The sequence below is a fragment of the Asterias rubens genome, chromosome 7 (assembly GCF_902459465.1).
Source record: "Asterias rubens chromosome 7, eAstRub1.3, whole genome shotgun sequence".
In the NCBI taxonomy this organism is placed as follows: domain Eukaryota; kingdom Metazoa; phylum Echinodermata; class Asteroidea; order Forcipulatida; family Asteriidae; genus Asterias; species Asterias rubens.
Window position 1 is genome coordinate 4,723,547 of NC_047068.1, and position 121,896 is coordinate 4,845,442.

Sequence of the window (121,896 nt, forward strand, 5' to 3'; positions counted from 1 at the left end):
GTATTAAGCGGTTGATTGAGACATAGTTGGAGCTGTTTGAAGCAATGGACACTATTGGTAATTGTCAAAGACTAGCCTTCACAGTTGGTGTATCTCAACATAATATGCATAAAATAACAAACCTGTGAAAATTTGAGCTCAATCGGTCATCGAAGTTGCGAGATTAAGAAAAAAACACCCTTGTCACACAAAGTTGTGTGCTTTCAGATGCTTGATTTCGAGACGTCAAATTCTAAATCTGAGGTCTCGAAATCAAATTTGTGGAAAATTACTTCTTTCTAGAAAACTACATTACTTCAGAGGGAGCTGTTTCTCACAATGTTTTATACCATCAACCTCTCCCCACTACTCATTACCAAGAAAGGTTTTATGCTAATAATTATTTTGAGCAATTACCAATAGTGTCCACTGCCTTTAAGTTCAGATGGCTATAGACATTAATCGGTCATAATCATGCGGCATTAGCGCGCAAGCCTAACCATGCGCTAATTATGCACAACGCAATCAATATTGCTGTTCTCAATTTAAAGTTACTAAAACACCCAAGTAGGCACAACTGCTGAACATTGCATGCAATGTGGCCGGAAGCAAAACAGACAAAAGACAGGAACTTAAAAAAATGAAACCCAAGTTCAGTTTAAGATTTTCCTTCATTCCTTTATTTTTACGCAATTAATAAATCAGCACTGATTGTTTAGATACTCATCAATCTCAATGTCAATACCAAATTCATCAAATTCAAGCAGAACCAGGAGGAGATGGACATTTTGAGGTTGCTAGAGTTCAAAAGGTCATGGCAACGTACGATGAGATTATAATAAAAATCTAATTAGGGCAAACAGAGGCAAATTTCACGCCTGTTTTCAATTCATGCTGTGTGTACTTTGTTTTGTTTTTCCAAGTCTATGGAATTTCCCTGTTACTTAAAGCAACTGCATGTAATAAGAAGGCTTGCATTTGTTGACACCTAGCGGCCAAATATTGTTCTATTAAGTAATTGAAAGTATCTGGGTTAAACCATTTTGATGCACGCCATCAATGGCAGAAATGATTCTAGTTTTTTAAACATGGAGGACGGGGCATTATTTTTGGAGTAATAATTACAAATATATAACAGGGCTGTATGCTTGGTTTTTCAAAGGGCAAGGGCACCAAGGCATTTTCGTCTTGGTAAAGGGCACCCTATGATGAAATTGCGAATTTGTACTGGAGCATTTCAAGGGCACCAAGGCAATGACCAGGGGACACGGATATAATTACTTCAGAAGTATATTAACAAGTTAAATTAGCATTTTTGCTCAAGTAAGCTGATTAATACAATCCAAAGTCTGCAAATAAATGTTGCAGAGTTAAATGAAGCTAGCTTTGAAACCATACACATTTATACAGAGATATCCATAGTAGTAAACTCCTCTGTAAATGACCCTGTTTTAAGTGGCTTTTTTTTTGATGAAGCAGAGCAAAATTAAAGAACTTTATGTTTGAATTTTATCAGTTTATGTAATTAACTTTATATAGTTATTTTTTAATTCTCTGTATTTCCAGTGTATTGAATTGATGCAACTTTGCAAAATAATTTTTCTCATGAAGTACTAGGTAATGAATTTAGCTGTAGTAGTGTTATAACGTGAATTTCTCCAACCAACCTTTTTTTTAATTCCCATGTCCTTTTAGTGTTTTGCCAAATCCTGGCCAATCCCTATCCCAACCCCCCTACAGGGGGCAGGGCTCAGGTACACACAAAAATGAGCAGTTATAAAATATACTTGAGAGTCGAAGTAGAACAGTCGGTCACCTTCCTAATATAATCCTAACTAACTTCTAAGTTAATATGTTTGCACATATCGCTATTGGCAGTATTAATGTTAATTTGACAATTCCTCCAAAAGCATACATTAATTGAGCTGCATTTATTGTGCAGTTGGTTTTGTGTATTGATCTGAAGATAAAGGTGTGATAATGCCTCAGCCAATAAAGAGACTGAACAAAGAAAGGTTAGTTATTAAAATGACTTTAGAGTTCCACTCATTTCTTAGGTTGGAAACAAAGTTTTAAAAGATTGGGGAATAAAATGTCATTGATCAAATTTAATTTAAAGAAACTGGACACTATTGGTAATTGTCAAAGACCAGTCTTCTCACTTGGTGTATCTCAACATATGCATAAAATAACTAATCGATGAAAAATTGAGCTCAATTGGTTGTCGAAGTTGCAAGATAATAATGAAAGAAAAAACACCCTTGTAGCACGAAGTTGTGTGCTTTCGGATGCTCGATTTCGAGACCTCAAAATCTAAATCCGAGGTCTTAAAATCAAAATCGTGGAAAATTACTTCCTTCTCGAAAACTACGTTCCATTCAGAGGGAGCCGTTTCTCACAATGTTTTATATTATCAATATATTACCAAGTAGGGTTTCATGCTAACTATTATTTTGAGTAATTACCAATAGTGTCCACTGCCCTTAAAGTTCCATTCATCGCCAAGGTTTGAAACAAAAGTTTAATAAGACTGTAGAAAGAAAGGTTGTTCAACAAAGCAAACTATTCACCATATTTGTAAGAAAGTTGTGATGAATACACCAATACTTCTCTTGCTTTGCATCTCACAGTTTAAGTATTTTTTCTTACCACTGAACAGATTTAACTTTGAAAGGCACTTGCCTATACAGGTGAATACTGTTCATACTTCACAAAAATGCACCCTGTTTTGTTTTTTAGCTCCATTCAATGTTCTTTGTGCTCAAACAAAAGTAATAGACAAGGCGTTGGAACTTTGCAAAGGGCACCACAACAATTGCTGTGGGTGCCATGGGGTAATTCAAGGCCTGGAAGAAGGTCATAACAGAGAAGCTGACCCATAGTCCTGTTTTATTTAATTATTTATTACACAAAATATACAAACCATTTGAGAACAAATTATACAACTATACCTTGTGTCTCAAAAAAATTATACACTTTTAAAATGGCTGCCGAATAAAAAGTATATGATTCTGGGGGAAAAGGTTAAGATGTATGGATAGCTTATGGATTCATCTTTCATACAACACCAAAAATTCTGAAAATAAATCATGATTGGGTGAGCACTGCTCACTGAAGAATAAGTAGCCGACATCTTGGAGTGAATTTTGTAAGCTCCAAAGGACTAACCTCTCACAAATTGGAAGGCTAATTACTGCTCAACCTAATTTTCAAACCCTTTACAAAAGTGCTCACCCAATAATTAATTATTTTTGGACTTTTTGGTGTCATATAAAAGTTGAGTCCATAAGCTTTCCTTCCTACAAAACCTTTCCCCCCAGAACCATATAATATTTTGTATGCGACACCCTGCAGTCAGATTACACATATACCAAATACAAACATGAATACTGATGTTTGATTGGATCCGGAACCTCAAGGATCACATGGTTGTTGACTGGCCAATCAAGAACAATTGCATATATGTACGGTTAATGTAGATTCACTTGGTTTGGATGTGTACCTAATATGAGGAAACATTACCATGTCAAGACGTTTTAAAAGCAGTCTAACAAATAATAAACTGATGATCATAACTAATGGTCTTAGCATAAACTTAGACACTTGGTTTTTTTTCCGATTAAAGCCATTGGACCCTTTCGGTAAACAGTGTTGTCCAAGGCCCACACTTGCTTTGTGTACGACAACTTCTATATCAAATAACAAACCTGTGAAAATTTAGGCTCAATCGGTGATCGAAAAATCCCACCCTTGTTTCCGCGCCTTTCGCCGTGTCATGACATGTGTTTAAAATAAATCCGTAATTCTCGTTAACGAGAATTTATATTGTTTTGCTGTTTTCTCAAAAAGTAAAGCATTTCATGGAATAATATTTCAAGAGAAGTCTTTCACCATTGCCTTCTGTAAACCTTGTAAGTTATTTGTAAATCTGTGAATTTTTATTTTTTTTTCTGAACCGAAAGGGTCCAATGGCTTTAAAAGAGCAATAACGGTGTGAGAATGTGCGGTGCCAGTCTTTTTTGCAAGGTATCGACCAGGCTGTAACCCCCCCCCCCCCCCCCCCACAAAAATCATAAAAAATTGGGATTTGTCTTTTGCCAATATTTGAAGAGTTGTTCGTCTCATGTTCAGGGGTCAGGGGCCAATCTTTTAGTTGTGCATTTTTTGCATGGGACCTAATTTCTAACAAAAATTTAACTAGTAATTCATTTTAAGAACCAGACTACAAACTTTGAAACATCACCATAAATAGAAATACTTTGGTTGGTGTTCGGCATTAGTGTTGGATCATGCGCACATAGCATCTACCTTAATTTAAATTTGTACATTGTCTGCACAGTCCTGGGTACACATAATAGGCTTGGCACATGGCACTATTCTGTCTTTGCCACAAAAACAATACACACAAAGAAAACAATTAATTTTCTTTGTATAGTTCTCTGCACAATGTTTATTCGGATAACTTTCCGTATGGCGCCACCACTTTTTCGCTCATTTTTACAAAAAGGGATATATCAATCAGGTAAATAAGTTCCTATACTATTTTATATCGAATGAAAAAGTGGTGGCGCCATACGGAAACTTTTCCGTTTATTCATATTCCACTGACATCAAAACACATATTTTAGTGACAAAAGCTTTATTTTGACAAAATACCACTTCCAGGTGACTTTAAGTAACGTTCAAATACCTGATTGTCTCTGCTAGTATTTGGGTTAAATTGTCCATGTCTAAGTAGTCGTCTAGGAAAAGTTTCCGTATGGCGCCACCACTTTTTCATTCGATATGAAATAATATAGTATTTAATTTACCTCAATGAGATATCCCTTTCTGTAAATATGAGTGAAAAAGTGGTGGCGCCATACGGAAAGTTATCCGTCGTCTAGCTGTGCTTCACGTATGTACTGTAACCCCAGGATTTAGAATCAATCGTCATCGCATTCTCAAACTTATGCTTCTGTAGTACACCTTAGAATAATAGATAGATCATTAAATTTACAAAGATAAACAACTACACATTGGACCTCCAAGGTAGTCTTGTTTCTTTGACTATCTAGCTAGGTCCTTGTCCATGCTTTCAATATTTTGCCTGTGGTAACACTTACCTGGGTTGTATCTGTCAGATCCTGTGTAATATTAACCACCATGTTTATTCCTGCAGTATTTGCCCCATCGGTCATTTACCACCTGGTAAACAAACCAAAAGACGGTTTGTGTTTACATAAGTACACCAAACTATTGGTGGCGCTCTATCATTTCAATGTAACTAGTTTTGTAAATGTGTGGAATTCACAATGAACGAAAATATGGTTTCGGTGATGATCCTTCTCGAGCTCGAACGCCTAAACCATGGCCTCCTCCATGGTTCATTCAACCCCTAAAAAAGCTATTCGGTAAGTATGAATATTCACCTTCAATTCGATTAATTTTCTGTACGACATTTTTTCACAATGTTGACAGTTGACACATCGTCCAGTGTGCGGTGATGATCATGCGGGCGCGAACCATGCCAGTTCAATTCAACTTAATGCACAAAACCATACAGGTTGTCCTTTCTCTATGACAAAACCAACCATTTGTTTTTACCCTAACACATGTGTATTATTAACGACTGTATACTTAGTACTTTCCAGAGTTCAGTGTTAACCAAAATTGGTGAATATAATTAAATTTAAGAAGCCATTCTACTTTCATTCAGTATCATCTGTCATAATCCTGTATAGAGAGAGTGCAGTTAATTATCTCATTTTCATTCTCAGGATCTCAGTAGTCAGATCCCCACATGCAGAGCTCTGCTCTGTTTTTGTCTGTAACTAAATATTTTCTGGGAGTGAAATTTGCTTGCGGCAAATTTGCACATATAAAATGACCGAAGTTGTGGGCTTTCAGATATTTGATTTCAAGACTTCAAAATCTAATTCTGAGGTCTCAAAAGTCATTGGTGGACAATTACTTCTTTCTCGGAAACTACGTCTCAATGCAAAAAAAAGTTTTGTTATATAACCATGTTTTCTCAACAATACATGAAACATGTTGCGTTTTTTTTTCTGTTATGTTTCAAGTGAGTGAGTCATGACAATGGATTTACCTTGCAAGAAAATCGAAAGAAACAGAAACAAATGTTTAAAACCATCTGAGGTGAACCCCACATCCATCAACACAAGACACTTTCAGTTTTGACCGCTACATTTTTAAACAAGCTATTTCCCAGTGTAAAGCCAAGTCCACAATGTGATATCAGTAAGTGTGACCCGACAAGATTGGTTCTTTATACAAGTATTTTATTCACAAGCACAAAAGATTAAAAAAAAGGGTTGATGCGAAAGTCTATAAAAGAACAGAAAAGAAAAAGATTATTTAAGCAAACATAAGATTATACAATAGAAATGTAGAAAATACAAACATTAAATCAAAATAACCAAAGTAAACCTGAAACAATAAATTCTATGGCAAAGAGCAAATGTCTCAAGCTTAAGAAGATAACTTTTACAATAGAGAAACACATTTATTATTATACCCTTTAGCCAAAGATAAAATAGTTCCTCAGCCCACCTTATTAAATATTCACGAAAACTCTAGAGTCCAGTAAAGAACACTAAGTTTTAACACTGCTATACACAATAGACACAGCTGTCCAGAAAGACAAATACATACTAATGAGCTAGCAACATGGCTGTAACATAAACAATATAGATAGTGGTTCTGGATGTAAGCCACCTGTGCAGTGATCATATAGCAATTAACTATACTATGCCCTCACACACACAGCACAGTATTGATACTGGTCAACACAGAGTTGTGTGATGTAGCTAACCCTATGTCAATAAACCAAACACACAGCCATGAACCTTGAAAGTTCCTAAGACATTCCACAGCTGGTGTACTTAATTACTTAATCTCTACATCTCTGCAATAAACAACCCATAGCATACAGCACTAGGAATCTCATGTGGGGTCTATGCTAGAACCTTACACAAGAAACTGTAAATCTCTGAAGTTTCATGGAATAGAAACACAGAAATCTAATGTACAAAAGAAACAATAACTTAATCATAACTGAAAGACCTTAATGGCAAAAAGAGCAAAATAAAGAATAATAACAATTATCGAAAGTGACTCAATCAAAGTTATCCTAGCAAGAACTTTGCAATGAACTAGGTAAATCAATTAACAAGAAAAACCAATAATGAAATGAAATCCATACAACTCATTTAAACTTCTCTGTGACATGCACACTAAAAGTATGGACATGGAAGAGTCTAAAACAACAAATAACTATACACTCCATCTTCAATGAAATGTAAAGTAAATTATAATAAACCAAACTATTTCTTAAGGAAACTTGTAAAAGAACTCTTTCCTTCCTCCATATAGCAAGGTAAATTAATCCAATTCCTCAACTGTTTCAAATATAACCAGAGTAAAGACAATCCAAAAAGGACAAGTTTGGGCAAAACACTGGCTTAATTAGTGGTTCCAAACTAAAACAAAAGTAACAACAAATGCAAAGAACTACAATTGTATAGACAAAGGAAACTTATTCAAACCCACTTAAAATACAAGGAATCTCCTCAGAAACGGCATTAATAATAAACACAAATATGGATTGTAGTCTAGCAGTAATAAGAAACAAAGAAAGATTTGGTACTTACATAACATGGATGGGAATAACTCTGAAACTGGAATAGCTCTGAGACTCTTGGAAAAATGACTTGCACACACGATGATAACTTGCAATGGAATGACTTAGTTGCACAATAGCTACACTATACCTGGGGTAGAGCTGGGGCTGACCACACTGACCATGCCCTGGGAAATAAGACCCTCAGCAGGTGGGCTGCTGCTAAGTCAACAATTAGTTAACTTAAGAGGGGGCAGTCACTTAAAGTGCCTGGTCACATAAGTTTTACAGCACAGCCAGATAATTGTTATTTATTTGTGTTATTTATATCTTATCTTCTTAGTTCGTTAGTTAACATCATCTTCTAGCCACCATGCCTGTTATGAGAATCTTCTTCCCTGACTTTGCCATTAAATCCAAGAGTAGTGTCTGCATAGGATGGGTTGATTATCAAACATACACCATATGCATCCTTGCTGTTATCCATCTTCCGGTTGATCTACAAAACCTTCTGAAGGAGTTACAGGTAATGTACCAATGCTACAACATGTACATGTACAAGGTCCAATATTATGATCAACAAAATATGTGAAGTTTTGTAATGATATTGAGTTGGCACCACCCTTAACATTTAATTCAATAAAGGGAAGATTTTATTTATAGGACTTGTGTTTTCACTTAGGCGCCTTGTCAAAACAACTCCCCAAACGCTCCTCCGCAGACAAGGTGCGGACAGGACAGCAAATACTGATTGCTATGGACGGAAGAAATGCCATGTGCGTTGCAGAGCGGCTGAGCTATTCATACTGGGCACTATTGTTGGTATTTAACAATAAGTCTGATGAATATACAAGTTGTATTTTAAGGTCTTGAATATCAGCGCCATGGATGGTATGCGGATCGGCTGTGCTCTCCCCAGAATAATACTTCTTCAACTCATGAACACCATCGTCTTTGAAGTAAACAAGCTTGTTGACAAGACCAATGCACCATGCCATTGGATGTGCCAGCCGACCCTCATTCATCACTGCAATAACATATCTTTCTGAAAGATTGTACATACTCAGCGCTTTGAGTACCTTGTGTGGTAGATACGTGCGCTATATAAGACTTCGATATTATTACTATTATTACACATGATAATCGCGCGCTACATGTTTAATCGTTATAGTCAACCAACTTGGTGACTTTGAAATTAATTATAAACACTTTACGTCCCATCTTCTCAATGCAATTTTATGCTAATCATGATAGCGGCAAAAGATTTTTCACAACTGTTAAATTGTCCCCTGTCACTGCTATACTCTGATGCCCAATTTCACAACTTGATGGTACAACATTGTAATTCACTAAAACCTATGGGAATAAACCGGAGCTTACACAAAGCCTGTGATTTAATGGCTGAACCACTCAGGCCAGTGCGTTTCTGCATGAAACTTTTTTGTCAGTTGAAGCTGTGAATAAAGAAAACCATTTATAGTGGCAATAAACTACTCTCGATATCAAGCCATGGCTTTCTGTAATGTAGTGTAACGTCTTGCCAAAATGGGTCCTTGTTTGCTCTACAGCAAAATGCAAACAGAAAACAAACTAACTCAAGTTCTGTTCCATATGTACATGGGTCAAGACAAGCTAATATCCCTTATCACTACAATAGCCAGATCCCCAAACCCTAATCTCATCATTAAATGTTCTTCATGTTTCAACTATTCTATATTTCTTGTGAACTCTCAGACAGCAACATGTGTGAGACAGAAGTCATTGGTAATAATTGGTCCATCTACTCATCAGTCAGACCCAGAAGCAATCTTAGTATCACAACTCTGTCAAAATGTTGAAGGATCTGAATCCTGCTTGGAGCTGAGTCGACCCAATGTCTACAGCCTGCCAACATGTACACTTTTAGAAAATGGTCGACCTAAAACGATCCAAGATTACCATCTCATCTTCTACAATCAACTAGAAGTTCTTAAATGCTGTTTAAGTAAGGAAGAGACTACTAAGATGACACAGGGTACTCAACCCTTGACTGAGGTGAAATCATCAGGAGATAACAGCCCATTAAATATGGGAGTTGTACTCACTGTAATACAGAAAGGTAGGGTCTAAGTTTACATTGAACTGTTTGCATCTTTGGTCTTGATCCATAAATATGGGAGTTGTACTCACTGTCATACAGAAAGGTAGGATCTAAGTTTACATTGAACTGTTTGCATCTTTGGTCTTGATCCATTAAATATGGGAGTTGTGCTCACTGTTATACAGAGAGGTAGGGTCTACATGTAAGTTTAAAACTGTTTGCATATTTGATCTTCGTCTCGATAAAATTATCAAGAACCAGGCCTCGTTGGGATTAAACCACTAGTTGAAAACCTCTTCACCACACATTGATTCCCTTAATTAAACACTGTAGCTCAAAAGCCTGTTAATCCAGTCACATATAGGGAGGCAAACAATATATATTAAATACTCTCTTTGGAAAAATAATAATAATTTAAAATAAATATAAGTAATCTGCATACACAAGCACAACTTAAAATAACAAAACCAATTAAAACACCAGAAATTAGACAAGCAAATAAATAAATAAATAGATAGTTAATTAAAAAATATATATATATATATATAAAAAGTATGAATAAATAAATGAATAAATAGTTAGAAAAGTACATGTAAAAAGAAATAATGCAACAAATAATTCAATATATGGATAGATAAACAAACAAAAAATAGGTCAATAAATAAATAGACAAATTGATAAAATAACAACACAAGTAAGCTTGGGTGATATCACGATATCGAATATCGCGATGTTAATTTGGAAACGATTTCGATATCGGATGGATTTGGTTTTAATCGAAATACCGATATATCGCGATATCGATTAAATATCGCGATGTATTTGCTAGCTTAGACATCTTGCACCCCATGGGTTTGAAGTAAAACCAGAAGAATAGGTCATTAGAACACCTCTGTTATGCTATGACTGTCTCTTCTACAACTTTTACTTGGACTTTGAAGACTGATGATGTCAAATTTAATTAATCGCGATTATATCGAATATCGCGATATATTGTCGGCGATATATTGTAAATAAAATAAATCGATATCGCCCAAGCTTAAACACAAGCAACAAAACAGTTAATCAAACAATCTCATTTTCCAACATTATTACTTTACAACAAATGATGATTAAATATGAATAAAGCAATCAAAACAACCAATCAATTAATCAACAAAATAATAAGTAAGCCAGAAATTAGACAAGCAAATAAATAGTTAAATGAATTTAATAAAATAATACTGATATTTTATTTCCTTTTTACATGCACTCATCTATCTATCTATCTATCCACCATTCATTCATTCATCCACTCAATCATATTTTATAAAATTAACTAAATAGATGAACAAATAAACACATCAACAAACAGACAAATAAGTAGGGGTATGTAAAAAAGAAATAAAGTAATAAATAATTCAATGTATGGATGGATATATGCATAAACAGATAAATAGGTAAATCAATCAATGAATAAATAAATAAATAAAATAACAACACAAGCCGGGAAATATTAAACAAACAATCTCCTTTTCAAACATAAATACAACAAGAGGGATTAATAAATATAAATAAATAAATCAATCAAACAATCAATCAATTAATAAAGTAATAAATAAATAAATAAACAAATAAACAACAAATATATAAACAAGATGAAGGAAAACAAATGGGTCTAAAAACAAAACAAAAAATTTATAGGTTTGTTGGGATTGAAGGTCAAGATAATAAGAAGATAAATTGTTACAAAAAACATTCAAAGTATCCAGAATAAGTGAATCTTTTAAACATGAAGGCAAGTTGCTCCATAACCGAGGAAATGAATGAATTGGCGTGTACTTAAGAGCTTGAGTTCTGGCAAAGTGATGGTGAAATGTGGTCAAGTCTAAACTGCGGGTGTTGATTTTAGTGTTACACTTTATGGCATCGCAGTCAATAAGTCCAAACAGAGATTTAATGGTGAAAACAGTGTTGTGCTGCTGTCTCCTGTAGTGTAAGGAAGGCTCATCCAGTTGAGTGATGTTAAACATCCCTCATAAGGCATGTCACCTCGCCGTTACTTCGGTAACCCTCTGTTGTACCCCTTCTAACCTTGCTGATAATGTGGCAGTGTATGGGTACCAGGCTGGTAATCCATACTGTAAGATAGGCAGAACTAGCGATTACATCGGCACCGAATAATAATAATAATAATAATAATAATAAGACTTGTAATGCGCACATATCCACCCTGCTGGGTGTTCAAGGCGCAGTAAACCAAAACAAAACAAAAACAAAACACAACACAAAGAAAAACAGACACAACAAAATTAGTCATTGAAAACCTGTGACATAAGATAAGTTTTGAGAAGAGACTTGAATTTTGTGGTACAAAGACAAGATCGAAGATTAAGCGATAGAGAGTTCCAGATGCGTGGCGCGGCTAGAGAAAAAGACCTGTCACCCCATGAGTGTCGAGACTTGGGTTCAATGAGGAGAAGCATGGAACTTGATTGAAGATTCCTTGATGGAGTGTAAACTTGAAGCATTTCAGAAATATAGTGGGGAGCCTTGCCATTTAGAGCTTTGTGGACAATGAGCATCAGCTTGAAGATGATTCGTTGAGAGATAGGGAGCCAGTGTAATTGTTTCAGAATGGGGGTGATAGAACAGGATTTTCTAGACAGTGTCACAATGCGGGCAGCAGTATTTTGGAGCCGTTGAAGTCGGGAAATCTGGTTGTTAGGAAGACTGTAGAAAAGAGCATTGCCGTTGTCAAGACGAGAAGTAACAAATGCGTGAATGACCTTTTCAGTGGCACTTTTGTCCAAGTACTTGCGAATCTTACCTATATTCCTGATGTGATATGATGATAAACGAACAATGTTGTTGATGTGTGGCTGAAGTGTCATCGATGAATCAAAAATAACCCCTAAGTTCCGAGCTTTCAGCGAGGGAGCTATCCGATCATCACCGATGGAGATGTATGGCACTGAAACCTTAGTTAACTGTTGACGTGACCCAAATAAAAGGAACTCTGTCTTATCATCATTTAACTTCAGGAAGATTTGTTGTGTCCATTGTCGAATCTCTTTGATGCATTTCTCAAGTCTTGCAATAGATGCATTGGCATTTTCTTGAGAAGATTTAAACGTGATGTATAGCTGAGTGTCGTCTGCGTACACATGGTAATTCAGATTAAATTTGAGGATGATGTCACGAATTGGTAAAGTGTACAGCGTAAACCACTGAGTACCGACCAAAACAACAGGGTCGGATATCGCAGTGCCAATACATACATGCTGAGTTCTGTTGTGGAGATACGATTTGCACCATGCTAGGGCTGTGTCCTCTATGCCAAGGTGATTCTGGAGCCGAGAGAGAAGGATGTTATGATCAACAGTGTCAAAAGCAGCACTCAAGTCTAGCAGGACTAGCGCTGTAAGGTTACTATTGTCCATAGAAGAGAGAATATCGTTGCTCACACGGACTAGTGCAGCCTCGGTCCCATGGTAAGGCTTGTATGCTGACTGGAACACGTCGGACAGGTTGAAAGTATGAGTGTGATCAGAAATACGTGATGACACTACTCGTTCGATGACTTTTCCAAGATATTTTAAGTTTGCAACCGGTCTGTAGTTTTTGAATATCTCCTTGTCCAGGTTTGGTTTCTTGATGAGCGGCCTGATGTAGGAAACTTTGAGGCTATCGGGGAAACAACCGGAACTGAGAGATTCGTTTACAAGCTTAGTGATGTAGGGTACAAATATATCAATGTTTTGCTTTATCATGGATGTTGATACTGGATCCAGCTCACAGGATTTTGAAGGAGATTTCATAATAACCCTTTGAATCTCACCAACAGTGGCAGGCTCAAACACAGATAGTCTACACTCTGGTTGAAGATGTGGCAATGTCTGCGGCACGTTGTAAGATGTGAAGATGCCCCCCCCCCCCCCCAATGAATCTGCCAAATGAAACCAAAAGTTTGGTTTGCTTTCGATACAATAGTATTGACATGATCGTTCCAGTTCAACTTGTTGTTAACAGTTATCCCAAGGTATTTATATGATGACACAACACCAAGGGCACTACCTTGGAGTGTGTAATGAGGAAGATGCTCGTCGTTGGGAGTTTTGCAGCGAGACATACACTGTATATGCATCACTTTTGATTTCTCTTTGTTGATCCTCATACCATTTGCTATGCTCCATTGACTGAGCATAGAAAGGTCATACTGTAGGGATTGTTCATCAGCTGGAGTTTTGATTGGCCGGTAAATGAGGGTGTCATCAGCAAAAAAAAGAGAGGTTTCAGAAATTCAGATATGTTTTTTGAGATGTCACTTATGAAAAGGTTGAAGAGAAGAGGACCGAGGACACTTCCCTGAGGAACTCCAGATGCGACTAATGCCCAAGAAGAGACGCTTCCACGGTTGGTAACTCGCTGTTGTCGATCTGTGAGAAAGGACTTCAGCCAGTTCCACGTGGGGCCACTAATGTTAAAGTTACGAGCCAGCTTATTAAGAAGAGTGTGGTGAGGGATGAGGTCAAAAGCCTTGCTGAAGTGTAGGAAGATGATGTCAAGTCGAGGTTGTCATGGTCCAGAGTAAATGGTCCAGAGTAAATATCCGGTTTTGTAAATGAGCGTTAGGATTACAGTAGCAATAAAGTAATGTTTCTTTATTTAAGTATTTAATACTATACGTGTAGAATGTTATAGATTTCCTTAGTGGGGCGAGCACACATACTTTAAGTTTGGGGTGAGCAGTCACGCGTGTGTTAAACTCGTTAATCGGTTGGAACTTTTCTTGGTACGCCACACAAACACCTGTTTTGCAGACATGAACAGAATATTGGAATTCGCAGAGTTTGGAGAATGCTGAGAATTCAGGATTCACTACATATGGAAGGATTGCGGCCATCCTCGTCCCTCACATTTTTTTTTCTTCAGTTTCGGGGCGGAGGTCTGCAGAGTAGCAGAGTTGAGTGGGCAGAGAATTCCCTCTGAGTATGCCCACGTTGGAGCGGCATTTTTAATTGCCGAACTGTGATGTTCGACATAGTTTCGCCGTTCCTGCACGGATCAATACGTGAAGCCTCCAGTAAAGTTCGTCGCTGCCGAAACCATGCAGTAGGCTGCGGTGGCTCTTCAATGACGGGGACTTTGCACGTCGACGAGGCGGAGCTGTGACTTCCCGAGAGCGTCGAACTTTACGACACACAGACTCGTGACTTGGGTACTGTGTGAGTTTTCTTTTCCTCCGAGCTGCGGTCGTCGGACTTTGTTGTACCGGTTGCGTGAAGCAACGACGGTACGAAAGCAGAGAGCACCGAGGGGGCCGACCATTTTTCCACACCGGGTTTCATCACATCGCGTACCTTGGAAGGACAACAATCTACGGGGACATTTTCATCAGAATAGGCGAACACTGGTCTTCAGCTCTCTCCGAGAGAGTCGAGGTATATCAGAGGCTGTTGGGTCTTCAACCCTATTTTGCCTGGGCTGCTCGCCCCCCGTTTACATTTTATATTCAATTCATGTCACAACTGGTTAACTGCCTTTTTGTATTGCCTTATTTTTGTTTACGTAATGGTTTATATTAAACTTAATTGAACATACTTGCTGTTTCATATTATGCTGGTCTGTTTGACTACCTTTGTTACCCTTATTTTTTTAGGGCGGGGTTATTTTTCGAAGTCTCTGGCCTTTAGGAATGTGGATCATAACAAGGTGGATGTGGCTTGTCGAGAATACTTGCCCAGTCATGAGTTGCATTGATGAGTTGGGTAACACATGATTTCTTAGCTGTGAAACCATGCTGCTTCTTATATTAACCATACATAAAGAGTTCACATGGTTATTAATGTTTTCCGCAAATTTTTTGCTCTTTCCAATACCTTGCAAACTACTGATGTGAATGCAACAGGTCGATATAGTTAGTAATGCAGTTGCGACTGCCGGCCTTGAATACTGGGGTGATTTGTGAGAGTTTCCACGGAGCCTTTAACAAGTGATGAATTCATCGCTCGCAGTAATGGTGGTACAAGTGGGGTCTTTGCAGCTCAAAGAATTGATGATGAGATTGTGTCTGGACCAGGTGCCAATTGTGAGATGACAATGAAGATAGGGCCTTAGTCAACCATTCAAAGGTAACTGTAGGGTCTCTGTGCATGTTGCAGCTGGACAATGGACAGAGGTGAAAAAGTCATTGAAGGCTTGGGCGATAATTCCAATATGAAGATTTTGTCAAGTTCTTCACTTTGTTCCTTACTTGTTTGTAGTTCAGCCAGGCAGATGGAGAGTTTACTCTTTTTGCTAATTGTAAACAGGGTGTGTTTTAATGAGATGAGTTTTTTCAGTTCTGCTGTTATCCAAGGGGATGATTTGTGCTGACGTTTCGATCGTGGGATGCAATCTCGTACGGCTGCATCTAGGATGTCATTAAATCCTTCCCACGAGGCGTTGGGGTCATCATCTAAGAAAGCAGACCATGGTGCAAGATGTAAAAGTTGCTGAAGATGTTCATACATGTAGTCAGCTTTCTTGTACTGAGGAAAGAGCGAACAACATTTGGCTGTGGTAAAGCTCGAGCTGCACGAAAAGTGAAACATACTGCGTGATGATCGCTACTGACTGGGTTAGCAAAGGACTTGATAACAGTGAATTTCTCTAGACGATTGGTAAAGATAAGGTCGAGTGTTGTTCCAAACAGGGAGGACTTTTTCGAAGGGCGAAGTACATCCTGAACCAACTGTCAGAGACCCATGGAGTCTGTTACTTCTTGAAGACTTACTAAGGAAGTGGATTCGGATTGCCAGTTAATATTAAAAAAGTAAGCGACTTGAGTTTAAGGTCAGGTCGTTGGTCAGATCAGGTGGTGCTTGAATTTTGGGAGATGAGTCAACAAAAACATCCTGGAATGAAGTGTGAATGAACTGCATGATAAGAAAGCTAAGGTAGCCTGAGAAGTGCAGACAGGACAAAACCAGTCAGTAGTACTAGATATCAACTGTACTGAGCTATTGTCAATTCTGGAATGCATTTCTGATGCCAGTACACATTACAATCTTCACAGAGTAGTGATCTTTGGTTACATTTTACTGGTCTACTGCACTTGCCACATGGATCCTTGATTGGTCCTGGGATTAGTTCTATATCTCCAGATACAGCCAGTGGAAGGTTGAATGTATAGCAGTAGAGTTGGCATAGTACCTGTAAGTAACAGGAGCTCTACCAAACTTGCTGTGCTTTGGGAGTCTGATGAGTCTGGCATTGTTGTTTATTAAGTAGGATTTGAAAAAGGTTTGCGGTAACACCATGTAATGACTATCTCTAATGACTTGGGGTGGTTCTGAAAAGAACCGTTGGTTTCAACTCGACGTTTCGATCAGTATGCTCTGATCGTCTTCTGGAGAGAGAAAAAAGAAGACGATCAGAGCATACTGATCGAAACATCGAGTTGAAACCAACGGTTCTTTTCAGAACCACCCCAATTCATTAGAGGTAGTCATTACATGGTGTTACCGCAAACCTTTCTATATTGTTGTTTATTGTTAGCCATGTTGGATGCAGCTTGTTGTACAGTGATGCTAGGTGATAATAAAGGTTGGCAGGTTCATGACAAAGAGGTCGATCAGGCGTGTTCTGCATGTAGCAGCTGGCTTGTAAGTTACACAGAAGATGATGAGAATTTTCAGAGTAACAACCACTCCAAATGACACTTTCCACAGCTGGAAATGTCACATTTGAATGACCAGACAGATCAGTAAATGATACTATGTCATGTGACGTATTCTGGAGACTTTTGTGAGGCCTGTAGACCGGAACATTTGTAACAAGGGTCAGAGCCCAAAACAAAGCTTGCAGACTGAACACCATCTTAATGCACACCTACATGTTCTACATATAGCAACACAGTAATATGCAGAGTTACTTCTCAAGCTTCAAAATAGAATTACAAATTACTGTTAGTTCCAAATTTACGAGGACCTCATTGGAACTCATTATTAAATTAACCCCATAATGAAAAAGCACCTATTATAATTCACAGCTTGCAACAGCAGTAAGGAATAAAGCTGTTAATCATGGCACAAAGAGCAAGACTGTCTTACATTACAAACTCAACATGAATCTGAAGTGAATAATCTTGTTGCTATTTAAAATTGACCTCAAATCACATTGCCCCTTTTGCTACAACTCCTAACAGATGGTTTGTATTATTGTTCTCAAGGTGTGAGGCAGTTATGTGCTTTAAAGGACAGGACAGACTTGGAAATTTCCATAGATGAGAAGTTGAAGAGGTCTGATACCCTGTCTGCTTTCAGATGGTTTTCTTCAGTTCTTTGGAAGGGTTTCCTGACCATTCTTCAAGTTTCATTGCTGCCCTTCAGAAGTATAATATGTAAAAGGTAAACAAATATATATTTTATTTGCCGATGCTGCTAGCCATCCGGCTAGCTTGGTGGACTTGCGGTTAAGCATCTGCTCTAGTAATACAAGGTTGTGGGTTCGAATCACCACCACATGATTTGTCTGTGGATTTTTTTTCAAAGAACAAAAGTACACAGTGCTTCCAACACATCAATGTTATAAGGGTAATTACGAATTGTATTCGTTGTCCCTGGTTCAAAACTAAACATGACATAAATGCATTTTTTCACAAATGCATAGCTGTTTCGTAAATAACATTTCAAAATTTCTCAATTAAGTTTGAAATTTGTTTGTATTCAAAGAGGTAATCCAGCCTATTTAAACGAAATAATTCAGATTATACCATGTTTTAGTTACCATTTTATGACTTAAAGGTGCAAAAATGAAAAAAATCATTAAAAATCGTGTGATGACGTTATCATAAGGTTATTTCACAATATACATAAAACAAGTACTTGACAATATCTTACAACCTACCACGTTTCAACATGATTCCATCATTACTTCGGGAGTTATACAAGTTCAAAAAGTGCACCTTTAATGCCACGTCACATGACCCCCAATGACGTCATTGATCTGAAACTTCCCACAAATGATACCTGCCTGACAATCAACATAGTGTGTAAATTTTGAAGGGTTTTCAACCTGCCACTAACAATCCCACAAACAGAAACCTACAGTCTCTTGTGGCTAATTTGATATAGATATTAAAAATTTTAAACTTTAAGATGACGTAACGTGACAGGTGATGACGTCATAGTGACGTCCTTGTTGTGTGATGATCATTTCACCATTGTCTTTCATCACTGAAAGTTTCATTGCTATTGCTCTACAGGAACTATGCAAAAGGTCGCCAAGAACAAATCATACTTTTATTTCAATGTTTTTTTTGTACTGAAACAGACAAATAAAAAAACAATAAACAAACTTTAACGAAAACAAGTGCTGTTTCGCTACGCTGCGCTATGAAACTACTAAGAAAACCTTATTAAAGGGTCTGTATCCATACATGTTACCTTATAAAAGGGTATGTCTACGCTTGGTAATGACTCTGAAAATGAATGGCAATAAAAACTTGCAAGTTAAATTTCACTTCAAATTACTATAGTTATGAAAAAAGGTACCACTTTTTATCCCTCAAAATTTTAATACAAGAAGCGTTACCTTATGCTTCTTTGATTGTTTACGCAGGAAGAATAATCCCTAAAGGAAAAGGCATTATACTTCTTGCGTGGACATATTCAATGTTTTGGCCATATCTGACTCATGAATTTTACCCAGTTTAAATTTATTGTTTACAACTATTATAGGATTCACAAACAATTGAACGGTTCCAAAAACCAAAGGTGTATAACGCCTTATAACCAAGAAAATTTCAGACTTTAAACTTACCATGTTTTAGGATCTTTGTGTGCAGATGACACTGCACTTTGTTTAAGATGATGACCTCTTCAATGGGAGACTTTTAGACGATCCTTTTTCACAGTATTGTGCATGCTCACACCTACATGCACAGTACTGAGCCTGCGTGTGCAAGCTCAGAGCTGCAAAAAAAGGCCGTCATGTCTGCTGCCGCCAGCATCTCAATAGTCTCCTATTATATCATAACATTAACTGTTCATAACTAACAAACTCATATCTAATTAAAGAATGCTGTAATTATCTTCAACAGCGCTTGCTTGTGTCAAGTTTTATTTGAAGTTGAAGTAACCTTTTTCCTTTAAAACTGCTGCAAGTTCAAATCTTAGAACATAGTTATAAATCTCAATATCTGGGTAAGATATAAGCTATTACGTCATCATCTTTCTAACCACAGTTTTATCAAATTAGTTCTTGTTATAAAAATGTAAGTCTTTACAACCACAAAGAACTTCCTGTATTAATTTTTCATACAAAGAAAGATTTACTGCGTTTTTTTTAACATTTCACCAAGTCTTCTAATTTGCTAGTCTTGTTTTTTTTTTCATGTGTCTTTTCAAATAATATAGATGGTCAGAGAAGAAAATTTGCCAGTTGCTTCTGAAAATCACTCAAACAGGATGTCAGATACGGGATAAATGTATTGATATACAGTGTTTAGTTAGTACACACAGTCATGAGGCAAGTGATGACCAACAAGACTCGACCATGAAATCTTACATGCAAAACAAACTGAGGTAAGTAATTTAGATTCCCTAAACATTTCATGCACTGACTGTTTAGTAAGTTGTAATTTCTTTAATGCCTTAGGTAATAGTTTAGTTCAGTAATTTCAGGTTTTACATTTTACATTTGCACTCAGTGTAAATTTAATATGCAAATTGCATATTTTGTATTGAAGCCTGAGGTATTATGGGCTAAAGCTAGGAATCAAAATCTGACATGAACAAAGTTTTATGGTGAAAGTATGGCTTACTCCCTGATCCACCACCATGCAAAGCACCATGGAAACCTACTTGTAAGGCTCCTTTGCTAAGCACAGTTCTAACTATTTGGTCTTGGGGCATAAGGTAGGGAAGAATACACTGGGAAGTAAACCTGATTGTGATCAGCTCTGAATCAAGCACAGTTGTTCACACTAAGGGAAAACAAGAGTGGCAACGAGTTATTAAACACCCAATTAAAGCGGCAGGGTCATGGTCATACAAAAATGTTGGTAATGACTAGAGCAAGCTACTCGAAATGTGGGGACTAATTAGAACTCACTCTGTGGTAGTGAAGCTAATAATGAGAGGTCCCCTCAATCCACTAAAGCTAAAGTAGTAGTCCCTGCCGATTTTCTACTGTTCGCCCAGTTGTAGGGAAAAAGCAGTACAGTTCATTTCAGAACTGAAAATTCTCCCGAATTCAAAAAATCTACCTTGCCGTAACCCCACTTCGATGGTAGACTATAAAGCAAGACAAGATCTCAAAAGAACAATCTACCTGACAACTGATACACACGATGTTATAAGGATTGATTTATAACAATGTTTTGATAACTCTCCATTTCTAATGATAAGGATTAAATCTCCATATCTAATGATAAGGATTGGTTTATAACAATGTTTTAAAAACTCTCCATTTCTAATGATGAGGATTGGTTTATAACCATGTTTTGATAACTCTCCATTTCTAATGATAAGGGTTGGTTTATAACAATGTTTTGATAACTCTCCATTTCTAATGATGAGGATTGGTTTATAACCATGTTTTGATAACTCTCCATTTCTAATGATAAGGATTGGTTTATAACAATGTTTTGATAACTCCATTTCTAATGATAAGGATTGATTTATAACCATGTTTTGATAAATCTCCATATCTAATGATAAGGATTGGTTTATAACAATGTTTTGATAACTCTCAATTTCTAATGATAAGGATTGATTTATAACCATGTTTTGATAAATCTCCATATCTAATGAAAAGGATTGGTTTATAACAATGTTTTGATAACTCTCCATTTCTAATGATAAGGGTTGGTTTTTAACAATGTTTTGATAACTCTCCATTTCTAATGATAATGATTGACTTATAACCATGTTTTGATAACTCTCCATTTCTAATGATAAGGATCGGTTTATAACAATGTTTTGATAACTCTCCATTTCAAATTCAGAAGTGGTAATTTGTTGTCATTCCTAGTGATTGACACTCTTCTGGGAATGATTCTGATGTGGTGGATTCTTCACAATAACAGACCTGTTCTCTGGACTGAATGGATCATATCATCAGCCAATGTAAGTTCATGTTCAAAGTTTTATTGTGAAACATATCTCTATTATGTGTGTATAATACCGAGATTGCCCGGGAGCTAGAGGCAGTTCTTATCCTTTGTTTTGGCAGCGGGTACCGCACTGATATAATAGATGTTAAATTTGCATCAGTGAGCAATCTTTATCCCCTTATCTTGGTAGTCTAGTTGGTAAGACACTGCTCTAGAATTGCAAGGGTCGTGAGTTCGAATCCCACCCGAGTAATATGCCTGTGATATTTTTTCACTGGGCTCGGGAAAGTACCGAGTATACAGTGCTTACACATATCGGTGTATGGGTAAAAACCAAAATTAATGTTCTTTATCCCCGATGCAAATTAAATTAACATCTATTAAATTTGGAATTGGCTATTAACTTACATTGATGTTAATACTATTTGTACCAAAAAAAAGTCTGGGGTTTTTGTTCCCTTGTTAATGAATAGAATACTGCTGAGTCACTGCAGAAGCTACTTCAGTGGTTAATGGGAGCTCCTGCTGGTCTTAAGCTCAACAGCGCCCTTGCACAATTTCTTGGCCAGTTTTTTCTGTATCATGTATATCTATGGATAGGTGAGTCATCTTATTATAGGAAGTTCTATGGTTTTAAAAGCAGTGGACACTATTGGTAATTAAACAATTGTTTGCATAAACACTTACTTGACAACAAGCAATGGAGAGCTGTTGATAGTATAAAACATTGTGAGAAACGGCTCCCTCTGAAGTAAGAAAGTTTTTCGAGAAAGAAGAAATTTTCAACAAATTTGATTTCGAGACCTCAGAATTAGTTTTTCAGGTCCCGAAATCAAGCATCTGAAAGCACACAACTTTGTGTGACAAGGGTGTTTTTTTCTTCCATTATTATCTTGCAACTTCTACAACCAATTGAGTTCAAAATTTCACAGGTTTGTTATTTGGTGCATATGGTGAGATACACCAAGTGAGAAGAGTAGTCTTTGACAATTACCAATAGTGTCCAGTGTCTTTAGAGATTATCATTCTTGCATTAGGGATGAAGACAAATCAAACATTTTCGATCTCTGGCTGTGCTCCTTAGTCATAATGGGTTGATGTGGCTGGCAGCCAAAAGTGCCCTTGCATGCCTGCTTCTCAAACATGTTGTAGCCGCGTCCTTTGCAATTCAGCTCTTAGCTGCGAGTAAGGATAATTAGCCTCCAAAATTATTATTACTAGCGGGACCCGCGCCCGCGCTTTTTCAATTTCACAAAGCACTAAGATTGATCTTAACTTTGTATCAATCTTAAAGGAACACGTTGCCTAGGATCGGTCGAGTTGGTCTTTGAAAAGCGTTTGTAACCGTTTTTTATAAAATGCATATGGGTAGAAAGATATTGTAAAAGTAGAATACAGTGATCCACACAAACATGCCTCGAAATTGCACGGTTTTCCTTTTACCTCGTCGACTAACACGGTCGGCCATTTATGGGGGTCAAGTTTTTGACTCCCATAAATGGCCGACTGTGTTAGTTCGCACAGTAAAAGGAAAACCACGCAATTTCGAGGCAAACTTGTGTGGATCATTGTACATGTATTCTACTTTTAAAACATCTTTCCATATGCATTGTATAAAAAACCGGTTACAAACCCTTTTTATAGACCAACTCGTCCGATCCAAGGCAACGTGTTCCTTTAATTGCTAAGCAAAGAGTGACGTCACAATACCAATTACCCTGTCCTTGGTACCCTGTACTCTGTTTCGTTTATTTTTTCCCGTGCAGTTTATTATCATTAGAAATGGAGAGTTATCAAAACATTGTTATAAATCAATCCTCATCATTAGAAATGGAGAGTTATCAAACATTGTTATAAACCAATCCTCATCATTAGAAATGGAGAGTTATCAAAACCAATAAAGAGATTATAAGAATAGCTTACCCTACACCAGTGTATAATAAAGCGAACTCAATGACTACTGTGGTCACAAAGTTCATTGGTCACATGGTTGACTTTCAATGGATTTGAATCACATCAAGGAAACCCAAACTTCTCAAGTTGTAAAACTTTGTTTTTGGCTTCCCAAAAATACATCGGTACATATCCACTAATCCAGGGCTTGTATAACTGGTTTTTTTTTTAGTTTGCCTGATTATTATAACCAACTTACCACGCTTTTGTTTGATTTTGATTGTGATTTTGATACTGTGGAAATAAACTGATACTGAACTGATTAATTCAACTATACAATAAGCACTGGGACCACATATATCTGCATCCCTTCAGCACTACTCAACCACCACGAGTAGTCCAGCGCTCTCCTGAAGATGAGCAGAGTATACTGCTCAAAAGGTGGACACCAACCCGGTTCTTCCCAGAGCCAACACTCACACAAAAGAGATTTTCACGTGGTCGTACCCGCAAGTTTACTATTTATATTTATAACACACCTCTTGCTTGTTCTGTATTCTGGTTGGCTGAAACAGGGTCATGTGGGATGAACTAGTATAGTCTAGTGATCGCGCGCGCGTGTTGGCAGGAACTAGTTCCTGAGCGGGCACTCGTCTTTGAAGATAGTGACCGGTTACAGCGCCCTCTCTTGACTTGAACCGCGAACAGCAAGTACAAAACTTCCTTTCTTTTCCAGATTTCTGTTCTTATTTCACATTTAAGACCAAGCTGTGTCATAAAACACATATTGACTGGCATAATTCGGAAACTACATGTAGTGTACGTCTATTCCCCCTCGGGCCTGTGAGTGAGCAGAAGAGGGGCCTATTTCCCTCGGCCTACGGCATCGGGAAATAGGTAGCTCTTCTGGACACTCAAAGTCCCTCGGGGCAATAGACGTACACTAGTTATCTCATTGCCAGTCAATATGTGTATAATAGTTTCCTCCTATGGAAACTTCGTGCAATATGGCGAGACGAAGTTTCCTCCTATATATATGCATTGTTTTTCAGGTCAAATATAAATTGATCTAAAAGCAATTTAACATCATATTAAATGTTATTTATGTTTGCTTATATTTCAGGTTATTTGTCTATCATGGAGCCTATACTGAGCAGTGTGATTTGGTGTATGTCTCTCACTGGGTGTCTAGGTGTATCAGTCAGCCTAGCTGTAGCATCAGATATGGCCTCCATGCTCACATTCCACATATACTGTTTCTATGTCTATGCAGCAAGGTTCGATAACATACTTCATCATTTACTTTCAAGTTTTGAATACAACAGTTAATGACCATTGTTATGCAATTATTGCATGATGTGATGGGATCCATGGAGTTTTGTACACCCAATGAGACAATTGTCACCTGCCCCCCCCCCCCCCAGAGCGAGTACAAGAACAAAGGTTCACATCACACAAAGCGTGTAATAATAGTTTGTTATTCCATGGTAGATTCCTCTTCTTTGGAGGCAATAATATGTTGTCATCTTTCAACATTATTACTACACAGTTACTAATGTTTCTCTGTTAACAGGGCACATAGAAAAGTTCATAATCTATTACCAGTGGTAAAACAATATTAATTAATCACTCATATAAACAACAGGGTAATTGAAATGGTCTATGTGTGCATTATGTAGTGGTATATTACAATAGGTTTGTATTGTAGCGTTGACCGTGGGTTGCGTTGTACACAGTTTAATGACACAATTGAAGGAACAATTAACTGCCTTTTCTGTCCGTTTCTTTGGAGGTTTATTCACACAACAAATCATAAAATTACACGAAGCAGAAACCTAAGCCAGAGAGCGCCCTCTCCAGCGAGCAGACATGATCTTGTCTGGGCCACAAGCGTTGCTCCGAAGGGGAGTCGTGCTGACGCCCCCTACCGGTCGATCGGCACCGCCGCTACAGTATGATGTCGTGTTCAGAATCAATCATTGTTATCTTCTAAGCAGACAACTCAGACAAGTCAGAGAATAATTGACTTGAGTAAAAGTATCCAGGTCGCATGTATCCAGGTTTCATAATGAGTTCCAAGTAGCAACAAATACGTGCCATTTGTGTGATCATGGAAGACTCTAAGAGACAGTAGTCATTTACACACACAAATTTTAATTGACTATGGTTTATATATGTCTATGTTGATCTTTAGGTTATATAGATTCCAGTTGACAGGTTTATTAGCGTTGTCTAGACTCTTCCGTGGAAAGAAATGGAATGTACTACGCAAGCGTGTTGATACATGTAACTATGATGTGGACCAGCTCTTCATTGGCACACTGCTCTTCACTATACTGCTGTTTTTGTTTCCTACAACGACCCTGTTTTATGCTGTCTTCACAGGGGTGAGGGAAAATTTCTTTAATTGCTCTCATGTTTTGATGGTCCCTTTTTGTGAATTAATTGAAAAAGAAAAGCAACACAATTTATATTATAGTAATATTGTTTTTAGTTGTACATGTACATGAAGAGTTAATTTATTTTTAACTAATTACTATTTCTGACTTGTATCTCATAGTTTAGTGCAGACTTTCCATGCAGTCAAAAATTATGAGTTATACGTCAGAAATATGAACTAATTTGCTAATTAATTATCATGAGAAATAAATGAGACTACCAAGTCATGATTATGACACAATTTCCTTTGTACAATTAATGCACTTTCTAGAGCCTCATTGCAGTCTACTGCAGGAAATATTCATTGCTTGCAAGTGTACAAATAAAGGGTTTATTATGTGATAAATTGTCACATTACTTTAAACATGTGAACAGCTAGCAACTATTTTTCCAGCTATTACTGATATCAATGGAACCCAAAACACCTTGAGTTTGTTACATAACAAATTTAATTCGTTAAAGGCAGTGGACACTATTGGTAAATAATAAAAAATAATTATCAGCATAAAACCTTACTTGGTAACGAGTAATGGGGAGAGGTTGATAGTTTAAAACATTGTGAGAAATGGCTACCTCTGAAGTGACGTAGTTTACTAGAAAGAAGTAATTTTCCACGAATTTGATTTTGAGACCTCAAGTTTAGAACTTGAGGTCTCGAAATCAAGCATCTGAAAGCACACAACTTCGTGTGACAAGGGTGTTTGTTCTTTCATTATTATCTTGCAACTACGATGATCAATTGAGCTCAAATTTTCACAGGTTTGTTATTTTGTGCATATGTTGAGATACACCAAGTGAGAAGACTTGTCCTTGACAATTACCAATAGTGTCCATTGTCTTTAAATTTGCAAACTGAGGTTAAATTAATTTTGTTTGTGGGTTATATTGGAAAGTGGAGATTCAACACTAAATTTCCATTTTATTCCTTCCAAAAATAATATCAATGAAGACAAGTTGAGACTCATTTTAAGGACTAGACCTTTGAACGCCAAGTAAGAAAAAATAGACCAATTGTTGAACCTGTCATTATTTTCAACTTATTTTTACCTTTCTTTTGTGATTTATAATAGCTTCGTCTGGCTGTTATTGTATTGAAAGGAGTTCTAATCAAGACTGTTGAAGTACTAAGGAGATTTCCAGCATACTCTTTCTGTATGAGTCTCACAGGTATAGAGGCATTGTACAGTGGGGTGAAGTTTGACCATATTAAACGTCAAGGAGATGAGACACCACAGGCATTTGTCATGAAGGTTAGATATGTTTGTTGAACATTTTGGGCTTTTAAAGGTTTCAGGCCCTGTTGTACATTATATCTTCGATGCTATTGTGAAGTTCAGTTACATAATCTAGTTGAAGAAGGAAACCCTAGGTTTTAACCGTTGTTCAGAAAAGTGTGGAGATTCATATATTTTATTTTGTAAATCCCTTTGTATAAATGATTGTCATTTTCCTAATCATTGTCTACTGGCATCATCTCAATATTTTCAGTCAGTATTCATGTTTATTTCTGATCCCCTTTAGGTACTCTCAATGCGCTAGTTGTCATTTCATATTGCATTAACCTTATCTTAAAAGGTTGTACTGTGGTTCTATTTATTGTTCTGATGATATTTTGAGCCATACATGGAAATTCTATCACATATTTTTTTGTAAATTAACAGAAGTAGTTAAGATTTAGGCTTGTTTGTTGTGTTGTATGTGCGAGGGTCGATAATGTTTTTAGTATTAGTCGTGTTTCTCCAAGCCATTAGAAAGAGGGATAACTTCACACAGTCAGCAAGATGTATTCTAATTATAAATGTTTGTTTTAACTGTTTCTAGGTCCAGTACATTGGCCTTTTTGGTACACTTCAACTTGCCTACCAAGACACCATCTTACATGAGTCAAGTCAAAGATCTTCAGAAACAGGAACAGCAAATCCATTTCTTGCCTTAGGGTCTGATATCATATCAGGCCACCTTATCTACCCCATGGAGCTCAACAATTTACAGACAATGTGACGAACGTTTTGCATGAGGCATACTAAAGTATGTTCAATTTGACATTCTGAACCTCTGCTTCATGATGTTCAATCAAACCTGTTTGCACCATTAAAAGCTTGTTGTGTTTATTTTGTTATGTTTTAACGCTACATGAAGTAAGGACCTAAATAGTCTGGGTGTGTGTGGCCTTACACATGCAAACGTCCAGGGTACTTTTAATGATAGAACATTTTTTATTTTGGTACCCACAGAGATTTTCTTTTAAAAAGAGAATAATAGAACAACAATGGAAGTACCCCACACTCTTTAACACTTCAAATGAGGTACATTATAATACAGGGACTTGGTACACTATGTGGACTTACACACAACACAGAGCAGGGTGTGCGTGTTTGGGAGGTGTTTGTTTTTGTTTGTTTACTTTTTTTCATTTTTTTTTTTTTGGGGGGGGGGCACCAGGGTTTTTGTTTTGTTTTTAGAGTGGGGGGATTTTTCACCTGTCTATGCCCCATTAGATAAAATATGGCAATGGAAAAGCAGTATAGAATTCTACCTGACCCATATTTTAAAATGTTCAAACACCTCTTGGACTAATACAAACTTGCTTCATATTGTTGAAAATAAATTGTTGCTGGTGGAATTTGTAACCATACAAAGTTCAAATGGTTATGTAAATATCTAACTATGAATCTTAGAAGTTACTGTTGTAATTTGTTGCAGCAATTGAAAGAACTTTTCAGCAATGCCGATATCTTTTTGATAAAGGTAGTATACATAATTTACAGATCTGACAAAGTAGTTGTGGACAGTGTTCAAATATTGCACAGAAAATCAACTGTTCCTGTATGTCACATCTAGTAACTGCTTTCAGACTACAATTAAATACATGTAATGATGTTTTTTATCCTTACGAATCCTGTGTATTTCCTTTTTAGTTTTATAAGTTTCCCTAAAGTTATAACGTTTGTATGATTGCAAGTAGATTTCAGGTTGTCTTCAATCCTTTTGTGAATGTAAAGAGTGCAGTAGTTTACAACTTATGCGAATTATGAGAACGAGGGAGCGAAAAATTTCGCTCATAAACCATTTGATTTTTCTTAAACATTTGTAACTTTTACCCCAACATATTCAAGTAGTAGGGCTAACCCTGGCGGCCTTACACTTTCGTACAGAGGAAGAGTCCTATGTAGGGTTAGTAGTAGGGCTATCTAAAAATACGGTATTGTGGTCGGTAGTTCCATGATCAAGAACGAATCGGGTTAAAACCACAGCGGGCATAAACCCTGGAAAGGGTATGGATTAGATGTTTGTGAATAAATGGATACTGTATGCGTCTGAACGTTACTGGCGACAGGAGGCGAGAGTGGCGGTGGTGGACTTTGCTAAGTAGATGTTGTGAAGCGAATTGTAGCCGACTAAGTGGTAAACAGACATCCCACCCACCGGCGGGGGTATAGCGAGGAGGCTGTGTACATGGTGCGTGCGTACGACGTGCGCAGGCCCTACGACTTTCACGCGGCGCGTTAGAACATTGTAACGCAATAAATAAAGAGTATTGTTCACATCGCTAATAGCAACACAGTGTGGCAACCTAGCTAGCTCTCTGAAAATGTAAAAATCACTGGTGTTATTTTTTCTGTTTATCTGACTGGTAAACTGCACATCTCTGATCGACTTACAGGTTTTATCACGTCCCAGGTTGTAATATTTTCCCTTTAGTCGGATTTTCTCTTTTAAATCAGTCGAATGTTTGCAGCTACGGAAACTTGCCTTCCAAGTTACAGGCTGTGAGTGAATCGAGTTTTTGTTTCTGCTCTTTTGTGTATCAACACGCGCACTTCAAGAGGCATCATATTCAAGAAGATGCCTGCCAAGCGTCCAGCTAGCAGTGACCAACTCAACCCATGTGAAGAGTACGTGGATGAGTTCAGTGGAGATTTGGATAATTGGCGGGAAGGCGGTATGTATGATTTGTGTACAATGGGCCACGTGCCAATGCATTGTTTATTCACTATTAGAAAATCGTACAGGGGTGCTCGATTTATTGTTAGCATTAATAAAAAGAGACCTAACTTGTCAAGTCATAACGGTAGGCCTAATAATGACAAAAATCAATGAAAGACGTACTAAAACTAAGTCCCTGTGAGTGTGACCTGATTAATTTCTATCTTTATAGGTTCGTAAAAAGTTCAACCATGGTAAATTCTAACTCGGTTGAAGTTTTGTGCCGTGTTTACGAACACTTGTAAGGCACCCAGTCACATTCTTTATTCCCTATACGTAAAGTTAGTTTTACCTTTCATAACAGTTGTTTAGGAATAAGTAGGTATTTATTATTACAATTTTCAGATGTATGCATCTCACCTGCACCCAGCTTCAGGCGAGCTAAGCCTCGACCACGTCATGGCCAAGCTCGAGTACCAGAATGGGTTTTGCATGAGCTTGAACGACCCACCTGTCCTAACCAAAGTCAACGAGCCAATGACATCGTTACAAGGCATGAAGAGAGACGCAGTGTTGCGAGGCACATGCTCTCCTCGTCGATACCATCTCCTCCACCCCCAATGAGTCACACTCGGGATGAGTTTGATTACTCCAGTGATTTCACCGAAGAAGATGACGAGGATACACTGTTGGTGGGGAGTACATGTCGACGAGTCCTGACTAAGATAAGCTCCGATTGTGATGAGATGCTACCATCACCAGATGCTGATGATGAAGATGACGATTACGAGATAAAACAACTAATGAAGAGGAGAGGCAAACGGTTTACCAAAGGAACCACTACTACGCAATCAACAGATCTGGGGAGGCAGAGTCGTGGGGACGGAGCACGAACTGCAGCAAAGAAACCTAAAGCTGCAGGAAGTATGGTCCAGGATCAGATTGCCGACGGTAGAAATGTCATCCCACACCAGCGATTACTGGACCCATGGAAATTACCTCCGATCGCCAACCTGACGAAAAAGGGCCCGGTAAATCTTATCCACACTACCGCTACAAACTCCAGTATGACTGTTCATGATACAGGCCTACTTATCATAAGTGCCTCGGAGGAAATGTTACTAAAATCTATTCAAGCAAAGACCAGACGTCGCAAGAAGCTTGAAAGGAGGCACAACAAAAAGCGGAAAACAGAGAACAAGTAGATACATCGTACTTTATGTACACTCATTCCTTATCAGCAGATAATTGCATGTGTGCGCTTCATTATTGGAATATGAAAAAGGAACAACATGTAACTGCTTGAACGATTGTAATATTGTACGAGGAAGCCCTTGCGTGAAACTATTATATTGACTTCAATCAAAAATCAATAGGAAAAAATATTAACAGTAAAAATACTAGTGCTCATTGGCGCCTTGTAATCAAAACAAAATCACGTTCAAAAAAACCTAGTGCTCATTGGCGCCTTGTAATCAATACAAAATCACGGTAGAACAAACTAGTGCTCATTGGCGCCTTGTAATCAAAACAAAATCACGGTAAAAAAACCTAGTGCTCATTGGCGCCTTGTAATCAAAACAAAATCACGTAAAACATTACTAGTGCTCATTGGCGCCTTGTAATCAAACAAAATCACGGTAAAAAAAAAACTATTGCTCATTGGCGCCTTGTAATCAAAACAAAATCACGGTTAAAAAATACTAGTGCTCATCATTGGCGCCTTGTAATAAAAACAAAATCACGGTAAAAAATACAAGTGGTCATTGGCGCCTTGTAATCAAAACAAAATCACGGTAAAAAAAACTAGTGCTCATTGGCGCCTTGTAATCAAAACAAAATCACGGTAAAAAAAATACTATTGCTCATTGGCGCCTTGTAATAAAAACAAAATCACGTTAAAAAAATACTAGTGCTCATCATTGGCGCCTTGTAATAAAAACAAAATCACGGTAAAAAATACAAGTTGTCATTGGCGCCTTGTAATCAAAACAAAATCACGGTAAAAAAAACTAGTGCTCATTGGCGCCCTTTCCTAAGCATCTTCGTGAAAATACTAACCTTGACTGATCGACGGTAAGAATCAAGGAACACAACAGTAACAGATTAGCCTTTCTTCAAGGCCTTCGTGGTCTAATAGACAGATGTATAGTAGATGACGAAGTCAGGGTATAGGCCCTAGGCCTTTTCCAACTCGTATCAGAATTTCAAATGGTTTTCTTGATTTTTGCTGCCCCCAACGGGTCGCGGAATTCCACGTCATCTGCACTTTTCTTGTTTGCATGGAATACTTGTGTGCAATGCAACAACGAAAAACGTCTCTTGGCTTCACCACTTAGCACATTTTTGGTCTTCCGTTCTGGCTTCGTGTCAAAGCTTGGTCTAAGCCACGATCAAGGCCCAGACGAAAGCCAAACAAATATCGGCTTAATTCGCCGATACTGTAATGATCCTTGTCAAATATGTACCTCGTGCTGGGAGTTTTCAGAAAAGGTTTAAAATGCATGACAAGGTGATTTTAAAGAAGAACTCACACGATAACATTGTCTTTGATTGGTTTCTTCTTTATTATACATTAAATTTTAATCAATAAGAATCGACACATTCCCATGGAAATCATACAGGTTGGAAAAATACTGCTCTAAAAAACAGTTCTGTAGGCCTCCATAAAGGATTGAATAGCCATGGTATCGGCCTGGTTTTTTGTAAAGTATTAATGGTAACAGTTCGATTGTTAAACAAGATCTTGCATTAAACACAAATAAAAACGACTGTGAATTGAGAATAGCTAGGCCCTATTGAATCACATTTTATGAAAAATAGGCTGACCTAATATTGAAAGATAAACAACATCAGGGCACACATAGGATCAATCCCAGCCTGAAACCAAATACTGCTGAAGTCGGTATTCAGGTTGCATTTAACAAGAAGTACTTGTAGGCGAACATACATTTTGGCAAACTTGGGCTCTTAGATTAAAAATAACTTGTACAGGTTTTTTTTTAACTACTTTTTTTGGTAAAAACATTTGATACAATCCTTGTCATTTTTACTTAATTATGTGCACTGCTGAAACCCATGTCAGTGTGGTTATCTTGCGTTAAAATTTGTCAGCACTGCAATGCAGTGAGTACACATATGTATATAAAGGTAAATAATTGAGAATCTGTTTGTCAAAACAAAACCCAATCACATTACTTGAAAATGGTATTAGAAAAACTATTACTATTCTAGGTATCAATAATATATAATTTTTCAAACCTTTGGAAACAGTAAAAATGTATTTGTTTCTCTCATGGTCATAATTTCCTAGTATTTATTCCTTTTCTTAACGTGATTGGGTGCACTTTTTCAAAATAAATGTTGATGTGGTATATATTTGATTTCCTTTGCATGCAGAGGGTGGCAGTGTGGTTGTAAAGGGAATATATTTTTGTTTATATAATAAACATACTTCCTTTTGATGTCAGTCACATGGTGTTATAAAGGCTAGGGGTTGAGTTTAGCTATAATCCAACTGCAAGAAATCCTCCATCAATTGGTAGAACGGTCCCATTGACCATTGCACTGTGGTCACTCAACATGAACACTATCGCACTGACAACTTCATCAACCTCTGCATTATGAGAACAAATTAAAAATACTGCAATTTGAAATAGTAGTGAGTTTGTACACAATGAAACACAATGCACAGAAACAAGATACCACAGGTTGCAATGCACAACCTCAATTTATGTAAAAAGGAAATTTACAGGAAAGGTTGAATAACCTGGAATTTGGGATTTACTCAATTTATTCCTTCTATCATTTTGTTGGCCTACCTCACTTGCCACATCGGGCTCAAAATTAATAAACATAAATAAAAATTGTTTTAAGTTGTTATCTTTTATTCTTCTTTCTCTTCCTGCACCCTTTTTGGGTTTACCTATATTTTGTCAACCGGGTGTATTGCTGCCTCATATACACATACTGAAACAGCTTTGCAAAAAACAAGTTTTATTCTATACTAAGCAGGATTTGAAACTTTGCATGGTGGAAATACGATATGGAAAGGTTTGCGGTAACACCATGTAATGACTATCTATAATGAGTTGGGGTGGTTCTGAAAAGAACCGTTGGTTTCAAGTTGTATACTAGTTTTGGAAAAGCTTTTATTTTAACCTCATACATGGTATGTAGGGATGGATAGAATGAGTTGTACTTTACCTGCAAATCTGCCCAATGGGATACGTGCCTTCATTGGGTCTGCTCTTTTGGGATCGGACCAACCAACTTTACCCATGTCAGTCAGAACTACTGTTGGGTTCACAGAATTCACTCGGATCTGGAATCAGTACAAAGGAACTTTAAAGATATTGCATCATTACACCAAGTTTATTGATGTTTACTAGTGTTTATAAACACTAGCAACAATAGGTCTGTAATAAGCTGAACAAATTGTCAATCAAAATGAAATGCATTTACACTTCTATTTGGTTTAATTTGGCATTTATTAGACCTACCTTGTGAGGTCCAAGCTCCATCACCATGGTCTTTGTTAGTGAATCTACTGCTGCTTTAGTTGCACCTACAAGAAATAAAATTAAACTTTGATTTGTTTTCAGGCATCAAATATCGATAATGGCAAAATAATGGCAAAATAACGTATAACAAATTTACAATGGAGGAAAGTATACAAGTATTGAAAATAGGTGATTCTGCAAAAGGGCTTTTAAAGAAGCAAAGATTGTGATACACAAAGCGGTTATACATGTAAATATGCATTTCCATCTTAACAATCTCCATCAGAAAAATTAAACTGTTTTTGTCCAAATACGATATACACATTTATTTGTTTATTAATCTGTTATATGGATGGAAACTGAACTTTGCATGTAGGTTTTGACTCAAATTCATGTATAGCCAAGATAACATCAGGATTATCCAATTGAAAAAGTTAAGACTTGAGCAACAAAGCATTTCATGAAGATTTACTCACTGTACACTGTATGGCCTGTAAAACCTAATAGTGATAGGGATACTCACTGTACACTGTATGGCCTGTAAAACCCAATAGTGATAGGGATTCTCACTGTACACTGTATGGCCTGTAAGACCCAATAGTGATAGGGATACTCACTGTACACTGTATGGCCTGTAAAACCCAATAGTGATAGGGATACTCACTGTACACTGTATGGCCTGTAAAACCCAATAGTGATAGGGTTACTCACTGTACACTGTATGGCCTGTAAAACCCAATAGTGATAGGGATTCTCACTGTACACTGTATGGCCTGTAAAACCCAATAGTGATAGGGATACTCACTGTACACTGTATGGCCTGTAAAACCTAATAAGGAAAGGGATACTCACTGTACACTGTATGGCCTGTAAAACCCAATAGTGATAGGGATACTCACTGTACACTGTATGGCCTGTAAGACCCAATAGTGATAGGGTTACTCACTGTACACTGTATGGCCTGTAAGACCCAATAGTGATAGGGATACTCACTGTACACTGTATGGCCTGTAAGACCCAAGAGTGATAGGGATACTCACTGTACACTGTATGGCCTGTAAGACCCAATAGTGATAGGGTTACTCACTGTACACTGTATGGCCTGTAAAACCCAATAGTGATAGGGATACTCACTGTACACTGTATGGCCTGTAAAACCCAATAGTGATAGGGATACTCACTGTACACTGTATGGCCTGTAAAACCTAATAAAGAAAGGGATACTCACTGTACACTGTATGGCCTGTAAAACCCAATAGTGATAGGGATACTCACTGTACACTGTATGGCCTGTAAGACCCAATAGTGATAGGGTTACTCACTGTACACTGTATGGCCTGTAAGACCCAATAGTGATAGGGATACTCACTTTACACTGTATGGCCTGTAAGACCCAATAAGGAAAAGGATACTCACTGTACACTGTATGGCCTGTAAGACCCAATAAGGAAAGGGATACTCACTGTACACTGTATGGCCTGTAAGACCCAATAGCGATGCTTGGCTTGAGACATTAACTATAGAACCCCCACACCCTCTAGCAATCATTGTGCGGGCTGCAATCTGTACACAGTCAACAAAATACACATTTTATTTTTCTAGTCCGTATTGAAACCACTTGCAGCATCAAATGTACCTGGGGTAAACAAAGGCAGTCTATTGGTAAAATTAAACTCACCAGACTTTTATCATGTGATCTATGTTTAATCCAAACCACAGAGGGCAAGAAAGGGCAATGACAATCAGTTCAAAATACCTCGCATCTCATCTTTCTTCTACGAGCAATCTTTTTTCCCAAGAACACTGAAATTATGGAACAATCTTCAACAATCCCTCATAGATTCCAAATCTCACCAAATCTTCAAAATCCATTACATTCACAATTTAAACAACAACAAAACGATTTAGACAACGCTCTCCTGACCTCCTTGTCAAGTTCCCCAGCGGATGTTTCAGGAGGATAACTACCAAGTACCAAGTGTGTTATTAAATCAAGACCAAAAACAAATTGTTACAATTTTGGTATCATCAACATTAGTTTTCTGATATATTTTTACATAGGAAATGGAATAGTAATTTCTGCCTTCAAATTAACTATAAAAGTTGCAATGCTTTTCTATAGTCTCTTGCTTGATCAAACACAGTGTCTTAGCAGTAGTCTTACATATTAAGTTAAATTAATCCAACATTCCAACATATTTTAAAGAATTTAGTAATGCCTTTTTCCCTTTTCAAGCTCGTTTAAAATCTGTTAATATATTACTATATTATAAATATTATAGGTTTTCTCGGTCAATTTCGGCAAATGAGCAGCCAATTTGACCTCCAAGCTATTCTATTTCGAGCGCAATTGAATGCTTCTGAAAAGGGTCATTCGATTTCGTTTATGATTAGTCAAATGTAATGTTGCGTCATTCGATTTAACAGAATAATCATTCAATTTAACAATTCATCAAAGCAGCATTCAAGTTCGCAGACGCTTCTTGAGGCATGTGTGTCACGAAAATGAATGACGATACACTCAATTGACCAGAGTGCCTAAGGAATTTGTCTCGACTCAAAACAAAATTGAATGGCCGAATTGTGAATTTGAAATGCAGTAACAACCAGAGAGGCAAAACAGCTTTAGTTCGAACGCATGAAAATGAAATTGGCTGCTCATTTTCTGAAATTGACCGAGAAAACCTATATTACTGGTGACTACAGCATGGAGGTAGAAATAAATACCTCCATGGTTACAGTGTCATCCTGTAAACTTGGTAAAGGCTGAATGATGTTAAATTTACCTGAGATACTTGTATGACTGCTCTAACATTTATGTCCATCATGCTGGGGGAAAACAACATGGATGTTAATACAAATACTAAACAGATCCATTTTTATAAACATCTCATCAGGGGCTAGCACTAACCCTTTCCATTTTATGACCATCCCAAGAAAAAGCTTGTCTGTACAACTCATTCTCATTGACAGCTGAAGTCAGTGTATTCAATGTACAACCCATTCTGATTGACAGCTGAAGTCAGTGTATTCAATGTACAACCCATTCTGATTGACAGCTGAAGTCAGTGTATTCAATGTACAACCCATTCTGATTGGCAGCTGAAGTCAGTGTATTCAATGTACAACCCATTCTGATTGACAGCTTAAGTCAGTGTATTCAATGTACTGTACAACCCATTCTCATTGACAGCTGAAGTCAGTGTATTCAATGTACAACTCATTCTTATTGGCAGCTGAAGTCAGTGTATTCAATGTACAACCCATTCTGATTGACAGCTGAAGTCAGTGTATTCAATGTACAACTCATTCTGATTGACAGCTGAAGTCAGTGTATTCAATGTACAACCCATTCTGATTGACAGCTGAAGTCAGTGTATTCAAAATTCAATTTGAACAGGCCTGTGTGTAGATCTTTTGACATCCCTAAAAACACAGGTTAATTTACTGCATCACTTAATGTTAGCAATTCAGATATATCACACTACCAAGTGTTTCTGCCTGCAAACAAGCTTTGTTAAGACAGTGGACACTATTGGTAATTATTAAAAATAATTATTGGCATAAAACCTTTCTTGGTAACGAGTAATGGGGAGAGGTTGATGGTATAAAACATTGTGAGAAACGGCTCCCTCTGAAATAACGTACTTATTGAGAAAAAGTAATTTTCCTCGATTTTGATTTAGAGACCTCAGATTTAGAATTTGAGGTCTCGAAATCAAGCTTCTAAAAGCACACAACTTCGTGTGACAAGGGTGTTTTTTCTTTCATGATTTTCTCGAAACTTTGACGACTGATTGAGCTCAAATTTTCACAAGTTTGTCATTTTATGTATATGTTGAGATACACCCAGCGAGAAGACTGGTCTTTGACAATAACCAATAGTGTCAAGCGTCTTTAAAGGTCACTGTTTGTAAACAGAGTTATACTTACTCGGTAAATGATTTTGCAGTGACCTCAAGAAACGGTGACAATGAAGCAATGGCTGCATTATTGACCAAAAGGTCAATTGGTCCAATAGCCTCCACTAATGACTGGGTCTTCTCCTGATCGCCAAGATCCACGCAAATAGTATTTATTGATGGAACCTAAGAACATGTTAATGTTCAAAGAACAATTTTTAATTTTTGTATATATTAATGGGCCTTTTATTTTTTTTAATTAAGTTTTCTACAATAGCATAGTGTTGCTAATTGAGTTTCACCTAACAGAACAAGTGTACAGTAAATAACAGAGCGAAAAAATGTTATGTAAATCTACATAACTTCATATTCATAAACGCTTGCATGACAGTTTTCTGATCAAAGTTTTTGATTCAGGACCTCTACCAGCCAAGGCTCAAGTTTCAAGAAAATCTTCACTAAAGGCCACAAGTCTTGTTGCTCAAAATTTACACTGGTTCGAAAGACTGCACTTGATTAACTGTAAAGAAGGTTTTGACTTGAGAAATGTAAGTCACTCTTAAATACTGGTTGTCAATAGGCTGCTAGAAATGTAAGTCACTCTTAAATATGTCTGGTTGTCAATAGGCTGCTGGTCCTAAATTGCTGAATCCTACACACCTGCCTTGATATTTAAATGGGAATCTTATTGATGTACGACAATGTGATAATGATTATGGGCCACATCAACATTATATTTTTGCATAAACTGTCCATTAAATTGAACCATGAATTCTCTGGTTTCTATTCAAGTCATCAGGTTGGGTTTCCGTTAAATTTAACCAATATGAATACATTAGTTTACACACCTCTTGTTTAAGGCTATCCAGGTCAGCTTGGGTTCTGCTGAGTGCAAAGACTTCCGCCCCACATTTGGCAAGCATTTTGGCTGTACCTCTTCCAATACCTACATTCAATAACCATAAATGTATTAAAACAACAACATTCAGTTCCTAACATGCTGGTGCCTGAAACTATAAATAATTTAAAAAATCCATAAAGTAAATAAAAAAATACAACCAATTGTACTAGTTTTGTAATTTCACCCACACATCCCTCAACAAATGTTTTTTGTTTTAAATGTGCCTGGTATACTTGCTACTGTTTGTATTTTTATTTATTTCATTTCTCAGGAACAAAAAGTACGATATGCACATAAACTAGGTAAAAAACATTGAAAAATACAACAAAGAACAATTTAACTACACTAGGTTAAAAACATTGAAAATTACAGCAAACACAAAGAGCAATTAAAAAACAGTAAAGAAAAAGAAACAGTTGGAGCCCGGAGGATTGCCTAAAAGAAACACAGAGACTCTCTTCTCCACCTGATCCTAAAAGAACAACAATAAAGTTTGTACCGGAATCTTTGGAGGGAGCCAAAATGTACATTTTAAAGTCACCTGGAAGTGGTCTTTGTCAAAATAAAGGGTTTGTCACTAAAATATGTGTTTTGACGAGTGGAATATGAATAAACAATTAACTAAGGTTTTGCAAAATTTGTTTCTATACACTTGTTATTTACATGTTCATGACGTCAATCAAGACGCGATGAATCGCATGCAGTGCCAACACAAGATAGTGACGCTTGGCGCAAGCTAAAAACATGCCCTCAAAGTTGAAACAATACCTGACTTTTTTCATGCTAGGCAAATGCTTCTTTAGGTTCGTTACGTCTTTCGTCTTTCAGGTACCTTCTTGGATTCCCCACTAGCTGGACAAATTGTTGGTATGGCGTCATGTTGTAGAAAAGAACTTTTCTCTTCATGTCAAAATGTGTTGTGTATTCCGGATTCTCGATGCACGACAGCTCGAAGTTTGTGCCCAGTGCTGGAAAAGACGTCGGACCGGACCACTTTGCAAACTGACCCCATCTTTAAATGTTTTGCAGCAATACACCTGGTCGACATTGCCGAAAAAATGCAAGAATTTTTTTTTTTCGAAACGTACAAACTCACGACTAGGACTTGAATGTACTTGCACGTACGTGTGTTCTATGTTCGATCGAGGCAAAGTCTGCCTCTATTGACGTCACAAAAGGGGTAGGCGGAGACATCCCCCGCCCACACAACTTTTTTTTTTTTTTTAAACATATAAATTGTTAAAAACAATTACTCCAAAATTTCTGATGTTTGAAGAAAAAAAATCTATTTCCAGGTGACTTTAAGTCACACTCACTGCTAAAATGTTATCAAGAATAATGAAATGAACAAAATTCTTCCCATATATAGCGCACATTACCATGGTAGAGGGGGGGGGCTCTTTTGTTATTGACTAATGCTGGCTTGGTGGTCGGGGCACCATCACGAAAAACAGCAAGCTGGCATATCAATGGATGTCATCATCAGCCAATCACCGTGCAGGAAAACCATGAGGTTTAATGGTTGATTTTTTCGTAACGGGAGTTTTGGACTGACGGTGGAAATCGCTGTATCTTGACTGGAAAAATCGTGAATATTTACGTAAATGTTTGCATTTGGTCACAAATCGCAAATGTTTATGCGAGTATTGATGTGAATATTTGCGATTTAGGGCAAAATCCATGAATATTGACATCAATATTAACATAAATATATGTTCAATGTCCCTTCAGGGCCACCATAGTTACTTCTAGAAACTATAATAAGGGCAGGACCCCCCCCCCCCCCCCCCCCCCCCCCCAACCCCGTGATACCGGGAGCCTTATTTATATAGTTTCTAGAAGTAGTACTGAGTGTCAAGCTTCGTTAGTAATAATTATATGCTGCAGCTGCTGCATACCTCACCTTTACCAGCTCCTGTAACAAGTGCTCTTTTTCCATCGAATCGGAAATCCATGATGATGTGGATGAATTTCGGTTAAAAGTTTAACTTAAATGTCACGTGTGTACATGCAAAAAAACAATAGTTACTGGTCTGACGTTTCGATCCCCAAAATAGTATTCTTAAAAAGGGTATGACCATGGCTCAATGTCCGACATACACAAGACAAGTACTGGCAGTCCCGGTGAATTTTATAGAAACCTCGACTGAATGCCACCAAACTACCAGAGAAACATTGCGTTGGCATATCATAAAATTAAAAGTCATGGTCCTTGCTCTGAACAGGTCACTGCAGGTTAGCCTCTCTCTCCATCCATTGGTCCATACCGTGAACAAGGTCAGACTCAGACAGTCATCAGGAGGTTGACCCCTTCCTCCATGCCATTGCCAAACCAATCAAACAAAACGCCCCTCTGCGATATTAATTGTGTACCCTTCTCTCTGCCGTCGTAGGGGAGGAGGGTTACGTTTATCGCATAGAGGTGCAACTACCTACCTACCTGCTGTGCTCTGTGCAGTGTTTCCGATTTCGAAAAAAACTGAGAGAACGTGGATCGTTGTATACCGCCCTCATCAGTTGACAATAATTAATTATGGCCGGTCGAGTTGTCTACAAATTTCTCGCGTAGGAGGATTGCATTTCTTTGAGAAACGAGCAGTGTCTAGAGCTGTGGCTAAATAATAACTGTAAGTTCATGGGTAAGTATGGAAAAGTTTCCGTAAGTATATCAAAGGATTGAGTCAATTCACTTGGTATCACATGGTATGTGTGGTATCACATGAACTGTATGGATTTTAATGCTGGCTTTTTATCCACAATTTGTCCCTTTGACATGACATGTTTGATTACTTACGTCTCATCATTCGTTTTGGCATTTTGGTAAGCATGGTAATGGTATGGTAAGTAAGTGCTGCTGGTTGATTGTTTGGTGTTTTGATTGTTTGTAATACTTACTCTTTATCTATTGTGTGTTTAACTTTGAGTTGATTGTTTGTTGTTTTGATGGATTTGATTGTAATACTTGCTCTTTACCAATATTTTTTTTTAACTGTTTAACATTTTTAGCTCTTTATTAAGGAATTTTTTTTACTGTATCCTCCCCTTACCAGTTTTCACGCTATTATGCCTTTTTCTTTGAATTTAAAAAAAAAAAAAAATGATGCCTTATATCAACCGATGCCCTAATTACTTCCTTTTCTTTATATGAAGTATGCAAACAATTAAAACTTGATGGACATTGAAATGTTCACACTACACACCGATCTTCGATGACTTCAACTGGCCCCATTTGTTTTGAGTTTTTCCTGTTTTCACGGCAAACAAGAAAGCATGGTTTCCCGGTGAAGCCATACATGAAAGAAACATCTACAGTGACTACAAGTGTTCTTTGAGACTCTGTGTATGACTCTGTAGCCAGCAGTTGTCTTCGTTTCATTCAAAATATCTTTTAATGAAATTTTATAATTACCATGGTAATTTGCAAAAAATAACAAAAATAAATAATTTAATAAAAAGTGTGAATAATCATTGGCTTTCAAATCTGTATAAATAAACAGTGATAATTGAATCAACAAGCTGATCGTTTGAATTTTAATATTAATAATAATTTTGATCGGACGGTTAAAAAAAAAAATCTCCAAAAATATATGTGAAAATGATATAAGGCACATTTTTTTCTCCAGAACGCTCAGCAAAATATTCAGTCACATGATTTGATCATCATGAATTGTGAATTGAAATAGTGTTTGATGAAAATTTTTCAGTGGGCAAATATTTTTTTATGGCCTCAACATTATGACATATTTTTGTACCTTGTAGAAATGCCTAAAATACCAAACTTTTTGCACTTACAAGTGCAAATATCCAGTGGAGCCTTACGTGTTTCTAAGTTTTGGTCAGGGGAGAGGAGACTCTTTGCTTGGCAAATAAAACCACACAATTTGTATCTAGGGACTGTTTACATCGCGCACAGAGAGGTAAAAGATTTGCCACGATTTTAGGGACACCTCGAAAACAGGACCTCCTACGATACATGTTCTTGTCTTGTTTAGTTTAGTTCAATTCAACCATAATCATATCGGTTGTCATACTGTTCATTCCTGTGTAATGTTTTTATGAAATAAACCAATAAATATGTATCACAATCACATGGTCGATGGGAACGGACACACACAGTCTGACAACGGATAACTTTCCGTATGGCACCACCACTTTTTCATTCGAAAGAAATAATGTATCTAATTTACCTCAATGAGATAGGCCCCTCTGTCCCTTTTTGTAAAAATGAATGAAAAAGTGGTGGTGCCATACAAAAAGTTATCCAACAGTTTTACTTTTGCATATGAAAATGCAGGTTTTTTTTAATGATTTATTTCTAGAGTTAGAGGAGTAGCTAATTTTCCGCAACTAAACACCAATTTTTCCGCCCTAAATTAGCTCAAATTCCACCGATTGCGGTTTAATGACCTTAGTTAGAAGAAGGGTTACTTACTTTACTTACCGCTAGTTGTGATAACTATAATCCTCCTCTCGACGGGAGGAGGGTTACGCTATCACAACTTAGGACCTACGATAAGGTTCGTTCCGCTATCGTCTTCTCGGAGACGATAGCGGAACGAACCTCATAGTTCTACTAGGGGTACATACTGCTAGACCCAGTAACTGGGGCGCTCTGGCTACCTCCTTTTTTTGAAATTTTGTCATTATCGCGGTCGTACTAGTAGAAGTACAGTGGTAGGGGGTTGGTACGATCGTTAATGACAACATTTTGAAAAAAGAAGTAGCCTACAGCTTCCCAGAGTGGGTCTAACTCATCGCATAGTTGTTAATGTTTAAAAGGCAAGTACCGCTACACTGTACAGCATCCAGAGATTCGAGAAACAACTAAATAAAAAATAACGTAACAGTTAAAAACAATTGTCCAAATTTTGCCCTGTTTTGAGATGTACGCCTTGTTGCTGCTGGCCGGGCATATTCGTTGTTTTGCTCTCTTGCACTACTGTCACTATAAAAATAGCAGTTGGGCACAAAACCCTTCTCCAACACTAAACATAGAGATTGCTTGGTCAAAAGCATCTGACTTGTGACCTTTTTTTTCAGCTAAAATTTTTGTGCTCAACTTTTATACGCCTATTTTGGTTAACACTTTCTTGAATCACTGGACACAGTGGTGACACGCTATTTCAGTCACCAAATGTATCTAAAGTAAAACTATTTGAATTTATCAGCAGCCATAACAGCATCTTTTATCCCTTCATATAACTGATCTTTTCTTCTTGCAGGTCAATACATCTTCAAGAAAAGTTTCTAGGAATGGTTGGAAGAATGAAGGACCCAGACTCAATAATCCAAATTGGTGCATCAATACCAGTCAGACCGTTTCTGTCTAGAACCCTGACCTTCTTCTTTGAAATGGCTTTTCGCTGTCGTTTCAAGCTTCCTTCTATCGTTGCTTTTGTCCTGTTCGCCTTTGACATTCAGCTTCAGTTACAAATCAATGTCAACCACTGATGTCTTCTTTGAAGAACACTTGTGTGGATTAAACAAAATACAGCTAACAACAAAAGAGTGGAGTTACATACTTTTTACTTGATTTAGTTTCAACATTGAAAGTAAGAATGACGCGTAGTGTTAAGGATTTGCGTGAGTTGATTTGTGTCTCTCGCTTAACAATGAGAGATAGTGATGATGAAGGTTCTGATGATGACCTTTCAAGACCCATCAGTTCTCTTAGCATCTTTGGGGAGCCCTCTACAACCAAAGGTTCATCCAATGTAACGGAGGCTTTAAATGGGCTTTCCATAGCATCCAGGCCCTCATATGTGTCAAAGTCAGTCAGACCCAAGTCACAACAGAGTAATGGAGCACAGCGGAAGAAACCAACTTCAAGCAGCAGCTTGAACAGCAATAACAGTAGTAGTCAGGTTCAAAGTTTCAAGACACCGCTCCCTCCACTTGCGTCCAGCAGACCATCCTCTGGAAGTAGTGTTGATAGTGACTGCCCTGGTAGTGGTCAGGTCAAAAGTTCTGATAGTGGTAACTTTGATGAAATGTTTCAGTATATTGACAGTGACGTTGTTGTTGAGTGGTTAGGACGTGCCAATTCAATGGTCTCTGCTCTAGGTTCTTGGTATAATACAGGTAACAACTTTGTCACCTTTGCAAACTTTTGGCTTACAGAGTTTCCAGAAGCCCAGAGATTGGATCTTATTCATATGGAAGTTGGCATTCTACAAGATGAACTAAGTATTGTGTTTGACAAAGGGTTAAAACAACAGAAAGTGAGTCTAACGGATTTAGACAGATTGATTAGGGCTATCCTACGTGAATACCCAGGTAGAATCTGCAGTGCCAGGGGGACTCATGTATTTCTCAAAATTTTGGAAACATTGTCCTCTGAACGTACGGAACAGTACAAGAGGTTATTAACAGATGTCAAAATATCAACTCGCAACCGAGACTATGCACAGTGGATGCTTGCTATTCGAGCCTTCCTTTTGCTCAGTGTGTGGAGTAATATTGTAAATTTCTACCGTCGCTTTAAGAGTGATGATCTTGAGAGTGAACCAGCTGAAGCAGGTGCTGAGGACCAATCATCCATAGATGGGGTGCAACTTCTTACATATCAAGCTGTGCAACATGGTTTTGTTAGTGTACTACATTACTTGTCAAGTCAAAATGAGAAGTTGGACCTTGCCGTTGTTGACCAACAAGACCGCTCCCTTGTGTTTGAAGCTGTCATGCATAACCAGCCAAGAGTGTTACACTATTTGTTGAAAAAGGTAAGAGGTGATTCAATTACATTTCCCCCAAGTTGGAAAACATTACCATTTTATATTATGAGCTTGAAAACCTGTATGTAGATTCAGGAAGATGTAGATTCTGTGTCCGAATTTATACTAACTACGACTAGACTTGCACGGCCTTGTGCAATGAAGTATAGAGTACGCCCTTAGCAACACCCGTAGTTGTAGCTGTTGCCGACAAATCTTGTACTGCCTTAATGCCTCCCTAGTAAATGCCTTGTTGTGGCTGGCCATCATTGATGTCAAACAACTGAAATGTGTGTACGCACTGTGCTAGACGGTCAGCCAATGATAGCCGTTCACATGGCCGTTTCATCAGCGATGGCAGCCAAGCTAATGCAAAGGGTTTATTGGGCACTTAACTTTTATGACTGGTTTGCCTTAGAATGTGAATGTGCTTTTGAGCGCTTTCTGAACCTCAGTGGGTATGATGGGCTCAATAAGGCCGTGTCCGAATCGGCTACGACCGTTGCCAGGGGTGTTGCTAAGGGCGTCCTATACTTCAATGCATGATGACGCGGCGATCCGGCCGTAGCCGTAGCCGCCAATTCGGATCCGGCCTAAGAACTGCTCATTATACACTATAGATGCAACCCAAGAGTGCAGGGGAAAGGTATAGATATCTGCATATAACGTCAGAAGCTCAAACAGCGCCCTAATTGAGGGGTATAGATCCCTGCATATAACGTCACAGAACGTCACAAGCTCAAACAGCGCCCAAATTGAGGGGTATAGATCCCTGCATATAACGTCACAGAACGTCACAGGCTCAAACAGCGCCCAAATTGAGGGGTATAGATCCCTGCATATAACGTCACAGAACGTCACAAGCTCAAACAGCGCCCAAATTGAGGGGTATAGATCCCTGCATATAACGTCACAGAACGTCACAAGCTCAAACAGCGCCCTAATTGAGGGGTATAGATCCCTGCATATAACGTCACAGATTGTCACAAGCTCAAACAGCGCCCTAATTGAGGGGTATAGATCCCTGCATATAACGTCACAGAACGTCACAAGCTCAAACAGCGCCCAAATTGAGGGGTATAGATCCCTGCATATAACGTCACAGAACGTCACAAGCTCAAACAGCGCCCTAATTGAGGGGTATAGATCCCTGCATATAACGTCACAGAACGTCACAAGCTCAAACAGCGCCCAAATTGAGGGGTATAGATCCCTGCATATAACGTCACAGAACGCCACAAGCTCAAACAGCGCCCTAATTGAGGGGTATAGATCCCTGCATACAATGTATAACGTCACAGAACGCCACAAGCTCAAACAGTGCCCGAATTGAGGGGTATAAATCCCTGCATATAACGTCACAGAACGCCACAAGCTCAAACAGCGCCCAAATTGAGGGGTATAGATCCCTGCATATAACGTCACAGAACGTCACAAGCTCAAACAGCGCCCAGATTGGGGGGTATAGATCCCTGCATGTAACGTCACAGAACGCCACAAGCTCAAACAGCGCCCTTATTGAGGGGTATAGATCCCTGCATATAACGTCACAGAACGTCACAAGCTCAAACAGCGCCCAAATTGGGGGGTATAGATCCCTGCATATAACGTCACAGAACGTCACAAGCTCAAACAGCGTCCAAATTGAGGGGTATAGATCCCTGCATACAATGTATAACGTCACAGAACGTCACAAGCTCAAACAGCGTCCAAATTGAGGGGTATAGATCCCTGCATATAACGTCACAGAACGTCACAAGCTCTAATTGAGGTCATTGCCTTTAGAGTCAAGTCAACATGGCACAAAATATGTATTATTTTACCTCTCCACCAATGTCAGCCTGTGTAGGGGTCTATTAGTATCAAACAAACTCTATACAGAGAGAGGAAAGTGGTTCTGAAAAGTAGCACAAGGGTCAGGAACCTCTTTCTGCATTGAAACAAATATTTGTATCAGTGTACCAGTGGAACAAGGTGTAATCTCCGAAATAGCATATACGTGTAACATAAAAAGTAAGTTTTAGAATAACAAAAGGTTGTATCTTGTATATTTAAACCCAGATGTACACACTAAGTCAATGGAAGCTGAGATATGACACTGTTGCACAGAGAGTGTTCATTGGAGATACGACTTTGTTGTACAATGGAGCTACTATCATTTTTGTACTGGTCAGCGAAACTAGATATTCTGTATTTTACTGACTCCTTTGAACTGTTTTGATTTTGTACAAGGCTTGTCCAGGTCTGGATGTGAACCGTTCAAGTAGTTCTGGTAATACACCACTCCATTCAGCTGCCAATTGGGGTTTTACCGAAGTGGTCCAGATTCTTCTGGATAAGGGCCAAGCTCAGGTCAACTGTGCAAACCCTAATTGTGACAATGCTACACCATTGCATCTGGCTGTCATGCAAGGTAGGATTGTGGGTATTCTAAACTGCAAGGAACTAGAAGATTGGAATATTAAGTTAACATTCACATTCACATGATAGAAATATGGCAGTTTCAGCATCAGTGTTTATTAGTAAGGTGTAAAGAATTAGCATAAATCTTTGATTTTGGAACAATAAACATCACAGAATAATGGTATGTGTTGACCTGGTTTCATGGAAATGGTGAAAATATTATTATATTCTACTTTTAAAACATCTTCCTAACCATATCGAAACAGTTTCCAATGCTTTTTATGGACCAACTCGACCGATCCATGCAAGGCAATGTTTCCCTTTAAAGTGGTTGTAAAGGGCACTTTATAAACCATTGTTAAAAAGTTTTTTAGTTTTTCCCTTTTTTACCTTTAGTTGTTTCTTTAATTACCAAACTTAGGCGAACATTTCAGAGACGTTTTTAGCTGAATATCTAATATTTGAAGACCTTTTGTTTGTTTGTCTGATTTATCCTTCAGGACACACTTCAGTTTGTAGGCTTCTTCTAGATGCAGGAGCAGATGCCAAGGCAACAATGAATGGCATTACTCCAACTCAATTGGCTCAAGATATGGGACATACAGATATACTGTTACTGCTATCCAGGAAACAAATTGAAGATGAGGACATGGAATCTTGAATTGCTTCGACAAGTTAGATACATTTACAGTCATTTGACCATGGAGAAAGGAAATAGAAATTGGACAAGAGGATATCTTGCATTAAATTGTATAAAATTAGCTTTTGAACTGTGTCATTATCGTCCAGGTATTGCTCTATGAAGAGGAAATTATTCCAATCAGGATAATATTATATCCCAATCTGGGTATTGTGGTTGATATTTTTACATAAAGAGTTACTGATTGGGGACTATTGTTATTGGATTGAGGGTTCGAATCAGGATAATATTATATCCCAATCCGGGTATTGTGGTTGATATTACAAGTTATCACACAAGCGCCAGTGGAATATGGAAAAATATAGCACTTCCTAGTCCCATATCCAGGCAATCGGCCTCGTTGGATCTGTGTTGCAGCTGCGCTTTAATTTTTTGTATTCCACGAGCGCGCGTGTTATAACAAATTTATCTTCCAGTCTCACGTGCAACGCGCAAAGTTTAAAATTTCAGAACGTTATTTCGCGCCGAAAATCGTGCACTTGCACCAAGTTTAGATGGTAATTTGTGCACTGTCCATATATGGAGCGTGATGCATTGACACTCACAATACGCACTGCAATAAAAACTCTGGAAGTAGAATATAGGTTTTTATACCACCCCTCCAGTTCAAGCATCTGATCTGATTAGCGCGTATTGGAACACATAACATAAAGAGTTACTGATTGGCGAATTTTGTTCTTGGATTGAGGGTTCCAATCAGGATAAGGTTATATCACGTGGTGACAATACACTTTCAGCCTTTCAACACTCACAATGTCACTTTTTGTAACAAATATTACCTTTTTGTAGTTTGACAAAGCTTTCTTGCATTCACCCAGAAGTAAATTGTTTAATTCATAGATTAGTCTACTTGTATTCATGTTGATATTAACTTTCGATCAATGAGGCTTTTTCAAAATGGGAGCCAGTTTTTACTTGTGCAATTTTAGATTTATTTCTCAATGAAATCCTGCCATAGATGGGACACTATTTTTGGACACTATGTGTACAGTACATGTACAAGGGTCATATAACCTTGTTATTTTCTTCTTCCTGTTGTACTTATCTTAAAGGGAAGGTACGCATTTGGTAATTACTCAAAACAAATATTAACTTAAAAACTGACTTGGTATTAACGAGCATTGGAGAACTGTTGATAGTATAAAACAATGTGGAAAACGACTCCCTCTGAAGTAACGTATTTTTTAGAAAGAGGTAAGTTCTCACTAAAATAATAAAAGACTTCTACCTAGAAGTCTTTTATTCTGAAAGCACACTAATTCGTCTAACAAGGGTGTTTTTACTTTCATCATTTTCTTGCAACTTCAATGACCAACTGAGCCCAAATTTTCACAGGCTTGTTATTTTATGGTTATGTTGGAATACACCAAGGGATAAGACTGGTCTTTGACAATTACCAAACATGTACCTTCCCTTTAATTGAGGTTCAATTATTGCACATAGGAATCGGGCAACTTGGTTCCCTATTTTTCACCTTTGTTGACCTTGGTTTGCAGTGAATTCAGCCCTGATGGACTTGGTTGACTATATCTAAAACAGAAAATGTCATCCTATGGATCCTGTTTTTGCGCCGTCTGATGAGTTATACAACAAATTACATTTTTTTATTAACAAATTATTAGAATATTCAACCAAAGATTTTAATTTCACATGACTTGTAAAGATTGGCAAAGCAGGAGCTGTGTGCAAGGAATTGTGCAATGTCTTGAAACGAAACAATATCTCTTTTCTGCAGAAAATGTACATTTGTAACTCTTGTGTCATACCCATGCATTAATATGATGCTAAGACCTGCACTCTAACCCTAAGTAACCACTTATGTCTGGTTTATCTCAGCATAGTAAAGCCACACATGGCATTACGACAATAACAAAAACTTGGCAAGGACAAATTGTCATTTGTTACTTTTAATCATGTAGATCAAGTGTTAACATGTTAGATATATGAGCCAAACCTTTTAACTTGTTTGACATTTTAGGCTGAAAGGAACAATATCAAAGCTGTTTAGTTTAGTGTTATCTTGTGCACACAGCCAGCCTGATTGGTCTAGTCTCTCAGTTACAAATTGCCCTATAACAAATTTAAACTTAAAATGTACCTCTCCAACAAATCTTTGAAATTTACTTATGGGACAAAATATTGATCCATCTAATTATTTCCCTTAGTATTCCACTTGTTGAATTCCATAAATAATGTTGAATTTAAACACAATGAAAGGAAACACACCCTTACTTTAATATCTAGGTAAGCATAATGACTGTCTGCAAGTGCAGTACTCATTATTAATTTGGCTAATTCTAAGATCAAATGTCAGAATTCATAATGAAACTGTTGCAGATGTGCAGAAACTTCAAGTTTAACTTGAATGTGTATTTCACCTAGAATTCAAACATTTGAATGGTTTTTACATTGTGTAGATTGTAATGAAGTTGTAAATGAATTCATGCTTGCTGTCTAATTTAATTTTGACAGATATATTAACATATTTGCGATTGTTAATTATTGTTTTGCAAAGAAAATATTTAGTCCATAATTTGAAAGTTTGTTTGTGTATAGAAGATTGCTGATGTTCATTAAAGGGTCTATGTACTTTTTTGGGACAAAAAACACAATGTCCACAGATTTACATTAAACTTGCAGTTTGAAGATAATGATAGTGGAAAGCTACCCTGAAAATATTTCTTGCTGAGGTGCTGTAGTTTTTGAGAAATGAGTAAAACAATGTCTTGAAAATAATTTTCGTCTCACTGATCATGAGACGAAAATTATTTTAGCATGTAAAAACGTATTTTCATGACATTGTATTACTCATTTCTCAAAAACTACAGCACCTCAGAATCTAAAATTTTCAGGGAAGCTTTCTACTATCATTATCTTCAAACATTGTAAGTTTAATGTAAATCTGTGGACATAATGTTTTGTGTTACAAAAACTACCCAAATCCTTTAACATAAAGACAACATGAACAATTTACATGTTAAATTACTCTCTAAAGAAATGTTGTGTTTTGATCTGCAAAAATAAACTAGAAAAACTTACATGTAGTTTGGTACAAATTTTTCATACAATAAAATGTTAGAAGACTTTGGTTACAACCATAGTTTTAAAAAACCGAGGATGGCAGGGAAAATAGTCTAACCTCTATCTGATGAGAAAATGTAGCACTATATGAAGGTATATGACATACAGCTAAGCAACAAAAAAACAGATAGCCAAAAGTTGAATTTGTTGGAAACAAAGCAACCAATCATGGGCTGTATTTTCATTTTAAAAATTTTTGCAGAAATGTTAAATTTTTTCAAATTATCTGTTAAAACACGGTCGAAAGTTTGTTGATCACAGTTTGTTTATCAACTGTAGAAAGGTCGATAGATTAGAAATTCGAAGTAAATATATGAACACCGAAACAGTCACCGTTAAAGGCAGTGGACACTATTGGTAATTACTCAAAATAATTATTGGCATAAAACCTTACTTGGTAACAAGTAATGGGGAGAGGTTGATGGTATAAAACATTGTGAGAAACAGCTCCCTCTGAAGTGACCTAGTTTTGGAGAAAGAAGTAATTTTCAACGAATTTGATTTCAAGACCTCAAGTTTAGAACTTGAGGTCTCGAAATCAAGCATCTGAACGCACACAACTTCGTGTGACAAGGGTGTTTTTTTTTCTTTCATAGTTATCTCGCAACTCCGACGACCGATCGAGCTCAAATTTGAACAGGTTTGTTATTTTATGCATATGTTGAGATACACCAAGTGATCCATAGAAACGTTACAGGCACCAGACTATTTGCAAAATTCACATGGCAAAGTAGTATCTCTTGCGGTTTTTAGCTGTTTTTTAAATTCTCATTCTTACTAGAAATTTTAACAACAGTAACAGAGTATAACTTCAGAATGCCTCGATCAAAGAGACACAAGAAGGTGAAGGCTATTGACCCATACTGCACCGGCAACAGAAGGGCATTATTTTTGGCGTAAGTATACTCGTACTGCATGCTGCTGACCTGTGTGTGTACACATGTAGCTGTGCTGTAGATATAGCACATGCTGCAGTGTGTGCTGTGTGTAGTTTGTGTTGTAACAATCCACGGAGATCCATGGTTGTTTTCCTCCACGCATAATGGAGGTGGAGGAATGGTTGTAACTTGTATAAATTGTATCATTGTGTCATGATGATGTGACTTATGCTTGTGCAGACTTTTTAAAATCCGATCCTTCCCAACAAACGTTTCTAATTATTCTAAATCTAATTCTAATCTTTGGTTGGTCCAAAACAAAAACCGCTAGACCCAGTAACATTGGCGCTGTACTCTAGTTCGACCGAGAATGTAAAAATTTTGACAAACTAGTTCGACCGAGAATGTCAAAATTTCGAAAAAAGGAGTACAGCGCCCCAGTTACTGGGTCTAAAGAATAGCGTAGTTTTGGAAAAAGATTCCGTACGGCGCCAGCACTTTTTCATTAGATATGAAATAATATATCTAATTTACCTCAATGAGATATCCCTTTTTGTAAAAATCTGTGAAAAAGTGGTGGCGTGATATGGAAAGTTATCCTAGTTTGTATGGAATGTTTATTGTAATAATATTTTACATATTTTATATTAGTTAAATAAGTTGCCTGCAGTGAACCCTGACCTGACTCCTCGGCGAAATACTGATGCAGTGACTCGGTACTACTACAATACAATTAGTAAATTACACCTCATTAATACAATGGAGACTGGTGGTAGTCTAGTAGTTGCGATAACGTAACTCTCCTGCCGTCGGCGAAGCTCCCTGCGGCTTTGCCGTTGGCAGAAGGGTAGCCCACCTTGTTGAGCTGTTAATGGCTCCGCTTTTAACATCAGTCTCATCACTCTGATGAGACCGATGTTAAAAGCGGAGCCATTAACAGCTCAACAAGGTGGGCTAGCAGAAGGGTTACGTTATTGAAACTAGTACAGTTACTGTAGTAGTGGGGTCCAGTACTACTCTACAGACGTTAACTCCTGAGTGTGTGGAGGGGTGGGGGCTGTTACAAGTTTTACAACCTATAGTGAGCTTGTTATTAGGGGCGTCATGGAATGTCATGTTAGGGGTTACCTTCTCACTTCAGTCAGTTACATGGGGTGAATTGGCGCTACCATTTTTTCAATTGATATGAAATAATATAGTATCTAATTTACCTCAATGAGATATCCCTTTTTGAAAAAATGAGTGAAAAAGTGGTGGCGTGATACGGAAAAAGATCCAAAATGACCAGTATTCTTTTAAAAGGAGCTTGCGACAAAATTTTAGGAAACTCCAGAAATCTTTTATTCTATTAATTATTAGAATTAGATATTGTGCAAAATATAATACAACATGAAGTGCTATAAATTTGAAAATGCAACATCCTGCCACTTGTTCACTTGTGTAATGACCAACAAGAACACACCTTGCTGGGTGAACAACAAACGTTTACTTCATCAACATGACCAAGGCAACGAAGGCGATTGCCTCCATGCCCCCTGGTGCCCTTGAAATGCTACAGTAGAAATTTACAATTTCCTCATAAGGTGCCCTTTACCAGGGAGAAAATGCTTTGGTGCCCTTGCCCTTGCACAAACAAAGCATAGTACAGGCCTGGAACAAAATACTGTAGTGTTTTTTTGTCAGGTGTTGAAAATTTTTCCTGCAATTTTGGTAACCGTTTCAGGTTTTGAACACAGTTGAGTCTGAGTCCAAGCTCTCATTGTAAAGATTGATTTGGGTCAAGCTCAAGTCAGGAGTCACAATAATGTTCAGTTTGAGTGTCGGTCACAAATTCTTCAATAAAATAGAATCTAAACCTGGAAAAGAAGCTTTTATGGCTCATCAATTGTTACCAAGTTATGCAAACAAATGATCAATCATTAATCAACTCTTATAGGAGCTTATTTCACGCGAAAAAGGTAGTTACATACATTATCATCTATTTCTGGATAGACTGCACTGAGGCCAACAAGCTACCTGCAGCTCTAAAAAAAAAAGCATTGATTCATGTCACCCTGCATGCTCAGTAAAACTTTCATCATTCTTTGTTTTTAAATCTGACAGGCAGGACAAGAAATTTAACAATGCCCCAAAGAATACAAATGAACAAGAGATGCCAAGGAGTTTTAAAGATATGCTTGAGGCACAACAGATTGTAGAAGAAGCTATGAAACAAAAACAAAGTAAGTTACTATTGTAGAACAAACTTTAACAATTCTTGACTGGGTCAGCCTCCAAAGCTGCAAAGGATATGTGCACCTCTAATCTTAAGCAGTCACGCTTGGTTATTATTAGCAGTCACGCTTGGTTATTATTAGCAGTCACGCTTGGTTATTATAAGCAGTCACGCTCGGTTATTATAAGTAGCCAGTTGGATATCCAGTCAAACAAAAGAATTGAATGAACCATTTATTGTTTACATAAACCTAGCAGAAATATTGATGTAATGATTAAACAAAATTGTGATTTTATTTTTCAATTCTTTTGTTGCTTACAATTGTTTAGAAATTGTTCAGAAAGTTGGAAGCCTTGAGAGAAATGCAGGAGAATCACATAATCTCTACATGAAGCGTGTAGGTAAAAATGCACATAGGAAACTGGCGCAGGAAAGATGTAAGAGAGAGAGGGATAATCCTGAACCTGCAAAGCTTAAGAAAGAAATGTCACAGAAGAAAAAAGAGTAAGTCATGTTTAAATTAAGAATAACAACTAGTTCCTATAAAAGCAATTTACTTTTAGGAAACAAAGAGTGGTGACAAGTTTTTAATCAGCGGAAACATGGTAGTAGGGCTAGATAGCTCATTTTGGGAGCATGCCAGCATGTAGATCCGGAGGTCGTTGGTTCAATCCTGCTTTAGTCAATTTTATTTGTTCAACCCCAAATTGTTTAAGACTGATTCAGCATTGTATTGTTCTCATTCCTCAAATCCTTTCTGTTAAAAACATCAAAAAACTTTTAACAGTTAAGAACAAATCTGACCATTTAGATTTTAGCATCAGTTTGACTCGACTCTATGTATAATTTTTATCCATGTTGAGCGCCAAGTTAAGTTTTAACCTATTGTACCCAAGTTTGTAAAGTTGCGTTAGCCAGATACGCATCCTACAAAAATTTAAAATCCTGTGAAATTTGCGCTGATCTGTACAATCATCTGATAGCACCCTCTTTTGACTTAACTTCCTCAGTCCTTGTTTAATTACTCCTCATCGTGTTTATATTGTAGGTTTAAAAATGGTAATTTTATTTTATTTTTTACCAGTAAGCCCTTTTTGCATTCCTATAATCTTTCTTAGCTCTCTTGGAGAATGCAGCCCCGGGCTGCTCTAGTACTCCAAAAGTTTGTTGTGACACAATATCAATCTCTACTCTTGCAGGTACTCATGTATACCTCTGGGTAAAAATAAGCACTTATAGTAAAACATCTTGCTGAAGAATACAAGTGACATTACAAGATCTCAAACCCCAACCCCTACGACTAAGTCACAAGATATTGAGTCCGGTGCACTAGATCGCTGCAAGACACAGCTTTTAAATAAGAGAATCATAGTGTGGTGAAGAGGTTTTCAACTAGTGGTTTAATCCCAATGAGGCCTGGTTCTTGATAATTTTACCGAGACGAAGTCGAGGTAAATTATCAAGAACCAGGCCTTGGCGGGTTTTAACCACTAGTTGAAAACCGATTGAACACACTTTGATTCCCATTCATAAATACCTTTTCGGTCAAAAACTCAGTGGCACAACTGTTTCAGCCGTTGCTCTCAACCAATAGGATAGAAGAAACTGTCTTAGGCGCAGGTGGTGCAAGCTCGGGTGTCACGCCCATGTTCCAACACTTTTTACTGGTGATAAACAAAGGTTTATACACACCCACGTGACGCGCTCTCCACCATTAGGAGTAGAGAAATTGTCAGGTGTATTTATGAATGATAAATAACACTGTACATGGTGACCCTGCTGAATTTAACCATACTCCAAGTAAGGAAACAAACCTCACAACAACTCTTCTGTTGACTCTTATATAGTATTGTACTATTGTGTTTTCTTAATTCAGGAGGATTGCAATTCTTCAACAGAGACTTAAGGGAAAACAGTTTGAGAAAACGTTAGAATCAAGTGAAAAAGATTTCTACAAAGGTATGATGTTGCTCATGTATACAATTTCTGTTCAAATTTCAAATGATTCTGGGTAATTAATGAAGTACAATATGATGAAGATTTATTAACAAAAATTATAGAAAATGTAGTTAACCTGTGTAAATAGATTTCATTGCTTCTACTTATTTTGTTGTAGATCATGTTAAGTTTGGGGAAGTTGTTTCAGCCCCGCCAATCTTCACAGCCAAACCTAGGAAAAGCAGTGACAAAGTAGACAAAGTAAGTAAATAGTCACATTCATTTCAAAAACATTTTCCTGAAATTTTCTGTTTTCTAAAGATTTTAATAACACATTATGTTGAAATTTCATTCAAAATGTGCACATATATTTTGTTGCTTTTATGTTTTTTAAAGAAAGTCACCTGCAATGTAGAAAGCCACTTGCACCTACACTATTATAAATAACCACCAAGCAATTAGCATACAGGAGCAAGTTTCTTATTTCTTTCTTTTCACAAATCACAGCCCGGCCGGAGAGATCTTCTTCTGAAATCTGTTCTGAATCAAACGAATACTTCCCAAGACCATGAAGATAAAATCAAGATGTCTAACAGGACACAGAAGAGGACACAAGAAAGTGGAAAGATCAAAAAGAGGAAACACATGACAATTGCAGAAAAGAGAAACTTTGATCGATCAAGACAGGCTGCTATTTTGGCTTATCGAAATGCTAAAGGACATGCACAAGATGGCACTAAGGTTATAAGAACTAACATCATGGAGTCATCATGAGAATAAGAGGTCTAGTGTGATTTGAAATTGGACAACAAAATATGAATGAAACATTACATTGTATAAAAACTCATGATCAGTTCAAATGATCATTTGGACTGTTATAAGACAAGCATGGCAAACCTCACATGTACACATCTATTGCCACTCGAACAGGTGACAACAGGTAAAAGAAAACCATTGGAGACTTGACCCAAGTAGTTAGGTTAGCTATATAGACGATGTGACCTATGTTTACATTAAAACCGCCCTCTGTTGACAAACCACTGTACACGACATGTTTCGCCTGGCAAAAAGACGCGTAGTCATGGTATGATTGCGTGTGACTTTCTAGCTGGCTGCCAAAACACAAAGGATTTTCCCGGCTGTATGCGCACGAATCATGCTATGGTTTTCGAGTGATATCAGAGGTCACATCGTCTATAGTACTAGTCGCCCATACAATGCAGAACTACAACAGATCATGTAATACTCAATAAATAAAGACGTTGTATTTATCTGTTAATACGAGAACACTGAGCATCGACACAATTTTATTCAGCAAATATTTGGTTGTAGCATTATTGGTAATGGTCATTGATCGATTCTTTATCTGGAGAGGGTATGTTTCAGAAGGTAAAACTGGCATAAACACAATGGGAGAGGGAGATAAAGTATGTTATGGATGTGAGAGGGAGGACTGTGGCTAAGGAGGGACTTGTTACATTATAAGAGTTGTTTACTAAAATGGCATTCGTTGCCTATTTCACTTTTTAGGCCACAAGTTGCCCATCTTGCTTGGAAATTGCTCTAAGATCAAACGTAACAACTAAAAATAGGAAAGTTTAATAAAAATGTCACTCTTTTGAAACTATTTTATATTGTAGAGTAAATTTCTTTTAATGGTGTGTACTCAAGATTAAGTTGAAAGGAATAGACCGATAAGCCCCGCACCATTACATATTGACTAATTACAACCCATTGTGCAATCAAAAGTCCAACAAATTAAGGTCCGACATGCGTGCCTGTATGCTTGGCGCGTGCGGCAGAGTTGTGCAGAATGGCATTGGAGAGGCGCACATGTTCTTGCTCACACGTGCGCCTTGGGCAGAGTCAATGGATCGTTCAATTGTAAGGGCATGCCTTTGCAACCTTGTCCCAGGGGTGATCGCTCTCGTCGCGCCATTTTTTCCCAGCATGCCTTACTCGATCATAACCCCTGGAAGTGTGGCTTTAAAATATCCAAATATATTGGGTATTACAATTAGTCCTGTGGTTCTGTTCTGTGTTGGGCGTTAGTCGCGCACACGCAGGATGTGCTGTGCGTAATAAAATTTGTAAACTTGCCTTGGCGTTCAGGTTGCCTGACAAAACAAGTGAATACAGACATCTTTATACGCATACGCAGATATCGAATTATAATAACTAGATCGGCCGCGCGTGCATACGCGCCATTGCTTGTGTAGAACAAGTTTTGGTTCGCCATGGATGCGGTAAAAATTTCACGTTTGAAATGTTACGTGCGAAAATGAACACGGGAGATAGGCCTTTGACGCGCTAAATGTCACGTGCTGACGGCAAAAAGTCATGTGCTGACGGCAACGCACAGAAAATGTACACAGGAGAGAGGCAATGGCGGCCCCCATGCCAGAACCCGCGTATGTACGCGCGGCCGGTCTAGTTATTTTATTCTATATCTATGTTAGAGACGTACGCAGAGCTAGCAGGTGATCCGGCGTGCTGCCCATGGTAGCGAGGTTGATGCCTTTGTGACCAGAGCCAAGTGTTTTTGTAAAAATAATGTATATAATTCGAAAATAGAAGGCAAAGTATAAGTGTCAAGAGAGGGCGCTGTTTGAATCGCTGCTGCCAAAACTTCCCTGCAGCTGCTTGTGTCCACAGAGGGCGCTGTTTGAATTGCTTTCAAAACTAACTTCCCTGCAGCTGTTTGTGTCCACAGAGGGCGCTGTTTGAATTGCTGTCAAAACTTCCCTACAGCTGCACATATCAGCGCACATCAGCTTGTCACGAGAGTGTGGAAAACATTTATTTTGTAATTAATTGTGTGATTGTGAAAGTATTGTCAATATTGGTCTTATTGGACCTCTATTAAGAAAATGCCTGGAGGAGGATTAACTGAAACAGGTGAACTGTACTCCCCGTTGGTAAGTAAAATCATAGATAGAGGTGAACACGATAGGAATTTTGCTGAGTGAGTGAATGGACTTAGAAACTTTGACTGGCTTGACTGGTGGTGGCAAGCCCTTGCACTTCCCTTTCCACTTCACATGTTCATTTGGGACATCAACTTTCCTTGCATCAACCATGCATCAAAAATTCAAGCATTTCCTTCCCTTGGCTAAAGTGGTGTGGAAATTGTTACATTTATCACTCAAAACACCATTGAGGAAATAGTGGATTAGTGTGAAGAAAAATGACAAAAAACTTACCGGATCCTTGAGCTAACGAAAGAGTAAAAAATGTCCCAGGTTGAAAATTTGTATATCATAATCAAGTGAGCCTCTAGCAAAATCATAAATACATATGTATGGACATGTTTGAATGTGCATGTATCGTAGCGTCATACGATATCGACCCTCATATGTTTTCAAACCCCGCGAGATTGTGCAAGCTCCACTGGTGACAGAAGCTATGCAGTTTACTTACGGTCTGTATTTTCATCAGGCTTAATCATGCTGAGAATAAAGTTTCCTGACGTTGGTTATGCTCAAATATTTATAAAATGATTGATTTTTGGTACAAATCACTAGTGCATTATTATGCCAACATTCAAATGAGTCAAAGAAACATCATCTAACCTCAAAAGTTCAAAACAAAATTACTATCTGCAAGATTGAGTTTCATTCTGTTTTAGTCACTAGATGGATCACGTGAGGTGGTTACTATTTGGGATTCTATGGTGTGCCAATATGAGGAAAAAATTTAAGTGAATATGACAAAAAAATGTTTTTTGATTAACTGCATACTGCTGTAATAAATTCTGATAGCCTAAGTGTAAAAAATATTACGTCTCCATTAAAGAGAATATATCATAGATTGGTTTCTGATCTCCTGAAACCAAACATTACTGGTCTAAAATGGGGGAAAACGGATTGTTATGAAGTGTGTGTGTTTTAAGGGGGTGGGGTGTTTTACTACCATGCCTTATGATATCTCTCGATTCTAATATAGTAGCCATAATGCCGTGGGACAAAAATGTAATTAAATTTGTTAAGGTTTAATTGAATAATATTTTTGATAGTTCCAAAAATGTCTTTTAATAAGTCCCAGAATCTTATATTTGAACGTTTTTTTGTGTGATGTGTTTTTCCCTATACATGTACGTAAGTAAGATAATCATGTGAAAGATCAATGCACAAGTAAGGATGATGTTGTACTTCCTGAAGCACAGAATCTCACATTGGTAGCCCTACTTTCTCTTTGATTTATGAGGTTCGGAGACAATAGCGAAACGAACCTTATAGTTCTTGGATATGATGATGAGATTGTCTGCAAATAAGAGGCAGACATCAATCCATTTGTGAGTGGGTCTGATCTGATGTTAATAAACGCTGATGATGTGTACTACTTCAACAGCTTTGCTGAAGTCCATTATATTTATAACTAGAAATATAGGATGCCGGCCACTTCGTACCTTTGCCAACTGGGTCATTCCGTGTCAAATCACCCCCCAAAAAAGAAAATTTTAAACCCTACCCTCTTCAAATTGGCTCAAATTGGTGTATGGGGTGATTGTGGCTCAACAAGCTCAAATTTCAAATTTCAGCTCTATCCGATAAACGGTTTTCACGCTACGGCATGCTCTTTCTTGTTGATTTCGGTCAAAATGCGCCTGACTGCCGATATTCAAACGACCACAAATTGGTAACCATTGGTTCAAAATTTGTGTCTTTGGAGAGGAAATTGCATAAGCTTTCCAAATCTGCCATTACTTTTTTTGTTGGAAGATATTTAGGTTTATTAACCTTTGACCTTTACTTTGACCTTGGATTTGACCTTGTGGATCATCTGAAGATGAACTTTGGTGAAAATTTACCCCAATATGTCTTCTCCACAATATAACAAAATTAGAGATATTCAGGCCTGATACTTCACGGAGGCAACGGAGGCGATTGCCTCCGTTGCCCCTTGCCACTGCCTTGGTTCCTAGTACTAGTGCTAGTAGTTGCGATAACGTAACTTTTATCTCCGGAGTCCCTCAGGGAACTGTTTTAGGGCCACTGTTGTTCTTGAATAAACATAAAAGACCTCCCAGAGTGACATCAAGTGTCAGATTATTTGCAGACGATCTCATCATATCCAAGAACTAAGGTTCGTTTCGCTATTGTCTCAGAGACGATAGCAGAATGAACCTCATAAATCTAAGAGAAATGCTCCAGTAGAAATTTACAATTTCCTCATAGGGTGCCCTTTGCGAAAAGAGAAAATGCCTTGGTGCCCTATGCCCTTTGCAAAAACGAAGCGTACACCCCTGGATATAATATTTTACCTGGTCTACAAAGAGCTAAAAATAATAGCTCCCCTGGCCTAGCCCAGGTTGGACTTGTGCGTGGCATAGAATTTGTCCTACCAATGGGGCTATCCCTGAACCTGTGAACGGGGCAATGAAGAAATGTTTCTAGAATAAAGAGAAGTACCCAGTTACTTACGGTCTACCCATTCCTAGCCTACCTCCATGTATTAGTTCAATTAGCCTGTCTACATACCATGAGGAGTCCAACCTGGGCCAAGTATGCAAACTCTTTTAATTTGAGTGAAATAAGAAAAATGCATCACTCGGTCAATAATTAGAGCAAAATTTGTTTGCCTAATTTTCCTACACTTTCTTCAGGATACACGACACCCTCCCCGCCCAACTGTAAGGCAGGTTGATTCGACAACTCTGCTGTGCTGTGAAGTTTCAAAAGAATTCTGTTTGATAGAGCTTACAAGTCAAACATAAATTCTGAAACATCATGTAACATTATTCTGCCACCAGACGTAGCTTAGAAATAAAAAAAAACCAAACAAGTTGAATTTCGGTCAAACATAGCAGTTAAAAAACTACTTGGTGTAAATAATCAATTGAAAGTGGACTATGTATGAAAGTGACTGTCTTAATTTATCAAACCATTAATAATTGTCTTAATCCAAACTTATTTGTCCTTGTTGATCTGCAGGTTGGGCTGATCTATGTGTTCAATCTCATCGTTGGCACTGGTGCCCTTACAATGCCATTGGCATTTGCGAGGGCAGGGTGGGCCATGGGTGGTGCTCTTATAACCATCCTTGCATTTGCCAGGTAAGCTAAAATGTTAATTAATTTCAACCCTGTGTAGTTGATGATAATCTCAATAATCAAACCTGATAATGTTATCGTACACAAAGAGATTTAAAGATGTAAACTGTGTATTTGTGTAGCACTTTTGTTTTTAATTTGGAATGTTCTATTATTTTCAGTTTCCTAACAGCAACATTTGTAGTGGAGGCCATGGCGTCTGCTAATGCTGTAATAAGATTCAAACGTAAAGAGAAGAAAAGAGAGGTGAGACACTCTTAGTTTTTTTTATGTGCCTTGAAGTAGGTTGTCTCTTTCACCACATTTAATTACTGCAGTTCACTTTGTTATACTTGTAGACCTAACTGTTATCTAGGGCTATACTGTAGTTCACTTTGGGTATGTTCAGACAGCGTACTAAGTTAAACCCGAACCGGTTTAACTTCTACGAGCAGCAGGGGGTGGTCGTAAAAATAAAAACCCCTTGCGTTCAGACAGCACTGAGTTAAACCCGATACGGTTTATCTTTGGTTTTAAGAGGTCAAAGCAAACGCGGCCCCGTTACTCTAACATCCTGTTTATTGGCCTGTTCATTGGTCACCGTGTGTTTACGTAATGATTACGGAGGTCAATGGGTTGTCTGTTGTGAGTTAAACCGGATGTGGTATTTTTTATTCTGTCCACACACAGTGTTAAAAGTTAAACCCGAAGCGGTCTAAAGATAAACCCCCTCCCTGGACGGTTTATCTTTTGTGGGTTGAACTCGATTCGGACTAACTTTAGAACCGTTCAGACACACTGAGTTGAACTCGATCGGTTTAAACCATGAGTTAAACCAACTTTAGTACTGTGTCTGAACGACCTCATTATTATACTTGTAGGCCTAATTGTTATCTAGGGCTATACTGCAGTTCACTTTGTTATACTTGTAGGCCTAATTGTTATCTAGGGCTATACTGCAGTTCACTTTGTTATACTTGTAGGCCTAATTGTTATCTAGGGCTATACTGTAGTTCACTTTGTTATACTTGTAGGCCTAATTGTTATCTAGGGCTATACTGTAGTTCACTTTGTTATACTTGTAGACCTAATTGTTATCTAGGGCTATACTGCAGTTCACTTTGTTATGCTTGTAGGCCTAATTGTTATCTAGGGCTATACTGTAGTTCACTTTGTTATACTTGTAGGCCTAATTGTTATCTAGGGCTATACTGCAGTTCACTTTGTTATACTTGTAGGCCTAATTGTTTTCTAGGGCTATACTGTAGTTCACTTTGTTATACTTGTAGACCTAATTGTTATCTAGGGCTATACTGCAGTTCACTTTGTTATGCTTGTAGGCCTAATTGTTATCTAGGGCTATACTGTAGTTCACTTTGTTATACTTGTAGGCCTAATTGTTATCTAGGGCTATACTGCAGTTCACTTTGTTATACTTGTAGGCCTAATTGTTTTCTAGGGCTATACTGTAGTTCACTTTGTTATACTTGTAGGCCTAATTGTTATCTAGGGCTATACTGCAGTTCACTTTGTTATGTACTTGTAGGCCTGAAAAGCGGCAACAGTTGTGGTTTTGATAGAATATGCTCAACAGTGGTTAAATCTGTTCTTCCTTTCATTGCTGAACCTCTTAGCTACATCTTTAATCTGTCTTTTCTAACTGCTTCTGTTCCTCTCAACCTTAAAGTCGCTAAGATCATTCCTATTTTTTAAAACGGCAATAAGCAGGAATTCAGCAACTACAGGCCTATTTCTATCCTTCCTTGTCTTTCTAAAATCTTAGAGCGGCTTGTCCACAATCGCCTTTCTCAGTTCCTTTCCCACCATCGTATTCTTTTCGATCAGCAATATGGCTTTAGATCAAAACACTCTACCGACATGGCCCTCATTGAACTTGTCGACAAAATTACCAATGCGTTCAGCAAAAAATTCTCTGCTATTGGTGTTTTCATTGATCTTTCTAAAGCTTTCGACACCCTTGATCACTCTATTCTTCTTTCCAAACTAAACCACTACGGTATCAGGGGTGTCCCGCTTCAATGGTTTGCTGATTACCTTTCTAACAGGTACCAGTACACTACAGTAATGAGCTGTGACTCTAATCGTCAGAACATCCGGCATGGGGTGCCTCAAGGCTCTATCCTTGGGCCATTGCTTTTTTTGATTTACATCAATGATCTTCACAACTCTTCTTCGCTTCTGAACTTCACTCTTTTCTCCGACGATACAACCATCTTTTACTCTAGCCAGGACGTTACTTCCTTGATAGACACTCTCAACTCTGAACTCTGCTCTATTTCTTTGTGGTTTAAAGCAAACAAACTTTCTTTAAATCACAATAAAACTAACTTTATTCTCTTTACCAAGTCAGCTCGTCCACTAGAGATTCTCTTGCCTCAACTGGTTATTGACAATATTCCCATCAACAGGGTATCTTCTGCAAAGTTTCTGGGCGTTACCATTGATCAAAGCCTTTCCTGGACAGACCACATTTCTTCTATTTCTAAAACCGTTTTCCGAAACACAGGCGTTCTATCTAAACTCCGCTTCTTTCTTCCAGCTACCTCTATGCACTTACTGTACAACTCTCTTATTCTACCGTATTTGAATTATTGTAACATTGTCTGGGCGTATACCAGCAATAGTAAACTGAACGCCTTGTTTGTTATCCAAAAAAGGGCCATTCGAATATGCACTTTTTCTCATTTCCGGGACCATTCTGCACCCCTTTTCGCGCGTCTATGCACCCTTACTCTTACTGACATCAATAAACTTCAAACTGGCATTTTTATGTTCAAATATACTAATAATCTCCTTCCTCGAACATTTTCCACTTTCTTCACGTCGGTTCATGAAGTCCATGACTACTCAACCAGATCATGTAGGCCTAATAACCTGTTTCTTCCTTTCACCCGCACCCTGTACTCTAGCAACACCCTTTGATTCACTGGTCCACGTCTTTGGAATGCTAGGCCTATCTCTAGCAATTTAAGAACAATGCCGTCCGTGGGTCGATTCAAGATCTCTTACAAAAGAGTCCTCCTCTCCCACTATGTAACATAGCTTTTCTCTCCACTTATTTATTTTCTTTTGTCGTCTTCAGTTAGCCTGGTTTAACATTCTTTGTGTTTTTGTCATCAGCATTTTGTATTTTCATTGTGTAATTGTCTTGCCCTTGTTTCTTCTTCGATGTTTATTTGTTTGTTTGTTTGTTTGTTTGTTTGTTTTTGTTTGTGTGTTTTCTTGTCTGTATAAAGCCTCATGCTCTCACTCCTGTCTTGTACATAGTTAATTCCTAGTTATTTATTTATTATCTGCTTTAAGATTATATTGTTTTTGTATAATTTAATACACTTTAGATTTGTTAAATTTCTATGTACTGTTTAATTCTTACAATTGTTTTTTTTCTACAAGAGTATGGAATAAACGTTTATTGGAATTGAAATTGAAATAGGCCTAATTGTTATCTAGGGCTATACTGCAGTTCACTTTGTTATACTTGTAGGCCTAATTGTTTTCTAGGGCTATACTGCAGTTCACTTTGTTATGCTTGTAGACCTAATTGTTATCTAGGGCTATACTGTAGTTCACTTTGTTATGCTTGTAGGCCTAATTGTTATCTAGGGCTATGAAGTGAGACACTTTAAGTTGTTTTTTTGTATCCTGAAGTAGGTTGTCTCTTTCACCACATTTAATTACTGCAGTTCACTTTGTTATACTTGTAGGCCTAATTGTTTTCTAGGGCTATACTGTAGGTCACTTTGTTATGCTTGTAGACCTAATTGTTATCTAGGGCTATACTGTAGTTCACTTTGTTATGCTTGTAGACCTAATTGTTATCTAGGGCTTTACTGTAGTTCACTTTGTTATACTTGTAGGCCTAATTGTTTTCTAGGGCTATACTGTAGTTCACTTTGTTATACTTGTAGGCCTAATTGTTATCTAGGGCTATACTGCAGTTCACTTTGTTATTCTTGTAGGCCTAATTGTTTTCTAGGGCTATACTGCAGTTCACTTTGTTATGCTTGTAGACCTAATTGTTATCTAGGGTTATACTGTAGTTCACTTTGTTATGCTTGTAGACCTAATTGTTATCTAGGGCTATACTGTAGTTCACTTTGTTATGCTTGTAGACCTAATTGTTATCTAGGGCTATACTGTAGTTCACTTTGTTATACTTGTAGGCCTAATTGTTTTCTAGGGCTATACTGTAGTTCACTTTGTTATACTTGTAGGCCTAATTGTTATCTAGGGCTATACTGCAGTTCACTTTGTTATACTTGTAGGCCTAATTGTTTTCTAGGGCTATACTGTAGTTCACTTTGTTATGCTTGTAGGCCTAATTGTTTTCTAGGGCTATGAAGTGAGACGCTTTTAAGTTGTTTTTATGTATCCTGAAGTAGGTTGTCTCTTTCACCACATTTAATTACTGCAGTTCACTTTGTTATACTTGTAGGCCTAATTGTTATCTAGGGCTATACTGCAGTTCACTTTGTTATACTTGTAGGCCTAATTGTTTTCTAGGGCTATACTGTAGTTCACTTGTTATACTTGTAGGCCTAATTGTTTTCTAGGGCTATACTGTAGTTCACTTTGATATGCTTGTAGGCCTAATTGTTATCTAGGGCTTTAAGTTGAATGTTTTCTGTAAGAGCAGCTCGATCCCTTGTGTTATGATGTACTAAAAGTACAGATATTTTCATCAATATAATCATTTTTGTTACATTTAAAATTTTACCAATTATATTTGATACTCTTTGCAACAATAGGAAGAAACTGTAATTTAGTTAACTTGCGGATACAACCATGTGTAAACCTCTTATGTGTGAGTGTTGGCTCTGAGAAGAGCCGGTTTGGTCTTGACATTTCGCACAGTATACACAGTACAGTATACTCTGCTCTTTGCAACAAATTGAGCTTGATGCAAGGTAGTAAAATCTTACATTTAAATACTTTTAAGTACTGCAAATGTAAGATATTAATGCTTTATTATCTCAAGATTTACTGTTGGTATTTCTTATCCTTTATTAAGCTTGAAGATTCCTCAAGTGATTCAAATGAAGAAATGAATCGTGACTACCCTCATGAAGTTGAGAGTGAAGAGAAACAAAGTTTGCTTCATCCTCCGCCGCTTCATCCTCGTGGTGAGTCTACTTTATTTCACAGGGGGAGGGGGGTTATAGTGCAAGGATCACCTTGGAAAAGTGGTATCTTTCCCTCCATTCCTTGGACCCAGTTTAGAATTCCACTGAAAACCAGAGGCTCATAATCACAAAGTGGGTTTTATTTAGATCCTGCCTGATTGAATGGGTTTCTATGGAGTTGCAGAATTATTGGATTGATACAAGATTACAAGTATGGGACAGTGTTACATACAATTGCCAAGCACAAAGATTAATTTAACTCATAAACATCTTATATGAATTTTTGTTTTACCAGATAAAGATAAGACACATCCAGACTACTTTGATATTACAGAAAGAGTTGAAATGGCAACGATGGCTTCACTGTTCTTTAACAAAGGTATTATAAAAAAGTATTCATAAATACCTCAGACAGTTTCGCTATTCCTATTGGTGGAGAGCGCGTCACATGGGGGTGTATAAACCTTTGATAATGACCAGTGTTTATAACCAGCTGCGCGCAAGATTATCACGCGGAACGCAATTCATAGCTAAAGTGAGTGCGTTATCTAAGCTTGCGCGCGTAATCTTAGCGCGCGCACATACACACAACCCACGCGCATCGAACAGATTCTTCACAAAGTAAAAAAAAATAATAATCAAACCTTGAGTTTTCATGTGTTCAAGTGTCTATAATTGTATTTTTTAAACATTTTTTAACAAAAGGGTATGAATGGGAATCAAAGAGTAGTGACGCGTTCTTAAACGTTCGTTTAAAACTTTGCAGGGTCGTTGCCGTACGATAAAGGCCCTTGCCTTCGGCTTGGGCCTTTATCACACGACCGCCGGCTTTAAACGGCCGTTGAAGAACTTGTCGCTACCCTTTTATTCCCTTATTCATAAAAATCTCCGACAGTTTCGCTATTCCTATTGGTGGAGGGCGCGCCCTGGGGGGTGTTTAAACGGTTGATAATGACCAGCTAGAGCTTTGTTTATGCGCACAAAGCATCTCCGAAAACTGTCTTAGTCATAACAATGCAACACACGCACGTACGTACTGAGCTCAAGCATGTCGGAAAACTGATAAGTTTTACAGAGTTTCTTACTTTATTACGCCTTTTAACCAAAAAGACATTTATGAATAGGAATAAAAGAGAAGTGACTGACTTGCAAGGTCGTTGCCGTGCGATAAAGGCCCTCGCCTTCAGGCCTCGCTTTGGCTCGGGCCTTTATCACATGGCACTGACCCTGCCGGTTTTAAACGCCCTTTTAAGACCTCGTAGTATGACAAAGGTTTTACATCCAAGGGAGGTTAGACTTTACCATTTCCTTCTGGACATTACATTATTGCAGAAAGACAAATTTGTTTTTAATTCAAAATATAAACAAGATCATAGAAAAATGTTTGCCTTGGTGTGGTGATGAATGCATTATTGTGGCAGTTATAGTTGTTTGTCTTGGTGTAGTGATGAATGCAGTATTGTGGCAGTTATAGAGAAGTGACTGACTTGCAAGGTCGTTGCCGTGCGATAAAGGCCCTCGCCTTTAGGCCTCGCTTTGGCTCGGACCTCAAACAACCATTCCTTCTTTCTTGTACCAACAAATCGCTTTGAAATCAATGAGGTGTGCAAACAACTAAACAATGGTGTAAGCTGTGGCTTTGATGGAATTAGTTCAACTGTGGTGAAGTCTGTAATTTCTTTTATCTCTTGGCCTCCTGCCCATATTTTCAATCTGTCCTTTCTGTGTGGCTCGGTGCCTTCTCAGCTCAAAATTGCTAGAGTCACTCCTATCTTTAAAAGTGGTGATCGCCATGACTTGCGGAACTACCGCCATATTTCAGTTCTTCCTTGTTTCTCTAAAATTCTTGAAAAACTTGTCTACAAACGACTCTTTAAATTCCTTTCTGACTTTCATCTTCTTTATGATTTTCAGTTTGGTTTTCGTAGCAAATTCTCGACAGATATGGCGCTAATTAAACTTGTTGATCATCTTAACAACTCTTTCACTGAGAAAATGTCTACTATTGGTGTCTTTATAGACCTTTCCAAAGCTTTTGACACCATTGACCATAGCATTCTTCTCTCAAAATTAGATCACTATGGAGTGCGTGGTGTGGCTAACCAATGGTTCGCTAATTATCTGTCTGACAGGAAACAATATACAGTTTTCAAAAACTGTGATTCCCCTCTAAAGACAATTGACGGCGGTGTTCCACAAGGCTCCATTCTTGGACCTTTACTGTTCCTTTTGTATGTAAATGATCTTTATCATTGCTCATCCGTCTTGTCTTTTATTCTATTTGCTGATGATACCACTATCCTTTTTTCTCACTCTAATATATCTTCTTTAAGCAATACCATCAACAGGGAACTAAGTCTGGCCTCGTCTTGGTTTAGATCTAATAAGCTGTCACTCAATTCGAGCAAGACCAAATACATGTTTTTCAGCAGGACTCGCAACGCTAACGACAACTTCACCATCAGTATTAATGATACTCCAATCGAACAGGTTCACTCGACAACGTTTTTAGGAGTTTTAATTGATGATAAGCTGACCTGGAAAGATCACATATCCTCTGCTTCGAAAATTGTTTCTCGCAACACAGGCGTTTTGTCTAAGCTTCGTTCCTTTCTTCCCACACACACATTACTTTCTCTCTACAACACTCTTATTCTTCCCTATCTTAACTATTGTAATATTGTTTGGGCTCATTCAAGCACTAGCAAACTTCATTCTCTGTTCTTAATCCAAAAAAGGACTATCCGTATCGCTTCTATGTCTCATCGTCGTGACCATACCGCGCCCTTGTTTGCTAACTTGAACACACTCACACTCACGGATATCAACAAACTTCAAACAGCCATTTTCATGTTCAAATACACAAACAATCTTCTGCCCCACACTTTCTCCAATTACTTTCCTTCTGTCAGCAACACGCACCTTTATAACACACGCTCCTGTAACAATCTCTATATCCCTTTCGCACGTACTTCTTACACAATGAACACTCTTCGCTATCATGGGCCCCGCCTCTGGAATTCAATTGATAGGCGAATTCGCTCGCAGTCCTCTGTTGGTCGATTCAAAGCCTCCTTCAAAAAACACATTGTCTCCCATTATGTAACATAGTTGTGATTCTGTCATTATTTTGGTTTAGTTCTATCGTCGTGGCCGTCTTGTGGTATTTGAATTGTTTGTTTGTTTGGTTTTGTTTGAGGTGTTAGTTTGAGGTGTTTGTTTGTCTGGTTGGGTGTTTTGTTTTTGCGTTTCGTTTATCCGTCTCGTTTTGATGTTATTGTTGTTACTATACGCTTTGTTTTATAATTTAAATGATCTTATTACCTTCCTTTGTTTTGTAAAAGGCATCCCAGCTTACAAGCTTTGCTTTAATGGGCCATGCCTCCATACAGTTTTCTGTCTTGTAACATCCTATTGTTTGTATTTGTATATTGTGTTTGTATGGAAATAAATGTTGATTGATTGATTGATTGATTGATAGTTGTTTGTCTTGGTGTAGTGATGAATGCAGTATTGTGGCAGTTATAGTTGTTTGTCTTGGTGTAGTGATGAATGCATTATTGTGGCAGTTATAGTTGTTTGTCTTGGTGAAGTAATGAATGCATTATTGTGGCAGTTATAGTTGTTTGTCTTGGTGTAGTGATGAGTGCATTATTGTGGCATTTATAGTTGTTTGTCTTGGTGTAGTGATGAATGCATTATTTTGATTTGTCACAATTGTCCCCTCATGACGGCACTATCATATCACTGGTCCACAAACCTCTTTCACAAACCGTGTAAGGTGGTTGGTGTAGTGAGAGCATGGAGAGTGGTTGATGGAAAGTTGCAACAAATCAAAACAAGAACTACTTAAATCAAGACTATTGGAATGGTAAATGCATTGTTTGTCACAAAGTTTTAACTATGAACTATGAACTATGATATTTAAAAATATCGTACAGCCAGGTACATTGTGAGTGTTTGATGGAAAATTGCAACAAATCAAAACAAGGTCTTGCATCAAGACTAGTGGAACGGTAAATGCATTGTTTGTCACATAGTTATAGATCATACAGCCAGGAACATTATTCTAATTTATCCTCTATGCAAAAATGAACCTTTTTTTGAACCATTGCAGTACCCAATGCGAAGGATTCAAACTGCCTCTAGTTATCAGGCATTTGCTCTAGCAATGGAAAGGTTGTGGGTTTGATTCCCACTCGAGTAATTTTAGCAATGGAAAGGTTGTGGGTTTGATTCCCACTCGAGTAATTTTAGCAATGGAAAGGTTGTGGGTTTGATTCCCACTTAAGTAATTTTAGCAATGGAAAGGTTGTGGGTTTGATTCCCACTCGAGTTATTTTAGTAATGGAAAGGTTGTGGGTTTGATTCCCACTCGAGTAATTTTAGCAATGGAAAGGTTGTGGGTTTGATTCCCACTCTAGTAATTTTAGTAATGGAAAGGTTGTGGGTTTGATTCCCACTCAAGTAATTTTAGCAATGGAAAGGTTGTGGGTTTGATTCCCACTCGAGTAATTTTAGTAATGGAAAGGTTGTGGGTTTGATTCCCACTCAAGTAATTTTAGCAATGGAAAGTTTGTGGGTTTGATTCCCACTCGAGTAATTTTAGCAATGGAAAGGTTGTGGGTTTGATTCCCACTCGAGTAATTTTAGCAATGGAAAGGTTGTAGGTTTGATTCCCAATTGAGTAATTTTAGCAATGGAAAGGTTGTGTGTTTGATTCCCACTCGAGTAATTTTTTTTCACAGAACTCAGGAAAGTACTTAGTATGCAGTGTTTTATACACATTATTGTGAGGGTTAAAAACAAATAAATACTCTTCACCCAGATGCAAAAGTTAACACCTATTAAACTAACAATAATTGTGTTTTTGTGTCATACAGTTGGTGTGAATCTTTTCTACATATGCATGGCAATCTACTTGTATGGAGACATGGCAATCTATGCAGTGACTGTACCAGCATCTCTTAGAAACATCACATGGTATGCCTCATATTGCTTCACTACAAATTAAATACTAATACATCTTGGCAGTAACTTTGTGTCCTTATTTGATAATGAATCCCTTGTGTCTAATTTAATTGAGCTGCTGCTAGCAGTAAATAGTTTGTTACAAACTTTGGTCTTGATTGTAGTTTCTTTTTACCCTTGCAGTTCATACGTTAAGGAGAATGCATCATTACCTCTAAGTGATGAAGACCCATGCTGGAATGGAAACAGTCTGAGTAGAATCAATGCATACAGAATATATCTGGTAAGATAATGCAACCTTTAAAAACTATTTTAAAGCCGTGTTCCCATTTGACATTTTCTTCTGTGGCCGTGACTGGCGATTGTTTTAATCTGCAGTGCATACCTATCAGCGTTGTATTCCCTGACGATTGCAAAGCATTGTTATTACAGTGTGGACGAGGTAGGTTTAGAGCGCGGAACTTTTCCCATTGGAGTTTTTTTGTGGCTCAGATAAGTTACTGTGGCTGCGCAGAAGTCTTTCGCGACCTCTTTTGGCCTGTCAGTTTTACATCACAGTCGTTGGAAGTTGACAGGGAGGTTAGTTTACCATGCTTCTTCATTGGATTTAATTTTGTAATTTTCCAAAAAAGTTGTACTTTAATAAAACGAGTACAATGGGAACACAGCTTAATACATGTGACACCCCTATGACATAAGGCCTACTATTACAAGCATAGATTGTTTGTTTGTATAGCAAGCTTTGCTATTAAAACAAGCCCTTTGTCATTAAGTACACTTGGACTTTGTTCACTGGGATTGTTTCCTTTGGTTCCTAGAAAATATTATAAAATTATACATCGTTTCTGTTTTCAGTCACAAAGTGACAAATGTATCAACAATTTCAAAATATGGCAAATCTTGCACAACTAATTAAGACAGTTACAGGATTGAACACCTATGACAGTTCTGTATGATTGAAGAAGTCAGCTTCATTTTGTTGATAATTTAAGAGAAAACAAATGTAGGCTGTCTCCAAAAACAGCAGTTTAAACACAATTTTATTCAAATACAGGGTTGTGGCTGTTGTGCAGCTTTGTCAGCAAGTGAAAATAGAGAACTTTGTGAAAATGGTGACGACAGTCACATGATCCTTTATTGATTATTATATTACAGTGATCGGCTTGTGACCATGCAATGTTACAAAACTGTGATGTAATAACTGTACACACATATGATGGGTTCGAATCCTAATCCTACTCTCATCATTTCTCTCCAAATTGTTGTTTAGAGTGTAAAATGTGTTTCCTTATGTCTTTTTGAAGATTCCGCTTTTAGTCAACCTCATTTTGTGAACAGTTTAAATAAATTATTTGCTTGCTTTAATGCTGTTTTCAATGCCACAAAGAACCTAGTGTGCAAATCATGACTTTTATATCATAGAAATTGGTATTTTGTGATGAAGAGAAGATGTTTATTGCTGTCAAATCTAGCAAAGCAGGAGGGTCCAGAGTGTCAGTGACATCTAAAAGTCTGTTCTAAAAAGCTTGCCTCAGTTTACCCTTAACTCAGCCCTGGCTGTCCTTTTATTTGTTACTAACCACTTCAACTGGTGTTTTCTTTGTTTTAGACTGTATTTTCTGTAGTACTTGGCAGTTATGTTTTCTTCAATGTCCAGAAAACAAAATACCTCCAGCTTCTTACAACTTTTCTAAGATGGCTTGGTAAGGACTTTTCTTTGCTTGGAAGTAACTATTATAGGGTTTGAGGCATTGCATGGTGAGGTATCAATATATATTTGGTTTGCGGTAACACCACGTGTGTATCTACTTGCCAGGTAGAGTTTGTTCTTACAGAACTGTCTTGCTTAATTCTACTACCGCGGAGTGGATTGTTCGGGTGTTCGGGAGACTTCTCAGTTCTAAAAAGAACTGTCCTGCTTATTAACTATTACCTGGGCGGATGGTATAGAAATAGGCTGGGACTACTACTTTAGCTTAAATGATCGTAATTAACTGTACTACAGCGGAGTCAGTTATTGGGTTGGTCTCAACGTTTCGACTAGCTTGCTCTAGTCATCGTCAGGAGACGTGAATTAACTATTACTATCAACTATTAAACTCGGATAAATCTCTTTCATGAGAAGGGTTTTTGCTCTTCATAAAAATAATTCAGACCTGCATCTGTTTAACTAAATGTAAACTCCTGTCTGGGCATATTATTATTTCTCTGCAGCTTTTTCCATGATGATTGTCCTGGCTCTCATCGTCCTAGGTGGAGGCAAAGGTCAAGGTCGCCCAGTTGCCATCGGAGCTTTTGAAAGCATTCCTAACTTCTTTGGTGTTTGCGTCTACTCCTTTATGTGTCACCACTCACTGCCATCATTGATTACACCCATCAAAAAGAAAACTAAATTATCAGTTCTTCTGTGTGGAGACTATACCATTATACTCTGCTTTTATCTCTTAATTTCACTAACAGCAATCTTCACTTTCAAAACTGCCAACATACATGAAATCTACACATTAAACTTCTTTGGGAGTACTCATGTTACTCAAGTTATTCCAGTTCAGTACTTCATTGCGCTGTTTCCTGTTTTCACTCTCAGTACCAACTTTCCAATCATAGCAATTACCCTTAGGAATAATGTGAAGATGTTGTTTGCTAGAGAAGGTCGTCCATACCACTGGACTATTGACCGTATTATATTCCCATTAGTAGCTCTTCTTCCAGGGGTCATTGTAGCTTTCATCACAACAGACGTGACCTTATTGGTGGGTTACACAGGCTCATATGCTGGCGCAGGTATCCAGTATATTATTCCAGCATTTCTGGTTTATTTTGGACGTAAGAAGACAGCCAAATTATTTGGTCAAAGCTGGAGTAATAAACACACATCACCTTTCAAGCATAAGTTATGGGTTGTTTTTGTGCTGTTGTGGGCAGTTCTGTGTATCGGCTTTGTTACTACTAATCACATTATATCAGCAGTACAGAATTCTTAACGTTCCATCAAACTCCAAACTTGTGTAACATCTTAGTTTGTATTTTGTAATTTAAATGTTTATGACTTCCATATGAACTCCAATTATTCTGAGTACATGTGCACTAAAATCCTTTCGAATAGCTTGCCCAAATTTGATGAATTTAGTAGCGTGTAAAAAAAGTTAATTTTTACAGTGTTGGGCATTCCAACCATATCAGGGTTGATGCTTGTTATAATGAATTCTGATAGATTGGCATCTGGTTTGCAGCAAAATAGATGGGTAGCATTTGTTCTACAAATCATGATTGTTTGGTGCCTCTTTCATTTTCTTATCTGTATTTAATGTCCCTTGAATTTTTGTGGTATTTTACTTGTATACATACACGTATTCCCCATTGGCTTTATTTTATGAAATCAAATCAAATCTTGATAGAAAAATTGAATATGTATGAACTATACATCTATACTATAATAGCGCTTAAATCGCATGGGCGCCGCCATTGTTGTTTTGGGCGCCGCCATGTTGTTTTCACGTCAAGTGGTGCCCGCACCCTGTTAAAATGATGCGTCCTGGGGTAAATTTCGGGGTACCCGTGGGTTGGGGTCATGTGTTGTTTGTGACGTCACAGTCAAAGCGCGAGCGTGTAGTAACTTTGGGATTGAGGGCAGGCGTCCTTTGTGATGTCACAGTCACAGCGCCAGCGTCCAGTAACTTCGCGCGTACATACAGTGAAGAACAATGCATTGGATCGAGGCACAACGACATGACGAAGGCTGGTGGGGGTTATTAGAGCACGTTGTGGGACAGTTAGAAGGAAGGGGCATGCAGTGTGGTATGTCTGTTGCAATGGGGCGAAAAAATAAACTGGACAAAGAAGAAAAATACACGAAAGGGAGAACCACCCGACTGGCGGTACCCGCGCGGAATGGGGAAAGTTATGGGCCGGCAAAAAGTGCAAAGAACAATTCACGGGCGGGAAGGAGGCACGGGTTAGATTTGGGACAGGGACAGGAGGAAGGGGCACAAAGTGGTACGTCTGTGGAACGGGGGACGGGGGGAACAGCAAACATAAAATGACGGGGAAAATAAACAGGGCTGGGGTATGGAATCCTAAAAAACAAAAGGGACTATCATGATATGGGACATGGGACAGGAAAATATTAAACTGAATGGGGAGGGGGGGGGGGGGGAATCAATCCCATAAAACGGGAAAGAACCACAAACGGGACCTGTGTGAAACTGGAAAATATGAGTTATGGGCAAACAGTGACAAGCAAAGAACAATGCCAATGCATGGGATCGTGGGGACGGGAGGCACGGGTTAGACATGGGACGGGATATGGAAGGGGCACACGGTTGGACAGGGAGTTGGGGGAAAAAATGAATGGGGCTGGTGAGGGGGAAAAAAGAAAAGGGACTTGAAAACGATACAGGACAGGTAAATAATAAATTGAACGGGAACAAAATCAACAAAACGGGATATAAACGGGACTGAAAAGAAACCACTATCGGGACCCGCTGGAAACTATGTATGGGATCGACAAATAATGCCGAAACAGGAAAAAACGGACAAGTATACGATTTCACAAAGCACTAAGATTTGTCTTAACTTTGGATAGGTGGTTTGCCACAGTGATTTGTATTGTGACCCTGCCCAGCCACTAACCCTCCCGTGTACACAACGCTACACTTGCAGCATTTTATACGAAGAGCTTTCTTCGCTAGTGTAATGAAAGGGAGGATGTCAAGGTGAATTTTGTTTGTTTTCAATTTTGTTCTTACTCTTCATTTTTATTTGTAGATTCTCTTGTTCTTTTTTACTTTGAGTCCGACTTATAAAATATTCAAAGTAGGTCAAGAACTCAAGACTCTACATGATAATAGAGTAGGATAAGTGCACTTTATAACGAGGCTGTTTATCACATCGAACCTTTGCTGGTAAAATTATTCTGTGCAAAGCTGAACTAAATTGTAATAATAATATCCAACTTGGCTTAGTCAGATGATATTTTTAAAAAGATGGAAGTATTTTGCAGACGTTCACATGAATCAATAGTTATTGAAAAAAAGGTTAAATGAGAAGAGTTTATTTATTTTTCTCATTGAAAGTAAATTAAGATTATGTAATAAATAATATATGTGATACCTTTTATGATATAGACACAATTACTGCGACAAAACTGACATGTTACAATAAAGAAACTTTTCAATTAATTGTATCGTGTAAAAAGAATTTCTTTATTTACAAATGTACATTATTTACTTTTTACAATGCAATTACTCTTTAAACAGCGCATTAATAAAACTAAACATTTTGGGGTGATTTTTTTTCAAGCTTTTTTTGTCTGGTACTGCCCTATTTGTGGCAGTGATAACAGTCGCTTGCATTTTCTAACTCAAGGTAGTTCATGTAGAAACAAAACATAAAGACTTGCATTACAAATGGACAACATTCATGCTTGGATGAACATCATTATGCTTTCCGTCTTATTTAAATGTCTTTTTACATCTTTCAAGAAAGTCTAAAAGCAAAAGAGGTTTATAAAAACATCCCAACAAATCTGCCCATCCTTTGTACTTGTTTACCATTGTTCTTGAGAACGGAACATTTACGAAAGATTAATATATTATGGTTTTACAAATTGGCCTAACACCTCACAACCCTGCAATCACTGCAGTACCCCTGATTTTCTCTCTGGTGAAGGGCTCCATGTTCTGAGCCTATAACAGGCTGGGTATCGTGCACTATGACTCTTATGGTCTCTTATCTTTCTTGCACTGCCTCGTTCTGATCCAGCCTCGTGCTCCTTCCAAAAATCTTGCACTTTGAGTTTGATGTCTGCGTTCTCGTCACGCCATTCCCTCTGCCATTGACGTAGCTCCTGGATGTGTTCTTCTTTTCGCACCTTTATCAGATTTATTGAAATAAGATTTTAATTGTTAAATATTTCATATATTGAACAAAGAATTAAACAAACATAAATAAGGCACAATGCTTGATTAATTCTTAAGTCAACTAGAAACATTTACTATGAACTTGAATAGAAACTAAGCCCCATATAGGGTAACTGTAACATGTCGACAAGGGTTTTTAACTAACGGAGCCCCCATATAGGGTAACCGTGTAACATGTCGACAAGGGTTTTTAACTAACAGAGCCCCCATATAGGGTAACTGTGTAACATGTCGACAAGGGTTTTTAACTAACAGAGCCCCCATATAGGGTAACTGTGTAACATGTCGACAAGGGTTTTTAACTAACAGAGCCCCCTTTTAGGGTAACTGTGTAACATGTCGACAAGGGTTTTTAACTAACAGAGCCCCCATATAGGGTAACTGTGTAACATGTCGACAAGGGTTTTTAACTAATCAGAGCCCCCATATAGGGTAACTGTGTAACATGTACAAGGGTTTTTAACTAACAGCCCCCATATAGGGTAACTGTGTAACATGTTGACAAGGGTTTTTAACTAACAGAGCCCCCATATAGGGTAACTGTGTAACATGTCGACAAGGGTTTTTAACTAACAGAGCCCCCATATAGGGTAACTGTGTAACATGTCGACAAGGGTTTTTAACTAACGGAGCCCCCATATAGGGTAACTGTGTAACATGTCGACAAGGGTTTTTAACTAACAGAGCCCCCATTTAGGGTAACCGTGTAACATGTCGACAAGGGTTTTTAACTAACAGAGCCCCCATATAGGGTAACTGTGTAACATGTCGACAAGGGTTTTTAACTAACAGAGCCCCCATATAGGGTAACTGTGTAACATGTCGACAAGGGTTTTTAACTAACAGAGCCCCCTTTTAGGGTAACTGTGTAACATGTCGACAAGGGTTTTTAACTAACAGAGCCCCCATATAGGGTAACTGTGTAACATGTCGACAAGGGTTTTTAACTAATCAGAGCCCCCATATAGGGTAACTGTGTAACATGTACAAGGGTTTTTATTAACAGCCCCCATATAGGATAACTGTGTAACATGTTGACAAGGGTTTTTAACTAACAGAGCCCCCATATAGGGTAACTGTGTAACATGTCGACAAGGGTTTTTAACTAACAGAGCCCATATAGGGTAACTGTGTAACAAGGGTTTTTAACTAACAGAGCCCCCATATAGGGTAACTGTGTAACATGTCAACAAGGGTTTTTAACTAACAGAGCCCCCATTTAGGGTAACTGTGTAACATGTCGACAAGGGTTTTTAACTAACAGAGCCCCCATATAGGGTAACTGTGTAACATGTCGACAAGGGTTTTTAACTAACGGAGCCCCCATATAGGGTAACTGTGTAACATGTCGACAAGGGTTTTTAACTAACAGAGCCCCCATTTAGGGTAACTGTGTAACATGTCGACAAGGGTTTTTAACTAACAGAGCCCCCATATAGGGTAACTGTGTAACATGTCAACAAGGGTTTTTAACTAACAGAGCCCCCATATAGGGTAACTGTGTAACATGTTGACAAGAATTTTTAACTAACAGAGCCCCCATATAGGGTAACTGTGTAACATGTCGACAAGGGTTTTTGGTATTCGGCAACTGGCATCGGTAATGTTTTGACCTTTTTCAGGAGACAGACGCTTCTAACCCTAACTATGCTAAAATTCTAAACTAACTGGCAAGGTGACCATAGATGAAGACATAAATAGCTAAAAAGCGGTATTTAAAAGATAGGTTTTTATATTACATTTAAAAGAGATGAGTTTCTGTTCGCTACGTATGTGAAGCGGTAGCGCATTCCAGAGCTTAGGGGCTGCCACAGAAAAAGCCCTATCACCAAATGTAGTCAACATTTTACCAGAAGGATAATCCAAGAAAATACCATTATTCCCTGACCTAAGTTTATAAAAAGATACTTTCCGGATGGAAACAAGATCCTGAACATACTTTGGAGAAAGACCATGAATAGCTTTAAATGTCAACAACAGGATTTTAAAATGAATCCTGTGCGAAACAGGCAGCTAATGTAATTGACGAAGTACAGGTGTGATGTGATCAAATCGATGTGTGTTCGAAACAATTCTGGCAGCTGCGTTTTGAACCCTTTGTAGTTTAGCTATCTGTGACTTTGGCAGACCATACAAAAGGCTATTACAATAATCAAGACGACTGGTCACAAATGCATGAATGAGTTTTAAAAGAGAGTCTTGTGTAAGGATCTGACTAATGCGTTTGATGTTGTGAAGATGAAAAAAGGCAGCAGAGCAAGATTTATTGATGTGGGTGTTCATTGTAAGTTCAGAATCGAACCAAGACCCCCAGTTACGAACACATGTTGTAGGAAAAACAGTAGCTTCACCTATCATTATATTGGAAATATTAATTTTCTTCAATTGCTGCTTTGATCCGATGATCAAAAATTCACTTTTAGCATCATTAATTAAAAGGTGGTCATGTATCATCCATTGCCTGATGTCCCTAATGCAATCTTCGATTAAAGTCACAGCAGCTTGACAAGATTTGTCGTCGTCGGGTCTAAAAGATAGATACAGCTGAGTGTCATCGGCATAGCAATGGACATCAGGAAAATGATGCTCAAGGATGTCAAACAATTTAGAGGCATAGACAATAAATAAAAATGGTCCTAAGCAGGATCCCTGAGGAACACCACAGTTGATGTTAAACTTCTCTGATAAGGTACCTTGAATGGATACACGTTGACTTCTATCTGACAAATAGGACGAAAACCAATCAAGGGCCTTGCCAGTGACTCCACATTTAGACTGAAGACGTTTCAGCAAAATTACATGATCAACAGTATCGAACGCTGCACTAAGGTCTAAAAGGACAAGCAGAATCCTCATCAGTAAATCATTTTTAACCTTAATAAGAGCCGTTTCTGTACTATGATGCTTCCGGTAAGATGATTGGAGAACCGGAAACATGGAGTGTTTTGACATGTGACTATAAAGTTGGTCACAAACAGCTCTCTCAGTTAATTTAGAAATAAATTGCAAGTTACTGATTGGACGGTAGTTTTCTAATTTCACGTCAAGATTGGGTTTCTTTAATAAAGGACATATTAAAGCTTCTTTCCAGTCAGTAGGAAATGTTCCAGAAACTAATGATGAGTTTATAATGTTGGTAATAACTGGAAGCAAAACATCAAGGCACTCACCCACAAGGTTAGTAGGCATGGGATCCAGAGCGCATGATCCCTTAGAAGAATTGACAACAAGCTGTTTTACCTGTGACTCGGTTAGTGGTATGAAACTATCAAACAGGATATTACTGGACATTGTTTCAGGTGTAAAATATAACGGCCTGTCCACAGAGGTTGAAACTTCCAAGTCATCAAGCTTAGCATGAATATTAGATATTTTCTTTACAAAAAAGCTACCCATATCATTGGCAAGAGACAGTTTATCTTTAAAAGGTGGGTAGAGGACGTCAACACTGTGCCCAAGCAGCTTTTTAGATGCTCTAAATAATTTCCTCTGGTCGGAACTATTACTTTCGATAAAGTCTTTGTAAAAACTGCAGCGAGCTTTATTAAGAAGAAAGGTAACCCTATTTCTAATAAGCTTATATTCTAAAAGATCAGAGACCATGTTTGTTCGTCGCCACTTCTTTTCTGCACGTCTCCTCATCCTCAAGGCAGAGTTGATGTCTTGACTAAACCAAGGAAGACGGGGCCTAGCGGTGACCAACTTGGACTTTAATGGGGCATGTGTATTAAAGGCACCAGCAAGCGTAGTATTATAACACTTGGTAAGCTCCTCAAGACCTTGAGGAGTGTCCCTGCACAGCCTAGAAGAGACTAAGTCGCCTTTCAAGCAATAAATGTCAATGGATTTAATATCCCTGTAAACAATCTGTTTAGCTGGAAAACCAGACTTGTTTTGTTGCAAATTGCAAATAACAAAAAAATGATCAGAAAAGAGGTGGTGAGGTGTCGGGGGGCTGTTAAGAACCATGTCTGATTTCCTGGAATCAAGTGTGTGACCCATCTCATGAGTAGGTTTGTTAACATGTTGCTGGAGACCCATGGATTCAAGAAGTGACAAAAAACGTATAGTGTTTGGATCATCAGAGATGTCAACATGAATGTTAAAATCCCCAGTTATTAAAACTGGTTCAGAAGATAAAACAATGGATTCTAAATAATCAGAAAAATCATTGATAAACCGATTAACTGTACAAGGGTGGCTAGCAGAGTAAGGAGGCCTATCAATAATTACAAGTCGTAATTTACACGAATTAATCCCTACAGACCATTCTGAAAACTCAAATGAGTCTAGTTCATCTCCAGCAATTTTCTTGACATTCAAATGGTCACGAAACAACAAAGCAGTGCCTCCCCCCACACGGTTTTTCTGGGGATGATCAAGCAATCTAAAACCAGGTGGGGTTGCTTCAAACTTGTGGGCAACATCCATATCTGTAAACCAAGTCTCGGTAAGGGCAAACAAATCAGCCTTACTATTAATAGCATAAGAAACAAAACTAGCTGCTTTATTTTTAAGAGATCTGGTATTTAAGCAACAGAGTTTAAAAAGATCATCAGAGGGATCGGCAGGATTTACAACAATGTGTTTAAGTACAGGAGTGCGGTTTTCCAAAGCTCTCTCATTTATGAACATAATCAAGCCGGTGACCAATTTGAACAGGAATTTTACACTTATAGTTACAATGACCCACTCTATTACCCCTGAACCGAAGAATTCCATTTGCTTTCAGAATAGAAAGCAATCCAGGCTGAATGGACAAGAAGTCTTACGGATACTAAAAGGCTGACCACGGGAATACATTATAGTACAATTACTAGACATGATAGAATGAGAACTATCTGAATGTATAAAATGCAACTCGTCATTACTCATGTTACTAGTGGATCCAATACGAGGACATGGGTTAACAGCAATATCCATAAATATTGTTATGTCATGTGGAGGGTCATGACCAGGAATAACAAGAGTAGTTTGGCCATGTTTGGACCATTTTACTAATGGAACTTTAGAGAAATTAAACCCAGTACGGCACAGCTGTAATGTCACCCCATAACAGGGTGAAAATTACACAACAAAATTAGTCAGACACATGTATTGGTCTGGAGACACAAAATACTCATTTCTGACAGTCACAGCATCAGAAAAGGTTTGAACCTGTGACTTATGTATGATGAAAATCAGATGTAAAAACACCAAGAGACGAGAACGGGCACTAAAGGCAACAACCATGATGAGCACACGTTAAATAGTGTACTCGACCGGAGATAAAAACCACATCAAAAACATCAAAATAACAAGCAATACAAATCGGAAAAAGCACCAAAATATATCATACAAAAGCACATAAAGCTTACCAAACACGTCAACAATAAATATAAAGACAATGCCAAAAACTCAGCAAAGATTAAATGGATAAAAATAAGCAAACACTGGAGAGACAAAATAAACAGTGGCGGCTACAGAACAGCACCCTCAACGCTGAACAGAACAGCGCCCTCGACAAGGGTTTTTAACTAACAGAGCCCCCATAATAGGGTAACTGTGTAACATGTCGACAAGGGTTTTTAACTAACAGAGCAATACTTATTGTAAGAAATGACTATAAATACTAAATATTAAATTGTCAACTTGCGGCTACTACCATGTACATGTATAATATCTGTATATGGTCTCCACAACAGTATACTCTGCTCGTCTTCAGGAGAATACTCCTTGTGTTCCCTTTCATTTCAGAATGTCTCTTGTATACAATTTTAAGTTTCATGGATTAAGAGTGTTGATCAAGTCTGCATAATAAACCTCAATAAAGCTGAATTACCTTGTAGCCTCTGAAGAATGACTGGATGACAATAGCAGCTTCATGTTCTGTCCATATGAGTGACAAGGGAAGGGGTGGTCTGGGACTGCACAGGGAAATAACCAGGAAATATACATGTATATCAATTCAGATTGTTTTACTGATTTGGAAACCCAATTAAACATATATGTACACTATACAAGATAAATGGTGACTAGAAAGAGTCTACATAACAAAATGTAGGATTGCAAACAACTGAATACTCACTTTTCTGCTAAAATCCGCTTAACGAATGGAATCTCCTCTAACTGGTCCAACTCTCTACCTTTGTACTTGGGGTTGTGTCTGCAAAAGGAACAGTACAATATTCTTTATGTATTGATTTTTCATTCATGTCCATGGTGACATATCCTAATAATGTTATTCTAATACACAAAGCTGGACTTAAAAAAAAAAACTGAAACCTCTACCATTGGACTACATACCCTCCATGGTTCTATTATGTCTCCTATACAAACATGCAAGTTTACCCTAACAAGGCTAAAAGGCACGCAAGACCAAAACATTCAGATGAAAAGGCAATGTAGGAATTTTATTTTTCTCTTATGTGGTTAATTTGTGGGATGAAGGACACTGGGGCCTAATTTCATAGCGCTGCTTAGCGGCCAAATTTGTGCTTACTGTGCAATTTCTATTTCATAGTGCTGCTAACCGTAAGCACACGAAAAAGCATGCTAACCTTCCGGTGCTTAACGCACGAAAATAAATGACGTCACAATGCAAATCCACGGTAAACACGCAATATGGCCGCCCAATTTTTCTGCTAACCTGTGAAATACGCTAAGGCTTAAGCCAATTTTCTGCTACAGTAAGCACGCAAATTTGCTTACCGTTAAGCAGCTATGAAACTGGGCCCAGGTTGTTAGTTCAAAAAGGATGTAGAGTGTGGGAAAAAGTGTTAATATAAAACAAAGATGAATGACAGGTAGAAGCTCCAGCCCAATGTGACAACCATAACCCCCTTACATCAATGTCAAACAAGACTTCTGTCTGTCACGAACACCATCTGAACCCAATTCCAAACCTTTGTTCTTTTTTCATACAAAATGTGGCTTACAAATATGGACAGGCAGCCACCATTGTTCGTTACATTTGGCTCATTAGGAGGTAAAAGTGAGAGTTCCATTTCCAAGAGTCGAGTATACCATGGAAGGTTAAAGATTAAGAACAACAAGTCCCAATAGCTATTACGAGAATTTGTTTTGTCTAATTTGTCAAGGCAGAGCTTGCTTCAAAAAGTTCTAAAATTAATACTGCATACACAGGCACAATATATGTTTTCAAATACGGACCAGAAGTGGTTAAATGCTATAAAATTATAGTTGGAATAAAAACCCTTGACTGCAAAAACAATACCAAGAGGTTTTCAACGCTGTACACAGGGAGATAGGTCTGCATGAGCAGGTAAAGTTTCTATATTAATTACTGCATGTAGTTCAATGGTACACTGGCTAATAATGGTATTTCAAACACCCAAGGATCAGTCAAACCTTTCTCCAAGTGGTTTAGCTGGCCAGATTAGTGACGAGGGAAAAAGCTAATGGACCAGTTGAATAATGAGCTAACTGGTTCTGCTCGCAAGTCACTGAAACAACTTTAATATCTGGATACTTTGGAATGGGATCCAAGTACAACATTTATTGCAACAATTTTTTGATTTACCTCCACAGATATTCTGTCAAATAGTCACAACCATTGAATCGAAATCTCTTCCTCTGCAACGAAAAAACAGAACATGTTTTAAAATTGAATAAATTAAAGAAGTTTTTTTCCAATAATAATTCTTTTATAAAGACAAGAAAATTCAAATTGAAATTTGTTGCAACCAAATCGTTTTAGATAACTTTGTGTACACGGAGACAAGCCAAATGGACCCCCTTTGCAATGAAATTTACTCTTCAGCTCAAACGGTTGGAAGTTCCATTTATGGTTGCTTAAAGTCAAAGAAGTTTTCTTATCATAAATAGATAGAATAGATTAATTTATTGTCCACGTTAAAAAACAGAGAAACTTGACATCCACTGGCCAAATACAAGTATACACAACTAACTAACAATAGTGTAGAAAAACATTTTGCAATTTAAACAAATTATTAAAAAACTAATTATTATTCTTTATACTGCCGTGAAAGTATCTACACGTACACTTTACAGAAAGTGAGACGTATTTTAAATGTAAACTTTCTCAAACTCTTTTGTTCTTGTTTCTTTTATTTACCTCAAAGCATTTTTCCTTCTTGGCTTGTTTCAACATAGCTAGCAATGCGGGAAGTAGCACAGGGAAGATGTAGTGTTCCAGATATTCTCGAGGCATACCTGTTTATTAGAACATATTATAGATATAAATCTGCACATGTAGGATTCCACATTCCTACTGGACTCAGTAAGTTAAAGGATTTATCAATAAATTTATAATTGAGTAGGTTAGCATTTTATTTCATTTTTGCAATAACATAGGTCTTCCAGCTAATTTCTTAGTTGATCATTTTTATTTTGAGCCATTCAATTTTCAATGATTTTTTTTCTAATCAAACTTTTGGGGAATAGGTAAACCATCGGGCACACTTCCATGCCTGGATTTTCACCTTTCAAATGGCAAGGTTAATGTTCATTTTGCAAAGGGAACTTCCTTTGGAAAATCTTAAAAATCAGTAGTAAACTCTTGAAGGGGCACCGAGGCCAAGACCAGGGGCAATAGAGGCCATGGCCTTTGTGGCCTGCATGTAATTTAAGGCTTCCTCGCAGGCATGTATTCTTTTTTCAAAGCACCTTAAAACATATTTTGTGTGGATATCGGTACTTTATAAGTTGATTTGGGTATACAAGTGTGTGAATGATTTCAAAGCAGAACCATAATGCCAATATTTAATTATGTACACACAAAAACTTTCAATACAAATCAGACTTCAAAACCTTAATGAATACAAACAAGTTGTTTACATTTTTCTCTGGGTGGAGGTGTAGCTGCACAGGGTGTGTCTTGCTTAGGGGGTCTCTCTAGCATTGTGTACCCAACACATGCAGGATGGGAGAGGGCTGGATCAAAATAGTCAGCCGCTTGGGAGTCAACTTCAACATGTTCCACCATACGACCAAACATAACAGGGGAATGTGCTTCAGGACGGAACTCAATGATGTCAGTACCAACGGATTCTTGGTCATCATCTTTTGGAAAGGGTGGCCTCATCAAAGAAAATTCTGATCAAAAAGACAAATTAAATGAGATAAATAAGACAGAGAAAAACAATGATGTGGTTCTTTAAAAAGTATTATAATCTTGTGAAAGTTGAGGTACAAACAAGTCAATGGCACAGCAAACATTTCAACCCTTCAGTTTGTTCTAAAAAATGTAAATCAAATTGTTATATCAGGTTACGTAGTTGTGATAACGCAATCCTCCTCCCGATGGCGATCGCAACTAGTGTTAACGGTAAACTTGCCCTGCCCCGCCCCAGCAAAGTTGCCACCAGCTGCTCGAATATGAATAATTTAAAATGGAGGTTCAAGTAACTCATAATCATATACACCAAATAGATTAGAGTAGACCCAGTAACTGGGGCACTGTAAGTGATAGGCCTAATCATTTAAATTTTGAAATTTATCTCAAAAAAGTAAAACAAAATAATAAAAAAAATTGGTACAGCGTGCCCCAGTTACTGAATACTGCTGGATCTACAAACTAGATGTTACCACCAAACACAACAGAGTTTTATTATTACAACAGACATTATCAGCCTGATCAGACAGAGTAACACTAACCAGCTTACTAAACAGAGGACAGAGTAAAAAAATCAGTAAGTTAAAGCCATTATACCCTTTCGGTACAGAAAAAAAGAAAAAAAGTTCACAGATTAACAAATAATTTACAGGGTTTACAGAAGGTAATGGTGAAAGACTTCTCTTGAAATATTGTTCCATGAAATGCTTTACTTTTTGAGAAAACATTAAAATAATATAAATTCTTGTTAGGGAGAATTACGGATTTATTTTAAACACATGTCATGACACGGCGAAACGCGCGGAAACAAGAATGGGTTTTCCCGTTATTTTCTCCCGATTGACCGATTGAACCTAAATTCTCACAGGTTTGTTATTTTATATATTAGTTGTGATACACAAAGTGTGGGTCTTGGACAATACTGTTTACCGAAAGTGTATAATATTAATGGCTTTAAAGTAACATCATTTTAATAAACAGTGGATGGTGTAAACTTGGTCAACTGTTTACAGTTGAGTTGTCTTTCGGAGATCTAGTCTGAAGTGTCATGACTGTCGACGCAGGGTTGTCTTTTCTTAAACTAAGTGTTATTTCTGAGTTTTGGTTTGGATCCCCCACGTACATGCTTTGAAGTTTGGGGTCCTACTAAAAGCCGACAACAAGCCGAAAACTTAACTTTCACGGAAAACGGTCGGACGCCATCTTAGCTTAAAATCGTGTTTGGACCAGTCCATTATGATGCGGGTAAGTCAGATTTAGCAATAGAGGGCGGGCGTCATGTACTGTGCACACTGCAGTGAAGGTCTCCACATGAAGCCCGCCCTCTGTTGTTGACAAGTGCTAAATCTACCCGTATCATAATGGTCTGGTCCAAACACGGTTTTTAAGCCAAGATGGCGTCCGACCGCTTTCCGTGCAAGTGAAGTTTTCGGCTTGTTGTCAGCTTTTAGTTGGACCCCAAACTTCAAAGCATGTACGTCCGTGGGGGATCCAAACCAAAACTCAGAAATAACACTTAGTTAAAAAATACACACTTTTCGTGAAGTTTTTCCATTAAATTTATGTTTTATATTACAGAACACATATAGTTCTAATATATTTATGGTTTATTTGCCATTTTTTGAGGTATTTAAAACTGGTTGGCGGCGTGTTGGTGGCGCTCTGGACTTGTTGTCGGCTTGTTGTCGGCTTTTAGTAGGACCGGAAGTTTGTGTGGACGGGTGTCCGCATACTGGGCAACACCTGAAAGGCTTATTTCAAATTCGACGGTACGGGTATCGGTTACTAAGTTGTATATTATATTAGTTTATATAGCCAGTAAATGACACGTACCTTTGCATATTTCATCCCATATCTTCACTTCGTGCTTTTGCCCGATAATAGACATTTTGACAGATTATTGAAGCTCGTGAGTTAAACAAAAATGCCGTCTATGCTTGACAAGCAAGTCACACACTTTTGCCACTGTGGTGTGGGCGGCGAGTGCCCGCTGAAATATAGTTCTCTTATTTGTCTATTTTTCTTGTCACTTGTCTTGATCTTGAGGTGCCTCCATAGTGTGACAGGGGGTAGTTTTTAAACAATGGGCAATCATCTTTCGGCATTGTTATCAAAGTAAAAGGGGGGGAAATACGAAAGAAAAGGACACCCCCCTTTTTTTCCCCCGCCTAGGGCGTATGAATATGTCGAGCGTCCGTGATAACCATAGCAATGACCCTTGCACCCTGACCGATATCTCGGTTTGTTTACCTCCTACGTCATACACACTTTTTCCGCCCGCGCGCTTTGCATATTGTTGCATGCAGTGCATAAACTAGCCATCACTCGTACCTATGGTGGCCCTCTTGACTTCGGCGGTGTTTTGGCGTTTCGCCTCCCCCCCTTTTAGCGGCAGTGTAAACAATTGAACTGGAATAGCTTATTAGGGACTAGCTTACCCCCATTGGCTCCATCGGCCTCATAGTCGCCATTTACTTTTGGCCAATAAGCTGATGGGTCATGGTTTAATAATGCGGTGACATGTGAGAAAACCCTTCAATTTACAAGCTCGTGAACTATAAATGACACATAGTTTATTTCAAACAAATTACACTACATACATTTGACACATTAAACAGAAAACTAGAATACTGATCAGTAAGACTAAAATAGTAGTTAACCATTTACATTATTGTTTTAAAAAGTGCTGACTTTTGATGAGAATTTTAACAAGTCTCTCTGGAAATTAAGTCTCTCCAAAATGTAAACCTTTTTGGATGTTATATTAGTTAATACAGGTTCACTAAAGATATTGCTCCACTTCAATAAATATAAAAACAACCCATTTTAAAATAAGTTTAAGGGTCTCGCTCTGAAAAGTTTGAATTTAAGATAAAATGACACTGAAGAGTTATTACCTTTGAACAAGCACCAACAAGTTTTAACATCATTTTCTTTAATCTATAACCTCAACAAACACTGATTTTAGTTTCATGTCAATGAAGTTATAAACATACTTGCATTTTTTTCAGATATTATAAAAAAGTATAATTTCTATTTTGCTCAAGTGAGTTTCCATACAAAATATTGTCATTTCATATGTGTAGGTATAAATGTTATTTGTCCATTATTTACAATGTAACTGTTTTTTATATTTTTGTCTATGATTTGTACATCATCAGCAGTTTTAGTGGAAGGGTATTAAAGGAAATGTGTTCATATATAGTTAATCAATTTTAGTTCCATTTATAGTTTCAGTGAATGAGAACTGCAAAAATACAAGTGTGTTTTGTTTATTATTATTATTAGTTTTTCTTCAAAGATGTACACCATTCTTTCGTACAAATCTTTTGATTAATTCAAAATTCTTGAGTATTGAAAATATGTTGATGTTAATTAAATGTCTGATAAAATATTGAAGTTGGTATACACTGTACATGGTGCTACATGTATATGTCTCATGTTTCAACACATCTTTGTATACCTTGTAGGAAAAATTAGCACTTTGAGACACTAATCAGGAGTATATAAAGGGCTATTATCAGGACTGTGTTTTATTATTATTATTAAACACATAGATGATTAATTGTGTCATTTTCAGTCATATTCACTTCAATTAATTAATGTCTGATAACAAAACATCAATAGAGTGGAACTTAATGTGTAACACAGCAGTGAATAAAAGTACATGCTACACAATAACTTACTAAAAAATCTTAAATTTACACTCAACACATTTTTACATAAGCTGAAAACAATCCCATCTTATAATAGCTGTAATAAATATAATAGTTGGAAGTTAAAATCAATTGAAAACACAAATAAAGAGCACAAACAACTGTTGAAAAAACTAAATGACCAACGCGATCACATGTCAAGTTGGAGTTTTGTGATGCACTCATTTTCCAATTGAAAGTGTTTTCATGAGAAAGTTCTCATTAAATCAAACATTAAAATTGTGTACAAGTATTTTGTCTATGATACTCCTTCAGAGCGAAATTTGAAACATGAAATGACATCAACAGTAAATGGGTCTGTACACTCCTAAAAGGAAATTTGCACCAATAAATGACTAAATTAAATTTGGGTTTCAACAACAAAATCCACTTAAAATGGTATAAAACACAGCTTTTTTACATCATTGTAAAGTGAGATTAGAGGTTTAAAATTTGTTTTCCATTTTCATAAGGACTCCATCTATTTGAAAATGAGTGGATCACATAACAGAATCAAACTGGTTAAAAAAACAACTTATATAGCGCATACAAACCAATGGACCCTTCCCATGAAATATGCTAATCACATTCACGCATGCGTACAGACCCTGTTGGTTGGCAAACGCCATAGAGTTGTGCACTAAGCAGACGCGCAATCGCGTCTGCGTCACGCAACCATTAGCCGTGTACAAAACAGCGCGATGTTCCCTCATTTTGCCAACCAAAACGTTAGTGCGCACGCGCTATGTGCAATTCACATATTTCATGGCAAGAGTCTATTGCATTGAAGTGTCTATAATTTACAAGATCACACTTGTCAAACTGGCATTAATACAAAACAAGATTTGTACTTAACATCTTAACTGGATCCAAATGTTCAAACAGTAACAAATACATAACAAGTAGAATAATGATATGTTAGTTTTGTTTTTCAATGTTACCTTCCTCAGTGGAGAGGCCCCAAATGGCTCTTCACATATTGTCTGCCATGTCTGCCAATGAATACTGTGCTTATGATCACCATTGTCTACCCTCAGAGCAAGCACACAACTTCTGTGCTAGCTACTTTCCTTGATCCATGCAAAATAAAGTGTTACCACATGATATTATGTTAATAAAGCAGTCAGACTATTATTGCATGAACCACGTTATCAAAATTCTGGAATTTGGTTGATTTCATGAAATAAACGGTAGATTATAAAGGAGACATTTTTTTATTGGAAGATTTAATTTCAAAAATTCAAGTTAAAAACATAATAAATGCACAGAATTTAAAATTTGAATGCTTTTCTCCATTAGTTTCTGTTAAATCTCCTTTTTGACAATCTTGATTAGTAATTACTTCACTACTAAGGAATACTTCACTCGTATCTCTATGTACAAAACAACAATAATGAAAATACAGTAATTATAATCTTTATTATATATACATTTCCTTAAAAATTAATACTTCAAACATCTTAAATGTATCCAGCATTCAATCCATCTCATAACCTTTACAATTCTATCAAATAACAAAAAGAAAACTGTCCAATATGATTATTGCATCAATTTTATTACACTTTTGATGCCGTCATCTACCAAAACAAAATTGTAGAAAGTTAAATAAATAAATAAGGACAAAAATAATGAAATGAATAAAAATGAAACACAAACGCACACCCTCCTGCAGCATTGTTACCTTATCAATCCCCCAAATAACATTGACGGTCCACAACTCCTAAAAATTTGCATCACTGTTGCTTGAATAAGTAACAGCTATCCTCTTTCTTTTGTTCTTGTTCTTTCTCCCCCCCCCCCCCCCCTCTCCACTCTCTCTTAAATGCTTAGGGAAATACTCTGAATGTCGTTAGCAGGAATTTTAGAATCTTGCTGGTCCCCTGCTCCACGGAATGTAATCTCTGCATTGTATGGGATGGTCACCGACCCACAACTGGTCCCCCACAGCCAGCTGCCACCTGAACGCTTGTGCATTGTCACAACAACCTAAAATGAAAGAAACAGATATTTAATTTAAAATGTTTTACAATAAATTTTGTTTTAACTGATAAGGTAGCTGAATGTCAGTATGTACATATAGTCCTTATTGTGATTGGATAGGATAGCTGAAGAAACAATACCCATAATCCATCTTAGGAATTCCTTTCATAACAACACATATTGTGATCAGGTGAGGTTTGTAATGACACCATGTGTAAATCTTTATTGAGTATCGGTTGTGGTTCTTCTTAGAAACCACTACTCAAAAGAGAATTACTCACGGCATCATCACAAAAGTCACCTGATTGTACTCCCACCATGCAATGTTTCAAATCCTACACACTGTGAGAAAATATTTTGATATAAACTAGAAATCGTGTAGTACCTGAGGCGAATAGCCAAGCACAGCCCAGAAGGATGAAATAGATGCATTTCTTTGGTGACAGAACTCCAGCATTCCTGTTTCCTCACGGTTTGGAGTAAAATGAGCACATCCCTTGAAATCACCTGTGTAAAGATATTGTTAACAAATACACTAAACTAAGCTTTTAAATGAAATTACAGTCACCATAGTCACTCAAATTGTAAAACAGCACAGTACAATGTGAGCACCAGTGATTTAATTCTAAACTTACCAAAGATCTGTTTATCTCCATTTAAGCAAACAACATCCCAAGTTCCAATGATATTCAATGCTTGCCTTGCTGCATCCATTGCACTAAACGATAGCTGACCTTTACATAGTGTGAAAAAAACAAAAAAATGGTTTCAATGCCTTTAAATTATTGAGTATCTTAAAATTGCACTAATTCACTAAAATGTAAGCTGGATCTTACCTGTAAGAAATGAAGGAACAATGGCACTTGCCATACTCCAACCTAGACTCTTCTCAAAGGATTCTAGGAAAGCCTCATAGCGTAACGAAGACACAACCTCAAGCTTAGATGCCAGAACATCTTGAAGTTCAACCTTCTTGTTCATTAACACGATGCGAGGATGAAAGAATTTCTCAGCAAGGCAGACATCGTTTCTTAGCAAATGATTCCGCAGCAGCTGTGTCTTCAGTTTGAGGTTTGCAATGAGGTCATCATGTTTCTCATCATAGGACACACTGGTGTCTTTGCCAGAGTAGGAACATTTGTGTTGAATCCAAGATTTGCCATCAGATCCAAGGGTGACCTTACCTGACCAGTTCTTCACTTCAATGGTGAATAACCCATTATCTGGAACAGAAGGAATTTTTTTTTAAATAAGTTCTTCATTTAAAAAAATATTTACAGTACATTTTTATCACACTCTCTATTGAAATCAACTCTAAAGGATTTCCTACTTGTCAGAGCCTTTTTTAGATCAAAATCCAAACAGCTTTATGGCAGTTCAGAAAAATCTAGTATGGATACTTTTAAAATTCTCCCAAAGATTCATTGAAAACCTACCAGTTATTACAACAAGATCAATCTCAAATTTCCTAGTCTGGAAGCCATCTGGTACTCTAAGACCTCTGAAGATATGAGCATGAGGAACACCATGATGTCGGAGAGCTTTGGTTAAATCTTCCTCTGCTGAGCGGCCTGCTTTGATGTGTCCTTCCTCTTGATGTTTAATGGGAGCGCTTGCTTGTTGAGCTTGAACCAAACGACTTGTAACGCTGAAAACTGACATGGTGGCTCATCTGGCAACAGACAATTAAGCAGTTGGGTAAACAAATACAAATACAAATGTCAAATGCAAAATTAAATAAAAACAATTATGAAAGTGTACATATTTAAATTGAGGGTTTTTAAGAAACCCAACAAAACCTGTATCAGTATGTTTACAACAAACTTTGCATTAATAATATAAAGAAAATGTGCGTCAGTTGGTGATCAGTATTATTTAGCTAACTAAATATTGATTTGAACAAAAATGGAAATAATATTCTATAAAATAGTATAAATTGACATTTTAAACAATATTGACTAGGAAGTATTTAGTACTACCTAGTAGTGTACTGTAGTGTATTTGTGAAGGTTTTACGATGAGAACCAAGAACCGCTCAGCCTCGTCGTCAGGTCGTATTCTGACTTATGTCAAAGCCTGTTCAGTGTTCAGCACTTTTGAATTTGATCATGCCAAAAATAAGAAATAACCCTCCACCAGTTGAGTTAGGATCTCAATTTTGAAAGGTGACATTTATTTTTGTATCAAAAAATTACTTACCAGACAGATAACTTGAAGCTCCAAATTGGTAAATTGGTTGGTCGACCTTCAAACTATTTCCAGCGTGTGCATCTCCAGTGTGGTGAACATAAACAATAACAATAAGTTATTGAATAACATCAGTTCAGCGATCGACGACTCATCGTGGATTTCACAGGTTTTTCCACGGCTAAGTGTTTCCTAAATCGACTTCATTCACATTTGTTATCACAAACAGCCTGAACATTCCTATTTGTTCAAATTGGCAGCTCTTTACGAGGTTTATTCAACTCAATTTCAGAAAAATATTAATATGACGAACAAAGAATTGACCAGCAGCTGACGATGTAAACATTAAAATGACGTCATGTAAAATAGTAAATATATAACTTTAAATATTGCTATTTAAATTTAGCAAATTTAACTTTACTTTTTGTTCACAAAAAACAACATATAAAAACACATTGTAATATTTTAATACTTTAAGATATTTTTTAATATCATTTATTGTCAAATTTGTCATTATTGATTTCTTATAAACTAACTTGGTGAAAATGGCTACATTCAGTGTGTGGCGCTAAACAATCCTTTCCCGCAATATATCCGAATTGCTAAATGAACCACACACACGGTATGTCGTAGACTTGTGGACAAGTCGTTAAATCGGCCCCACGTGCTGAGATAGTGCTCCCCCGACAACACTGCTCTCGCGCGAACTCACTGCTCTCGCGCGAACTGATGGCTCCCCGATTTTGACTCCTCATTAACGACTTGTACAAGTTGTCAGCGGTACGTATTCATGTATTCAAGTACGAACGCGGTATACCTTCACTGTTGCCGCGGAGACAATCGTGCAGACGAGTCCATTTTTATAAGAGGGTAGTAATAGTTTCTAATACTGTAAAGCTTGAACCGGAGGGCATCTGTGAATCTTTTTTATTTTGATTTAACTGCTTTATTAGTTGATTAGGGCCTAACTTTACAAAGTCATCTTCAAATGCATTACTATTTATCTGTTTAATATCCGTGAGCTGCCTCATGCAAATAAATAATGCCCACGGTCAATGGTAATGGTCCAATGCAATCCTTTAACCCGATGTGTTCTGCTCGGACTGTGTACACTGGACAAGTTGCAACATAAAATATAGTTTGTATTAATACTACCAGTCCCAAAATTCATTATTTGTTTACTGACAAATGTTTTTTTATTTTAAGTCTTCATCTAAAAAGTGATTTTGAAAACCATGGTCGACATGTGGAAGTTTGATATGTGAGTCTTGTGGACAAGTTTCACAGGGGAGTCGTGTGCGCATCGCAGGGATTCCGGAAAATTTCAGTAACTCTTTTCAGATGTCGATGTATTTTAAAGGTATTATAGCTAATCATCGACATACACTCTACTTGCCCAAGATATTGCAAGACAAGGTTTCATATAGCAGCTGTACTTTTGTTTTGTTTTAAGCAACTGTAACCACGAAAAATACTTCTCACTTCCAAGCAATCATAACAATTAATATAAGGCTCAAATAGGGTAAAGACACCGTGAAATGCAAAAAAGGAACAGTGACTCCAATTGTAGTTTGCCTCAAACAAAAAACAAGAAACAAATTTATTGATAAATCGATCAACAAATGCAAACCAGTGGTTGAAATAAATAAATTAAATTGAGCAATAAACAATGAAAATACCTTCAGACTAATGGATATTGATGGTAGAAACTGTAAATAAAGAAAATGTGGAGTGTTTCCCTTGCACTTCCAGGTTGCTATATAAACATAGTGAGTAGTTGACTTTTGCAAAACCTGTTCATTACAAAACACTTTAAACAATTTACAAACTAGGCGAGTGCTAGAAGGGTTACAGCTCGATGGCCGAAGGTTCAATAGTCTGAATGTTCGATAGTCCAAATTGACAATAAGGTCCGATAGTCCGAATTGACAATAAGGTCCGATAGTCCGAATTGACAATAAGGTTTGATCGTCGATTCGGACTATCGGACCTTATTTGGACCAGTGAACCTTCAGATCAATGAACCTTCGGACTATCGTATCAAATGTACGGGTTAATGAAACCTACTTCATTTTGGGACTAATGAACCCCCTGTTATGGGAAATTTGTGCGTTCGGACAATCAAACCTTCGGACTAACGGACCTTCGGGTGGACACCGCTAGAAGACCGTACAGAAATGTAAACGGTGGTGGATATGTGAAAACTAACTTGAATGAACATTTTAAATGGGTCTTCTACCTATGTTGCACAACCGCCTAGCCTTTATACATTATCAAACCCTCTCAGTCTGTGCTTTGGATATTTAAGTATTTGGATTGGAAAGAATAAATTTTAACTAAAATGAGCAAAATAATTGTTGGTAATTGCACAGTATAAATGTCATTCTTACATTTGGAACCATTCAGAATGCACCATCCACATCAGTCAAGAACTTTGGTGCATATTTTGATTGAATTGTCTATGACTGATCAAATAGACCTGCTTTCGTTTACACCAAACTCTTTCCAACTTGTGTTAATCTTACGACTTGAGTTGAGTCTCAGCCTTGCAACGTAACATGCAAACCCTAAGATTAACGTTTCGTGAAAACGGCTCCAGCTTTGCAAGTCTGTTCGATTTCATGTGTCACAGATTAGGAAGTATGTATCTGACGATTCATAACATCATGTGATTCGCAGCCATGTTCTTTCTCGGTTAGATTGTTGTAATGGGCTGCTTACAGAAAACCCACATGCATATTTTAAAAGAGACTTCACAGTTTGCAGAACTGGGCTGCTCGTGTTATATTTAGGTTAAATCGCCGTCGTGATGCCATGCTCCTTCTAAGATCGCTTCATTGGTTACCAATTAAACAGAGGATTGCAATTAAGATTATTTTATTTGTATGAACATTTCTTTTTAAATCAGGCACCAGAGTAATTTAATGAGTGTCTAGAGTTGTATCAGTTTTTGCGTACACATCTTCACTCCAATGCAGATCCATCTCGGCTAACTTTTCCCATGACTCGCAGTAAGGCAGGAGATCAAACTTTCACAGTTTTTACAGCAGCTTAGGGGTAGGGGTGGAACGAACTTCCTTCTTAAACGAGGAGTGTTTCCCTTGCACTGTCAGGCTGCCATGTGACCCTGTGGAGAAAAGAAAGAAACACACAATGTTGACCTGAACTTATGTTGATTGTGTAATACTATCTGTAGTATGATAGGCTAATACTTATTGCAAGCAAATAAGTTAACGTAAATGTCAGAAAATTGTGTTGTTAAAATCACACATGAAGATACCATTTTTCACGTCAGGTACCTCTCTGTGCAGACGTCTTACGTGAGCATGAATTAAGCCCAAAGTGGTGACGTCACCTAACAACACAATGTTTTGACCTTCACGTTCACGTGTTTGCTGGCATAACATGCAGCTCATAAAACCTACCTAATACTTACGGGCTAAAGTGAGGTTCGAGGCAACACCATCACAAATAAAGACTCTCATGTAATTTCAAATCTTATTTAAGTTTTAGTGTTTAAATTTTTTAAACATTTTGTTATTATGTTTTATTATTGTTTCTAAAAAAAACAACAATTATGTTTAATTATAAAAACCAACAACAAAAACAGTGAATTTGGTACTTTTTGCATTGCTTGAGACTCTACTCTCTAGATACAAAAGTTCCAACAACAATGCAAAACAAGTAACCTTGTGTAGAACTAGAACTTTAGAAGTAGGGGCTCAATTTTAATAACCTGTGTGTGTCGGTGCAACCGCCACTGGCGATAGTGCTTTTTGTGGAACCATGGAGGTAGAAACTACCTCCATGGTGGAACCAGTGAGTTATATGAATAATAACACATGTTTTGTTAAGTTTTACTTCAAAACAAAACTTGTTCTTTTAAGTAAGAAGCCCCAAACCAAGTTACCGGTAACTCCATGGAGGTAGATTTTTGCAATATTATTTTGTCAACGCAAATTTATTAGTAGTTTAATTAAGAAACTTAACAGCAAGCTCACCTGTTTTGATTTCATGATGCCAACACAGTATGCACCAACCATCACCACTGCCTTGAGCAAGGCTACTGATTTCATCGAATATTCGGCCGGTGCAAATCATTTGTTTACAAAAGTGTCATTGCCTTTCATCAATCAATACACGCTGTGTGCAGTGTGTGTGTGTTGGCATGATGCATATAAATGGCGGCTTCTTCTTCTTTTTCCTTGCGACCTGTCGTCGACGTGAGCAGCTCTCTTGCATGTTGCATGCCTTGAGAAAACTGGCTACTTGACAGCTGCTTCTATATCTTGTTCTTCAAGTTTATCAACCAAGTCAGACCAAGTTAAGACGAAGTTATTTATTTAATATGCACGTCAAAGTTCCCGATGAAAATCCGTACTCAAAAGTACAACCATACACACACACGACGTCTAGTGTGTAGGCATAATAAATACACGCTGACAGGTTTGTTGATCGTTCATTCATACATGTGACTTCCCGAACCCATCCAATACAGGGTGTACTGTTTGACAGCATATACATGTTGAATATTCATTGATTTAACGACATCGACCAATCAGATGCGTCCGTACGATTTCGGCTGAAGTGCCCATAGGCTGTGCACAAACTGATGACAACTTGTACAAGTCGTTAATGAGGAGTCAAAATCGGGGAGCCATCAGTTCGCGCGAGAGCAGTGAGTTCGCGCGAGAGCAGTGAGTTCGCGCGAGAGCAGTGTTGTCGGGGGAGCACTATCTCAGCACGTGGGGCCGATTTAACGACTTGTCCACAAGTCTAGGTATGTCGTCGTACACACATGTACCACACCGTCACACATAGCAGAATCGCTTAACTGACGACTGTGTGTTACTTTTAATTAATAAATAGCTCAATATAAACAGCACAGTCTAATAACATTCCTTCCTCCTTGGTCTAATCTCCAGCAGTTGTTACGTCATCTCTCATCGTGTGAACTGTACCTCGCACGCAGTGATGAGAGGATTCTCCAGTCCATGTATGAATGGTAAGGTAGTCATTTTCTTTACTTTATTTAGATTAGAACTTAACTTTTGATTGAATAAAGTTTTGGCATGAGGATTGAATGGTAAGCAAACTCTAGGGGTCTCGTCATTGTTTGTATAGCATTTATTTAGAAGGCTTTAATTAGTCTTTAGAATTAGATATCACACCTTGTGTCGTGACACAAGTTGTGTAAAGTGTAAGGGTGTGATTTAGCATAGTTGCAAAGTACTTCTAGAAACTATAGAAGGCTCCCCTGTGTGTGAGCCGAGCATTATTATATAGTTTCTAGATAGAAGTAGTTGCAAAGCAATAGCATGTCAATTATGATTTAAAAGGCATTGAATGAACACTTTCGGTAACTACCTCTTTTTCAGAATCTTAATCTTAGGTTGCTCAAAATTATTGTGAACTCCATGCTCAGACTAGAGTCAGAATTAGATTTTGAGGTCATGGGTCAGTCCCAAAATCAAGCATCTGGAAGCACACAAGTTCGTTTGACACGGGAGGGTGTTTGGATAACTTTCCGTATGGCGCCACCACCTTTTTCACTCATTTTTACATAAAGGGATGTCTCATTGAGGTAAATTAGATACTATATTATTTCATATCGAATGAAAAAGTGGTGGCGCCATACGGAAACTTTTCCGGGTGTTTTTTCTTCCAAGTTCAATTATTATCTTGCACATTCGACGACCAATTGAGTTCAAATTTTCACAGGTTTGTTATTTTGTGCAATATGTTGAGATAGCCTACACCAAGTGAGAAGACTGGTTTTTGACAAATAACCATAGTGTCCAGTGTCTTTAAATATCAAACTTATTTTAAAATAGCGCCTCAATTAAAGCCATTGAACACTTTCTGAACAGAACAAAAATTAAAAGTTCACAGATTTACAAATAACTTACAGGGTTTACAGAAGGTTGGTGAAAGACTTCCCTTGAAATATTTTTCAACGAAATGCTTTACTTTTTGAGAAAACATAAATTCTCGATATTGAGAATAACAGATTTATTTTAAACACATGTCATGATGACATGGCGGAACGTGCGGAAACAAGGGTGGGTTTTCCCGTTATTTTCTCCCGACTCCGATGACAGATTGAGCCTAAATTTTTACAGGTTTGTTATTTTATATATAAGTTGTGATACACAAAGTGTGGGCCTTTGGACAATACTGTTTACCGATGTTGTGCGATTGCTTGAAGCTGCTAATAAGTAATATAAATTTTGTCATTTTAATTTTTTTATGGCTCTTGGTCTTGCTTGGTCGATAACAACTGAAAAAGTGGCATTTTGCTGCAGAATTCAAAATTTTACCCCATTTAAAATTGCCTTTGCTCTCCAGGGAATTGTCTTCAATGAATTGCTCGGATTCTTACAACTTAAATCATCATCTGGAAAATGAAGTGAATTAATCTTGGCTTATCAAAGATCAACAGCTTTCATTATCTCATTCCAAGCAACACAACTGCGGAAAATGTCGGAGTTATCAACCGAAACTGAAATGACCTTTGAGCGACCCAGCAGCAGATATGAAAATCTGTCCAGCCGTTTCCTTCAGAAAGGTCGCAATTTTAGGCGACAGTATGCCCATCTTTATGCAGAGCGTTTGTGCAGTATGTATACTCGGTTGACAGAGACAGCCAACAGAAAATGGGGTAATGATAACAAATTGTTGTAATCAAAATTTATTTATTTACTCACAAAAATTGTGTCTAGAAATAGATGTCACTGTCTGCAAAAAAGTTGCTAATATTATATAATGTTTTTTTAAAACAAGAACTCTTTCTATGGGCAACCATTCAAATAACTCTTTTAACCAGATAACAAAAAAGAACAAATTAATGTGCACATTTTTCCCTGACTTCATGTGCCTGATTGAAATGAGATTCCAGTCAGTGAGTCTTGGTTCTAGCCATAAGGCCCTAAAAACAGCCATGTCAGCCAAAGTCATAGTCCCAAATGACAGCTGAGGTTGTAGGCCCAAATGACAGCCATGTCAGCCGAGGTCATAGGCCTTAATGACAGCCATGTCAGCTGAGGCTATAGGCCCCTTATGAAATGCATGTCTGGCGAGGTTATAGGCCCTTATGAGAGCCATGTTAGCTGAGGCTATAGGCCCCTTATGAGATGCATGTCAGCCGAGGTCATAGGCTCTAATGACAGACATTTCCGCCGAGGTCATAGGCCCAAATGGCAGCCATGTCAGCCGAGGTCATAGGCCCAAATGACAGCCGAGGTCATAGGCCCTAATGACAGCCATGTCAGCTGAGGTCACAGGCCCTTAGCCATGTCAGCCGAGGTCATAGGCCCAAATGACAGCCATGTCAGCCGAGGTCATAGGCCCTAATGACAGCCATGTCAGCTGAGGTCACAGGCCCTTAGCCATGTCAGCTGAGGTCATAGGCCCTAATGACACCCATATCAGCCGAGGTCATAGGCCCTAATGACAGCCATGTCAACCGAGGTCATAGGCCCAAATGACAGCCATGTCAGCCGAGGTCATAGGCCCAAATGGCAGCCATGTCAGCTGAGGTCATAGGCCCTAATGACAGCCATGTCAGCCGAGGTCATAGGCCCAAATGACAGACATTTCAGCCGAGGTCATAGGTCCAAATGGCAGCCGTATCAGCTGAGGTCATAGGCCAAAATTGCAGCCATGTTAGCCAAGGTTTAGCAATCAACTGTGCGTGAAAACAGTTCTCTCTATAGAGGAACAATAAATCCTGGTGCTTTAGAGAGAATCTTTGTTCTCTTGGCTTTGTCAAGTAAAGGATTCTTTACGCCAGTACTTTTTCTTTCTAGAAAATTTTATAAATCCTTTTTTGTTTGTCCTTTTTAGGAGAGTCAGTTTTGATGCGCAAATTGTTTGAACTGAAGGCAGATGAGGAGTGTTGCGTGATTGGAACCTTATTTAAAAGTATGGAACTCAAACCCAGCATTCTGAAAGAAATCAGCGAAGATGTAAGATGATTTCATCAACCTTGCCTTCAATCCCCTCCCCTCCCCTAATAAAAAGGTCTGCTGTGTGTCCACATTGTACAAGCAGCAAACACCTGAAAATGACTTAAGGGTTGTGGACCAAGTCCAAGAACCAAAGGCGCATAATTATTAAGTAAGAACAAAAGTAACATCTCTCCCTTTCCCATATTCCACTTCCATGGTACAGTAGAAATCTGTTGTGTTGTATCTTACTTAGCAAGGGGGATAGCTAAAGGATTGGGTCTTTTCTCCTAAGAAAGAGTTTCTTCATCTTTGCAACGTTATTCTCTCTATAAGTTATTTCCATTTTTAAATCTTCTCTTGTTTTTAGCACAACATGGTTCCGCAGCCGAAAAGGGACAAGTACATAGCAGATACAGACACATTGATTCTAGAAGATGAACTCCAAAGAATTGTTCTCCTTGGAAATATTGATGTCCAAAAGGCTGTTACAGGTAGGCTACAAAGTATTACAGCCACTTAGAATTTAAAAACATTTTTGTTACAAACTTTTGGGAAATTGTTTTGAAATTCTAGTGTTATAGTTATGTGAGAGATGACGTGGTTTTCATCATTCCATCTTGCTCCCTTTATAGGTGTAGTTATAGTTTTATATGGTCACGAGAAAGATGACATGGTTTTCATCATTCCATCTTACTCCCTTTATAGGTGTAGTTATAGTTTTATACGGTCACGAGAAAGATGACATGGTTTTCATCATTCCATCTTGCTCCCTTTATAGGTGTAGTTATAGTTTTATACGGTCACGAGAAAGATGACGTGGTTTTCATCATTCCATCTTGCTCCCTTTATAGGTGTAGTTATAGTTTTATATGGTCACGAGAAAGATGACATGGTTTTCATCATTCCATCTTGCTCCCTTTATAGGTGTAGTTATAGTTTTATATGGTCACGAGAAAGATGACATGGTTTTCATCATTCCATCTTGCTCCCTTTATAGGTGTAGTTATAGTTTTATATGGTCACGAGAGAGATGACGTGGTTTTCATCATTCCATCTTGCTCCCTTTATAGGTGTAGTTATAGTTTTATATGGTCACGAGAAAGATGACGTGGTTTTCATCATTCCATCTTGCTCCCTTTATAGGTGTAGTTATAGTTTTATATGGTCACGAGAAAGATGACGTGGTTTTCATCATTCCATCTTGCTCCCTTTATAGGTGTAGTTATAGTTTTATACGGTCACGAGAAAGATGACATGGTTTTCATCATTCCATCTTGCTCCCTTTATAGGTGTAGTTATAGTTTTATATGGTCACGAGAAAGATGACGTGGTTTTCATCATTCCATCTTGCTCCCTTTATAGGTGTAGTTATAGTTTTATATGGTCACGAGAAAGATGACGTGGTTTTCATCATTCCATCTTGCTCCCTTTATAGGTGTAGTTATAGTTTTATATGGTCACGAGAAAGATGACGTGGTTTTCATCATTCCATCTTGCTCCCTTTATAGGTGTAGTTATAGTTTTATATGGTCACGAGAAAGATGACGTGGTTTTCATCATTCCATCTTGCTCCCTTTATAGGTGTAGTTATAGTTTTATATGGTCACGAGAAAGATGACGTGGTTTTCATCATTCCATCTTGCTCCCTTTATAGGTGTAGTTATAGTTTTATACGGTCACGAGAAAGATGACATGGTTTTCATCATTCCATCTTGCTCCCTTTATAGGTGTAGTTATAGTTTTATATGGTCACGAGAAAGATGACGTGGTTTTCATCATTCCATCTTGCTCCCTTTATAGGTGTAGTTATAGTTTTATATGGTCACGAGAAAGATGACGTGGTTTTCATCATTCCATCTTGCTCCCTTTATAGGTGTAGTTATAGTTTTATATGGTCACGAGAAAGATGACGTGGTTTTCATCATTCCATCTTGCTCCCTTTATAGGTGTAGTTATAGTTTTATATGGTCACGAGAAAGATGACGTGGTTTTCATCATTCCATCTTGCTCCCTTTATAGGTGTAGTTATAGTTTTATACGGTCACGAGAAAGATGACGTGGTTTTCATCATTCCATCTTGCTCCCTTTATAGGTGTAGTTATAGTTTTATACGGTCACGAGAAAGATGACATGGTTTTCATCATTCCATCTTACTCCCTTTATAGGTGTAGTTATAGTTTTATATGGTCACGAGAAAGATGACGTGGTTTTCATCATTCCATCTTGCTCCCTTTATAGGTGTAGTTATAGTTTTATATGGTCACGAGAAAGATGACGTGGTTTTCATCATTCCATCTTGCTCCCTTTATAGGTGTAGTTATAGTTTTATACGGTCACGAGAAAGATGACATGGTTTTCATCATTCCATCTTGCTCCCTTTATAGGTGTAGTTATAGTTTTATATGGTCACGAGAAAGATGACATGGTTTTCATCATTCCATCTTGCTCCCTTTATAGGTGTAGTTATAGTTTTATATGGTCACGAGAAAGATGACATGGTTTTCATCGTTCCATCTTGCTCCCTTTATAGGTGTGGTTATAGTTTTATACGGTCACGAGAAAGATGACATGGTTTTCATCATTCCATCTTGCTCCCTTTATAGGTGTAGTTATAGTTTTATATGGTCACGAGAAAGATGACGTGGTTTTCATCATTCCATCTTGCTCCCTTTATAGGTGTAGTTATAGTTTTATATGGTCACGAGAAAGATGACGTGGTTTTCATCATTCCATCTTGCTCCCTTTATAGGTGTAGTTATAGTTTTATATGGTCACGAGAAAGATGACATGGTTTTCATCATTCCATCTTGCTCCCTTTATAGGTGTAGTTATAGTTTTATATGGTCACGAGAAAGATGACATGGTTTTCATCATTCCATCTTGCTCCCTTTATAGGTGTAGTTATAGTTTTATACGGTCACGAGAAAGATGACATGGTTTTCATCATTCCATCTTGCTCCCTTTATAGGTGTAGTTATAGTTTTATATGGTCACGAGAAAGATGACATGGTTTTCATCATTCCATCTTTCTCCCTTTATAGGTGTAGTTATAGTTTTATACGGTCACGAGAAAGATGACATGGTTTTCATCATTCCATCTTGCTCCCTTTATAGGTGTAGTTATAGTTTTATATGGTCACGAGAAAGATGACGTGGTTTTCATCATTCCATCTTGCTCCCTTTATAGGTGTAGTTATAGTTTTATATGGTCACGAGAAAGATGACATGGTTTTCATCATTCCATCTTGCTCCCTTTATAGGTGTAGTTATAATAATAATAATAATAATAATTTATTCATTTATATTGCGCCCATTCTGTAAAATGTAAACAAGCGCATAACAAAATAATTATAAAAATATAACATTTTACAACAGGAAAATATACAGCAATCCAAACAAACTGAAAATACAAGAACCTTACAGGACAATCCGAAGAGTAAAAATTGCAAAACATAAGACAGACCAAAACAAACTATAGTTATAGTTGTATAAGGTCATGAGATATGAAGTGGTTTTCATCATTCCATCTTACTCCCTTTATAGGTGTGGTTATAGTTGTATACGGTCACGAGAGAGATGATGGGAAGTTTCAAGTGGAAGACTTTTGTACAGCAGACCTCCCAGTGCAGATTCCTCGTACAAATCTGGACCAAGATAGGTAATGTTACTCTCGTCAAATGCTTTAACTTCATCGTCTATAAATGATTGTGATGGTAAAAAAACAAAACGAAGACATTTTGAAGGAAACCTGTTCAAAGGGAACATCAACTGTTAACTGATTTAACTATACTACATTTAGGGAATAATTTTGGCCTATTTAAACTCTCTGTTTAATACCATTTGCAGTCTGGATGTGACACAGACTGCAACCGGTTTTAAACGGAGTGTACTGTGTTTAATACCGGCCAAGCACATTTTTATTTCCATTCATAAATACCTTTTCTGTCAAAAAACATCAAAACTTTTGGGTCCAAAAGTTAAAAAAATGCAATAATTGTTCACTGATTTCTTTCAACAAAACACCCCTCAAGCTATGAAATGGTAAGGCCCTCTGGTAAAAACTCTTTATAAGAAGATTGGCGTGCACGTCACGCGTATCGCGTGATGTGGCACAGATGTTCCAGCCGTTGCTCTCGACCAATAGGAATGAAAAACTGTCTTATAAGCACAGGTGCAAGCTCGCGAGTCACGCCCATGTTTTAACACTTCTGGCTTTGGTTATATCATCCGTTTAAACACCCCCACGTGATGTCCTCTCAACCAATCAAAATCGAGAAACTGTCTGGGTTATTTATGAATGCATATTAAATGTCCATCTCTATTATGTTAACACTGTTCTATGGTTCTATGTGTTTAGGCATTGTTTTGCACTAATGACTGATAATTTCTCTGGACATCATTTAGGTACATTGTCTTGGTGTCTGGTCTGGGTGTTGGGGAGAAGGGTCATCACCTTATGACCCTTCAGCTTCTACTTGATTTAATAACCGGTCAGCTAGGGGGTCCTGAGGAGCAGGAGATGTATTCAAAGGTTGTACGAGTCATTGTTGCCGGTAATAGTCTCAGTAAGGACACACAGACTGCTGATGCACTCAATACGGTTAGTAGAATACACATTTAACCCCCTCCAATCACTAGCTCCAAGTTAGTTGACTTGACTTTGTGCAAATTAAATATAATTGAAGTCGCTTTAACTTGATATGATGTGGTCATGTAAATTGTTACTAACCAAATACAGTTGACTCCCTTTATAACAAGATTGTGGGAACTGTCCAAATTACCCTATAATGGGGCATTGTTATAAGAGAATAGTTAAACAAAAAAACACATAGCAGAAATGATGTTTTGGACTTTAGAATGTACTCTTTATTATAAAGCAGAACCTTTTTAGAACAGTGCTCTTTCTAACCACTGTAACCTGTTTTCAAGAACTCTTCGGTACGGTAAACTTACAGGTAGAAAAGCATTATATTGGAGATTTCCTCCCAGTTAGATTGACAAATGTCAAATAAACAACAGATAAAGAAAGGAGAATGTTATAAAATGCTTTAACAACAACTTTTTGTTAACCTTTTCTTTCCTTAGGCCAAATACTTGAGTCGTAAGGTGAAAGCAGGCACAGTAGAAGCTGTCAAGGCATTGGATGATATATTTGCTCAACTTGCTGTAAGACATCAGTTTCTTTCATTTAAAGACAGGGTACACTATTGGTAATTATCAAAGACCAGTCTTCTCACTTTGTGTATCCCAAAATAAGCATAAAATAACACATGTGAAAATTTGGGCTCAATTATTCGTCAAAGTAAAAAAAAAAAAAAAAGACAAAACACCTTTGTTGCGTAGAAACTTGTGCTTTTAGATATGACTGAGATTCAAATTGTTTTAGTGAAAATTACCCCGTTCTATAATACTACACTACTTCAAAGGGAGTTGTTTCTCACAATGTGCTATATTATCACTGACTCTCTAGTGTTTCTTACCAAGTAAGTTGTATATGGTTATTAACTTGAAGAGTGACTACCAAAAGTATACCCTGCCTTTAAGATTCAACTTGTTGAATATTCTCTATGCATAATGGCTCAGCACATACTGTACATGTATGGTTTGTTAATCTTTGCAAACTACTAAGGAAGTTTATTTATTTATTTATTTCCTTTATTTACCCAGGGTGAGCCAAATATTCTCTATGCATAATGGCTCAGCACTAATGTACATGTATGGTTTGTTAATCTTTGCAAACTACTAAGGAAGTTTATTTATTTATTTATTTCCTTTATTTACCCAGGGTGAGCCAAATCAGTAAACAAACTGGTTTCCATTTGGGCCCTGCGAACAAACTAACATGTTAAAAGTAAAAAGTTCATGTTGGTGTGATGCAATTTTTTTTGGGTTTAGATCCTATTTATTATAATAATGAGTAGGGTAGATGGCCTTAGCTTTCGATCCATATCGGAACCTTCTTCAGATTATTTATTATAAGAACTTATAATAATCATGTGTTAATGAATAAACAGTAACAATAACGAGCAGTGAAAGTTCAAGACCTTTCTGATGCGACCTCCTGAAATCGCATCTTCCTAAATTAAAAGCTACAATACTTCTGATAGAATGGTTTTCTTTTTCATTTTTCTTTTGACAGAGTTGTGTTGCTGTTGATGTGATGCCTGGTCCAAATGATCCCTCATTCTGCTTCTTGCCTCAGCAGCCCCTGCATCGATGTATGTTCCCCCAAGCCTCTGTTTATCCCACAATGCGCTCTGTCACAAACCCATATGAAGCGTGTGTTGATGGTGTTAGGTAGGATAAAACAGTTGCAATGTTACATCCTCAAAATGTACTATACATATCTGTTCATATGGAAAGCAGTTTGTTAACTTAAAATTTTAAATTATGTAAAATCCCTGTTGTTAGCAATTGAACTTGTTTTTGTAGTGATTTGTTAATTTGGACTGCTAATGTATCACTCGCTTTCAGATTTCTAGGGACATCTGGGCAGAACATAACGGACATATTCCAGTATACTGATATGGAGGATGGCATGGAGATATTGGAGGCGACTCTTAAAGCCTGTCATGTAGCACCCACGGCTCCAGATACATTAGGTTTGAAAGCTCTTTAGATTATAAAGCTATTCATTCACAAAGTGTGGGAAAACAATGTTAAATTGGATGTGCAAGTCTTGAATGTATCAAACACATCTCAAACAAGTCAAATCTTTTAAAAACTTTTTCTTTTGGACAACAAATCTTGAAAATAACAAAATACCAATAACAATTTGATGTACAAGTTTGTAATGCAACTAAATTGTTAAAATTTTTAATAAAACAAAAATTGATTTTAGGATGAGGATGCTTATTTGTTTAGAAACCAATTTGCCAATCACACCTGTTTCATGGTAATTTTGTGATGGCTTCTATACACTTTGGATTTAATCCCTAACATTCACTTCTGTCTACTACAGCTTGCTATCCTTACTATGATGAAGATCCATTCATTGTGTCCGAGTGTCCACACGTCTACTTTGCTGGCAACCAGAACAAATTCCAAAGCAAAATCTGGAAAGGTATTAATTTAATTGGTTTTCTTAAGAACTGTTTTTAGCAATTTTATTTTAAATATCGGGCCAGTAAACTATTTATTTCGAAAAACTATTTGTTTTAATAGGTGTTATTGGGCGGTTTGGAGTAGGGTATGGGAGGCAAGAACACGCAATGGAGGCAAATTCCTTTGTACCTTCTGAAGAATTACACTCTGGCTTGAATAATGTTAGTTATTGTCCACTGTCTTGGAATTGAATAGTTTTCAAAAATGTAATAAGTAGTTTTGAAGTTCTAGTAGTAAATGATGTTTTTTGTTGCACCTTTTATTACCATGTTTCTGTGTCTGTCTTTGTAATCACAGGTCAATCTGGGCAGAAGGTTCTACTGATAACAGTTCCACAGTTTATGAGCAGCCATGCCTGTGTGTTATTGAATCTACGCACACTCAGCTGTACACCTCTTGTGTTTTCCAGTGACATCAATCCAAGCAATGCTGAATGAACGCATCAGTGTCTACCAGTACTGTCCGATACTGTGTATATCGCTTTTACAATATCTAACATCACTGGCTCAGCCAGAAGGAAGCTGTAAAGAAACTTTTTGCTTGTCAGGTTTCTTTTCATAAATAATAAGGTTGCCAGTCATAAACACTGCAAGTAACGAGGTAGGGGTCCATAGGCTTGGTTACATGACGAGGGAGTGGCCTAATCTTGGGTATATTTCAAGGCTGCATTGGAAATCACATGGTAGGAGCCTAGAATTGGTCATATTGCAAGCCTATTGGAAATCGGCTTGGTCACACTGCAAATTACATGTCATGGCTATTGTTGTGCTTCGGTAGTTTTGTAGGCCCTTGTCTAAATCTGAATTCTATTCAGCATCCTAATGACAAAGCATCTTAATGGAAACCTCACTTCATTAGAGAAGACAATGAATCTTGTCTCTATGTGCAAATGTCTACAAATCTTTTCCAAGTAACAATACTGAACAAGATAAACCTGGTTGCAGTTACTCAATTGAGCAGGTTGATGCTCAAAGTCAATAATGGCGTTTTGGAAAACTTTTGTTTAATTTAGCTTCTTACTGGTAAATTGTATAATATTCTATTTCTCTAGACTATAGCAATTATGCTTGGAATAAATAAATATTCTATTCTCAAGACTTATGTGTACTATCCTTATGTATTTTATTTGAGTCATTACTATCAAATTAAAACAACATTTAACATATTACTTTTTTAAATCAATGAAAATTTGTCCCATTATAATAAATGTGTTTTATTAGTGGCATTGAAGAGGTGGTTTTGCCAAAGTAATTGGGTTTCAAATTAAAAACAATTCCTTATCTGAATCAACCTCTGAACTGCAAGTGATTGGATTTGTTTCTGTGATTGCAATTAGCAACTGGGCTGTCGTGACTGTCTTCAATGAAATTGGATGTCGGGTTTCAACTGCTTTGTCTTGATATTCACAGGAATGAAAATTGTAGTATAAGAAGAAAGGTTCTTTGCTTTATTTGTTTGAAATTCTTCATCATTGCACGGTCGGGTTGTCATATTCGGGCTTTGGTTCAAATCCTGCTGGGGGTACAGATAGTATTTTCAGCTAGTCCCCTGATTACTCGTGTTTCCACTGGAAACTCCAGTTTCCTCCCACATCTAAAACTGAAACTGTTTTTGGTTTTTTTCTTGAGTCTCTCAATATGGACTGTTTTTAGATTTTCTAGTGATTACATTTGCTTATCTTGAGTCCGTGGCTTCACAACTGGAATTCATTCATTGAATGAAACCTTTCTGTCCCGACTAATGTTCAGAAATTTTACCCCACCGGCACTATCGAAACACCAATACATGTATAGTCTTAACATGATTTTGTCCATGACTTTTAGGAGTATTTGCTTTAATGGCTATGAAAGAGGTTCTCCAAGGTGAAATAGAGTTTTGTGATGTATCACAGGTCAACCATGGATAAATTTATTCCTCAATGGGTCAACAGAAGTGTCCTTATGAAAGTGGAACAAAATATATAATCTTTACTTAATTTTGATCATTGTTTTGAATTTTGCTATTTTCCTTGTTTGATCATTAAGAGGGAAATGTTCTTCCCGGTAATTTTGTTGAAATTAGATCGAAAGAACTAGCTTACAAATTCTAAATTTTCTTGGCTGGGAGTGAACCGTTCAACAATCACTGTTGCTGTATCGGTATTCTCGATACCAGCTCATATCAACCTCGTGTTCATATTCAACCATTTAATTTTCCCCACATTGAAAACCTGAATGGGGAGTAAAAACGTGGGAACGAGATCAACTTATACATGTATTTTACACTGTCGCGTATATATATAGTGTACGAAGTGTGTACATAAGATTACTGATGAACCAACAACATCATGGCGGCTGCTGGAAGAGGAACTTCTCGTGTTTTGCAAAAACTAAAGCACAATGTGGAAGAAGGAAACTACTATGAAGCGCATCAAATGTATAGAACTCTTTATCACAGGTAAGAGAACATTTTTCTTTTGTACCAAAAAAACAAGTAGGCCTAGGTATGTTTTCCAGTGTTTTTCGCGAGTGAATTTTTTGTCCCTTTCCTTTGCTTTGATTTTGTGTGTGGAGGTGTGTCCCGCTGTTGTTTTTATGAAACTTGTACTAAAGTGACGTACGTGTACACAAAAATACAAGCTACAAAATCCTATTTAAACTTATTCTCCTTCACTTTAGTTAGTCTTTATTCACAATTCAGTCCAATTTGTTCATAAATTTAAGGTTATGCCTACAGCCTTACACTTACAGGTCCATGCATTGCATGTGTGCGGGTAAGACTCTAGTCTAGTGTAAGAGTTATTTACACTTTTTTACTCTTTCCAAACCAAACCTAATCTTGCCAAAATTGGGCTCGGAAAAGTTTCCACCACTTGGCGCCACCACTTTTTCAATCGATCTGAAATAATATGGTATGAAGGTAGACCCATGAATGAGTAACTGGGGTGCTGTACTCCTTTTTTCGAAATTTTGACATTCTCGGTCATACTAGCACGACCGAGAATGTCAAAATTTCGAAAAAAGGAGTACAGAACAGCGCCCCAGTTACTGGGTCTAGGGCTAGTAGTAGTATGAAGGTAGCTCCATGATCTAATTTACCTCACTGAGAATATCCCTTTTTGTAAAAATGAGTAAAAAAGTGGTGGTGCCATACAGAAAGTTATCCCAAGTGAGCTCACCATGGTCCAGAAAATCCACTCCGCAAAAATAAAGTTGCTAAAAAAAAGGATAAATTCTCACATCACAATAATTCAGAATTTTTGCATTTCGGTAACAAATATGGCTGCCTTAAGTTATCAATGGTAAGCTGTGCGCAAAGCTGGTCAAACCATTGGATCGTTGGTCATTATATGAGTCGTTAGTTAGCTTATTGGATCGTTAGTTATTATATGAGTCGTTAGTTAGCTTGCTACAGGCACAGTTGTTCGACCATTAGATAAGTAAAATGTTAAAATGCGTCTGATATTGATACTAAAGAGTCACATAGTGGCAAGTTGGTTAGCACTGGTTGGACTCTTTCATCATGATATGTCCATTGGCTAAACACCAAGTAATTGTGAACATGTACACAGTCACCCTCCATCCTCCTAACTAGTATCAGGAGACTTAGGGTTATGACTCTCACAACTATTAAAGAATATTTATGAGGCGCCAAAATCCACCAAATTTAGGTGCTCAAGACGCAAATCACACGGTGAGTGGATGGTCAAAGTAAGTGCCTTCTGATAATTTCAACTCAGGGTCAGGGCTAATAATCTGCCATAGTGCTGAGGTCGTGACAAGTGCACAGCTGCCGGGACCTGGATTGTACAGGAGTTGAAATGCCCCCGTATACATGCTGATTCCGTGGTAAAGCCAGTACGAAAATCGCCCTGCGGGGCAATAGCGGAAGATGGCCTGAACCACATGCCAGGCCAAGTATACATCCCAGCCATGTCCCTGCTAATCACGGGTCTCCATTGGAGCTGGGACTACTATTTGTGCCTTTTCTTTGAATGATTGATTGAAAATGAGGGAGGGGGTACTTTTTGTGCCTTTTCTTGAATGATTGATTGGATAAGGAGGGTTGGTGTTTCTTTGGTCCGCATGATGAACCCATATCATTTTCAATAACACATCTTGCTATGTATAGTTTAGATCAATCAGAGTGCTGTCCATTTTGATGCAGATTTATGGGCTAATTGTTATTTTGATGTTTATATCTTCAGATACATGACCCAGAAGAAACATGCAGAGGCAGTAGAGTTGATGTACAATGGAGCAACTTTACTCCTCAGCCATAATCAGGTACAATTCATTCAACCTTTTCGTTTCATCTCAAACCATAACTAAATGTTATCACAGGGATTTTTTCTTTTCTTTTTAAAGATCAAATTTTAAAAGAAATGGAGATATATAAACATACCGCCCATATTGTAGGGTAGGGCTTTTTAAAACTAAGATGAATGTTAATATTGGGCGTCATGCTCGCAATTTTTTGAGCACTCATGCAAAAAGTTCAGTTTTTTTTTCTCAACTATCACATCCCTGTTACCAACATGTGCTATGGATTTGCATCCGAAATGTTGGGGTGTAGAAACTGTGGTTTTTTTAAAGTTGAATAACTTTTAGTAAAGAAAATCATGTGATCGTCTTCACCAATTTGTTTTTTCTTTGTAGTACGCAAGTGGAACTGATTTGTGTTTATTGTTAGTGGATGCATTCAACACATCTGATGCCCCGGTGAATACAGAAAACATAGGTATGTAACTATTGTAAAAGGGGGTTTCAAGACATTGGCATGATGACTAAACCATATATTGCCTATTGAGTACAATCTGTACATTGTCAAGATGGCTACAAGACAATCTTATGCAACATGCACATTGAAACGAAATTAGGATTATCAGTGCAATTCATCAACACACGGATATTTTAAATTTGGCTGTTTTCAAACTTTGGACCTTGATATTCATTTCAATTTGTCTGTACTTTCCCTGATGATTAACAGATAAAACATCGAGCCTGGTGTCTGCAATCCCTGCTGAGGTTCCAGAAAGAGGGAAACTTATAAACTCTGCTCTACAGTGGTCTAAATCCAGTAATACTGCCTTCAAGTCTGGAGACCCTGAACTTCATCAGAGACTCGCAGTTACCCTCTGGAAAGGTAAAACTCTGCCAATCGTTTCTAGTGGTCAATACATGGTGGAACTGTGATGGGAAAAATGCTTACTTGATATCAAGTTGAAACTTGCCTTAAAAACCTTGAGAAGAATTCCATCCGAGAAGCTGACATCTATTCATGTTTATTTAGTTTTAGGGTTTTAGGACTTTGAGGTTGCATAACATGGCACTACATGCTGTTTTTACACTTTTCAAAAAATTAAATATAGAAGCAACTATAATTTAACTAGTTATGTTTACAAAATGTATCTTAAAAACTAAGAGAGGGAATAAATGGCAAATCTCTTTAACATCATTGCTGTTCCATGCCTGTTAATGAATGGGGTTTTTAAACAAGTTTTAAGAATCCTTCGTCCTTGCAACCCTGTAGTTTTTAAAATGATAAATCAGGGAATTAAAGCTGTGTAGTGCTTTTCATGCTTGGCAAATCCTACAAAATTTGACTTTGGAATACTAACCTACTAATATTATTATAATGGTTGTGTATTCTTGCACTCCTTTAATCTAGTCTTGATTATTATCTTAACAGAGAAGAATTACCTGGAAGCTAGATATCATTTTCTTCATTCCTATGACGGAGAGGGTTGTGCTACGATGTTGATTGAGTACCATGTTGCTAACGGTTACCCCAGTGAGGTAGACATGTTTGTAGCTCAAGCTGTGTTCCAGTAAGTTCATTTTCTTTGTTGAAACTTTTAAAACATTGAAGTTATATTTGTTAAATCTCAACTGTTCACCAGTTGACACCAACTAATTCTCAATGTTAACTGTGCCACCCATGTTAATGTTTTCATAAATAAATTTGAAAATATTTGTCGTTAAATATTATTATTGAATTGAAATCATGACTATATCAAAGTAAAGATACCAAAACAGCATATTAACCTTTGATTGGTCAATTTTCATCTGCTGTGGATCTTGCCAAACACAGAATATTTTGAAAAAGGTCTCCTATTTGATCCTCTGCCATAACTGACCAACTACAGAATGTAAATTCATTTATTCCCCTTGTAATTATTTTGTTAGGTACCTGTGCCTGAAGAACAAGGCCTGTGCAACTCTGACATTTCATATATACACAGAAAAACACCCTGCTATCGAGAGTGGTCCACCATTCATTCTACCTCTTTTGAACTTCTTATGGTTTATGTTGATGGCAGTAGAAAGGTAAGATTATATGAATTGTTGAGCTGGATACTGAGAATATCTTTCTTTTTACTTGATCAGTTTCAATTCAATTCATTAAAACATTTATGTGGGTATAGACTGTGCAAGTCTCGCGCGGATTTGAACTTCCAGGACCATTGTGGTCCCAACCTTATGGAGTTTTACGTTGGGGAGATTTTGTTTCGTCCATTACTTTAGTTTAATGTAGTTCATGACCATAAAAATGACATATGTTGTTAAAAATGTATTATTAATTAATATCATATATAAAAGTAAAAAACAAAGTCAACATAATAACAAAGAAAAACCGATATTTAAATTTGACCTCAGGTCAGGTTACTTGGTAAAAATGGGATTTACCAATGGGGTTTCAAAAAATTTAAGATCAAACAAACATCCTTGTCCCAGAGTTTTTCTTTTGTCTATACATAGACTTTAACCGATAATTGTGTATTTGTTTAAAAAGCTGAAACTAATTTAAACAAGCTCTATGAGGTATTTTTGTTGTTCAGATTCGGCATTAAAAATAAATTAAAGCAAAGATTTTATTCATAAAAAAATTAAGTTCTTCAGTTGTCGTGTTTTCTCGCTCGGGTGCGCGCGAGACTTGCACAGTCTATTACCCTCACATATTAAATACATAGTTTGTGTTTTATGATAATAACAGTGGCAGTTATAAATAGTAGCCAACATTATAAACAATTAGAAAGGCAACACTAAGGCTTGGGTGAAGGTATGGCTTTTTTGTATCCTACCCTATTGACAGACATACACTGAATATAACCAAATTTAACCAATGGGAGACTTTCTGGGACGATAGAGGGCAGCAGACTTACCGGGTAAATCCATTGTTCTCAGAATTATGCGCATGTTCAGAACTACGTAAACAATGGAAATATACCCGGTATGTCTGCTGCCATCTAGCGTTGGAAAGTCTCCTATTGAGGTTGAAAACTGACTGGGCCCAATGTCATCAAACTGTTAGTTACGTTGTGGTATGACCCATTGCTAAGATATAGGATTCAAGCTGCCTCTAGCTAATGGAAATACTCAATGGTCTTGTGGTAATCTGTGGAATGGTTGAGGGTGCAAATCTTGTCTGGATTTTTGTTCACTAGGTTTGGAGAAAGTAACGAGTATACAGTGCGTTACACACACTGGTGTTTTGGTAAAATCAAATAATGTTCTTTATCGCGGATGGCATGCAAATTTGACATCTGTCAAAATATTGCTTGGCAAATTTATTTTGAGAGAAGGATAAGCAGGGTCCTGACACATTCTGTTGCAAGTGTTTTTCTTTTCAAATCGAGACTAGTGGGTGTACAGGGTTTATATTAGTTAAGGACTAATGATAGTCAATAGCCATTGTTATGTCAGCTTAATTGTTTTCTGGTTTTGTTTTTTAGTGGCAAGCTTCCAACCTTTACTGTATTGTGTGAACAGTATCAGCCAAGCTTAAAACGAGACCCAGTATATTTGGAGTACCTAGATAGAATAGGCCAACTATTCTTTGGCTTGCCCCCACCATCAGGACCTTCAGCAGGGGGCGGCATGTTTGGTGAGTATACCTCTTTTTCACATTAGTTGAATCCTTTTCCTCAAATTTTAGATACAAGTGGGGGTGGACGACAATGCACAGTAACCACCACTACTCAAAAAGAGATTCAGTTCAATTCAATTCTTAATTCATCATGCCCAGCATGAAAATCACTTTTTTGATTTGCACATTCAAACACAGTTATTAAAAATAGCCAAAAAACATACATGAACCGTAGAAATTAAAACTGCAACAATATAATGGTGTTACCTCAAACCTTTTTTAGTTATATGCACAGTAAATGAAACCAACATGCACATGGGTTAATTCAAGAGTGGCACTTGACCTAAAATCCCCCAATCATGCTCAAAGGATCTGCTTGGGTGTTATATAACAGGAAATACAAGTGGTGGCTACCTTGGATTAACAGTGAGCTAAACATTTGTCACAACTTGTTATTATTTTAATCTTACAGATAATCTTCTGCGTAGTTTTCTTGGTGGTGAATCGGGAAATGACGATGAAGTACAAGTGGCTTCTCCAGCTGAGGAGGAATTAGATTGATGTAACTTATATGAGACATTCAAGTCTCCATCAATCTTACGTTGTGTCTTCTGCTTAGGGGAATTAGATTGATGTAACTTATATGAGACATTCAAGTCTCCATCAATCTTACGTTGTGTCTTCTGTTTAGGGGGAATTAGATTGATGTAACTTATATGAGACATTCAAGTCTCCATAAATCTTACGTTGTGTCTTCTGTTTTTATATTTCAATCCTCTTGTTGGAAATACTTGTTGATTCTGAACATTTTAAAGGTGTCTGTTTAGAAGGCTTTAACTGAATGAAACACAAATTATATCAACATAGGGCAAATGAAAGGACTGTTAGTTCCCAATGCAATATAACTTCATTACCTAAAATTCCTTTTGAGTGATCAATGTAATCATTACACATTCTTTATTGTAGGAAAATATTTACAAAAATCACAAAGAATAAACATTACATAAAATGATATTAATTTGAATATAAATTAAACAAGTCAAAACAGAAGGATTTATAAACACTATTCAAACTTTAAGGTACCTTGATCATACGTTTGACATCAAAATCCCTTTATTGTTTGCATCTAGGTCCAGTATAAACTTGCAGGAACGAAATCCATTTGTTATCAACAATTTTAAACTGAATCAGTATCTATGTATAATTCTTTCTATTGATGATAAAAGAACGTTCTTGATAAAGTTGTTTAGCCATTATTGGAATATCATAGTACCCATAGTTAATTCAAATCTTTCTATTTTGTTTTATTGTACAAGGGTTTCAAAGTTGGTCTTTTTTGTTTATTTATTCATTATTTTTTATTTTTTAACTTTGTGTTTGGTGGTTGTTTTTGTTAATATATATTTAAAGGCACTGTACATGTTTGGTTATTGTCAAAGACCAGTGTTCTCACTTGGTGTATCCCATCATAACACTTAAAGGCTGTGGACACTATTGGTCATTGTCAAAGACTAGCCTTCAAAGTTGGTGTATCTAAACATGAATAAAAAAAAATACCTGTGAAAATTTGGGCTCAATTGGTCATCGAAATTGCGAGAAAATAATGAAAGAAAAAACACCCTTGTTGTTAGAAGTTGTGTGCTTTCAGATAGGAATAAAAGACTTCTAGCTAGAAGTCTTTTAATATTTTAGTGAGAAATTACCTCTTTCTCAAAAAAAACTACGTTCCCTCAGAGGGAGTCGTTTCTCACAATGTTTTATACTATCAACAGCTCTCCAATGCTCGTTACCAAGTCAGTTTTTAAGTTAATATTTGTTTTGAGTAATTACCAAACGTGTACCTTCCCTTTAAAGTTATAGTAAAATGAGCTAAATAGGTCTATATTAAATTTTGAAAATGAGATTAATTTTGTTCAACAAGATTAACATTAACTGCACTGAACCCGACTCTGCTTTTGTGATGGGAAGGATGTTATATTGTTTTATTTACTTGATTATCTCATCTAGCCAACCGTCGGTCCATTGACAAAAGTAGTTATAATCGGCATTCTTGTGACATTTGTTTTTCGGTTTTTTATACTTGGCGCGCATGCTGGTGAAGCCGTACTGTTACTATGCTAACCATCATTAAGGTAGCAGTTCAGACTACATTCCACCAAACGCAAAACTAAACAAGCAGTTTCATTTTGATTGGTTTGAGATGGCTACAGTTACGTCAGTTTAAATAAAAATAGTGATTTAGTCTGCTTAATTGTGACATTTGTTTTGAGGCTTGTTATGATTAGCGTGCATGCTGATGAAGCCGTACTGTTACTATGCCAACCATCATTAAGGTAGCAGTTAAGACTACATTCCACCAAACGCAAAACTAAACAAGCAGTTTCATTTTGATTGGTTTGGGATGGCTACAGTTACGTCTGTTTTAATAAAAATAGTGATTTAGTCTGCATAATTGTGACATTTGTTTTGAGGCTTGTTATGCTTAGGCTTAGCTTGCTTGCTGGCAAAGCACTTTAGACATCTTAATAGCTGTGGCTAAATCACTGACTCTGCTCAAACAACATAACCATTCAGGTTTACATATAACTGTAATTGCCATATCTCTTTTAGGAAATTCACCATTAAGATGTGACTATACCTTTTGGGGCAAAGGTGCGTCAATCCCATAAACATTTTCATTTATTAATTTTCATTTACTGACTGTATTTAGCTAGTGAACATAAAGCAATGATTGAT

General features: G+C 37.5%; 11 protein-coding genes and 1 long non-coding RNA gene across 16 annotated transcripts in view; 8 read left to right on the forward strand and 4 right to left on the reverse strand.

Annotated features, from left to right (window-relative positions):
- Window positions 1-116, forward strand: part of LOC117292663 (WD repeat domain phosphoinositide-interacting protein 2-like) — a 21,522-nt gene extending 21,406 nt beyond the window's left edge. Inside the window, exon 10 of the mRNA XM_033774797.1 lies at window positions 1-116. This exon is cut by the window's left edge and continues 1,542 nt beyond it. The gene's annotated coding sequence lies outside the window, so the exon portion shown is untranslated.
- A 5,138-nt stretch (window positions 117-5,254) lies between these two features.
- LOC117292661 (phosphatidylinositol N-acetylglucosaminyltransferase subunit Q-like) lies at window positions 5,255-29,163 on the forward strand. The gene is made up of 11 exons (XM_033774795.1): window positions 5,255-5,372; window positions 7,944-8,126; window positions 9,335-9,698; window positions 17,875-18,052; window positions 20,063-20,230; window positions 21,655-21,775; window positions 22,236-22,362; window positions 24,779-24,932; window positions 25,850-26,042; window positions 27,165-27,344; window positions 27,916-29,163. The coding sequence occupies exons 2-11, from the start codon at window positions 7,974-7,976 to the stop codon at window positions 28,093-28,095; spliced, it is 1,818 nt and encodes a 605-aa protein (XP_033630686.1). The 5' UTR covers window positions 5,255-5,372; window positions 7,944-7,973; the 3' UTR covers window positions 28,096-29,163.
- Window positions 29,164-29,940: 777 nt separating this feature from the next.
- LOC117292353 lies at window positions 29,941-31,226 on the forward strand. Its single transcript, XM_033774376.1, has 2 exons — window positions 29,941-30,037; window positions 30,427-31,226. The coding sequence occupies exons 1-2, from the start codon at window positions 29,941-29,943 to the stop codon at window positions 31,224-31,226; spliced, it is 897 nt and encodes a 298-aa protein (XP_033630267.1).
- A 1,344-nt stretch (window positions 31,227-32,570) lies between these two features.
- LOC117292434 (L-xylulose reductase-like) lies at window positions 32,571-41,761 on the reverse strand. Of its 3 annotated transcripts, XM_033774468.1 has the most exons (9): window positions 41,500-41,522; window positions 41,230-41,334; window positions 39,274-39,371; window positions 38,457-38,611; window positions 37,310-37,352; window positions 35,987-36,086; window positions 34,524-34,588; window positions 34,228-34,345; window positions 32,571-33,637 (listed from the first exon to the last, which is right to left on the reverse strand). In XM_033774468.1, exons 2-9 carry the CDS (start codon window positions 41,279-41,281, stop codon window positions 33,528-33,530), a joined length of 741 nt encoding a protein of 246 aa, XP_033630359.1. In that variant the 5' UTR covers window positions 41,282-41,334; window positions 41,500-41,522; the 3' UTR covers window positions 32,571-33,527. The 3 variants fall into 3 exon arrangements, with proteins under 3 accessions (XP_033630359.1, XP_033630360.1, XP_033630357.1); XM_033774469.1 differs by lacking the exon at window positions 41,230-41,334 and having other exon boundaries at window positions 41,500-41,761; XM_033774466.1 differs by having other exon boundaries at window positions 41,230-41,760.
- A 125-nt stretch (window positions 41,762-41,886) lies between these two features.
- On the forward strand, window positions 41,887-50,196 carry LOC117292435. 2 transcript variants are annotated; one of them, XM_033774470.1, is made up of 4 exons: window positions 41,887-41,965; window positions 44,549-46,048; window positions 48,272-48,452; window positions 48,943-50,196. In XM_033774470.1, the coding sequence occupies exons 2-4, from the start codon at window positions 44,885-44,887 to the stop codon at window positions 49,101-49,103; spliced, it is 1,506 nt and encodes a 501-aa protein (XP_033630361.1). In that variant the 5' UTR covers window positions 41,887-41,965; window positions 44,549-44,884; the 3' UTR covers window positions 49,104-50,196. The 2 variants fall into 2 exon arrangements, with proteins under 2 accessions (XP_033630361.1, XP_033630362.1); XM_033774471.1 differs by having other exon boundaries at window positions 41,890-41,953.
- Window positions 50,197-52,907: 2,711 nt separating this feature from the next.
- On the forward strand, window positions 52,908-58,881 carry LOC117292582 (coiled-coil domain-containing protein 137-like). Its single transcript, XM_033774690.1, has 6 exons — window positions 52,908-53,119; window positions 55,205-55,323; window positions 55,646-55,820; window positions 57,193-57,275; window positions 57,433-57,515; window positions 57,762-58,881. Exons 1-6 carry the CDS (start codon window positions 53,040-53,042, stop codon window positions 58,026-58,028), a joined length of 807 nt encoding a protein of 268 aa, XP_033630581.1. The 5' UTR covers window positions 52,908-53,039; the 3' UTR covers window positions 58,029-58,881.
- Window positions 58,882-60,016: 1,135 nt separating this feature from the next.
- On the forward strand, window positions 60,017-76,913 carry LOC117292461 (transmembrane protein 104-like). Its single transcript, XM_033774504.1, has 9 exons — window positions 60,017-60,172; window positions 63,188-63,309; window positions 63,468-63,552; window positions 68,318-68,429; window positions 68,725-68,808; window positions 73,313-73,412; window positions 73,584-73,683; window positions 75,010-75,103; window positions 75,615-76,913. Exons 1-9 carry the CDS (start codon window positions 60,125-60,127, stop codon window positions 76,382-76,384), a joined length of 1,515 nt encoding a protein of 504 aa, XP_033630395.1. The 5' UTR covers window positions 60,017-60,124; the 3' UTR covers window positions 76,385-76,913.
- Window positions 76,914-77,771: 858 nt separating this feature from the next.
- Window positions 77,772-90,340, reverse strand: LOC117292462 (IQ domain-containing protein K-like). 2 transcript variants are annotated; one of them, XM_033774505.1, is made up of 7 exons: window positions 90,231-90,340; window positions 88,121-88,378; window positions 87,399-87,496; window positions 86,844-86,896; window positions 85,389-85,466; window positions 85,143-85,227; window positions 77,772-79,272 (listed from the first exon to the last, which is right to left on the reverse strand). In XM_033774505.1, exons 1-7 carry the CDS (start codon window positions 90,283-90,285, stop codon window positions 79,036-79,038), a joined length of 864 nt encoding a protein of 287 aa, XP_033630396.1. In that variant the 5' UTR covers window positions 90,286-90,340; the 3' UTR covers window positions 77,772-79,035. The 2 variants fall into 2 exon arrangements, with proteins under 2 accessions (XP_033630396.1, XP_033630397.1); XM_033774506.1 differs by lacking the exon at window positions 90,231-90,340 and adding an exon at window positions 89,409-89,578.
- A 3,543-nt stretch (window positions 90,341-93,883) lies between these two features.
- LOC117293089 lies at window positions 93,884-96,594 on the reverse strand. The gene is made up of 6 exons (XM_033775304.1): window positions 96,272-96,594; window positions 95,509-95,744; window positions 94,909-95,295; window positions 94,708-94,806; window positions 94,458-94,579; window positions 93,884-94,078 (listed from the first exon to the last, which is right to left on the reverse strand). Exons 2-6 carry the CDS (start codon window positions 95,732-95,734, stop codon window positions 93,911-93,913), a joined length of 1,002 nt encoding a protein of 333 aa, XP_033631195.1. The 5' UTR covers window positions 95,735-95,744; window positions 96,272-96,594; the 3' UTR covers window positions 93,884-93,910.
- Window positions 96,595-96,826: 232 nt separating this feature from the next.
- On the forward strand, window positions 96,827-112,409 carry LOC117292637 (DNA polymerase delta subunit 2-like). Its single transcript, XM_033774762.1, has 12 exons — window positions 96,827-96,881; window positions 101,040-101,264; window positions 102,608-102,920; window positions 104,105-104,226; window positions 104,576-104,699; window positions 107,752-107,866; window positions 108,613-108,808; window positions 109,294-109,374; window positions 110,348-110,505; window positions 110,683-110,810; window positions 111,170-111,271; window positions 111,610-112,409. The coding sequence occupies exons 3-12, from the start codon at window positions 102,740-102,742 to the stop codon at window positions 111,747-111,749; spliced, it is 1,347 nt and encodes a 448-aa protein (XP_033630653.1). The 5' UTR covers window positions 96,827-96,881; window positions 101,040-101,264; window positions 102,608-102,739; the 3' UTR covers window positions 111,750-112,409.
- Window positions 98,882-100,502, reverse strand: LOC117292638. The gene is made up of 2 exons (XR_004519297.1): window positions 100,261-100,502; window positions 98,882-99,386 (listed from the first exon to the last, which is right to left on the reverse strand). It is a non-coding gene; the product is annotated as an uncharacterized LOC117292638 (long non-coding RNA).
- Window positions 112,410-113,481: 1,072 nt separating the features above from the next.
- On the forward strand, window positions 113,482-120,519 carry LOC117292590 (Golgi to ER traffic protein 4 homolog). The gene is made up of 8 exons (XM_033774699.1): window positions 113,482-113,748; window positions 115,499-115,577; window positions 115,950-116,031; window positions 116,281-116,436; window positions 116,983-117,121; window positions 117,480-117,620; window positions 119,027-119,178; window positions 119,633-120,519. Exons 1-8 carry the CDS (start codon window positions 113,639-113,641, stop codon window positions 119,719-119,721), a joined length of 948 nt encoding a protein of 315 aa, XP_033630590.1. The 5' UTR covers window positions 113,482-113,638; the 3' UTR covers window positions 119,722-120,519.
- The last annotated feature ends 1,377 nt before the right edge of the window (window positions 120,520-121,896 follow it).

Excerpts from the sequence above, each read along its gene's own strand:
- LOC117292590 (XM_033774699.1), top strand. The coding sequence starts at position 113,639 with ATGGCGGCTGCTGGAAGAGGAACTTCTCGTGTTTTGCAAAAACTAAAG. Across the intron at positions 116,032-116,280 it reads GGTGAATACAGAAAACATAG|ATAAAACATCGAGCCTGGTG; the intron begins GTATGTAACTAT and ends GATGATTAACAG. Across the intron at positions 117,621-119,026 it reads ATGTTGATGGCAGTAGAAAG|TGGCAAGCTTCCAACCTTTA; the intron begins GTAAGATTATAT and ends TTTGTTTTTTAG.
- LOC117292353 (XM_033774376.1), top strand. The coding sequence starts at position 29,941 with ATGCCTGCCAAGCGTCCAGCTAGCAGTGACCAACTCAACCCATGTGAA. Across the intron at positions 30,038-30,426 it reads GGATAATTGGCGGGAAGGCG|ATGTATGCATCTCACCTGCA; the intron begins GTATGTATGATT and ends TACAATTTTCAG.
- LOC117292582 (XM_033774690.1), top strand. The coding sequence starts at position 53,040 with ATGCCTCGATCAAAGAGACACAAGAAGGTGAAGGCTATTGACCCATAC. Across the intron at positions 55,324-55,645 it reads AGCTATGAAACAAAAACAAA|AAATTGTTCAGAAAGTTGGA; the intron begins GTAAGTTACTAT and ends ACAATTGTTTAG. Across the intron at positions 57,516-57,761 it reads GCAGTGACAAAGTAGACAAA|CCCGGCCGGAGAGATCTTCT; the intron begins GTAAGTAAATAG and ends CACAAATCACAG.
- LOC117292637 (XM_033774762.1), top strand. The coding sequence starts at position 102,740 with ATGTCGGAGTTATCAACCGAAACTGAAATGACCTTTGAGCGACCCAGC. Across the intron at positions 102,921-104,104 it reads GACAGCCAACAGAAAATGGG|GAGAGTCAGTTTTGATGCGC; the intron begins GTAATGATAACA and ends TGTCCTTTTTAG. Across the intron at positions 104,700-107,751 it reads TGTCCAAAAGGCTGTTACAG|GTGTGGTTATAGTTGTATAC; the intron begins GTAGGCTACAAA and ends CTCCCTTTATAG.
- LOC117292434 (XM_033774466.1), bottom strand. The coding sequence starts at position 41,281 with ATGGATTTCCGATTCGATGGAAAAAGAGCACTTGTTACAGGAGCTGGT. Across the intron at positions 36,087-37,309 it reads CAGTCATACAAGTATCTCAG|ATTGCAGCCCGCACAATGAT; the intron begins GTAAATTTAACA and ends GACTGTGTACAG. Across the intron at positions 33,638-34,227 it reads CCCATTGGGCAGATTTGCAG|AGGTTGATGAAGTTGTCAGT; the intron begins GTAAAGTACAAC and ends CTCATAATGCAG.
- LOC117292461 (XM_033774504.1), top strand. The coding sequence starts at position 60,125 with ATGCCTGGAGGAGGATTAACTGAAACAGGTGAACTGTACTCCCCGTTG. Across the intron at positions 63,310-63,467 it reads ACCATCCTTGCATTTGCCAG|TTTCCTAACAGCAACATTTG; the intron begins GTAAGCTAAAAT and ends TATTATTTTCAG. Across the intron at positions 63,553-68,317 it reads GTAAAGAGAAGAAAAGAGAG|CTTGAAGATTCCTCAAGTGA; the intron begins GTGAGACACTCT and ends TCCTTTATTAAG.
- LOC117293089 (XM_033775304.1), bottom strand. The coding sequence starts at position 95,734 with ATGTCAGTTTTCAGCGTTACAAGTCGTTTGGTTCAAGCTCAACAAGCA. Across the intron at positions 95,296-95,508 it reads TGATCTTGTTGTAATAACTG|ATAATGGGTTATTCACCATT; the intron begins GTAGGTTTTCAA and ends CTTCTGTTCCAG. Across the intron at positions 94,807-94,908 it reads TGTTCCTTCATTTCTTACAG|GTCAGCTATCGTTTAGTGCA; the intron begins GTAAGATCCAGC and ends CACTATGTAAAG.
- LOC117292462 (XM_033774505.1), bottom strand. The coding sequence starts at position 90,285 with ATGTCTATTATCGGGCAAAAGCACGAAGTGAAGATATGGGATGAAATA. Across the intron at positions 85,228-85,388 it reads AAGCGGATTTTAGCAGAAAA|TCCCAGACCACCCCTTCCCT; the intron begins GTGAGTATTCAG and ends TTCCCTGTGCAG. Across the intron at positions 79,273-85,142 it reads CATTCTTCAGAGGCTACAAG|GTGCGAAAAGAAGAACACAT; the intron begins GTAATTCAGCTT and ends AATCTGATAAAG.
- LOC117292661 (XM_033774795.1), top strand. The coding sequence starts at position 7,974 with ATGCCTGTTATGAGAATCTTCTTCCCTGACTTTGCCATTAAATCCAAG. Across the intron at positions 20,231-21,654 it reads TACATGCAAAACAAACTGAG|AAGTGGTAATTTGTTGTCAT; the intron begins GTAAGTAATTTA and ends TTTCAAATTCAG. Across the intron at positions 24,933-25,849 it reads TTCTATGTCTATGCAGCAAG|GTTATATAGATTCCAGTTGA; the intron begins GTTCGATAACAT and ends GTTGATCTTTAG.
- LOC117292435 (XM_033774470.1), top strand. The coding sequence starts at position 44,885 with ATGACGCGTAGTGTTAAGGATTTGCGTGAGTTGATTTGTGTCTCTCGC. Across the intron at positions 46,049-48,271 it reads TACACTATTTGTTGAAAAAG|GCTTGTCCAGGTCTGGATGT; the intron begins GTAAGAGGTGAT and ends ATTTTGTACAAG. Across the intron at positions 48,453-48,942 it reads GCATCTGGCTGTCATGCAAG|GACACACTTCAGTTTGTAGG; the intron begins GTAGGATTGTGG and ends TTTATCCTTCAG.